The sequence below is a fragment of the Polypterus senegalus genome, chromosome 7, assembly GCF_016835505.1.
Source record: "Polypterus senegalus isolate Bchr_013 chromosome 7, ASM1683550v1, whole genome shotgun sequence".
Lineage (NCBI taxonomy): Eukaryota > Metazoa > Chordata > Cladistia > Polypteriformes > Polypteridae > Polypterus > Polypterus senegalus.
Genome location: NC_053160.1, coordinates 2,080,946 through 2,205,454, shown reverse-complemented (window position 1 = coordinate 2,205,454; position 124,509 = coordinate 2,080,946). Strand labels below are relative to the sequence as shown.

Genomic DNA, 124,509 nt, shown 5'->3' with positions numbered 1-124,509 from the left:
TCTCATCTTGCTTTTGCTCTGCAAGACTTTTTGTTGTTGAAGAGATTAAAGCAAAATTTACTGGAGGACCTGTGCCTGCTGGCCTTTGGTTCAAAGTGCTGATGCCGCGCAAGGTTCAGACCTACAAGAAGAAGCTGACAGACGGCGGCCATCTTCAAAAGGTGAAGTCTGTCCATTCAAGTGACAGATAGAATGCAATGCTGCCGCTGCTTCCACGCTTGTTTCATTGCATTGTTTGTATGTTAAGAGGATCGTTAAATGTACACATTGAGTTCCTTCAATTCAAATATTGTTCTGATATGCAGAGAAACCTAAATTGTGTGAACCCGAAAGCCCAACCTGTACTGCAGAAGTCACAGCAGCCACTTCAAGTTAGTAAGTTAGCTCTTTACAGGTCCAGATGACCCAATGGCTCAGGGCCTCTCCAGAAGGAAAAAAAGTTGAGTAGTTGATGGTGGCGTCAACTTCTAACAGCCTCCTAACAGTTTGAGTTTTGTCTCGTATACGCTTGTCTTGTTAAATAGAAGTTTGGATGTCCCGCACATCTCCTGCTGTTATGAGTGGGTTTTCTGGCCCCTTAGGACATCTTTGCAGAGTGCTGTGTGAGTCCCCACAAGAGCTGGATTGGCAGAGATTGGCACCGGGGTTAAAAGAGGTGCATTTTGTATTTTATTTTATTTTTTTTTTTACGTACCCTGCTTGATAAGGAGCTGGAGTTTCATCGTTGGAGCCTAACGGAGTGAATCCTTATATCTGCGTCCAGCTTTAATGGTGGTTTACCCTCCAGGTCTCCACCATTGGTCACACTTGTTTTCCAACCCGGATTTCCTAGTAGGCTAACACTGTTCACGTTTCTTTCTGGACTGTCGATTACACAACTTGCTTTTCACAGGACCTTCTGTATTGACTTCTTCATCTTATGGCTGCATTGTGGACTGCAAGAACATGGACTCTGTGTTATACTGGACACTCTGCTCACGTTGTGTTACGTATGACGAGGTTCAATTGTTTAAACATGTGGACACTGCCCTTTATTTTGCACAATTGTTTCTTTTCAATATACCTTTTTTTTAAAAAAAAAAAAAACTACTATGTTCTTCATTGGTGTGTCTGACTCTGTTTGGGTGGGACTGAAGTAGGGCTTTATCTTCACTTTCTGACCCTGACTGCAATCTAATATATATATATATATATATATATATATAAACTCACCTAAAGGATTATTAGGACCACCATACTAATACGGTGTTTGACCCCCTTTTGGCTTCAGAACTGCCTTCATTCTACGTGGCATTGATTCAACAAGGTGCTGAAAGCATTCTTTACAAATGTTGGCCCATATTGATAGGATAGCATCTTGCAGTTGATGGAGATTTGTGGGACGCACATCCAGGGCACGAAGCTCCCGTTCCACCACATCCCAAAGATGCTCTATTGGGTTGAGATCTTGTGACTGTGGGGGCCATTTTAGTACAGTGAACTCATTGTCATGTTCAAGAAACCAATTTGAAATGATTCCAGCTTTGTGACATGGTGCATTATCCTGCTGGAAGTAGCCATCAGAGGATGTGTACATGATGGTCATGAAGGGATGGACATGGTCAGAAACAATGCTCAGGTAGCCCGTGGCATTTAAACAATGCCCAAATTGGCACTAAGGGGCCTAAAGTGTGCCAAGAAAACATCCCCCACACCCTTACACCACCACCACCACCGGCCTGCACAGTGGTAACAAGTCATGATGGATCCATGTTCTCATTCTGTTTACACCAAATTCTGACTACCATTTGAATGTCTCAACAGAAATTGAGACTCATCAGACCAGGCAACATTTTTCCAGTCTTCAACTGTCCAATTTTGGTGAGCTCGTGCAAATTGTAGCCTCTTTTTCCTATTTGTAGTGGAGATGAGTGGTACCCGGTGGGGTCTTCTGCTGTTGTAGCCCATCCGCCTCAAGGTTGTGCGTGTTGTGGCTTCACAAATGCTTTGCTGCATACCTCGGTCGTAACGAGTGGTTATTTCAGTCAAAGTTGCTCTTCTATCAGCTTGAATCAGTCGGCCCATTCATTCTCCTCTGACCTCTAGCATCAACAAGGCATTTTCGCCCACAGGACTGCCGCATACTGGATGTTTTTCCCTTTTCACACCATTCTTTGTAAACCCTAGAAATGGTTGTGCGTGAAAATCCCAGTAACTGAGCAGATTGTGAAATACTCAGACCGGCCCGTCTGGCACCAACAACCATGCCACGCTCCAAATTGCTTAAATCACCTTTCTTTGCCATTCTGACATTCAGTTTGGAGTTCAGGAGATTGTCTTGACCAGGACCACACCCCTAAATGCATTGAAGCAACTGCCTTGTGATTGGTTGATTAGATAATCGCATTAATGAGAAGTTGAACAGGTGTTCCTAATAATCCTTTAGGTGAGTGTATATATACATATAGATATATATATACTGTATATATATATAGAGATATACAGTATATATATAGATATCTATCTCTATATATATATATATCTATATCTCTATATCTTTCTCTCTATATAGATAGATAGATATAGTGAGACAGGCCCGGACACCACATCTTTATAAAACACACACATTTATTCTCTCCGAAATGTAGTCTCGCACAGCACACAGTGCTCCCAGCACCAATCACCACTTTTCCGGGCCTTTCTCCCCGTCCATGGGCCCCAATGGGCATGAGCCTCCTTGCTCCTCTCCCGATCCAGGGCAGTTGCCCCCTCGTGGCCCAGAGGACATACATGCCACCTCCCGGTCCTTTCAGGCATCCCGCCTGGGTTTTGCCCCCAGCCGCTATATACACGTGTATAAGCTAAATCCCACTGACTCACACATCACAAAATCTCCCAAACCACGAATTCTTGGGACTTGAAATTTGGAATGTAGGTTACCCTTGGCCCATAGATGCTTGCTAAGAAACGGTTTTAAAGATTTTGTGGCCCAAGCACGTTCTGTCTGTCTGTCTGTCTGTCCGCTTTTCATGAGAGTTTTAGATCTGGTTGTTTTCTTTACTTTGCTTGAACCTTCTGGTTGATTTTGCGACTTCTTTCATCACGCCAAGTACTAGAGTCCGCTTGCAATACCGATGTATTTATGCAAATCCAAGAGAGTGGCTGTGGGCCGAGAGCAGGTCACCCACAAGGGATGTTTAACGGTAGAATTGCGTTATAAGCTGAATGGAAATTAATTTTGCTTTTTGCCATCCTCATAAATGTGCACTTTCTGTGGGAAGAAACTCGGAGACATTTGAAAATAAACTTTTGCCTGTTAGTGGACATTTACTGTATTTGTTCATTAGGACAAATGAAACACATAAAACATGGAGTTCATACTCACAATCTGATTTGAGAAACATTTACAAATTCACAATCGAGTCAGCAGTACATTGAATGGCACTGTTCTTTTTTTTGTATTGAAAGCTATGGCAATCAAAAATTAATATTCACAAATTCTGTTCATTAGAAAGAAAATAATTGTGCAAATTTCCAAAGCAACAGAAGATGTCAAATGGCACAGAGTGCTGCTCACCAGAACGTTGTGCCACCTTACAGGACAGCCGCGGACTCTGATTCAGAGGTATCCAATACTGGCATTACATTTAATAAAGAAATCAACAGTAGCAATTTAAATAAGATTTAAGAGCAAACACTTTGACTGCTCACGATGTTTACAATGGAGGCCAAACATTTACATCCACCCGGGCTAAAAAAACTCAAAATGCCCCAACTTGACACAAGTCGCGTTAACCAAACGATTCCCGTCTTTTTCTCCAAAAGAACCATTAAGAGGCAGAGAGCTTTTAAGCAGCTAGCCAGATTTGCAATGGGTCAGCAGATTGACAGCACATGGACGACTTTGGGAGTTGACGTCATGACTCTCAGCAGCTTCTGAGTTGCTCACTGGCACAATGAATGGCTGACTAGGACACCTGTGGCCGTAGAGAAGGGCCTACCTGTCCTGAACTCAATGACAATAAAGAAATCAAAAGAACGGAGTCAGGAGGGTCAGGAGAATTGTGGGTCTTCACAAGTCAGGTTTCCTCCCTAGGCGTCATCTCCAAAAGGTTCAAAGTACCACAAGTACATACTGTACATCTCTGAGAAAATATAAAAAGGCACAATGGACTCCCCAGGGATGAGTGACGTTTGTTTCAAAAGGTTCAACAATACGATGGCTGTGAAGTTGGGCGAATAGCAGGCTTGAAAGGTTTTCGCCAAGGTGGATGTAAACTTACGGCCTCAACTGCACACGCCGAGCAGACGATTACGCTATCACGATACATGGCAGTGCGAGTGATTTCATAGCAAGCTCGTACAATTACACGTCCAGGTTTCACAATCCACTACGAGTACATGCAACACGACAAAAGACCCCAGCGTCCGTCACCCGGAGTTGTGAATTTAAACTGAAATCCTGTGGTGGGCAAGAAGAACCTGAAGAACGCCTCTCCTAATCGCACCAGACACATCTAGCCGACCAACAGGCCTCTTTACATGTGGCGCACGAGACAAAAATCAAATCAAATACAGGCCACCATGAAATAAGGCTGTAAGAATTGTGTTTCTGTAACCCACATGGCCTCCTCTTGTAGAGACCCTTTACCGAATTCTCCTTCGGAGTTTTTGGATGTGTTAGAGCCGAAGTGTGGGGGTCCGCCTTGACCCCGAGCTCCTTCACTCACCCTTTTATGACGGTGATTCTATTCCAACCACAGGGCTATTTTTTTTTTTTTGGCAAACCCTGAAATGTTGAATTTGACGTTAGAGCAGAAAACTGCTGGCTGCTATGAGCAGGTTTTGAGAATCCAAAGCACGCGTATTTGCCATCAACCAGCCGAGTGTATTTGAAATGAACGTCTTTCTGTATTTCCCTGTCGTACCCTAATAGTTTGGTGCATTTCTAATATCAGCTCCAGTGGGGCCTACACAAGGCCAATGACGTTTTGTAATATTGGCTAAAACATTTCTCTTTTCATTAAGACTCACTTTGTATCAGTGCTGTGAGTTACTGTGTGGGCATCATGCCATACCAGTGTCATTCTGGGCTCTTCCCCCTACAAACAAGCATGCTATATACAGCTAACAATCCTAAGGAAGAAAACTGAAGGTGCAAAAAAATGAAAGCAGTACCCGTGTGGCCATTTGTCACAATAAAAGCCACACGTTAAACACATCGAGTGCACCCGTCGTCTGAAGCTGAAGGTGCCCATTAAAAACTCAGCAGTACATCTCGTTCCTGAACGCTCGTGTAGAAGGACTTTCCAAAGACAAAGCAGTGCAGCCCCGCTTTGAGCTTTTCGGCCAGTGCCATGGCGATGTTCAGGTCCCCCTCTGTGGTCAGATCCAGGTCTGTCTTGAGATTACGAAGAGACCTGAATGGCTTCTTCCCCTTCTGCCTGTACAGAAAAAATTAAAAAATAAGATAACCGCGTACTGTTGGCTATTGAGACGACGTGAACGTATCTCAGAGTCTTAAGGAGGGATCACTTACGTTTCATCTTCGATGTATTTTATTAGTGTTAGTGCTTTACGATGAAGGACAAGCAGGAACTGAGCAAGAAAAATACTCCTTAGTGGCAGGCCGGGCTTTAACTGAAAAACCTGCAAAACAAATTTGGGGGGAAAAAAATGAATAGAGGAAGGGACAGAACGGCCAAAAATGAGAGTCGCCACTCAGTGAGCATCATTCGGCCATTCAGCCCAACAAAGGTCCCCAATTCCGATTTTTTCCAAAATAACATCAAATATTGAGTGTTTGTAAAGTCTTACTGTCCTCCACACTACCTGGTCACTTACTCCATGTGTCTGTGCTTTTTTATATTCAGGCATGTGCCACTTAATGAAACAGGGCGCTATATGAACACCACATCATAAACGGGAATTAGCAGAGCTACAGTGGGTACTGAAAAGAATCCCCCCTTTGACATATTCCCATTTTTCTTTGCTTTACAGCCTTAAATGTAAACACACAAACTAATATTATCTTCCCAGCTTTACTCACTCAACGCAATCTCAAGTGAAAGATATGACAGCTACAGTTCAGAAGAATTTAAAAAAATCTAAATCCTGAGATTAATAAAAGACCGCCCTCCTAAACTCACTCAGGTGTCAGTGCCCACCATTCCCATTGCGGTTACTGGCTTCCTCCCACCTGTGCTCAGTTGTAATGAGTGGGATTAGTGAAGCTCTTCCTGGTCCATTCATTCCCATCTGACTGTGGGTGGCAGGTCACTTTCAGAAGATCTCAGGGACAGAGTTGTGGACAGACAGAAGGCAGGAGATGGAAACAAAAAAAAATCTCAAAGTCTTCATCAACCCAAGGAGCCCAGTAAAGACCATCATAAAGAAGCTCCAAACTGGATGGAAGAGCAAGGAGGGCACTGGGAAGAGAGGCTACTGAGAGGCCAATGGCCACTTTGAAGGAGTTACAGGATTTGATGGCACTGAGTGGTCATTACTGGTGTGCAGGTGACAACAATTTCACAAGTGCTCCACCATTGTGACTTGTTCAGGAGGGTCGCACTTCTCAAGAAAGGTCACATTAAGGCTTGTTTGAGCTTTCCCAGAATGCACCTTGGAGATTCTGATGCCAAGTGGATAAAAGGTCTTCTGGTCAGATGAGCCCAAAATCAAACTATTTGTCTTCAACACCAAATGCAGCTCACCATCCACAACACACCACACCGACAGTAAAGCATGAAGGGGGCAGCATCCTGTTGTGGGGGGCCTGGGGCTCTCGTTAGGGTAGAAGGAAAAATGGAGGGGGCAAAACACCGTCAAATTCTGGAGGAAAACCTGCCACAAAGTTGAAGATGGGCAGAATGTTCACCTTTCAACACGACGACGACAGCAAAATTGACCACCCAGTGGCTGAAAGAGAAAAAAGTGAATGTCCTGGTGTGGCCAGTCAGAGCTGAGACCTAAATCTGAAGATAGCAGACCACCAACACTCAGCATCCAATGTGACCGAACTTGAACAGCTAAAGTGTAAAGAAGAGTGGGGGGCAAATGTTACACAATCGAGGTGTGCAAAGCTGAGAGAGAAGAATCAACAGACTCAAGGCTGGCATTAAAGCAAAAGGGGGTCAACAAAATGACATGGGGGGGGGGCTGATCCTTTATTAATCTCAGGAGGTCTTGTTTTTGATTTTTTATAATTCTTCTGAACTGTAGCTGTCATGTCTTTCACTTGATGTTAGAGATGGCGTTGAGTGAGTAAAGCTGGGAAGAAATATTAGTTTGTGTGTTCATTTAAGGCTGTAAAGCAAAGAAAATGGGAATATTTCAAAGGGGGGATTCTTTTCTATACCCACTGTACATGGGATACTGTAGTGTGTTTAGACTAAATATAGAGAGACAACAGTCCAGGGACGCACGATACGCCAGATTCGGTGCTGCTGTCTCCGAGCACACACTCTTGTTACAGTAAATATTTTTATTTACAGTAGAGAAGTTCACATTGAAGTAACGATAGAAAGCACAGTACGGTACTGGCAGCGCAGTCACTTTGTATAGAAGGACATTCTGTATACACGTGTTGTGTCTGAGAAGCTGCTGCATTCACTGCGTCCCATCCTCTAATCGGGACTTCTGAGTTCTTTTATGACCTCAGTGGACCCTCAATGTACTGTACTGTGTATGCGGTCGCACTTTGTGTGTGTGTGTGTGTGTGTGTGTGTGTCATGTCACACGGGCACGTCCTTACATGCTCTGTCCAGGCATGTAATAACCCGCTGGCGTGAGAGGGGGCACTGTGGCTCCAGAGTGTCGTGACACCGCCCAGTGAGGGTGACTGACTCCGCCCCTTTCTGCTTCTGCCGCCATAAAAGCTGGAGGCGTCATTTCTGACAAGAGCAACCTGCTGGACGGAGCTCCTCTACTCAAGTGTTCTTGCTTGTGGCTCACCAGCCAAACTACTTTTGATTTGAGTTTTGGACCCTGCTTTGTGGAGAAACCTTCAGAAAAAACGGGCAGAGTCTTCAGACAGGCACTCAGAATTACTGCACAGCACAGAAACCAACTGCAGAGCACATGAAGCCTGCCTGAGTTCATGAAGTGAGCCTCAAATTTATTACAATTCTTATGTCAAAAATGCCCCCCACTTCACACCAGTTTCCCCTCATTTAACTGTACAGGGTGTCTCATGATGGCGACCTCGCTCAGCATCTTTTCTCATAACAATACCCTTTCCCCCCCCAGTAGACATCCCCATAACAATCTTCTTCCCAATCCTTCTTTTCATAAACAACCAACTTGGCTCAAAGGACAGATTTGCCACCCGGAGGTGAGCATCGCCTGGTGATCCCACCCTGAGCCATTAAAGAACGATTGGCCTTTTGGTTAATCAACTCTTCACAATTAAGTTGGGATCAGCAGGAGCCACATTTGAAAACTGGAGCGCCTAATTGATAATTCAGTTAATGGCTACCTGCTGCACTAGCATATCCCCGTAAGGCAGCCTCACTGATGAGGGCCAAGAGAGCCTCGACACGGCGCTTCATACTTCGAAGGTAAAAAGACGAGCCGCCTTTAACGTCGATTCTCTTAGCTAACGAATGTGTCCTGCTCTGTGGCGTAGCACTGGATTGTGTGGATTGTGCAAAGCACAAGGGCCTTAAGAGCCAATCTTAGAAAGTTCAAGTTTTCACTTAAACTCATATTAATGTTTGCTTAACTCTTTCAGGGCGGATGTCAGACTTTGGTCGAAATTTAGGAACAGAGGATGTTAATCAGCCGTAACATGCGACAAAACTTGCTGTTATGTTTTAGTTCAGCTCTCTTTGCTAGAAGGAACGTTAGCTTCCTTGATTTGACTTGGATTCCCTACACGTGCATGGGCGGCGAAGAGCAAACAACCTCTAAAATGGCATCGGGCGAGAGACTAAAGCAGATACGCAGAGTCATCGTGGATGACATTTTGCTTATTACCGCTGAATCAGACTCTGACTTGTGGGATTTAAGTGATCTGGAGATCCAAAACAAAAGTGAGGTACTGGCATTAGCTGATCACGCCCGGCTGATCGTGGTGTTCGATGCGTTCGTGTAGCTGATGCGCCTACGGTGACGTTCACTTACAAAGACAACAGGTACAAACCAGATTGTGTCGCGCTGCGCTTGCAACTGCCGCGTGAAGACAGCCGGCCAGCCACCCTACTGTGCATTCATGCTGCCCGCCGAGCCGTCCCAGAAACAGCGAACAGGGACCGACAGAGGCCACAGCAATGGATGTTTTATGTCGATTTATGTGTGAAACAATTGCTTTGTGCGCTTTTCAGAAAACAGTTTTTTGGAAAAAATATTCAGCCCTCAAAGAGTTAATTTGAATCGAATATGAATTTCATAGACAATGGTGTAGTCCCCCCATAAGTTAGTAAGCGAGAGAACGTTCTTGGGGTGTGATAGTTGTGTCAGTCGTCATTTAGAATGGCAGGGTCCCAGTACACAGGGACTTGAGGCCCAGTTTCAGCTCCGAGATGGGACAGGCATACAGTTTTCTGACCGTCTAGAAATGGTTCACAAAGTGATTTGTAACGATTTGAAATGTTTGAACAGAACTTTCTTTTTTTTGCTATTTCAATTTTCTCTTTTGTGTGAACTGTTTTACTTTGAATTTCAACTACAACTTTTAAAAATGAAGATATTTTGTCTGTGGAATCATTTTGGCGCGTCAGGCTTTTGTTGAATCCCATTTTTTAAGTTAGAGCTGCTGAACTTTGGTCATTTTGGGAAAACGCAGCTACAGGGTGTATAGATTTTTTAAAAAAGTGTCGTAATAGCTTCACTAAAACAGCAGTTTCACAGTCTCGATGCAGTGGCTTCAACGTTCAGTGTCTCGTTACCATCAACTCTGACCTCAAATCGTATGCTGCTACCAACCCGACATTGCCCCGATGTTTTCCGCTCGATTGTTGTTATTTCACGCATGCTTTCAATCCATCCTGTCAACCAAGTCGATTGTTTTTGAAGTAGCTGAACTGTTACTGATAGGTCACTATGCACCGTCGTCTACTTTCAGTGATGTTTGCACGGTTTACATGTTCCTGCCGACTACGCCAATGACTGCTGCTGTGTGTGAACGACTGTCCTCCGAGTTAAAAACCATCAGAAATGACCTCAGAAGCAACACGTCGCAAGAGAGACTTAGTGGCTTGGCTGGACTCTCAATAAAAAACGAGCTCGCGCGCGCGAGCCACACAACGTGACGTGTCAAACAGTGGTGAGACTTTTGCGCAACAGAAGGCAGGCAAGCGAGTATTTTACTGTACGAGTGATATTAGAAGTAATTTGACTGGTGACTTAATTAAACGATTTTAAGATGAAGTTTATAATGTTCTACTTTAATGACAAAATAAACTATGTGATTAAAGTGGAAATGTCGAGATTGAAGTTGACATTTCGTGCTTTTTGTCCCTATTTTTTTTTCTCTGTACCCTAATAAGCTTTCATATGACACTCAGACAGGGTGCTACAACTCGGCTTTTAACGGCGACTTTGATATGTGACTTCTTTTTTATTTCCGGCACTGTGCGATTTTGTGGATGTGAGCTTTCAAGTTTCTCCAACACGCTATGCCACTCGATCAACTTCATTTTGTTGATTATATCACAGTTTATTTGAACAAATAGTATGTTTTTCCTTTGCCTGCACTTGGTATTCGCTGAAATTCTTATATTTTCCCCCGTGCTTTTCCCATTGTCTTTTCACAGAAGGCTGCGCTTAAGGGCGATTTATATTGATTTGCATATTCAAATAGGCGTAATTCTGGGAGGATTTGGGGCGTTAAATAAAGCGCGTGCACAAGCGTTAGTTTTCACGCTGATCGGGATTTATGTAACGGAAGGACGTGGAAGTTGGAGTACGCACAGATTCCTGCATCTGGATTTTTCTGTGCGTAAACACATTTCGGCTTTTGTGCTTACGCCATGTTATAGTGCGAGTTCTACGCACGGCGTTATACATGAGGCCCCAGGTCTTTGAGAGTTGTTTTGAGGATCCCATGCTGTCTGTCACTCTTCAGAGGAGAGTCAAAGGGAAGGAAGCACAACTTGCAGTTGACCACCTTAAATACCTTTGACCACTCATGATTGGACACTCCTGTCTATGAAGTTCAAGGCTTAATGAGCTCATCATTCCAAGTGATCAGCACTGAGCAGTGACAGACATTCAAATCAGCACAATGACAAGGGGACCCACATTTGTGCACAGCCAGTTTTTCACATTTGATTTAATTTCATAAAACTAAATACTGCGTCACTAAAAATCTTTGTTCAGAAAACACCGCAGTCCTCCTAGGAAATGAAAGACACACCACTGTGATCTTTACTGTTGAAAGGAGAGTCGATTATTACACAGGCTGAGAGGGGGTCCCAAACTTTTTCCCGTGACTGTATTTACGTACGACTACACACACTTCCCACATTCCACTCCCATAATTTATGTTATTTCTGCTAACTTACTGCGGCTGCGTCTCTAATAAAGCGATTAAGAAACTTATTACAAATTCCATTTAAAGAGCTGGTTTGTTTGTCACCAGCGTGTGATCTGATAGTGACGCGGACGCCACTGCCCAGTCAGCCTCAAGGATCTAACGGTTATGCCAGCCAGGAGGGGCCCACCTGAGGGCACAGCACAGGGGCCTTCAGCAAGCCAGCTATGCCACTGGTTCTGCTGTAACTTTATTTATTATCATTAGGATGCATAAAGAAGCAGTGGCATATGAATGTGAAATACTGTACGTGTGTGTGTGTGTGTGTGTGTGTGTGTGTGCTAATATAAAAGCCCACGAACGTGGGCGGTGCTGTCATGTCGTAGCGTGCGGCTGCACACTCATCTCATGGGGCTAAGCAGACTTCTGTGTGCCTCTTCAATAATCAACTCTTGTGGTGTTATGGGTCCACAGCTCGCTAAGCGAAAGGCCGTTTTTTCTTTAAATAAGTAATCACCGCACTCGCGACGGCTTAGTGAGGGGGGCGTTGGGCCATAGCAAGCCACGGGGCGATCTGCGGTGTGGGCGTTTCTCACCGAGTGCACACATCCGTTGATTGTTCCCGTGGCTAATGTGCTTCAGCTGCTACGGCCCCTCGCTGTATAAAAGAAGCGCAAGTCGGTTCGAGGAGGAGAGAAAAAAAAGAGAACGAAAAAGGACGGAGGTTACAGGGAGCGAGGGAGCAATAAGAAAAGAAAAAGAACGAGAGAAAGGAAAAGAGGAGAAGGAGGTTACAAGGAGCGAGGGAACAAGTCGGTGCAAGAAAGAGAGAGAGAGAGAGAGAGACACACGGAGCGTGTTCGAGTGAGCGAGGGCTCACGGGCAGCTGCGAGGAAGCCTGGGTGGCGTTAGGCCTACACCCAGGAGTTGGAGTTGGAAGTCACTCCCGCAGCGGGAGTCGGGAGGCTTGGTCGTGGATTAGCCAACGTGAGCGTCCTGGCCATTGGATATGAACCAAGTCTCGGGACTGGGATGAGGGATCGGGGGTCTCCAGACCCGTGTGGATGCGATGTGTAAAAGGGCAGCTGCAGAGAGAGAGCGTCTCGCCTGCTGCAAAGCCCAAACGGGAGAAGCAGGTGAGACGCCAACACTAACGCTAGTTTGAAAGAGCACCGGACTTGTCATTGGTTTTTAGAAGACTGCTTCTGTAGGAACATTTTAACCTCAATTTTAAAGGATTGTTTATTTTTGTGTATTTTTTTCACCTCCACGTTTGTTTTTATGGATGATTTATTTAATAAAGATTTGTGAATCGCTGCACTTTATTGAACACTGTTTTTGATTGTCTTTTAATAAAAGCACATCTTTACCAACCCCGTGCTCAACAGTGTAGCTCATCTCGGTGACTTTATCGACGGTGTTGGGTTCAAGGGCTTACAAGCAGCAGAAGGGAGTGTGGAGCCGAACCAGCATCGTCACACTCTTCAGCTCCTGTACAGCTCAGACTGCCTTGATATTATTACAATGCCTTTTATTGCCTAAGGTAGTGATGAGCCCTAGAGCTTCTAAATGCCATTTGAGTGCCAGCTACAGAGCCTGCCCTTTACCCACACAGGCAGTTTGTTTCGTCTCCTGTCGGCGAGAAGCTCAGCCCCTGTGTTCCCAAAAACAAACTCTGCCCGCTTGCTTCTTCAGAGGGCACAACGACCTCGACTAACAGAAACTCAAAACAAAGCAAGGGCACGGGCCTTTCTGCCAAAGAAACGGTGCCCTTGTAAAGCTGCTCCAGGCCTGGACTCTTCAGAGCTAACAGCACTAAAACTAATAATGAAGCACATTTAATCCTTGATCAGAATTCTCAACATGCGCACAATGAAGAGTATTAGTTTTTGGTTCCTTTTTGAAAAATAAACCAGATGCCATATATGTGTGTGTGTGTATCTCTACAGTACTGTGCATTCAGAAAGTCCTCCTCTCACAGACATGTGCGCTAGGTTAACTGGTGACACTAAACTGGTCCCAGTACATCAGGAAAGGTTCAACATGACAAGATACTTGGTGTGTCAGGAATTGTGGGTGTGAGTGTGGGCCCTACAGTGGGCTGGCACTCATTCAGAGTCTGGGCTGCTTTCTGCCTTGTGCCCGGTGCCGCTGGAATAGCCTCTGGCCTCAGTGGATTACACACGTCTGAGGAGGCTACGTGGTCTTCGCTTATTTCCTCCTTAACATGGATGCTTGTATCGTCTGCCCTGCCTTTTAAGCTAGTAAATCAATTCTGTCAGGATGTTTTACCCTCTCTGAAGAAAGCAGTGCTGGTTATTGCAGCTCAGTTTTTATGGCACCGCACTGCTGGTGGCCCGACTCAAAGGAATGACTGGCAAAAAAAAAATACAAATATATCAGTCTGGAGATTAAAAAACGGATCGGAGGATTTGAATGTTGAACTGGCAGGCAGAAGCTGAAAGAAACGCCATAAAGTCAGACGTGTGCCAGTGAGCGGGATAATCGCTTCCCTTATGAGTGAGACCGATGCGAGACGAGATTGGGCTAAACTCGTGTCTCAATTCTGTCTTCATTCTCCCTTGAACAGTACATAAAAAAAAAAAATAAAAGAGCCACAACTACCAATATTACTGCTAAGCCAGGCGAGGAAATGACTTGACTGGGAGGTGCATTTTATTTTTTTGCCTTCACATTTGATTATTTCCTCCTATAAATGTGATGCTGCCTGCAGGCCCAGCTCCAGGTACACAGGTTAACGACTCCAGCCGTATCAGAGCTCAATCTAAAGTGTATTTACCTGATCTAAGAAAGACTTCACCAGGGTGTCCTTGTGGCCGACATCTTGAAATACGTTACTGAAAGAAAAGCAAAAAGAAAAGAAAAGAGTCTCAGTTAGCATAAACCATCTTAAATCAGGGTGTTCATAGGACAATTTACAAGACAAAAAAACAAGAGGAGTTACGTCTAATTATAGATAGATAGATATGAAAGGCACTATATAATAGATAGATAGATGAAAGGCACTATATGATAGATAGATAGATAGATAGATAGATAGATAGATAGATAGAGTGAAAGGCACTATATAATAGATAGATTGATAGATAGATAGATGGATGAAAGGCACTATATAATAGATAGATAGATAGATGGATGAAAGGCACTATATAATAGATAGATAGATAGATAGATAGATGAAAGGCACTATATAATAGATAGATAGATAGATAGATAGATAGATAGATAGATAGATAGATAGATAGATAGATAGATAGATAGATGGATGAAAGGCACTATATAATAGATAGATAGATAGATAGATAGAGTGAAAGGCACTATATAATAGATAGATAGATAGATAGATAGATAGATAGATAGATAGATAGATATAATACATAGATAGATAGATGAAAGGCACTATATAATAGATAGATAGATAGATAGATAGAGTGAAAGGCACTATATAATAGATAGATAGATGAAAGGCACTATATAATAGATAGATAGATAGATAGATAGATAGATAGATAGATAGATAGATAGATAGATGGATGAAAGGCACTATATAATAGATAGATAGATAGATAGATAGATAGAGTGAAAGGCACTATATGATAGATAGATGGATGAAAGGCACTATATGATAGATAGATAGATATCAATCAATCAATCAACATTTATTTATATAGCACATATTCATACAAAGAAATGTAGCTCAAAGTGCTTTACAAAATGAATAGAGAAATAGAAGACACAATAAAAGATAAACATAAGTCAACATTAATTAACATAGAATAAGAGTAAGGTCCGATGGCCAGGGTGGACAGAAAAACAAAAAAACTCCAAAGGCTGGAGAAAAAAATAAAATCTGTAGGGGTTCCAGACCACGAGACCACCCAGTCCCCTCTGGGCATTCTACCTAACATAAATCATCATATTTTCATGGAAGGACCTGATGATGATGGTCACGTAGACTTCTGGATAGATGGATGAAAGGCACTATATAGATAGATAGATAGAGTGAAAGGCACTATATAATAGATAGATAGATAGATAGATAGAGTGAAAGGCACTATATAATAGATAGATAGATAGATGAAAGGCACTATATAATAGATAGATAGATAGATGAAAGGCACTATATAATAGATAGACAGATAGATAGATAGATAGATAGATAGATAGATGAAAGGCACTATATAATAAATAGATAGATAGAGTGAAAGGCACTATATGATAGATAGATGGATGAAAGGCACTATATAGATAGATTGAAAGGCACTATATAATAGATAGATAGATAGAGTGAAAGGCACTATATGAATGAAAGCACTTCATTTGTCCCCAGTGGTGAGTTTGCCAGTTTCAGTGTTTATTCTGCCAGTTCTGAGGACTCACACGACTCGGCTGGTTGACGTTTTCCAGTATCGCAGTACGAATGACTAAGCCGTATCGAGTTCTCTTTTGAAGATTTGTTGCTGCTCTTGTTGTCTTCTTTAATGAATTTCTCGCTAATGATGACAGACTGTGCTCTGATGCACCCGCGTCTGCATTACTCAAGAATCCAAATCCTGCTCCTAATTATTCTAATTGGCCTTTTTCTCAGCTTTTTCTCATTTTGAGGTCACAGAGTGTGTGTGAAATTGATATTTTTCCCCCATAGATATTAATAAACAGGAATTTATTTTTCATTTTATTTTTTTATTATTGTTATTTCCCATTTTTTTAATTTATGGAGCCTGATTTCTAATTTCTGTGTCTCCAAATCAGGATGCCTGATTAAGGAGTGGACTCTGACCGTAAACGCGGTCATTTGCACCTGTGAAGTTATTAACAGTTTAGCTTACATTGACATTTATTTGCTTAGCAGACATTTTTTACCCAAAGCAAATATCAGCTTAAATAACAATGGCAGCTGAAAATAAATAACACAGCAAAATGTCAAGATTTGGAGAATGTAATCCTATTTTTGAAATGACTATAAATAGTGAGTGGCTCCCGATTTCCCTCGTGCCTCACGGAGCAGAGAAAGGCGTTGTACCCAGAAGTCAGTGTGCCGAAGCTCAGGCTTTACCTTCCGGGGTTTCTCAGATACGAAGGCTTTAAAAAGGCGTTGTGGTCCGAATGTTATTTAAATCAGAAGAGCGCTACTGAAACAACAACAGCAGTCCATAAGTCGTAACAGTAATCTGAACAGTTAGTGCTAGGGATGTTAGCCATTATGGATGTATTGGCCCTTTTATTGGCCAACTGAACTGATTACAACATGAAGGCTTTCGAGGCAACTCAGGCCCCTTCTTGCGGCGACATGTGATCCTGAATTACACCTGATGACCTCTCGCCTGAGTTGCCTCGAAAGCCTTCATGTTGCCAAATGCAAGAAATTGTCGCAGATCGTTCTTTCGTATTGGATGTCTTTAACTTCTAAAATAGTTGGATCACAACGATCGGCTTGCTGAAAACTGTATTAAACATTTCTTTTGTGCTGTAGATCAACTTTGGCCCTCTCGATCTTCACACTGAACCACACCTCATTATTCCAGTTTGGACAGCCATCACTCATCACTCTTTAGCAACGAGATGGCCGTCTGTTAAAAAAGAAACTTTCTGAGGCACTAAAAACAAAACGTCACATCAGTGTGTCTGATGCATGTCAGTCATGTACAGTATGACAAAGTCTGCCATCACACACCACCTGCACTTCAGGAGAGGTCATCAAGTGTGGAAGGAGGTGTTAGTGAGGTCAGCGGGGGGCGCCCTGCCCTGTGGTCGGTCTGTGTGTGGGGGTCACTTTGCTACACATATGGATGAGACATAAAATGAAGGTCCTGACTGTACGTGGTCATCCTTTGTAAACTGTAGGGTGTCCTGGCTAGACTGCCCATCGTGGCCCCCTAGCACCGAGTGTACTGGCACATCCTGCTCATTAGTGGTGGTTGAAGTGGCACTCCACTCACTGTGTCAGGCGCTTTGAGGGGTGAGAAAAAGCCATGGAAGTGTAAACAATTATTATTATCATTAGTAAATGTACAAAATATAAAGTGAAACCAAACTACATTTACTAAGGCGTCAAGCATGCCATGTTTTACCACAAAGAGAGACACAGGCAGGCTACTTATAATATTATCACACTCTTGCATAATCCACCTTAAATAAAGGAGTAGTCTGTCTGGTTGGTATGGCTCTGTCATTCCAACAGAAGGCGCATCACAAACATTTCTACTAAAGCATTTTATTACTACAAATGTTTTGTGATGCGCCATTTGTAGGAATGACAAATACAATGTACAGCATTTTATTACTTCACTAGATTGAAAATCGAGGTAATCAACTGTGACGGATGGACGGCCGTGGCCCCCGCCGATATACCAGAAGGACCGGGGGAGCAGATGTGCAGAGGACAATGACCCCGCCGGAGCACTAGAGGACTGGGCTGCTGTGGCACCATGGGAGCTGGAGTTCGAGACGGCCCTGTTGGGTTCTGTGCAGAGCTTCTAGCACACCTGGGAGTGATTCCAGGATTGGCTAACGAGCCACATGGCGCACTCCCTGGCACAGCATAAAAAGGAGCCAGAGTCGGGAGGAAGAGGAACGTGGAGATGGAAGAATAAAGAGAAAGGAAAGAAGGACGGTGTTGCCTTGTGTTACTGGTGCTTGTGCTGTGCTGTGCTGTGCAGTGGGGAACAAGACAAAAAAAAACGCCTTCCCACAGAAATAAAGCCATGATGTGTGGCAAGACTTGTGTTTGGCTTTGGGCGGCTGGTGCGCCTACTTGTGACCACACAACATGGACCTCAGCGTTAGCGTTTGCAGCGCACCATGTGTCTGTTACGTGCCATTTGCTATGAGGTTCTTAAAAGCAGTGTTAATATTTATGATGCGCCATCTGTTAGAATTACAAATGCAATGCAAATGTTTCTGTTATTTGCCCTTTAGTATGGAATTCATAAAAGCAGTGTTAGTGTTTGAGTGTACCATCTGTTGGAATGAGAAATGCGATGCATATGCCTCTGTTATTTATAATTTGGCACTGAATTCATAGAAACAGTGTTAATGTTTGTGATGCACCATCTCTGTTATATGCCATTTGGTATGGGACTTGTGAAAACATGATGACAGACATGCAGATACACACTTGTCCTTGTACTGGCCGTGCTAACCGTCTAAGGGATTAATTAACGTAGACCTCTGCATTCATCATGCACTGTACATGTCTCTATGATATGCCATTTGGCGTTGGACTATAAAAGCAGCGTTACTGTTTGTGACGCGTCATCTGTTAGAATGACAAATGCAATGAATTGAATTACTAAGAATGTTTGTAATGCACCATCTGTTGGAATGACAGGGATACCCTTTTATTAAGGTGGACAAGCCGCACTCCCCGTCCCACACAGGCTGAACCTGAAGTAATCGGCGCAGACCTCAGCGTTAATGTTTGCACTGCTCCATGTCTCGGTTCTAAGCTACCTGGTATGGGTGTTAATGAAAGCCCACTTGTGGAGAGAGCCCACATACGTTAGCTACGTTACTTTATTCTTGGCTTTCATGAGATACAGAAGGCATGCCAGTCTTGGTCAACATATACATATCACAGTATATATATTGACGATTACTACACCGCAGAATGAATTGATGGAAACACCGTGTAGGCATTTGCACAGATGGTGGGTTTACATTCACCGGCCACTTGATTAGGTACTCCTGTTCGAGTCAGCCAATCACATGCACTTCGGCCTGTCGACGTCGTCAAGACCACCAGCTGAAGTTCAAACCGAGCATCAGAATAAAGAAGACAGGGGACTGAAGTGACTCTGAACGTGGTGTGGCTGTTGGTGTCAGACGGGCTGCTCATCTCCAGGGTTTGTGGAGTAAGGTCTGAAAGCAGTTCTCTGGGTGGAAATGTCGTTTTGATTCCAGAGGAGAATGGCCAGACTGACAGAAAGGCAACAGGAACTCAAATAAGCACTCGCTACAGCCGAGGTGGGCAGACGAGCAGCTCTGAACTCACAACACATGTCAAACCTTGAAGCAGGTGGGGGGCTACAGCAGCAGGAGACCACAGCGGACGACACTCCTGTCAGCGAACAACAGGCAACTGAGACTACGAGGCACACGGATCAGCAGAATTGGAGAAACCTCAGCTGGTCTCGATTTCTGCTGTGACATTCGGATGGTCGGGTCAACAACATGAAAGCTGGGATCCATCCTGCCTTATATCAGCGGTTCAGGCTGCTGCTGGATGTGGTCTAATGGTGTGTGGGGGGTATTTTTTGACACATTTTGGGTCCTTTAGTACCAACTGAGCATTGTTTAAATGCCACAGCCTACCTGAGTATTGTTGCTGCTGACCGTGTCCATCCCTTTATGACCGCAGTGTCCCCATCTTCTGATGGCTCTTTCCAGCAGGATAACAAGCCATGTCACAAGGCTGAGATCGATCATCTCAAACATGACAATGACTTGACTGGACTCCAGTGACCTCCGCAGTCAGCAGATCTCAGTCCATGTGGTGCAGCGGGAGATTCACATCACATTAAATCTGCAGCAACTGTGTGATGCCATCGTGCCAATGTGGACCAAAATCTCTGAGGAACGTCTCCAGCACCTTGCTGAACCTACGCCATGAAGACATCTGGCAGTTCTGAAGACATAAGGGGGTCCGATGTGGCACTACCAAGGTGTACTTAATAAAGTGGCCAGTGAGCTTATGTCGCGGTGTTGTTCAAGAGAGGGCAGCGGAGGCCAAGTGGATGCACGTTTTCTTGCTTCAGGAAAACCTGGCGCGAAAGAAAATGTCACCCAAAGTGCGTGATGTCATGCCTGTGTCAACTCCACCAAGAAGAGGGCTCTTCACTCGAGATGTTCTGCTCTTCTGCTCGTCTCACAGTGAAATACGAAGGCTTTCAGGAGGACGGCACTCAGCAGTCTGTTCAGAGTTCATTCCTTTCTCGAAGAGCAGCAGTCCTGTCGTCGTCGATCATTTTTGTGCAAAGCTCCCCTACTTGTCTTGATATTTTGGCTCAGTTGAGTCAGCCGGATATTACAGTCAAGTCAGGTCAAGTCAAGTTGGGCAGCATGCACTGGTACAGCGGGTTGACACACCCACTACACGGCGAAACAACTCGGGATCCCAGCTGGCAACCCCCCAGGCAGACACGCGGTCCAGTCCTACCCCTCTATCTGCCGCAGCCAGGGGTTACATGGACGACCCCTTGGCCTGGTCCAGCCACTCGGGTCCTCAACAATGAGGATCTTATGAGCCGGATCACCCTCGGGAAAATGTGCCACATGGCCGTAGTGCCGTAACTGATGCTCCCTCACCATGCAGGTCATGTGCCTCATTCGAGACTCCATGAGCAACACAAAGTCACACCAACGGTACCCTAGGATTTTCCGGAGAGACACACATGAAGGAGTCCAGTCTTGGTCTCAGGTCACTGGATAGCGGCCATGTCTCCCAGGACTCTAAAGACTTGGACCTTCGTGCCTTTACTGAGCTATCAGGAGCGCCACACACCCCTTTATGACCTCATGACCCCCCATGCTCTCCCAATCCATCTACAGACTTCATAGGAAGAGTCGCATGAATGTCACTGCTGAGGTCAGTAAACCTCTCAATGACGAGGTCGACACTCTCTCCACAGACAGACACACTGCTGATGGCCGTGCCCAGGAGGTCATTAAAGGCCTGGATATTTGGTTTGTGTCAGGACCCTCGCAAGCCCAGACAGTCAGACCCCTCCCTCACTCTCTCGAGACCCCTGATCAGAGCCTCCATTGACTCCGTGAAGATCACAGCATCGTCGGTAAAGTCAAGATCCGTGAACCTTTCTTCACCAACAGATGCCCCACAGCACATATTACAGTGCGAGGGTGAAAAACAGCCGAGTGCTTTTGATTATTGAGGATTGCAGACAAAAGTTTGGGATTCAGGGGAAAAAAAAAAAAACAACGGAACAGGAGAGTCCACCGTGGGACGACATGACGGGTTCACAGTCCTAAGTGAAACTTCAGCAGATGTTCCTAATGTCTGCATCTCTAGTGCTATCACACCCCATTAGACTCACTAATTAAATACTCTAGGAGGAGAACTGGCATCCCGGATGAGACGGGGAAGAAGCCATTACCTGTCCCGGACAGGATGCCAGGGTGACGACTCGGATTGATTGGCTGGCAGAACAAATAAATAACTTTATACCCGGCCGGGGTCATTTAATGGAGGGACCAGCAGAGGCTGAGAGCCGGGAGTGGCTCCATCCACCATACACCGGGTGGCAGTGGTCCTCATATGGGAGGGAACCCAGTAGGGACACCTGCAGGGCGAGTCCGGAAGTGCAGCCCATCTGATCAAGAGAGGGTGCTGTTGGGGGAAGCACTTTTCAGAATACCTCCTGGAAGACCCACACCATGGACGTCTTTGGATATTTCAGAAGATATTGGCCCTAGAAAAGGAGCTGATGGGACCTCGACCCACCAGACTTGACTTTGTTTCCTCTTTGGATTTGGGCGATCACACTGGGCGATGACACTTCACTACCACAGATTCCTGTGCGTCAGGGTTTTGAACTGTGATGGTCTCAGGAACACACGATGGCTGCATCCACACTACTACAGTTTTGTTTAAAAACACAGACGTTACGTCTCCACTTTCACCTTTCGTCCAAACTACCCCAAAGTTTTTTTTAACTCCGCAAAAAACTGAGACTTAAAAAAAAAAAAAATTCAGCTGTCCAGAGCCGCATATTTCTGAAGATGTCGCTGTTCTAATGTTGTAGCTGCTGGTGAGTAAGGCAGGATCTCAAACACGGGGCAAACGCAGGAGCGAAAGAAATCCAAAAGTTTGTTTTAAAAGGTTTGGTGAAAATTCAAAGCCAACAGTTCACACAAGAATAAAGAAAAAAGGCAGAAAAAAATGGAAAAGCTGTCTCTTTACTTCGCCTTCAGCACGGCGCTGCACGTTCAACAGAGCGCATTGCGTTACATTCTATTGGGCACATAAGGCCCGGTTTAACACCATGAGCCCTCCATGCCCGACACACGGCCAGGCAGGTCACTAACGTGAGACTAATCTGTGGTCAGAGGGACAAGAAATGGTTAAAATATAACAAGTCAACTCAGCTTGTGTGGCTGTAAGAAGCTCTCGTAGACGACACACTAATATACAGGCAAACAAAACCTAACAAACACGTCTATCTACTTGACAAAACTTAACAACTAGCAAACGGCTCTTACAAATGTGAATGTGTGAAAAACGTCATCTCTAATCGCTCTCTGATTGGTCTGTGCTTGTGACTGATCCCTTCCCTGATTGGATCCTACTCATTTTAGAAAGTCAATGGGCACTGGAAAATGACAAATATCATCACGTTCTATAAAAACGGTGACCGGGCAGATCCAAGCAACTAGAGGCCAGTAAGCTTACTTCGGCATCACAAGAAAATGAATGGAAGGAATTATTGGATAGATAGATAGATAGATAGATAGATAGATAGATAGATAGATAGATAGATAGATAGATAGATAGATAGATAGATAGATAGATAGATAGATAGATAGATAGATAGATAGATAGATAGATAGATAGATAGATAGATAGATAGATAGATAGATAGATAGATAGATAGATAGATAGATAGATAGATAGATAGATAGATAGAGCAACACCTCAGGCAGGAGTTATTAGGAGCAGTCAGTGTGGGGTCAGAAGAGGGAGGTCGTGTTTTACTAACATGCTGGAATTCTATGATGAGGAAACAAAAGGATATGACCAGAGTAGAGCAGATGAGATTATTGATCTGGACTGGCAGAAAGCATTTGATAAGGTGCGACATGAGAGGGTGGGCATCAAACTAAAAGAAGTGGCAGTTCAGGGTGTGGGGTGCAGAATTGGCTCAGACACAGGAATGCAGAGGGTGATGGTGCTAATAACCTCATCAGAACTGGCCGATGTTAAGAGTGGTGACCAGCAGGGGGCAGTGCAGGGCCGCTGCTATTTTTAATATCTATAAGTGATTTAGATAGGAATATAAGGAACAAGCTGGTTAAGTTTGCAGATGATACCAAGATAGGTGGATTAGCAGACAATTTGGAGTCCGTTATATCACCACAGAAGGACTTGGATAGCAGACAGGCTTGGGCAGATTTGTGAACGATGAAATTTAATGTCAGTAAATGTAAAGAATTACACATAGGAAGTAAAAATGTGAGGTATGAATACACAATAGCGGTCAGAAAATCAAGAGTCCACTTCATGAGAAGGACTCTGGAGTCGCAGTGGACTCTAATTTATCGACTTCCAGACAGTGTTCAGAAGCCATTAAGAAGGCTAACAGAATGTCAGGTTATATAGCGCCTTGATGTGTGGAGTACAAGTCACAGGAGGTTCTGCTCAGGCTTTATAACACACTGGTGAGGCCTCATCTGGAGTCCTGGGTGAAGTTTTGGTCTCCATAAAGACACAGCAGCACAAGAGAAGGTCCAGAGAATTGAGACAAGGTTGATGAGGGCTACAGGGGATGAGTTAGGAGGAAACATTAAAAGAGCTGAGCCTTCACAGGTGATGAAGAGGAGACTTGACTGAAGTGTTTAATATGATGAAGGGCATTAGTCCAGCGGATCGAGACGGTGACTTTAAAATGAGTTCATCAAGAACACGCAGGGGGACACAGCTGGAAACTTTCACACAAACATTAGGAAGTTTTTCCTTAATCAGAGAACCACAGACACGTGGAATAAGCGACCAAGTAGTGCGGTGGACAGGGGGACTTTAGGGACTTTTAAAACTCAACTTGTTATTATTTTGGATAACTTATCATATATACTCACGTGTAAGTCGGATCTTGAAACCCGAAAAATGAATCATAAAATCAGACCCCGACTTATACGCCTGTTCAAAAATACAACACTTAATTTTTTCTTCTTGCCGCCTCCTCCAATCTCTCATCAGTTTCTCAGATGCAGTCACCAATTTCTTTCACTAGTTAAACGACGTTTAATTTAAAACCGGCTTCATATTTTCTTCTGATCGTAGAGAAGGGATGCTCTTATGATAAAGGTGTATGAGATATAAAAAAACACAAATCAGTGCAAACGTCATTTCAGGATAGTGCGGGTATCACCATGTGGTCACGTGGGCACAGTAGAGAGAGAGAGACTCGCTGATACCACTCACTGCCACACCCACATAGGCCGGGTGCCTCTCTTAGGTGGGCGTTACAATATCATAATCTCTTGGACCAATAGCGGGAGTTTTCCACATTCAACTTATAAAATACTGTAAATTATGGGTTAAGGTCAAGTCCTGAGTATATAAGGTAAGTGGACAGGACTGGCGAGCTCTGGTGGTCTGAATGGCCTGTCCTCGTCTACACCTTTCTAATGCACAGAACTCAAGGTTTAGTGTCAGCATGAAAACCCAAGCAGCCCGTCCCCGGCGTGGACTCGGCGTACTCACAGATTTGGAGTAAACGTTTCATCGGCGTGCACGATCGTGTCAGGTGCCATTTCTTCATCAGACGTTGCCTTCCACAGTGCCGTGAGCTCGGACATCATGTAGCGCCTCTGGTTGTAAATATGCTCGTGGCAGGGGGCCATCTGCTTGACGGTATTGACGTCCACATCGATGTGTGTGGTGGGGTAAGGCGCGTACAGAACTTGGCGAAAAGGTAAAACAAAGCTGCCCGTGCTGTCCTGAAATAAAGAAATTAAAAAAAAAAAAAAAATGAAGGGTGGACAAAAAGAAAGAAACAAAGAAGGATTCTTACATTTCAAAAACAGAACGTGAATAAGAAAAGGACAGACGGGTTTGTAGTCCAATGTGGAGAATGAAAGGAGTGCTCGTTCACTTTTTATTAATTTTCTTCTTCTTTTCCCAACGTGATAACACAATCCCGCTATTAGCAAAGCCATCCGTTTCTCCGTGCCAGGCGGCAGTGCAGATGATAAAACAAGCTGAGACTTTTACTGAAAAAGAAGAGAATTAAAGCCTCAGATCTGACACCCGAGATTCGGTTCTGCCAGCCAGCGTGATTTATAACACCTGCTCTTATTTTTGTTTTACAGCTGAATCTGATCCAATAAGTTAAGAAAAGTTGTTTGGCTTTGGAAACGCTCGATGCGCAGGATGATGTACGGTAACGGCGGCAGATACGGCCGAGTTAAGGAGCACACGGCGCCGTCACTTCAAACTTTCAAGTGCAGATAGTAATTTTAGCTTCACGGGGGAAGGCGCTCAATCTCCCACACAAATTAATTGGATAGCATAAAAAAAAGAAGAAGGTGCCAGACGACGTCTGATCCGTCAAGCGGCTGCTGCATCCACAATAATTACTAACGGCTATGAAGGGCTACCTGAGAGAGAGTTCTGGAAAGAAAGTCTGAGCGGAGCTGTGCGGCGCAGACCCCCGCTTATCAAACTTGTTGACGGAGACAAACGGAGGCTCGCCAGCCATAAACCAAAGCGGAAAATACAAAAAGAAACCGTGCCATTCCACCCAGGATTAAGACGTCCGCCGTATCATCGTGACTGTGGCACATCGGTAATTCAAATCAGATTAAAATGTCCTGCGACTCACCCGGCAATCCATTTTTTTTTTTTTTTAATACGGTTGGTGTTTTGTGACAGATGAGGCCTCGGATGTATGAACGAGAGGGAAAATAAAAAAAAATAGAAATAAAGCACCGGAGACGGACGAGAATAAAAAAAAAAAAAAGTGAAGTCAGCCAGAATGCATTCACGGATTGAATTCAGTCCAACGATTTATTACGGTGCCCACCAGCCGTTTTCAGTCGGCCAGACGCCTTGGTCCGGTGTGCACCGTTGCTTTTGCTGTCCAAGTGTTCCTCAAAAGTGACAAATCCATCGTCACTACGCAACGCGCCTTCCGAACGCACTTCAGCATTCCTCCTAACAGCGACGTCCCAAATCAGAAAACAATTCGACATTTGGACAGACGGGTGTACAACGTTGAACAGAAAACCTCCAAGCCGTCCTCGGACTCTACGAACGCCTGAACACATCCAAGCTGTGAGGGCATCCATTGTGCAGTCTGCTAGACGCTCAGCGCACTTCTGCCTTCCACATTTCCAACACGTCTTTGATTTTGCACGAGGACCTTCATTTCCATCCATACAGTGATGGCAGTGCAGGAACTCAGCGAGACTTGGAGAGCCGTAGAGAGTTGTGAGCCAACATTCTGCAAACCGTTCATTGAGATGCCATCGTCATGTGACATCAGCGACGAGGCACATTTTCATTTGAATGGCGGCGTAAATAAGCAAAACTTTAGCTATGGGGCTGAAACCAACTCTGGTGAACTTCATCAGAGACCCCCATACGGCGAGCACACGGGTTACAGTTTGGGGGGCCGTTACAGAATTTGACATCGTAGGCCTTTACTTAATTGAGGAGGGGGGACAGCAACGGTCACCGTCACCACAGAACGTCACATTGAAATGCTGGAGAACTGGAAGTCATGGATGTGGTGGACGCCTGGAGTGACAGCTCATACAGCCTGTCTGGAGATCCATGCCAGTTTTGTGGGGCAGCTGATCTCCCTGTGTGGCGATGTCGGGTGGCCTTCATGTTCTCCTGACCTCGCTCCGTGCAATTTCCTCTCAAGTCGAAGGTCTACACACACCGACCTCCAAACACTGAAGCCCTCAAGGACGCAACTTGCCACGAAATCGCCGAACGAGTCATGCGAGTGTTCAGAAATCGTCTTTAAGAGCGTATCGCTAATGATGACCACCACCTTGAAGATGTCATTAGTAAAGCACAGTGAACAGAATCTATTTGGCGTATCCTTTCATGTGTCGTAATGACATTTCGTTTATCTTGTAGTGTTTTTGAAATGTGGTGCTTCTTTTTGGCTCACCCTTTACAACATCTGAGAATAAAGAAAGATGAAGGGGCCCAGGAATGTTGATCTTCTCAGGTCCACAAAACATCTGAGCAGAGCTTCTAGTAAAGAGACAATCCACAATTTCAGAAATGTCTGCTATTGCACAATGAGAGCAGCAACAAGCCGGGGAATTAAAGAACGAGTTTAATTAACAACGAGACTCGGCGCCTCATTGAGAAACTGGTTGGAGTTTGAGGCCCTGACTTAGGTGGTCTTCTGTTGGCTCCCTCACTTCACATTTCATTTCTGTTTGGGTGCCATTTAAGGAAAGAAATGAAGAAATTCAGAGGAACAAATCTTGAAAAAGCAGTTCAATTAAAATGAAAGGAGTTAATTAGTGTCACAGGTGGCTGGGGGTGGTACCCAGACGAGATGCCCCGGAAGGGGGTTTACACCTCCCTCAGACAACGTGGGGGCGACCACCCTGGTGGCTTTGGGGACCACAGAGACAAAGCATGGAAGCTCAACCCTACAGGGGCCCGTGGTCACCGCCAAGGGGCGCTCAGATGCCTGAGTAGCCCTGGCCCTTAGCACTTCCGGGGGAAAGAAGACCAGGGCCACCCAGAATGCACAGCTGGCACTTCTGCCACACCCGGGAGGGCCAGCAGAAGGTTATCGGGAGGCACCTGGAGCTCGTCCGGATGAGCATAAAAGGGGCCGCCTCCCTCCATTCGATGGCTGGAGTCGGGAGGAGAGGAGTGGAGGCGGACCTGAGGATGGCCTGGACTTTGTGTGCGTCATCTTTGTAAATAATAGAATGTATAATAAACGTGTGTTGGGTGAACTATCGGTGTATGCCTGTCTGGCGCCTGGAGCACGTCCGGGTGGGAAGGAAAGGGGCCGCCACCCTATATCCGATGGAAGAGGACGGAGCTCGCGAGGCGGTCAGAGACAAAGAGAGGCCTGGACTTTTATGGACCGCAATAGAAGTAAAATCCTGCAGTACTTCTTTGTATTCCTTGCTTTGTGCTCCAATAAACACACGTTATCGGCAATACACTAATAACCCAATTGTGCTCCACTCACTTAGAATCTGGAACCAATGTAGAAAGCATTTTAAGACGGAGAAGCTTCTTTCTGTGGCACCTGCAAAAGAACCACCTCTTTCAACCCTCACAAACATATGCAGTTTTTAATATCTGGAAAAAATTTGGAATTAACTTGCTTAGAGACCTTTATATAGACAACGTCTTTGCATCCTATGAACAATTACGTTCCAAATTTAACATTCCAGCTACAAATTTCTTTCACTATCTTCAAATCAGGAACTTTGTTAAACAGAACCTTCCAGATTTTCCTCATCTTGCACCCTCATCCACGCTGGAAAAATTATTGCTCAATTTCAAGGAGTTAGACTCCATCTCTACAATATATAAAATCCTTTTACAATCCCTTCCTTTCAAAGATCCAAGAGGACACTGGGAAAATGACCTCTCAATTAATATATCAGAAAAGGAGTGGAAAGTAGCAATGCAGAGAATTCACTTAAGCTCCATATGCGCAAAGCATACAATTATACAACTCAAAATTATATATCGAGCACATTTGTCTCGACTAAAACTCTCCAAAATGTTTCCAGGGCTGTGATGATCCAACCTGCGAACGTTGCAACCAAGCCCCAGCCTCACTAGGTCACATGTTCTGGGCCTGCACCAAATTAACATTATTCTGGACAAAAATTTTAATTACCTCTCAGACAGTCTTGGACTCACAATCCCTCCTAACCCATTAACAGCTGTGTTTGGGGTTCTTCCAGAGGGTCTTAAAGTGGAGAAAGACAAACAAACTGTGATTGCATTCACTACACTGTTGGCACGCAGACTTATTCTGATAAACTGGAAGAACCCAAACTCTCCTCTTTTAAGTCAGTGGGAAACTGATGTGTTATATTATTTAAAATTGGAAAAATCAAATACTCAGTTAGAGGATCTGTGCAGACTTTTTTCAAAACATGGCAGGATCTAATCAGTAATATTTTGAAATGATTTCATAAAGCACATAGAATTTGTTGATTTAGGTATTTTTAAAAGCCTTAAATTTTACACCGTTTGGCTTGCTCTCTCTCTCAAGGGTGGGGATCGATCTGTTCTTAGCATAATTCTTTTTTTTGTTAAAACTTGATTGCTATGTATTGATTGTAATAAAATTAATAAATAAATAAAAAAAAAAAAAAAAAGTCCATCTTTGGGATGGAGGATAAAACTCTCCAGAAGTGGGACCACCAGAGCTAAATGTAATAAGCCCACCGGGGCCAAGGAGACCGACACCGAACTCTGGAGGCAAACTCCTGGCGAAAAATCACAGAAGCATTTTGGGGGTGTATTGTATTGTATTGTATTGTATTGTATTGTATTGTATTGTATTGTATGTATGTATGTATGTATGTATATACACACCGTGTGCAAAATTATTAGGCAAGTGATTATTTTGATCATATTATAATTTTTATGCATATATTCCAACTCCCAGCTGGATTAACTTGAATGCTTGTTTGATTTAAGCCTATCAGGTGATGCGTGTTTGTGTAGTTAGGGAGGGTGTGGCCTGAGGAGATCAACACGCTATATCAAGGTGTGTATGATTATTAGGCAGCTTGTTTTCCTCGGGCAAAATGGGCCAAAATGAGATTTAACTGACTCTGAAAAGTCAAAAATTGTAAAAAGTCTTTCAGAGGAATGCAGCACTCTTGAAATTGCTAAGATTTTGTGGCGTGATCACAGAACCATCAAGCGTTTTGTTACAAATAGTCAACAGAGTCCTAAGAAACGTGTTGAGAAAAAAAAGATGAAAATGAACTGCCACAGATTTGAGAAGAATCAAACGTGAAGCTACCAGGAACCCGTCATCCTCTAGTGCTGTCAAATTCCAGAACTGCAACTTAGGGTGCCCAGAAGTACGAGGTGTTCAGTGCTCAGAGACATGGCCAAGGTGAGGAGGGCTGAAATCCGACCACCACTGAACGAGACACATAAACTGAAACGTCAAGACTTGGCCAAGGAGTATCTGAAGACAGATTTTTCAAAACATTTCCGGGGGAAAGAAGACCAGGGCCACCCAGAATGCACAGCTGGCACTTCTGCCACACCCGGGAGGGCCAGCAGAAGGTTATCGGGAGGCACCTGGAGCTCGTCCGGATGAGCATAAAAGGGGCCGCCTCCCTCCATTCGATGGCTGGAGTCGGGAGGAGAGGAGTGGAGGCGGACCTGAGGATGGCCTGGACTTTGTGTGCGTCATCTTTGTAAATAATAGAATGTATAATAAACGTGTGTTGGGTGAACTATCGGTGTATGCCTGTCTGGCGCCTGGAGCACGTCCGGGTGGGAAGGAAAGGGGCCGCCACCCTATATCCGATGGAAGAGGACGGAGCTCGCGAGGCGGTCAGAGACAAAGAGAGGCCTGGACTTTTAAAATAGTAGACTTGTAAATGAACGTGTGGTGGTGCTGAATACGATGTCTGTCTGTCTGTGTGTGCCCGGGTCACTAATTAAGAAAAGGGGGAGAAGCCACTGGGGCCCTCCAATCCCGGAACTGAAATGATCCTTTGGACTACATGATGTCAAAGTGTCCCGCTGTTCGTCTCGTTATACTGTATCACCTTTAGCTACCGATGTGGTTTGTTTGACAAATGTTAAAAGGACGAGGCCACTCACTCCTTCACATGCCAATCACAAGCGTGGCGTACCTTCAGCAGGCCCTGCACAAAGAGCCCAGAGTCGTATCGGAATGAAGATTCAGCTCTGCACAGTCGGGAACATTTTCTCTCCGTGGGAGTCAGGAACAGACAGAGAGTCCTGACGATCTGCAAAGAGACGTAAAAACAGAACAATTTGCTGTCAAAATAAACCCCTCAAACGCTTCATTTCTGTGAGGTATTAGCCAAATAAAGTCGCCAACTGTACGAGCAGCCGTACGCTTTTGACACAAATCCAAGTCAAAACTCAAGAGCGCCAAAATCCGAGTGATTCATCACAGAATCAAATGTATTATGGGTGCCAAGATAAGAGTTACATTTCTTCATCCAATTGCAAGAAAATAAAACAAATTATGGCTTGTCAGAGTGATGGAGGGCGCAGGAGACACAAGTGGAAGCCGTAGTGCATCTCGGTGATATGTGGTCGTGAATTTAATAAGAGCAGATACTGAAAGAATATAAAAAAAGAGAAAGGGATAAAAGAAAATGTGTGGGGATGCTGACTGAGCCCCTTAAGACAAGCGGCCACTGTGCGGAATGAGGTGGAGGCTGTCTGAACGTCTTTAACGTTTTATCAAGGCGATCGATTAACAGTCATTGAAAGTCGCACCTTCTCCTCTGAGGGCTTATCATTAGTTTACAACAGGCGGACGTCTTTATCAGGGAGAATCGCAGAACGCGCCGCCAGCCGCCTACTTACATGCACTTAGTTATTTTTAACGATCAGACGTTTTATAGAAATGGTGTAAGAAACACGGAGCTGAACAACACCACCAGCCGACACTTCACTGGGAAGGCGGCACGACTAACATGGCCTCCCCACAAACAACCATGACTCTCGGTTTAAGGCTGCCACCTCACAGGTCTCCTTTCTGTGGGCCCTGCTGTGTTCCCCTCGTGTCCACCCCACATCCCTAGAGGTTTGTGGGTAAGGCTGTGGGCAGTGCTGCCTAATTAATGGACTCCAATGCCCATCATGCACCACGGGGGCATTTAAATGGACAGCCATTTTAGAGGAGAGAGTCCTTTCTGGTTATGTGGTGTAAGTGCAGATAAGCAGACATCGCAGTTTTCTGTGGGCCTCACTGTTTTTTAGATCAACCAGGTTTAGGTTGCATACAAATGGAAGTTTAATCACTGATAACACAACGAGTCCCACCAGTGGGGTAGCAGCATATTTTAAAGACGTTTGCTGCAAGAAACCCAAATCAATCAAACCCAGTCAATCAAAAGCAATGAGGGTATTTTTACATACCTAAGGGTGTCTTCTGTCAAATAAATGGTAAGTTTCCACGATCCCTGCTGACTTTAATTATTAAAATATGCGATTTGCAAACACTGACCTGAGAGGAGCAGCACGTCACAGCTGACTTATCTGCGTTTATCAAACGTCCCACCTCCATCAAGCCGCGTACAGTGAAACGCTCACTGCTGTTCATTGGGTTTCAGCTGTACCCCCCAAAAGAAGGGCGGATCAGGGGGCGATGAAGGGAACGCAAGGAGAAATGGGATAAAAATGGGGCTTCGCTAGGCTGTGCTGATCACTTCAGTGGTGACAGATAGAGAGAGATGTGAAAGGCACTATATGATAGATAGATAGATAGATGGATGAAAGGCGCTATATGATAGATAGATAGATAGATACATAGATAGATGGATGAAAGGCGCTATATGATTGATAGATAGAGATAGATAGATAGATAGATAGATATGAAAGGCACTATATGATAGATAGATAGATAGATAGATAGATAGATAGATAGATAGATAGATAGATAGATAGATAGATAGGAAAGGCACTATATGATAGATAGATAGATAGATAGATAGATAGATGAAATTCTATAAATCCTAATGAGGGGTACTTGTCTCTGATTGGTCACTTGTACAACATGTCAGTCATAAACGTGATGCCCACATTGCCCACCCCAAAAGAAGGGTGAATCAGGGGATGATGAAGGGAGTGCAAGTAGAAATGGGATTTCGCTATGCTGTGTCGATCCCTTCAGTGGTGAGTGATAGAGAGAGATGTGAAAGGCACTATATAATAGACAGACAGATTGATCTCCACAGAGCCCACCTTGACAGCCTGCACATGGCGTCACACCTGACCAACTTTCAGCTCCCCTTTCATTTTGTCCTCTGTTGAGACTTGAGCTCCGCCCTCCAGGTGGGCTTACTCACCATTGCCCCCCACCCCCCAGACCAATAGAGTGTTCAAAATGTGAGGTCTGTCAGTGCCGAGTGGTCAATGAAGTTTTTCCCAGGACTGACATGAAAATTAATTTATGAGAGTAAACATTTGTTTGAGTACAAAGCGTCACAAACTGTACACGTGTGGCTTCAGAGTGACGCGGTGTGTGTGTTTGTGTCTCCATTTCATTTTAAAAAATAAACCTGCAACTGCAGTCCTTGTTTTGAGAGACTGTTTAAGTGCAGGAGACGAAAGGGGAGGTGGCATCTTGTGACAAATCTACACTTGGCACAATAACAGATGGCAGAGTGGGGCACCAAAGAAACTCGACTTCATGTCCTGTCAGAGGAGAAATTGCCCAAAGCCCCAGCTGTTTTATTTTCTTGGTGTTTTTTTTTTTTATCATATAAAGCCTTTCTCCTAAAAATGTCGTTCTTGCTGCTGTTCGGCTCCTTCATGCCAATAACACCAAAAACCCCTCAGTGCATTCACTCATAACAACTTAGTAATTAAGGCCACATTGGAGATTGAGGTGGTCCACAGGATTCGTACCCCAGAGCGCTCTGGCGCAGTGGCAGTTTGAGGGCGATGACTGATCTGAAGGGAGATGAGCACAATTACAGTTTGTGGCAGGAGTCCATTTTGGATTCGAGGCCCGAGTTAAAGCCTGGGGCTGCGTGTTTGAAGCTACCTTGGCATGCTGGAACTTGAAAGGCAGAACTAAAAAATGACAACAATCTGTACGATACAAACATAAAAATAAACACAAAAGTATTACAAGTGTCCGTGGTGCCAGCTGGGCATTGCACCCCAAGTGCCCAGCCCTTCATCTACTCCAGCAGGTTTGAGTGCAGGTGTTCACTTCTCAGTCAGGTGGCCAGCGCCAAAGTCAAACAGTCAGTTTATTTACGGAGCACATTTAAAACAACAAAGTGCTTTAAAAATTGAACATACAATAAACAAAAATAAACAGAATAAAACACAAGACAGCCAGCAGCACAGTGAAACAAACAAATGACGAAGAGGAGGGAACCGGAAAGCTGGAGAACAGCATGCGTTTTCAGTCGAGTTTTCCAGACCCCTTAATGTAGTTGGGTACAGAATTCCACAGACGAGGCGCAGCAGCAGCTCCCCCCCAATTAGTTTTACACTTCATACGCGGGACCACAAAAGACAACTGACCAGTAAAATAATAATTAAAAAAAGAAATGAATCACCGTCCTGTCAACGGCACTGGACCACTGCAACCTGGAGCACAAGTCATAGACGGGGTCTGAAGTGGCAGGCGTGCAGACAGAATCCCCCTGCAATTCAAAATTAGGCGTCTTTAACCCAAACCAAGTGATCTGGCAAAATAAACAATCGGCACAGGCCGTGTCCGAACTCGCAACCAATCTGCCAACTTTTATTTCCTCCGTACGTCCCTGTTGTTTCTCAGCTCTTCTCCTTCCCTCGAGTGCCACTGAATCTCGACAAGCAATTAGAGGGTCCAGACGGGCGATGGTGGGCCGCCATGACTCCCTCGCAGCTGAAGCCTGGGAAAAGGAAAGCAGGAAGGATGGTGGCGATGGCACATCAGGTATGATCAGGTGCTGAAAGTGAATTAGAACAAGCGCGTTCATAACGTCTTTATACAAATGGAGCACCGTGGGGGTATGTTGAAAGCTGTCAACAGGAATACTCGACTTGCTTGATCTCCTCTTCTCTCCTGATTTTTGTTTGGAATGGACAGACACTGCAGCCTGTACAGAAATCTTGGATTTGCTTTTTGTCTCTTCAAGCTGGAAAAAGAAGAGAAGGCGTCCTTCTGGGGGCCAAGTTACCCTCTCGACACTCAGTAGTTGTGTCGGACTGGTCCTGAGATTTTGACTTGGGTATCAAAGCAGCTTTCTGACCTCAGTAGCGAGCCGCTGAAGATGGGGGCTACAGCAGGACGACTGCCCCTGTGCCGCGGCTACCAACAGCTCCTGTTTTGAATGAAGTCTCGAGACTGGGCCTGCTTGTCTCTGTATTCTGCTTAAAAACCTGGACTCCCATCCTTCCTGTCTGCTGTGCCAACTCTGTGACCCAAGCTTGACAATACCCGTATTAAAAAAAAAAAAAAACAGCGTTTCTTTAACGACAAAAAATATTTGACTTGAAAATGAGATGTTTGATGTAACTTTTTTTTTTTTTTTAAACAGAAATGCAGAATGAAAACGAGACGTTAGATGACGATGAAGGCGCAATTCCGAATGTTTTTGCCACATCATTTTCCTTCATTCCAGAATCCACTTTTTCCAGGATTGTTATTTTTTCTTTCAGCATTATACTCTTACTGTAGGGGGATATCTGGATGACCCCAAACTTTTGAACACTGGCGTGTACCCACACACACACACACACACGTCTGTGAGCCCCTCAGAATCTTCTCGATTTCTGCATTAATTTGACCTAAAATGTGATCAGACGTTGACGCAAGTCCTAAAGCTAGAAAATGAGACCCCAATTAAACAAATGACACATGCGACTTGTTAATTTATGTATTGAGGGAAATGATGGAATGTTGCATGTTTGTGTGTGTGAATCTCTGCTTTCAGTAATTGGCGAGACCCCCCTTTGTGCAGCGAGAACTTCCAACTGTTGATCACCTCGTCACATCGGCTCTGGGGATTCTGAGGAGAGCTGCTGCAGCTCAGGTACACTGGTGGACTTCCTTGCATGGACTGCTTGCACAACGACGCCTCTGTAGGACTGCGGTCAGGACTTTGACTCTGACATTCCAAGACCATTCTGTGGTAGAGCGACTTGTGCGTTTGGGGTTGTTGTCCTGCTGCGTGACCCTCTTTTCTCCTGAGCTTTCAGTTCAAGGATGGACACCCTGACATATTCTGTCAAGTCTGCTGGTACCAGTCAGAATTCACAGTACCTTCAATGATGGCCAGAGGCAGCAAAGCAGGCACATGCCAAGCCACTGCCACCTTCACCCCCACGTGTCACAGATGGTTTGAGGTTCTTCTGCTGGTGTTTGCTTTTCACCCCACTTGAAGCTTCTCATTCAAGCCATACAGTTCTATTATGGACTCGCCTGTCCACACGACGTTCTTCTGACAGCCTTCTGGCTTATCCTGGGGGTCTTTAGCAAACTTTACACAGACGGGAAAGTTCTTCTTGAAGAAGTGTGGGTTCCTCCTTACTGTCCTGTCATGTACACCGTTGTAGAGGATTGGTGTTGACTCTCAGATTGTGTATTTGGACTTCTCTTGGTTCCTCTCCAACTCCAACTCCTCTTTGTCTTTGTGTCTCTTTTGTTCTTTTTTATTATCTCCATATAAATTATAACCTTCATAAAGATTCGTGACTTTTTGCCCTTCCTAGGCGAAAGTTTTAACTGTTCCTTTCCCCTAGAAGGGAGTTTTTTGTGTATTTTACTGATGCTGGGACTTTAGGAGAGCATTTGGAACTTTGAAGGTCAGTTCCTTATTTTGAGTCTGAGTAGGCCGAAGCCTCCCTGTGGAGTTGGGAGGTCAGCCTGCCTGAAGTAGGGAGCCATTTCTAGGCAGGCGAGGAAGGTCTGGTCTGGCTTGGCTGGAACTCCTCTAAATGTGGAGCCCGACACACACCAGAGCCTCCTACTCTTAGTAAGAAAGAGATTCACTTTTAATAGGTTCGGAAAATGGACGGAGCCTTAGCCCTAATTTGATCCCCATGATGGAGGTGTCTTTTATAAACAACGAAAATAAACAACCACCAGACTAAATCAACCAAATTAAACAAGGTATGCATAGAAAAACCCAAACAGTTATTTACATATTCTCTTTTAGAAAATCCCACGCAAAAGAAAACTGAACAAGTAAACAGATTCTGATTCATATGAGCCAACTACTGGACCACCCCTTTATAATGAACTGCGCAGAAAAGGAAATGAGACAGAAAAAATACGACTACTTACAGACAGCGTCACACACGTGCCATTGGGAGGCAGTGAGAGGGCCTGAATAATAGCAGTACCATGCCAGACCAGGGGGTGGCGCACTGCACTGACTCTCTCTCTCTCGTCTGCAGACACCATCCACAGGAAATCTCACTAGGTACCACCCCCATTGATGACATCACTTCTGGGTCTGATGCTATTGAAGACATCACTTCTGGTCCCGATGACATCACTTCTGGTCCCGATGGTGCTACTTCCGGGTCCGGTGAGCTTGATGACATCACTTTTGGTACCGATGCCATTGATGACGTCACTTCTGGTCCCCAAAGACGTCACTTCCAGGTCTGGCGCTATTGAAGACGTCACTTCCGGGCCTGATGACATCACTTTCTGCTCCGGTCCCGAAGACGTCACTTTCCGCACTGACCTTTAAAGCTACCAGTTCTGTTTTGGACATTGAACCAATCACAACTTAACAAAGTGACCCAGTTTTGCTGCCAAGACATAACATACGAGTGGCTGTCCCAAACCTTTGATGTTTCCTGTGTCTTTTTGTGACACAGTACATACGCTACACATATAAATACACAAATATGAGTCACACATACAACCCCATCCACATTCCCTTTTAGATCACATCCTTTGGCTTTTGATCCAACTGGCCGGGGTATTCTGCCGTTAAATCCAGCACACTGGCACATTCCCCACCCCTACAATATAAAGGAGCGTTCTCATCGGTTTGGAGACAAGTCTTATCCTGGACGTCGAAGTCCGCCACATTGCAGCATACAAAGGGACAAAATAACATTAACCCTTTCAGCCCTGGATTTTCTGTTTTTATGGGAAAAAATATTTTGTGAGATATTCCAACTTTGGGGTGTCTAAGAAACTCAGAAATACAAAACAATTATCACTAATCTTATACAGTAGCTACCAAATACTTCAATCTGCTTGAGAAAATAAATTTGAAAGTGGTGCACACAGTTGGGAAGCGTCCATTTTCACTTCCGTGTTTCGCGGATTGTATGCCAGTCTCTCCAGTCTGCATTAACAGCAGCACACACCTGGTGCCAACGGCCGCAAGCGTACCTGTGCTTTACAAAAATAGCTCCATATATATATATATATATATATGGACTAGTAATAGGATGTCAGGGACGAAAGGGTTAAGCCAGGACCACCGCAGTGCAACATATAAATAAGCGGAGGCAAGGCAGGTAACCGTACGATCCTACAAACGGGTAATAAACAGCAGGTAAGTGAACTTCAGTTAGTAATCATTTGAAATAAATAAATAACTTGCAGCATTTTAGCAAGAGATTTCAAAAGAGTCAAGCTGCGGACCTCCAACGCGCCCCTTCCTTGAGGGGGCTGTCGCTTTGCATGATTCGTCAGCGATGTTACGTGACACGCCCCTTTTGTGCTTACGATTAGGGTTGTGGGAGGAGCTCACTGACTCAAGTCAAGTCAATGGAGTGACAGTCCAGTAGGCTGCCCAGCGGAGCTGTGGGGGTCTGCCGCTGGGCCCCCCTCAGAGATTCTCCTGTCTGTTGTTCCGTTTCTGTCGCAGGTCCTACCCTGGTCAGGCCAGAGAACACGGAAGTCACGGAATTCCGGACGTTTACAGGTTTTGTTTGTTGCTCCTCTGCTCTTTTCTGCATTCAGTTATTTCTCAGGGGACAACTGAGACTTTCGTTGGGTTTGCTCTGATGTTCGGATTCCACCCATTAGAAGGGTCTGGTAGGTTAGGGGTGTGTGTGTGTGTGTGTCTGTGTTTGGGAGGGCACGCTGCAACAAGGGGCTTTGTATATAGCATTGTAAACTCATTTTGAGCTTCAGTATAATGATATTTATCCCCTGACTAAGGTTTAACTGCTGAAATGGTTTGTGTGTCGGGGTCAAAGAAGACGAAGCGGCCACAAGAGGCACAAGTGCTTGAGTTATTGAGCTAAGAGCACAATCTGTGGTGGGCACTGGGGGCTCGTTACACATATGGCAGGAAGTGATGCCAGGGCTTTTTTTTGTTCCTTAGACGAGTTTTACTCACACAAAGGACAGGCAGACGCACACTGGAAGGACATGAAAACATGCAAACCTGTGACTTCACCCTCACCTCACGCAAAACCACACATCTCCACATTCACGGAGGTGTAAACTGAACCCGAGCCCTCCTTCTATGACCACAAAACCTCTGCTTACCGTCCCTTGGCATCACTGCACAATACCTGAAGGGCTCCTCTACGCCATGGAACGGCTCTCTCTACATGACGGATCTAACAAAAAAAAAAAAAAGAAAAGTGCAAAGTGGACTAAAACCGCAGATAAAAATAAACTTTCACACCGACGTAATGAGCACCCGCTAAGAAAACGCAGCAACCCACAGAACAACTGCTGTCAGCGTGCAGCCCACTCAGACCACCAGCAGACCCAATCTCACAATGGCCAACAATAATCTGAATAATATAACACAACATTCTCCAACCTGCTGTTCTTCTATTAAACTCGGAGTTCAGATTTACTTCACTGCAGAACACCCAGGCCTGGTGAAAATGGAAAAAGATGCGTCAGGCGACTCAACTCAATTTATTGTCCCTACAGATACAGAGTGTGACTCCCACCGACAAGAGGAAGAAGAAGATGACGGATATGAAGAACAGAGGCAAAATAAATCCCAGAATTACAGACCACCTAGCCTTACGTCTGACCAGGACGATTGTGGGAATTACAACAGGTAGACGTGAACGGCACTGACAGACAGACAGACAGATTGATAGATGTGAAAGGCGCTATATGATAGATAGATAGATAGATAGATGTGAAAGGCACTATATGACAATAGATAGATAGATAGATAGATAGATAGATAGATAGATAGATAGATAGATAGATAGATAGATGTGAAAGGCGCTATATGATAGATAGATAGATAGATAGATAGATAGATAGATAGATAGATAGATGTGAAAGGCGCTATATGATAGATAGATAGATAGATAGATAGATAGATAGATAGATGTGAAAGGCGCTATATAATAGATAGATAGATAGATAGATAGATAGATGTGAAAGGCGCTATATGATAGATACACAGACACATACAGACAGACAGACAGGCAGAGTTGTATTTGTCCTTACTGGGAAATGTAGCTTTTTACGGAAGCTCAATAAATGAATAATATTAGAACAAAAACAACTCTCCACAAATACACAGCAGAAACAAATTTTCATCTTGGCTAAAGATAAAAAGAGCAGTCCCAGTCCCAGTCCCAGTCCGGCGTATTGCTGTTGGTATAAAGGACCCCCCAGTCACATTTGACACACGTCTGTTGGCTGAAAGTCCTCGGTGTTGTTGTGTCGCACAGAGGATATGCAGCGTTGCTCATGATGGCACACAGATTTGTCTTCCTTCGCTACCCCACCAGTATCTCCAGCAGGTCCAGCGGGTCTCTCATAACAGAGGGTGCCTTGTTGGTCCTCTGGTGAAATGATGTTGCCTGCGCAGCACACCACACTGGCCATCAGTTTATTTCTTGAAGAGCCCAAAATCACACAAGGTCTTCAGCACAGAGAAAGAAGCAGGGCTGGTCTGTCCACCTTGGATACCCCAGAACCGCCGTGGCTGACCTTAAAGCCGTTGATCCAAAGTGCACTATGAAGTATTCTGGGAATGGCTGTCAGGAAGACGGCAAATCCAAAAGCTCTAAAACAGTGGTGCTCTTCGGGAAAGTAAAATGGTGATGAGGAAAAATGTAAACCAAATACGCACTTTTTACAGACTGTATGCCACATTTACCGTTTCTAACCAAGAATTCTGAATCCTTGATTGCTGTAGGGGCCGATCCCACATACGGATTGCCTGGAACGCACTCAGGAAGGACAAAAAAAATATTTTTTGAAAATCAGATTTCATAACAAAGCAATTCAACCAACTTTGCTGGCACGTCTGAGAGCTGCACCTCCTGCACGGGATGCTAAACTGCACATCAGCAGGACATCTTCAAGAGGAGGGTAACCTTCTGCCTCGCAGGGTCTGCCAGACGCACAGATTTTGTTTGCACGATCAGCACAAAACACACAGGGCAGCGCCAGATGGAAAGCCTGCACTGATGAAGTTATCCGTTTTTATTCCACACAGCAGAAAGAGCCTCGTTCAGAGACGAGACCCTTGCATCGGACCCTCAGGTCACAGATACTTCAGCAAAACAGAAGGTAAATGAGAGATTAGCAGCCTTCAGTGCCGACTGCGGAGCGTCACGCACTACAGATGGTCAGGCCAGTCTTGGTCATACCGTGATGTCGGTTTGCTCAATTCAGTATTTACAAGTGGTCACCTTATCAGAGGTAGACGATACCACCCCAGAGCGAGAGGGGGTGCAATAATCACGAGCACTGAGAAGATGCCAACCGTGGGCAACTGACTCTGCCAGGCTATAAAAGAAGAAGAGACTCGCAGGAGAGGTCATCTCAGATCAAACCTGAATTACGATCAACCCGGAGCTCCTGACAACGGTGACAAAAACTTATTTGACTTCTGTGACGAGATGACCAAAGTCTCTGTTTAAGTTCACGTCAATTTCGTGGCCTCGAGTGTCCGTTACGTTTAGTGTTATTGTGCTGGATTTAAAGGGTGGGCGCACATTAATATCAGTGAATATTCGTCTGTCCTCGTGTGTACAGTGGTACCTTGAGATACGAGTTTAATTCGTTCCGTGACCGAGCTCGTAAGTCAAAATGCTCGTATCTCAAATCAATTTTCCCCATTGAAATGAACTGAAATGTGATGAATTCGTGCCAGCCCCCAAAAAACCACCCCAATTTGTTAAATGGTTTCAACATAAGAAAAATGTATTTATAATAAACGTATATTGTATACAAACAAAATAAAACCTAAAACATAAAAGAGAATCTAAAGAAATAAACAGACGTTGGCGAAGCCGATTAGCGTATTGTAATTTTTTTTTCTTTCACTTCACTTTTGCTTAACTTCATTTTCTTCTTCACTAGTTTTTTTCCATTTTTGCCAGGCTTGGGTCACTTTCATTCGCAGGGCATTTCAACAGAAACCTGTCCAAGAAGCTTTGTTTAGTCCTCCCCTTTAGAGTGTTTCTGAAATGAGTTAGGCGAGGGTCATTAAATTGCGCCGCTGCACGATCAGTTGTAACTTTTTCAGGGCGTTTCTTTTCTTTAAAGTTCGAAACTTTTTCCCACATTGCAAACACTCACTTCAAGAGAGAACCTCCTTCGCGATGCCGATCTCCTGCAGAACCTCCGTATGTCGCCGCGTCTGTAGTTCCGTCAACTCCTCCGTCGTCAGTTCCTCGGAATGTGCGGCCTCTTTGATGGCTCGTATTTCGAATTTTGGCTCTTAACTCAAGGCAAAAAATCGACTTAGTGACGGCTCGTATCTCAAGGTACCACTGCATTATATTTATCACCGTCAGTATATACGTTTCTGGTGTTACATATCTGTCTACTGTTTGCTTGTTATTTCATCGTGTTGGGAAAAAATAAGACAACCTGTAAGGAGTACGGCTTGTTATCGTCTTGGTAGTGTAGTGGCCAGTCTGGGTAAAGGGTCAGCCGTTACTAAGATGACGATGACGATCCCGGGAACAGTTTCCATAAGAAAAGAATGAAACGGTCCTACCGGTGGTCCTGTGCGGTGCGGGCGCTCCCTCCGAAGACGCACAATGACTAATCCTCCACTATTCACACGACAGGCAGGCACGAGACGGTCCTTGTGAGAAACAACCCCGGGTACAAACGACTTTACAGTGATTACGTAGGATGGGACACATGGGATACTCGCATCTTCTCTTGCTGCTTCGTCGGCCCCCTTTCAAGTTTCCCGCTGGCCCTTCTTGTCCCAAGCAGCCCCTGCACCCACTTCAGTCACCCAATGAGGGGAAATGGGAGCCCCTCCACTGATAGCACTGCTACAGCTTCTTCATGAAGTCGGCCCAAAGCCTATATGCTTGTGTTGAACGTTCTGTTAAACGAGTGCGTCTGACGGGCTGCTTGGGCTTACGCACTTCTGTTTTGTTTTCTGTACACCTTCGTTATGAGGAGTTGTAATCTATGATGTGCTGCTCTTTTGGGCACCACTTAATTAACAAAATAAAAGAGACACGTCGTGTTTTATAATCACTTCGGCCCGTCTGACATGCTGTGCAAACCATTCAGTTGAGAAGGGCTTCTCCTGGATGCCCCGGGCTTACGCTACTGGGAAAAAACAGCCATCCGGCCAGGCGGAAAGGGATGTGTCAACTCAACAAGCTCTCCACGTCGAACGTGCGAAACACCAAACTCCTTCTTAAGGCCTCGTACAGAACACTCTTCGAAAATGTGACCTAAACAAAACCTAATGATGTCCGTCCATTAAACGTTACGCTGAGCAGGCGACACTGGAGATGTCCTGATCTGGCCAGGCAGAAATGTCATTTCTTTAAATATCATTAATGCATACACAGTCATCCCTTGGCATTTGTGGGGGTCAGGGGAGCAGGACCCCTGTGAATATAAAAGTCCGACATGTATGTTTTTAGACCCCCCCCCCTCCCCGATACCGTTGACCATAAGCACAAATTCTACATAATACACTGCAGAGATACAGACATCTAAAACACGTGAGACGATGTGTACGCCGTCTGCCATGATGTTTGGCAAACAGACGCGTTTATCCTCGAGTCCCCCTCTGCTCCACAGTTTAAAATTACAAATCAAATAATTCAGACGTCGTGATTAAAGCGCACATCGCAGACTTTCAGTCGCACTTTTTCTACCCGATTCCCTCATTTCAGGACACCATAATGTTTGTCACACAGCAGTGGCAGGTCCATTAAAGCCGTGGTCACATTTAGGACTTTGTCGCATACCCCAGCATGCAATGTCTGCTTGAAGTCTGCCATTCACAAACATCAGCAGGTGCTGAGGGTCTTCTCTGGTGATGCTCTGCCAAAACCCTAATGCAGCCATCTTCAGCTCCTGCTTGATTTGGGGGGCTTGTCCCCCTTAAGTTTTCTCTTCAGCATATGGAAGGCTTGCTCAGTTGGATTTCATTCAGGTGACTGGCCCGGCCATTCCAGAAGTTTCCAATTTTCTACCTTTGATAAACTCCTGTGTGTCCTCAGCAGTGTGTTTGGCTCATCATCTTGTTGAAGGATGAAGTGAAGTCCACCGAGTTTGGAGGTCTTTACTGAAACTCAAGCAGATCAGATGTTTCTGCCCACCTCAGAATTCATTGTGCTGTTAGATGTTCATCACCAATGAAGAGAGGTGAGCCAGGACCTGTGCCAGCCATTCATGCCCAAGCCATAAGACCACCAGCACCACCAAGTTTAACAGATGAGGTGGTCTGCTTTGGATCTCAGGCAGATCCTTCTTATCTCCACACTTTGCTCTCACCGTCACTCTGATGAGGTTCATCTTTGCCTCGTCACCCAACAAGACCTTTTCCCAGAATTCTGCAGGCTCTTTGTTGTCCTTTTTCTCAGGCGGTCATCTGGCCATCCTGTTTTTTTGGTCTCCATCTTGCCGTGTGTCCCCCTCATGAAGTCTTCTTCGGATAGTCATCTCTGACATGTCCACATCGGCCCCCTGAAGACTGTGTATGATCTGTCAGACAGGCATTTGGGGTTCTTTCTTGACCATAGTGAGGATTCTTCTGTCCTCAGCAGTGGAGGTCTTCCTTGGCCTAACAGTCCCTTTGTGATTCCTGAGCCCACCGGTGTACTCTTTCTTCTTCATGATATTCCAGGTGGTTGATTTTGGTTATCCTGGTGCCCTCTGTGGTTTTATTCTTGTTTTTCAGCCTCATGATGGCTTCTCTGACTTCCATTGGCACAGCTCGTGTCCTCATGTTCAGCTCCAAAGGGCAGACGCAGGTCAAGATCTCTTGATGAAGCCATGAAACCCACCTGAGGAATCACAAACACCTGTGATGCCAAGTGTCACATACGTTATGGTGCCCTGATATGTGGGGGGACCGTATACAAAAAGTGTTGTGTGACCAATATGTCTGCAAAGACCCTTAAATCAAAGTCTGCCATGTGCACTTTGATCACAATCTCTGAAGTGTTAGATTTCTCATTTTTAACTGTGGATCAGAGGGGGAATCCAAAGATAAAGGGGTCAAGGATGGCCCTGTGATTCCTGCACTGCACTGCACTGGCACTGTGACACATCGAGTCTTTGTGCCCGCCGGTGTAGCTGCAGCAATGGCGTCACACATTTCCCTTTTCTCGGAGTTCCTGATTGTTAGCTCAATTTACGATTCCTCCATCCAAAAAATAATTTTAATATGATAAATGTTTAATGTCAATGATACCAGGCAGTGACCAATTCTGCACAGCGGCAAATGATGTAAAAAGAAAAAAGAAATTTGTGTTGCGTAAGCCAAAGGTCTGATTGATGTCCATTTGGAAGGTCAAAATCTGCAAAATGTGTGCAGAGGTATTCTTAACAGTTAGTTCAGGAAAAGGCGGCATTCAAAGTAAAGAGCAAAGACGTCACTCCCACAATGCTGTGCGTTTGCCTGTCCCCTCATCCACTGGTTGACAGTCATGTCTGTAATTCAAGCACATGGAATTTCAAGAAATGACATCTTTCCTGTTTACTACTCACCAAACAATTTCCATTTAATCAACGATGACAAACCCGCAGATCCGTGAATCGTAAACCTGTGAACCGCACGGGCCGACTGTGTTACGTTGTCACGTGTTTCACCACAGTAACCTAGTGAGGGGGTGCGGCCCCGCCTGGAATTCGATATTAGAAACATCGTCTCTTACAACATTATCGACATTTCCATTTTCAGCACAACGCTACGTTTTATCACGTTTGCTACCAAGTCCAAGTAGCGCGGCGTGGCTGCTCTCTCCAGCTGTCCGGACACCCGTGGCTCCTTCAACGCGTCCCGATTGTTCTCAAATGTCGCCTCGCAGTATCAGCTCAGATTCTGCCTGCACAGTCAAGTCGCTGTTGTCTGTAGAAATCAGAGCGGGCCGACTGCGCCGTAGCAATAATTACAGAGGCGCTGCGCTGCACCTGTGCTTTCAATTTGCCTCAGCCTTAATTAAAATAAATAATTCAAGTAGAAATGATGTTTGCTTTACTTAATTTATAACGTTATACTTTACAAAAGGTCACGTTAAGAAGTCTGCACACAAACAGTAACAAATCATATTATTTATTTAATAAACCATAGCCTGAAATGTTAATGATGAGGTGAGGCAGCATTAAATAATGTATTGGCTCCGAGTTACGAGGCCGTCAGTAATTACTCCAAATGTTTCTGCTCTCCGCGATTACGCGGGCTGCACGAAAACATTAGAAGGCGTTACGGAAAGATTCAATTATTTAAGCTACTTTGCAATTTTCATACCAAATGAACGCCCCCTCTAAGTGACGGCCGCAGTTTTACTCCGCGTGCAGAAATGGGATTTGTGTGCAGCTTAGCTAAAGTCCATCTTTGGGATGGAGGATAAAACTCTCCAGAAGTGGGACCACCAGAGCTAAATGTAATAAGCCCACCGGGGCCAAGGAGACCGACACCGAACTCTGGAGGCAAACTCCTGGCGAAAAATCACAGAAGCATTTTGGGGGTGTATTGTATTGTATTGTATTGTATTGTATTGTATTGTATTGTATGTATGTATGTATGTATGTATGTATGTATATACACACCGTGTGCAAAATTATTAGGCAAGTGATTATTTTGATCATATTATAATTTTTATGCATATATTCCAACTCCCAGCTGGATTAACTTGAATGCTTGTTTGATTTAAGCCTATCAGGTGATGCGTGTTTGTGTAGTTAGGGAGGGTGTGGCCTGAGGAGATCAACACGCTATATCAAGGTGTGTATGATTATTAGGCAGCTTGTTTTCCTCGGGCAAAATGGGCCAAAATGAGATTTAACTGACTCTGAAAAGTCAAAAATTGTAAAAAGTCTTTCAGAGGAATGCAGCACTGTCCAAATGGCTAAGATTTTGTGGCGTGGTCACAGAACCATCGAGCGTTTTGTTACAAATAGTCAACAGAGTCCTAAGAAACGTGTCGAGAAAAAAAAGATGAAAATGAACTGCCACAGATTTGAGAAGAATCAAACGTGAAGCTACCAGGAACCCGTCATCCTCCAGTGCTGTCAAATTCCAGAACTGCAACTTAGGGTGCCCAGAAGTACGAGGTGTTCAGTGCTCAGAGACATGGCCAAGGTGAGGAGGGCTGAAATCCGACCACCACTGAACGAGACACATAAACTGAAACGTCAAGACTTGGCCAAGGAGTATCTGAAGACAGATTTTTCAAAGGATTTATGGACTGATGAGATGAGAGTGACACTTGACGGAGCAGATGGATGGGCCCGTGGCTGGATCAGTAATGGGCACAGAGCTCCACTTCGACTCTGATACCAGCAAGGTGGAGGTGAGGTACTGGTATGGACTGGTATTATTAAAGATGAGCTAGTTGGACCGTTTCGGGTTGAAGATGAACTCAAAATGATCTCCCAAACTTACTGACATTTTTTAGAAGACACTTTCTTCAAGCAATGGTACAGGAAAATGTCAGCATCTTTCAAGACCACCATGATTTTTATGCAGGACAAAACTCCATGACATGCATCAAAGTACTCCACTGCGTGGCTAGCCAGTAAAGGCCTTAAAGATGACAAAATAATGACATGGCGCCCTTCCTCACCTGACCTAAACCCTATTGAGAACTTGTGGGCCCTTCTGAAATAGGAGAGTCCACGTCTCTGAAGAGCATCTGGGAGGCTGTGACTGCTGCTGCACATAAAGTTGGTCAACAAACTGACAGACTCCATGAGTGGAAGGCTTATGATTGTTATTGAAAAGAAGGGTCACTGTGGTTTTTTTTTGGAAATGTCAGAAATGTTTCTTTGTAAATTTTGAGTTGCTTATTATCTCACTTTAAGAAAAGAAGATAAACAATTGAGATGGGAAAATTTTTGTTTTTCTTTTAGTTCTGTAATAATTCTGCACACTAATACTTGCCTAATAATTGTGCACACATATGTATTCCCCTGAGAATGTTCAAACTCACATTTCCTTTGTAAAACATTCAGGTTTAATAATATTTTGCATTTACTGATAGCACTGTATTTGTTCCATATTAAAATGAATCCTTAGAAATACAACTTGCCTAGTAATTGTGCACACACAGTGTGTGTATGTGTGTGTGTATATATATATATATATATATATATATATATATATATATATATATATATAAATATAATTTTTCACTGGTGTCTTTGGGATAGTGGGGACTTTTGTACATATCTCTTCTCTAGATTTCTCTTCTGATTCGTCCTGTTTCCACTAACTGGTCCCGCCCACACACAGCCGACACGGCATTTCTCGATTCCTATTCGTCCTCTTCCACAAATAACTCAACCTCCTGGCCACCGACCATACTGTTTTAAAATAAACGGTCAAATTTATCACCAAATCTCTCCACTATACGCTGACACTTCTACCTCTCCAGGAAATGGACAGTTGTATGTTTTTGACACAGCACAAGCTTCTCACGTACGCTTACAAAATAAAGCAAACTCTCCAGGCAGCGAAAATTGACTTCTCCAGCTAGAGTCTAAGCTCAGAAACATCAACCCCTTCGCTAAATCATACAAACACATGCATGAAATCGCTCAGTCCAATCCAACAGCATCTGTACAAATGCTTTTCAAGGAAACCCTGGGCAGGACTTACGACGATACAATGCCCCGACATGTCACACCGATGTTCCAGCGATTTTTGTCAGAGAAGATGGCGAACCGCCTGCTGAAATGGACATTTGCATCTATCCCAGAGGCAACTCCCGTAAACAGATTTCTACACTCAATATGAATTGTGATCCTATGGTTTACCGACTTTTATTTCCTTACGGAGACATTGGCTGGCACAAAGATTTACAACATGTTCCCGATAAAAGAACCGCCAACCGAATCAGGCTTACTCAATGCCAATTTTACACATACAGATTAGCAATGAGGAATACATTTAGTATTTTGCACTCCAGCGGTGAACTATTTCAACAGTACGTCGTAGATGCGTATGTTAAAACAGAGAGCGCGCGTCTCAAGTATCTCAGATTACATCAACAAGATCTGCACGTAGAACAATACAAAGGACTGTCAGACGCACTGCAAGCACAGGCTGAAAATATCAACGTACGTGTAGACAAAATGATCAAATTACCGTAAGCATTTCCAGGAAGTCCAAGATACATGCAACAAAACTGTTCCTGTTCGTGGCTTTTTCTACGGTTAGATCTTTCAACTCATAATCTGTCGTCTCCACCAAAACACCGATTCACAACTGCGTCTTTCAAGAAGTATTTCTTTCTTCTTGATTTCTGAATTCCTTTCTCACTGTTTTCCATTCCTATTCTTACACCGTCGTATGCTACGTTGGGCGTCGGCTAGTATATAATATCGAGTATTTGTCTGTCCTTATATATATATATATATATATATATATATTTGTTTCACTCTCAATATATCCGCACTTGATTTTCCATTGCAGTCTTGTTATTATCTGGAGGATCCTCAGGTTAGCCAAGTCAATAGTCTTGGTTGTGTAGTTGCAGGCCTGGGGTCGGCCGTTACAAAGTCACCACAAAAGGTCGGATTACAGCATCTTACCTTATTAACTTTGTCTGGATTGCTCCCCACCACCATGGAGCAGCCGCACGTTTGCAAGTGGGAACTGATGGCCCTGGAGTTAAATATAAAAGAGAGAAAAGTTAACAAGCATGCGGTGCACTCCCTGGTGCAAGTTCAGTCAGACAGTGTGTGATTATGTGCAACGATGGAGTGTTTCTCGAGCATGGGTTGTGAGTTAGTGTTGTTTATGGGGGCCGTTAGTCCACACAATTTACAACAGGGACACAACTCTGACATCATGGCCGATATGCTGAGATGGGGGATAACATCATGCAGTAAAAAACATATGAATATTTTAATGCTTGCTGCTACATTATGGTAACTTATTAATTATTCATGAGTGGGGCGGAGCCTCCATCGGAAAACATAACAGCAAACGAGAAGCCGTAGAGTCAGTTTTAGAACAAACTGTAACTGAACCACTGCTTGAATCGAGTGACAGTGATGACAGTGTGAGTTGGTCATCAGACATTGACCCAGAAAGCGAAACCGATGCACACGGCGGGACCCTCACATCCTTGATTTTTACACTTGTATGAGAAAAACGTAGGCTGTGACACCAAAAAGGTTAAGAAACACCTTAATAATTTAAGAGGAACGAAGGATGGAAGGACAGCTTTTACTGGAGTAAGCACCCCAGCATTCTCTACAACGCCGGCGGCCTTTAAACCTCGATGCTAACCATCAGCCCCCTTCCCTTCTGCCTAAAGATTTTCAAATTCATTTGGATGTTTTGTGACTAATCCAGTGAGGCTAACGTCCACAGAGAAAGAGGTCTGCAGCCCACTCTAGTGAAGGAGAAGTTAAACCTTCATCAGTGGTAGACCTTCTAGTTTCGGGGGGAACTGAACTACCAAGAAATGCCAGCCTCGGTATTTCCATTGCACGTGAAGGGCGGTGATTTTCTTGCACTTCCCTTCTGCCAGAGCTGCGCCCACAGCAGTACATGAAGTGTTGTGATGCTTTACTGCACTTATAGGGTAAACTTCTCACTGTAGTGATGTCTGTCACAACTGCTGCCTTTAATATTTGGCTCCTTATTCTTTTATAGATTCCCAAGTTGCCCATCATTGTCCAAATTTCTTCCATTCGCCAAAAGCAGACATGACAAGTACCCCGATACTCTCTGAAGAGTTGGGTCTGCTCAGCTGCTTCAGCTCCACATCACCTGAATGTGTTTTGTCTCAGTAAAGTTCTGTCCGACTCTACTTTCCCCTTTTTATTCTTTATTGCGTAGCCTTTACCAGAATGCCTCAAATCCCGTAGGCTTGCCACTCTTTGTAGGGCACTAGCTGTGCCCCGCGGCTCTGCCTGTGTAGTAGTGAAACAGGACATAAAGCGAAATGTAAAAATTAGTATTGAGAAGAACTTCTATTGGTAGCTTTCATAGCGGAGGCCCTCTTGATATATAATATTTTTGGTTTTGCTATCAGGAGCGAGAATGTCGCTGTGATCTCTTTTGTCAAAAGTGTAAAAAGTTGGCAAGGTATGTCTGGCCAAGCAGAAGGTAGGTACGCTCTAATGTTGGCATTGTATCTGATCGGAGAGGGTGATCCCCCGCGTGGCGAGAAAAGCACATGGCCGTGATATCTCTGCCAATGAACAGCTACCCTCTAAAAAACACGTATCTCTGATCTCTCAAAAACGTCAAATGTTACACTTTAACAATCTTGCTGATGGGTTAGGGACCTTCGACGAGGTGCCCTGTCCGGCTCTCATAGAGGAACTGCCTGCCTGCCTGTCTCCTGGAATCTCCTCCATGCCCTTGAGACTGTGCTGGGAGACACAGCAAACCTTCTGGCAATGCCACGTGGTATCGATGTGCCATCCTGGAGAAGTTGGACTACCTGTGCCAGCTCTGTAGGGTCCAGGTATGGCCTCACCACCAGTGGTGGCACTGACCGTAGCCAAATGGAAAACGAGTGACAAAACAGATGAGGAGGGGAAAATGTCAGTGGCCTCCCTCCACCTTTTAACCCATTCATTCCTGTTTTGGGGGTCATCTCATTGTTGCCCCTCTGGTGCATCTTTTGTTAATTTCATTATTTTTTCGAGCAGTTTATATACAGTCATGGCCGAAACTATCGGCACCCCTGGAATTTTCCCAGAAAATGCACCATTTCTCCCAGAAAACTGTTGCAGTTCCAATTGTTTTGGTATCCACACATTTATTTCCTTTATGTGCATTGGAACAACACAAAAAAACAGAGAAAAAAAGCCAAATCTGACAGTCACACAGAACTCCAAAAATGAGCCGAACAAAATTATTGGCACCTTTTCCAAATTGTGGGTAAATCGTTTTATTTCAAGCATATGACGCTCATTTGAACTCACCTGTGGCAAGAAACTGGTGCTGGCAATATGGCAATCACACCTGACGCCAGTTAAAATGGAGACAAGTTGACTCAACCTTTCTGTTGTGTGTCTGAGTGGGCCGCACTAAGCATGGAGAACAGAAAGAGGAGCAGAGAATCGTCTGAGGACTTGACAACAAAAATTGTGGAAAAATATCAACAACCTCAAGGCTTCAAGTCCATCTCCAGAGATCTTCATGTTCCTCTGTCCGCTGTGCGCAACATAATCAAGACGTTCACAACACATGGCACTGTAGCTAATCTCCCTGGACGTGGACGGAAGAGAAAAACTGATAAAAGACTGCAATGAGGGAGAGTGCGAATGGTGGACAAACAGCCCATTCAACTTCAAAACATATTCAGGGTGTTCTGCAGACTCGGGGTGCAACAGTGTCAGCGCCAAGTATCCGTCAACAGCTGAACGAAATGAAACGCTATGGCAGGAGAGCCAGGAGGACCCCACTGCTGACACAGAAACATAAAAAAGCCAGACTGGAGTTTGCCAACATGTACTTGAGGAAGCCAAAATCCTTCTGGGCGAACGTCTTGTGGACAGATGAGACCAAGGGAGAGCGTTTTGGTAAAGCTCATCATTCTACTGTTTACAGAAAACGCAATGAGGCCTACGAAGAAATGAACAACGCAGTACCTCCAGTCAAACATGGTGGAGGGTCGAAGATGTTTTGGGGATGTTTTGCTGCCTCTGGCACTGGAGGCCTTGACTGTGTGGAAGGCATCATGAAACCTGAAGACTACCAAAAGATATTGGGGCGCAATGTCAGAAAGCTGGGTCTGCGTCAGAGGTCATGGGTGTTCCAGCAGCACAATGACCCCAAACTTACCTCAAAAAGCACCCAGAAAGCGCTGGGGAGTTCTGAAGTTCTGGCCAGCAATGAGTCCGGATCAAAATCCGATTGAACACTTATGGAGAGGTCTCAAAATTACTGTTGGGAGAAGGCGCCCTTCAAATCTGAGAGACCTCGAGCAGTTTGGAAAAGAAGAGTGGTCGGAAATTCCAGTTGAGAGGCGTCACAAGCTTCTTGATGGTTATAGGAAGTGCTTGATTTCAGTTATTTTTTTTTCCAAAGGGCGTGCAATCAAATATTAAGTTGAGGGTGCCAATAATTTTGTGTGACATGATGTCAGATTTGCCTTTTTTTTCCTGTTTTTTTGTGTTGTTCCAATGCACATAAAGGAAATAAACGTGTGGATACCAAAACATTTGTATTTGCAACACTTTTCTGGGAGAAATGGTGCATTTTCTGGGAAAATACCAGGGGCGCCGATAATTTTGGTCATGACTGTATAGAGAAGACTGTACTTTATGACGTCTCCGCACATTCCCCTCTACATCTATAACCTCAGTCACTTACACAGAGTAAAAGACAAGCAGGAGTTAAGTTACAACTTTAAATAATGTATTATTGAGAACAGTCATAAAATTATAACAATAAGCAGAGTACAAGTGAATACTGGCAACCATACCACCCGATAGATGCTGATGTGGAGTTTCAGGTGGCACACAGACTGGCAGTTTATTTAAATGTCTCTAGTTAAGTCATTATTTCTAACTTTCTTTCTTCAGAACACGGCGCACGTCTCAATATGGCAGCCACGACTCAGTGTGCCCTTCTGTTCAGTCCATGGTGTGTGAGAGAGAGAGAGAGAGAGATGCTCCTTCATCATGATGGTGTGAGAGTGAGAGAGACGAGGGCTAAAGCAGGTAAATTTATCGCATTCTCTGCTCAAATCCCACAGCCAATAGGGTGTCGGGGTACAGAATGGCATCTGATTCCAAACCAAACAGCCAACTTTAGAGCAACAGAATTCTGGTGCCACACGTCCTCCTGGACACCTGCCCCCAAAAAACTATTTGTTGAGTGAAGAGCTTGCCATCTGGGTGGTCTGGGTGTCCTGTGGTGGGCTGACTGACAGAGAGAACGTCCGGCAAAGACTCGCTTAAAGGCAATCTGAGGCACTTTGGCCAGCCCTGCCATAAAATTCCCTTCCTGACTCGTGGGTTGGTTAGACATGAAGGCATGTCAATGAAATATTACATTTACTTTGTCTGACTTATAAATGTGTTTATCAATTTGTACACAGAATTACCCGCAGCGACAACGGCACAGACGACTCGTGAACAAACGTCGTCACTGTGCTCCTGTGTGGCGTCCCACAGGACAGATGTGCCCACATTACAGGCAGATAACAAGCAGGTCACTTGTACTTAAGAGTGTGAACCGTCAAGACGGGCAAATGTCATCTGAGCAAATGTCGGGAACTGAGCAGTGAGCCTTGTAATGTGAAAGTAGCGTCAACGCAGCCACGACACCTGAGAGAGCGTCAGTGGTTTTACAAAAAAAAGACGACGAATGAGGAAAAAAAAACGTCAGAGGTAACAGAGACAGACCTGAGCACAAAGACACAAGGCTGGCATGGCTGGCAAAGGGACCCCAACTAAGTCCGGACCTTCACTTAGGCAGTCAGTTATTTTGTGTTCAGCATTTGTAAAATGTGCAGTTTACCAAAGCAGGACTTCAAGGTGTCCATAGACTGGGATCGCCTGACACGTCGAGGAATTGCATCTCGCAGCCTGGACGCAGCAACAGGAAAAGTCCAATCAGCTGTGGCCTTCAGAGGTGACCGTGCGTGTCAGGCGACCTACGACACCTCAAGGGGGCGTGAGACTGTAGAAGATCTGAGATGAGCCGGGGAGCCAAACCACTCTGGGCTTCAACAACAAATAAAGAATAACACTGAGGTGGATTCGAAACTTAACCGGTAGCCAGTGTAGTGTGGCCAGCACTGGGACAATAGGACCCCGTTTTCTTTGGGCCTGTTACAAGCCAGGCCGCTGCATTTTGGACAAGCTGTAGATGTTGTAAGGGAGTTCGTGGGCAGCCCCAGGAGCAGAGAATTTCAGCAGTCCAGCCTGGACGTGATAAACGTGTGCATGACGGCCTCCAAGTCCTCGAGCGTGAGACTTGACTCAAATCCCCAGTGTTTGGAGGCGGGGCCATCCTTACTCACGCGCCAGCCTCTGTCAGAGTTGCCCTACGTCTCGCCACGTGTTGGACTGAGCGTCAGGCAATGGGCCTTAATTGGAAAAATCGGTCAAAGGGAACACCGAGATCTTCTTAAGATGAGAACTTGCAGCCCACAACGTCCACGACCTGCGACACGCGCACATCACTCTCAACATGCACATAGTTATGTCTGCCGCAAAAAGGAGGCCAACTTGGAATAATGGAGGTGACTGGAAAAAGAAGAAACAAATACAATTTAAAAAGAATTAAGTAATTGAGCTAACAGAGACAGACCTGAGCACTAAGACACAAGGCTGGCGAGGCTGGCAAAGGGACCCCAAGTAACTCTGTCAGTTATTTTGTGTTCAGCATTTGTAAAACACGCAGATCAACTTGTGGAGATTTACGTTCATTTTTCAAGGTTGCAAACTGCAAATTTAAATCCCCAGTTTATTCGCCATTGTAAAACTGGTTCTTAAACGTTTTCATCTTGTGACATAATTTGGCCTTTTTTGTGAATTCACAGAGCGGCATCACAGGACTCAACAATCGCAGTCAATCGTCATGCCAGGGGGTTGTATGCGTGCCCCCCTTTGAAGAATCGCCAGTGATCAGCATCCCTTTGGTCAGGACCCACACATCGGAGAATCGCAGACGTGGGTGGCAGCAGACTGATGAGCTTTTCTTCAGCAGCCCATCAACAATTAATTACGCAGGCCCACTCAGCACTACTGTGATTCTCAAAAGCGGACAACACGCCACAGCTTAAGAACCTTTGGTGTAAAACGATAAAATCTGAGAAAGGCCAAAGGGGGGGACGTCTTCCTCTTCTTTACGCGCTGCTCATCCACAGTATGCTGCTCAACTAAAGACTTTCGATTTTTTAATTTTGAAACTACGTTGGTGCAGAAGACCAGAAGCGGCCTAAGGGAGAAGATAAACAGCAGATGTGCTAAGAGACGATGTGTTATGTGCCCGGGGTAGTTTGCTCAGACTGGCAGTTTTTAAAATCACTGCTCGGCTTTAATTATATTTAGTAAAGATATCGCCGACCTGCTGACAAGCATATTAGAATATATTTATGCTAGGAATTTCATTATTTTAATCTACAAATGCAAAAGACGCAGAAGGCAACAAACTTACTTGTGTAAGAAGTCTTCATGGCAGCTGTCTCCAATGTCATCGTCATTCAACAAAGTGTCTTTTAACTGAAAGGAAACAAAAGCAAATAAGAAGCAAATTAAAAAAAAAAAAGTGTGAATGAGGCGAGAACCAAAGCTGTCAACGCGCCAGGCTGCTGACTGTACTTACTGTCTGTCAGCAACAAGCCTGGCAAACGAAGAGTGAAACACACAAATGGTGTCACGGATTTAACACGGAGGAGCCCCAGTCATGGAGAATATAAAAAATAAAAATGTGTGCTACGTGAGTCGATAAAAATGAGGCACTGACAGGTCATCTGAGGAGACTTGTAGACGATGCCAACCCCGATGCCACCCTAACAGGTAGGGAGCCGATGCAAACCCACCAGAGCCGTCTGAAGGACAAAAGTCGCTTCTGGGCCGGCGGCCTTCACCCTCCTCTCCCTCTCGTGTGTCGCATTGCTCCTTGCTGCCTCTTCGATAACGGGAGCCTCTTGAACCCGAGACACCGTCAGTGCCGTCACCGAAATGAGCGTGGCAGAGGGGGACAAAACATGCCATGCAGAGGGATGGTGAAAAGTGCAAGTGCCTTTATTAAAAACTCAACAAAGACAAGTGTTCAAAAGGTCACAAATGTATAATCTATAAAAACATCCAAGTGGTAGAGGAGGTTAAAATGATCAAATAAATAAATAAATCCATTACAAGAAAATTTAAATTTAGGCGGGCGTCTTCTTTAAATTCTGCAAGCCCTGGTGCCTTCCTTTTAAACTGACGTCTCTTATTTGGATCTGGAGAGACGTCGACCAGCAGGTGCAGACACCCATCTCGTCCGGCGCCCCTGTCCCCTGCCACCAATCCCGCTGCGTCCGTGGGCAACCCTGAGCCCTACTCCCGCCCCGAAACCACTGCCAATCTAGGCTTCACCCGGCGCGGGCGTTGTGCACTTCTACTGCTGCCGGCGAAAGTACCACCTGAGCATGACGGGCGCTGCTGCTCTCAAGGTGTTCAATAGGAGCCCCCTTCCTGAGCGATGGCCACACGCTCCTCTTTGGGGCTTCACTCCCGTTCATTCCACCGGCTTGTTCTCTCTCGCCTGCCTCTCGCTTCTTCTCCTGTCTTTTAAATCTCCGTTCATTTTTTTTTCCCTTGTGATCTTGTGCTCCCCTTTTCATAGGCTGGGGGCGGCTGCAGGTGCCTTTGCCTGATTGCTGCCCCGGGCTGAAAATGAGACAATCAGACAGGCAGTGCACAGTTGGCCGACCGCGTCCCCACATTAATTAACTGGCTCCTGCTCAACACCCCAGCACAAGCACGTTCATCATTCACTTATTAACAACGGAGAGTTTTTACGAGCCACGGAGCCGCTATACCACATGTGTACGCTGCACTCACTTGGAATTGGTTTTCTTCTGGCTCTGATACTAGACGGCCGAATCCCACAATAAATCAATCAAAGTGCCGTAGCGTCAACTAGTCAAGTCACTTCTATATAAATATATACACATATATATATATACACACTAATAAAAGGCAAACCCTCACTCACTCGTCACTAATTCTTCAAATTCCCGTGTAGGTAGAAGGCTGACGTTTCACAGGCTCATTCCTTACAGCTTCCTTACAAAAGTTAGGTAGGTTTCATTTCGAAATTCTACACGTAACGGTCATAACTGGAACCTACTTATGTACATATATACGGCCATAGCCTGCAGCTTGGTCGCCGTGTGAGGCGGAGTTGCGTCCCTCATCATCACGCCTCCCACGAAATTGAATGCCTGCCCATGGAAGATCGCCCGAGACAGCACAAGCACAGCTGAGAACCTTCGATGCATGTACTCCGAGCGGCTCACGTGAACAGACTGTGCAGGACTGGGAAAGGTAAACCCGTGCATGCAGTGCGTGATGTCTCAGATAAAGAGGAAGACGAGCTGCTTACTGATGTAGTAAGAAACAGTGACAAAACAATTACGTTGACAATCATGTTACGCTACTTTTTAAAATGTTTCCTTTTCTTTTTCATAACTTCTTTAACACACTACTTCTCCGCTGTGAAGCGCGGGTATTTTGCTAGTCTATATATATATATATATATATATATATATATATATATATATATATACACAGTATACACATATAAATTTTTCTATAATTTGCTTGAACATTCGGATTGATTTTGACACTTCTCTCATCGCGCTAAGTATTATAGTTCTCTTGCAGCAGCGATTTACTCGTTCAAATCCCCAGTGTTTGGAGGCGGGGCCATCCTTACTCACGCGCCAGCCTCTGTTAGAGTTGCCCTACGTCTCGCCACGTGTTGGACTGAGCGTGAGACTTGGCTTCAGTCAGGCAATGGGCATTAATTGGAAAAATCTGTCAAAGGAAACACTGAAATCTTCTTAAAATGAGACCTGCAGTCCACAACGTGTATGACCTGCGACACGCGCACATAACTCTCAACATGCACATAGTTATGTCTGCCGCAAAAAGGAATAATGGAGGCGACTGGAAAAAGAAGAAACAAATACAATTTAAAAAGAATGTAATTGAGCATCCACCCTGCCGTCAAAGTGAAACCATAAATCAAAAATCAAAGTGTAGGCCAGGCCTTTCCTAAATGGTGTCCCGTCCATGTGTGACATTTACAGGACTGCGGTGGAGATGAAACCAGTGACTGGATATCCTGCAATCCAATGTCCAAGTGCAGATTGCTAGACAACCAACACCTAAAAACAGGCAGGGGGCAGCCCAAAATGGGTCAGACGATGCCTCACTGCCCACCCCATAATGATGATGCCAATAAATAACTTAAGTCCCCCATCTCACCGAACCAGTTACATTAAATAAATAAATAATAAGTATGCACATTTGAGTAGCACATCTCTCACTACTCCGAGTGCTTTACAAAGACAGAAGGAGACCACTTCTGCCACCGACACCACGTGGTGCCCATTTTTGGCAGCCATTTTTACGCCAGTAAGCTCCCCACACGAGTTGTTAGGTGGTGAAGTGGTGAGAGAGAGAGACAATTAGAGACAGGGGATGATAAGGGGGCCAAGTATGACTGGGCCATGGAGGGCAACTTAACCAGGACATCGGGATATGCCCTGCTCTTTATTAAAGATGCCCAGGAGTCTTTAATGACCACAGAAAGTCAGGACCTCGGTTTTACGTCTCATTTAAAGGACGTCCCCGTCACTGCACTGGGGCATTGGGATCCGCATTCAGACCACAGAGCAGGCGCCCCCTGCTGGCCTCACCTGCACCTTTTCCTCGATGGTCTCCCAGCCAAGCACTGGGTGGGCCTGAACAGGCTTAGCTTCAGGTGGGTCACCTGTAATGAAGTGCAGGTTAAGGCTCAGGCTGTGCCGTTGCAGTTCTTTCGGGGGGCCCAGTAACACAGCAGATTTACATTTTGTACTTAAACTAATTATCAAAATATTCACGGAATTCTTTAGCAAATGCATCTGCATTAACAAATAAAGCAGCCAAGTAACAAGCTGTTTTAGCAGAGAAACCAATAAAGCGTCTTTGTGCAGGTCCACCTTTTAACTGCGACGACTTCTTCTCCCTCTTCCTCCTCCAGCACTTAGTCAAGCTTGTTCTTATCGCCTCACTTTCTCTTCTTCTCCTCAGTCACTGCTTACAAAGCGTGTTCAAGCCACCATGACAGATGAGGACGTTGCCCAGTTTGCCCCCAGACAAGCCCAGCTCCAGTTACCAGTTCCTTGTGTGACGTTCACTCAGGGCCATCGGTTTCTTCGTATTTTGGTAAAGTGCCAGGCTGTCTAACAGCAGAGCATCTCCACTCATCAAACACGCCACATCAGGACCAAAAGCGATGCAAATGCAGATGAACCCGAGTTGAATTTTCTAATATTATGCAGATCTTTTCTGAAATAAGCAATAAGCTTTACATATGCAAGTGTTGTGCTCGGCACTAAATTACGAAACAGGCCGTTTCCAAAAGGCATATGTCATATAACAAGATTGTTTTCTATTTGATAAAAAATGCCAAAAGGGAAAAAAAAAAAATCAATTGATATGGAAATAAGCCCGAGATAAACACATCCTTTATATTCCCTCCGGTCTGGATGGCCCGTGAAGCAAAAGATATTAAAAAACAATAAAGTGACATGTGAATCCAGCGTTAGTCATTAATTCTGGAGCAGACGTACTCAGCCTGAGCATCGTTTGGAGTTTTAACTCCTGGCTGGAGTACTTCGGCGCGTCTCTCAAGTGTCCCACATTCCGTTCCCATTTATTTTTGTGGAGGCTCAGAACGCTGGCACGCATTTACAACTAAAAAGCACCGACAGTAAGTCACGTTCATTTATGATGGAATGTGTTGGTGCCCAAGGGGGAACTGAGGCCCAGTAGAAGGCCATGTCAAGTGTAGTCTGTACGGCGACATTCACACTACAGCCAACAGCAACATCACACCAAAGAGCATGCAGAGTTGAAATCCAATATTTATTCACAAGAATTAAACACCCCGATATTCAAACCACTGCCAGGTGAGGCAACATCCATTATCTCGTCATAATGCCACCTGTCCAGAGGTGGCAAATATTAGGCAGCAAGTGAACGTCACTAAAGAGTTTTTTAAATTTTGGGGTATTTCATTTTCCTAAGGTGGTGGGGTTGGGATACCCCTAAATATTAATATATATATATATATATATATATATTGAAGTGCCATCCTGACAAATTTCAAATTTTAACAAAACGAGAAACAGCGAGTGGGTCACTTCTGCACTATAAATATACAGATAAAGCTTCGCTTGACTGACTTAATGAGCTTTGTGGTTGTGAAACTGCACATTCATTTACACCTTCACTCATTCTCTACGTGAAATTAATCTCGGCTCATTTTCTGATGTGATATTAAACACAACCAACAGAGCGAGACTTGGGCATGCTGAGCAAGGACAGTGGCAGCCCGTCTCCTGCAGGTGTACTGCACGGCGTATACCAGGCCTGAGAGATCAAATGACGCTACTAGGATTCAACTTTATTTAAAATGGGTCTTGCTCGAAAGTGCAAGGTGGCATTCGATTGTAAAGGACTGTTTAAGTCCCCCCTTTCATTTTGACATGAAGTTACTCCGGTCCCGTCCCACTGCGCTACACTTTGACCTACAGGTGGACTCAGAGCAGTTTTTCAAAATGTTTCTCTGGCGCCCTCAAAGTATCATTTAGCGTCCAATTCTGTGCCATTCACTCTTACACCCGAGATCCCAGAGTGTTGTTTAATGCCAAGGCCTTCTTGTTAAAACAAATGGAAAGTAATTCAGAATTTCCTTTTATTACGACACTAAAGCTCCCATAGCCTCATCACCATCAGCCAACACGCCGTGTTCCACATTTAGTCTCCTGTCCTACATGGCTGCAGATTTGACATGTAATGCCCGAAACTTTGACGTATAGTTAAAAATTTTCAGACCACCGTTATTCAAACACTGCTACATCGGTAAAAGAGAAAGAAAGTGGGCTGACTGTGCGGACCCCAACTAGATACTGTGGCAATCCCATCTATCTGGAAGAATCCACAAGTGCCAACTGGCTTTTTAATCGAAATATTGCAATATGACTGGCGCCCCCTGCCACTGCACAAAAAATAATAAAACAAGCCCACCTCCTTCCTGCTCTTTAACTCTTCCCTGTCACAGTCCGACTACCTCACCCGGATCGTATTCCTCCTAAACCTTCTCTGAACAGCAAGCCATTAAAGCAGCCATGACAAGGAGCTCAAATCCATATGAGCCACACACGCTGGCACTGCGCTTCACTACGTGATTATTGTTGTTATTATTTTTTGTTTTCTGTACTTCTGGAAAGCATGATGTGCTAATGACGATGCCATGTGGTGTCCTGCACTACAAATGTACTGTGCCATGTCTTGCCACTGCATGGACTGCTGGGAATGGGCAGCAGAGATGGTGGTGGAGTGCGGCGGCAGAGGGAAACACTTTTTGTGAGGTCACAGGGGGGCACCCTCTGTAGAAAAAGTCGAGTGCCGAAATAAATAAATAAATAAAAATCGGGAGGCACATAAACTTAACTGAATCAAACAATATTTGGTGGGGGAATTACAATGTTGTTGTTTTTATATCTTATGATGAAAGTAGCTCTTCTATTAATTGATTGAAGGAATTCATTTATGTGCACCTCACGATTTTATTTCATCACATATAACCACGAAAATTGGGGTTAAAGAAAAAATGTATTTTTGCTTTGTAGAGCATTTATAAATACAGTACCGTAGATCCCAGAATACAGGCCGACCCCCTTCTCTACCTACTAAATTACACGTATTTGCCGATGACCGGTATTTAAGCCAACCCCCTTCTCCAAGCAAAATTTCCTTAAAAGTGTCTCTTCGGGTATATTTATAACGTTTATCGGCGAGATTTTGAGACTGCCAGCATTTTTGATATATAATATAATGTGCATAATTTACCAAAACACCAATCATTTTTCTAATGTACTAACTAAAAAGTTATAAAAAGTGCCAAGCCTACTTCGATTAAGCTAGGAGCATGGCAGCACGCATGGTCGCAGCGGCTCAGGGCTCTCCTTTTCAGTGCACTTTTTTGTTGGTTTTGTACTTTTTCTTTTTTGTGCACGATCAGTTTGGCAAACATCCGCTACACCATTCAGAACCTTATAGACATCGGTGTCCAGAGCCAGACATCTGTTTCGAGTGTTTTTCATCACACGCACAACATCCCAGACAACATAGCGAGACCAGCGAGCTCTCCGTGGATTGTTGTCGGGTCTAAGAGACGACACAGACGGAGGAGGGAAAGAAAGCAGAAGCGGGGCCGCAGATCCGGCGTTATGCTAAAGTTAAGAAACAACCATACAAGCCCTATACAGAACTGCACTGAAGGAGCTGCTTTTACTCTCATTGTAGATGCGTATAGCGACAATAAAAGGAATTCTATTCTAGAAACAATTTCATACTGTACTCACCATTTAATTTGACATCTTTGGGCTGTAGTAAAGGAGGAGATATTTCCACACAATGTCCATCTTCGTTTCGATTGCGATCGCTTACTTTTACCTTCTCTTCCTTCCTTAGCAATTATGTGTCTTGCTTGCATGGTCTTAATGAATTATATATACAGATAAATCACTGCAATGACGGAAATTACATCCACAAACACATGTATCTGGGCTCCGACTGACGCTACTAACGCTCTCGGTTGTTTGATTACAATCGCACAAGCTGATACACGTGACCGCATCCGTTTCGTAACGCAAGATGTTGATCGTAAATCAAAACAAAAACTTTCATTTTAAACTTCCCGATAATTTATTATAAATTTTATTAATAAAATCAACAACTAAAATACTTTTTTTAAATAAATTCTTTATTTAATTTAAAGTACCGGCATGCAAAGTTACTTCTTCATCTGAAAGATGGCTCTGTAGTTTCGTCATTATTTACTTCCGTATTCATCGGCAAAACCGGCATTGCGCTGGAAATCTTGAATCTGAAACGATACTCGTTGTATAAACCGACCCCCAAACCAAGCCAAAAATCTAGGACGAAATTCTCGGCTTATTTAAAGGGATCTACGGTACTAAAAAGAATTACATTTTGGCTTCTAATTTTTCTGTTCAGGCTCTTATGGGATTAGCACTCGGTCGCTGTGAAAAAAGAACTATCTGTAAGTTTACAGCAAAACGTCCTCACGGTGATCATCGCGGCTGCTCCTTCACAAGTGTAAAGTCGGTCTGCGCATTTCCAAACTCCACTCACTGGCAGAGGCAATGATGGGGCAATCCGGCGCGTCTCTCACTTCATTCTCTCTCCGTCATTGCTGTGTGTGAGTTAGTTAATTGGAATCGTTAATTACAGCAAAATTTGTTACGTAATTGCATCGGTATTGTTCTCGATACTGAAACACGTATGCAAAACTTGAAGAAATTCGCTTCGCCAATAGTGGGTTTAAAATCAGTTGAAAGATTTGACTCAGACAAACAAATAAGACGGAGGAGTCACACTCAATAAAATCGTTTGATTAAAAAAAAATATATATATGCCCCGTGATGCTTTCTTTATATGGTTAATCTGTTTAATGGCCTTATTGATTGTAATCGATGACTTTAAATGTATCTTTTTCAATTTCTGTTCCCCGTCTATTTTATTACACTCGCTTAACAAACAGGCCCAAGCCTAAGGTTATTCAATTCTTTTGTAAGTCGCTTTGGATAAAAGTATCTGCTAAGCAAATAAATGCAAACGGGTCTGAAGAAAGTGGCAGGAAGTGAAAAGCTGTGGTCACCGCGGCCCTCCATGTTTGGAGCTGGACAGCCCCGGCTGTGAACCGTGCTGTCATTTTCTGCTGCCTTCACTGTGCTCTGTGCATGAATAATAAATTATAAAGAGTATCCACCGCTACTGATTACGATGAGGTTTAAGAATCAAGAGAGCATCTTACATCGATTTCCGCTGGAACACTGTGAGACTTCATGGAGGAGAGCAGCTCCATAACCGGAATAATCTCCGTTGTCAGCAGGGAGATGATGCTGTGACCCTGGGGAACAAAAAGAAGAAGAACGTGAGAGCAGCAGCTCGAGTCTCATAAAGTTATGGACGACAGCAAACCCACAAGCCCACTACATTCACAAAATCCTAGTCTTGTGGGCCTCTGAGCTCTTTCAGCGACCCCCAGGTTGTATTCTTTTTTTTTTTTTACTTTGTTCTCTTTTGTGAAGCTACAGGGTGGGGTGGAGGGGGGGGTTCAAATTAATACATAAAAATGTTTTACTTTGTCATCCTCTTCCTCATTTTGAAATAAAAAAAAAACTGAACAATGAAGCTAAGCAATTTGAAGATGGGAAAGGCGCAATATAAATAAAATGTATTACTATTGTCATTTATGAACAAATACATGCATACATTACAAAAAAGTAAGCAATAAAATGATAAAGGAGAGTCTGTTAGTTTTCAGACTGTGCTGTGTGTGTTTATTGCTGTTTTTATTCAAAGAGCTTCTGGAAAAAGCCAAATTTCCTGCCTGGGCAGAAATAAAGTTCATTTCTTCAGCTCTGTCTGTCACTTATTGTTTCCTTCATACTCTACACTGGGTTATCAGTGCTGATGGCTTCACTTTTGTTCTGAGGGTCTGCTTTTTAAAATGGACGCGTCGTTCAGCCATCTCTAAGGCAAGGGCGATGGTCACCTGGCTTTGTCACACTTGTGGGGATGGCGGCCTTCCCTGTGCTTTCATCTCTTGTGACTCAAGCAGCCTCACTCAGCCAGACCCCAACTGCCAAACAAAGAGATCCTTGCAGACACGGGGACAGCAATTCACCCCAGGCTGAAATGAGTAAAGAAATGTATTCCTCCGATGCCGGAGAGTCGTGCCCCGGCTGCCATAGATGGTTCACGGATGACATGCTGCACGTGCTCAGCTGTTCCTGCCAACATTCTTCCTAGAAGATGGTCGGACTGAATAAACTCGGAGCAGGCGACACTCGTTCTGTAAAACATCTCACCTGTCTGCTATTATGGATGTCTGAAGACCTGGTGACCTGCAAAGCTTAGGCAGCTGTTTTTAGAAACGAGTGTTTAGTGTCACATTAACACACCACGATCGGCACAAGGGACTCGCCATGCTCGGACGCCCTGAAGAATGAGGATGAACTGTCACATAGGCGCCTCTGCTCTTCTCCCGATCCTTAATGGACAATAACGTCTAAATTGCTGCTCAAAGACTGCTGGGTAACACACATTTAAATCATGATAGTGCGCAGTGGGCAGTACAGTGGCACAGTGCTCGACTCTGCATGAGCTGAAACTGGCCCTGGCGTGTGTGTGTGTTCATCCAGGGATTGTTCCTGCCTTGCACCTCACGCTTGCTGAGTTGGACTCCAGCTTCCCTGCAACCCTCCTCTGGATAAGTGGGCTTAGAAAATGGATGGCTGGATGGAAGTTGTGCCATCTTGCACAGGCTACTCTCTCACTCTTTCTTTACAACTCAACAAACATTTATGCTTCTTATAGATAAATAAATGTGAAAGGCACTATAAGACATACAGACAGACATGTCTGTGGATAACTTCAAGTTATTAATAGATGTCAAGTTCATTCAGAGAGTATTCAGACCCCTTTGTTTTCTCATATTTTCTTCTGTTCCAGTGTTTGCGAAAATCATTTAAATAAATTTTTTCCCTCCTCGAGCAACACTCAATGCCCTCAAATGACAAAGCGACTCCAGATTGTTGTTCCTCACTTCACCACTGTATATACGCAATTTTTTATTTATTTATTTTTTTGTTATTCATGTGTGACCGAGATTCATCTTCCTGGCTTGAGTGAGAGAGAGAAGGCACTATACGATAAATGTGAAAGGCAATTTATGATAGATAGATAGATAGAAGGCACTATATGACTGACAGACAGACAGACAGACAGACAGACAGACAGACAGACAGACAGACAGACAGACAGATAGATAGATAGATAGACAGATATGCTGTCCCCAAGGGGAAATTTAACTTTTATAAAAGCTCTTGAAATAAGTATATTTGTATATAACACATATTTATATCTACATATGCCGACTTCTGGCCATTTGTTGGACATATTCAGCGTTAACATTTATAATGCGTCATTTATAGGAATATATTTTGTAATGCATGTGGTAATCAGATGAGTTGTAGTTTTCATTCCAACAGATGGTGCACTGCCAACATTAGCTCTGCTGTGGAGATTCCTGAGGTAAACTGACGTTATAACCTAATAAACTAAAACTTAAAAGTAAGAAACATAGATAATAAAAAATACAGTGGCTTGCAAAAGTGTTCGGCCCCCTTGAACTTTTCCACATTTTGTTTGTCTACGGGCAACTGACTGCACTCAGACCAAAGGGGGCTGAATAATTACGCAGACCCCACTTTGCAGTTATTTATTTGTAAAAAATGTTTGGAATCATGTATGATTTTCGTTCCACTTCTCAAGTGTACACCACTTTGTATTGGTCTTTCATGTGGAATTCCAACGAAATTGATTCATGTGTGTGGCTGTAATGTGACAAAATGTGGAAAAGTTCAAGGGGGCCGAATACTTTTGCAAGCCACTGTAATTCAGAGTTCTAATCTTATTCAAGTCCATTAAACATTTTCACATTCTTTTCTCACTGATGGAGCAAAATGAATGCAGAAGTAATCTCTGTAAATGCCCAAGGAGTTGAAGTTTTGTCTCCTTGGACTAGAGCCCTTTAAATGCCATCTGGTCAACTCCTAGTGTGCCATCACATGCCTTTTCTTAAGAGTGTCTGCCATTTAGCCACCATAACCACCTGACTGGTGGAGAGCCACCGAGTTGGTTGTCCTCCTGGCAGGTTTTTCCCGTCTCAGCAGACGACTGACTTTGTGAAGCTCTGTTCGAATGATCATTTAGTATTTTGTCCGCTCCCTCACTAAGGCTCTTTTTGCCAGTTATTCACGTTGGCCAGACAGACAACTCGGAGTCCCAGTGGTTCCAAACTCCTTCTATCTCCCAACTGTTAAAGCTTTAGAAATGCTGCGATCCCCTTGTCCTGATCTCCGCCTCTCTTCACAGACGGTTACTCAGCTCACCACTCTGACGCATTCTTTATTTGTGCAAAATATTTCTTGAGACTTAAATTGTATTCTTTTTTTTGAATGGCAAAGAAAGAATAAATATGAATACACTGCACTCCTATAGCCCCTTTGCCATGCTCAAAGTACTACTGATGATTGCATTGGCAGAATGTAGTCAAGGAGTAGCAATTCAAATATGAATTTAAAAAAATGTGCTGGGGAGTAAAAACTGTAGACAATCCCCTGACACGAGTGATGGACCAATCAGAACAAAAGAAGGTGGGGCTTGTGCTCGGCACGCTTCCCAGAGCTCTGAAAATTGATTTCATTGGGTAACAGTCTTGCCAGCAATGACCAGTCACTTTCTGCACTCAGTTGCAGTTACAACATTTTTGGGAGCACTGCATTGGTAAAAAGACACGGCCACGCTGGTGACCTAAGATAAGAATAATAAAAATGGAGCAAAAGTTAAATTAGATAAACTTTCATAATGCTGAGTGGAAATTCAAACAGATACAGCAGCTAAAACATAAGAAATATGAATACAGACTCACAGGACTGATAATACAGACAATCGTACGTCGAGTGAAAACATCGCATTTCCTGATAGCAGTGGGCAGAAAAGACCCCCCAGAGGTACCTGTAGCTCAAAGTGCTCTAAAGAGAGCGCCACCTGGAGGGGACGGAGGAGATTTTTTATGTTTGCTCCCGTCCTCATTTTTCCCAGAAGAGTTTCCAAGGTGTCCAGGGATCACTTTCAGACTTTCCCAAATTTATTTCATAGCCTAACAAAACTCACTTTGGTTTTAAAACAAACGAGAACAGAGTACCAAAAATAATTTAAAAAGGTAATATGGTGACACTGCTTTCAAAGACTAGTCACCGAGCTGTCACAAAAAGCACGTGAAATTCACAGACACCACAGGGCTTTTAATGAGGTGACCCCCTTGGCACTGGCGTCGTCACATCCGTGTGTCTTAAAATGTCGGATTCTACTTTTATTAGGATTCATTTTTAGATGCCTTTGACTTACTGATTACTTAGTGGTTACCATCTGCAGTAAAGTGTTTGTTTAAAAGGTAAAAAAAAAACCAAAAAAAAACAAAAACCTTAAAACTGTGTAAATTTTACAGGCCAGTCCCGGGACCCCCGGTGGCTGCAGGTCTTTGTTCTTCCCTTTTTAATTGTGACTCCGAGCCTAATTAGTCGAGCTGTCATTTCTCTTTCTAAATTTTAGGTCAAAACTGACGACGCACATCATGTTTGACTTGGTTTTTAAGATCTTCTTCATCATCATCCTCATCATCACCTTGATTTTCATCCTGCTTTTCCAGCTGTTCTGGATTTCTATTCCTCTATGAGCACATTAGCGGGGCCGACCTGCTCGAATTTGCAGTCTTTATTAGCATTCGGTGTTGTCTGCTCAGCTGTTTGTTAATTTTCATTATGAGGACACAATTAAGGGAGCAACCTACACAGAAAAATGAGGCGGATTAAGAGAAAAAGAACAAAAGACCGCGACGCATTTAAAGCTGTAAGCAAAAAAATACCAACACAGTACACCCCCAAATTTCGCGGGGGTTACGTTCCTAGAGCACCTGCGAATTGTGAAAAACCGCAAATTTTGGATGTGGTTAAAAAAAAAATTGGCTATTTTTACAGCTTAAACCCTAAATATGCTCCGACAACACTTTAATTTCAAACTCAGCTTAATACGTTACCTAAAAATTACGAATGTAAAGGTAGAAGACAACAACTGCAACTGGGAAAGAGGGGTCCTGTCATCGGCCTGGCGCTACTTCAGCCGTGGACTGGCCAAATGGGGGAGGCAGCCTGATGGCCGAGGTCTCCAAACAAATCCAAAACCTATTATGGGATATCATCTACTGTTCAATTCTACTCCGTACTTCTAAAATTTGTATTTTTCTACTGTACTGAGGATTTGTTCTGTTCTGTGTATTGTATTTATTGTATTGACCCCCCACTGCACGCCCAGCCTACCCAGTAAGGGGTCTCTCTTTGAACTGCCTTTCCGGAGGTCTCTTCTATTTTTTCTCTGCAAAACATTTATTTTTTTGGGGGGCTGTCAAGAGACAGGGCCTGTTAGACCCCATTGTGGCACTTCTTGTGTGATTTTGGGCTACACAAAAAAAATAAATGTATTGTACTGTACTGCTGTGTCTCCTACAGGGCTGGAATTTCAAATACCGATGTTACCACTATATGCACTGGAATTCAGGCAAGCGCGTTTTTATTGCCAGAAGCCTTAGAAGATGCCGGGCATTTCGGTGGCATCTTGGGGCTTTAACCCTTAAACTGCCACCTACTTAGGGTTAATGCATGCCTGGACGCCAAATACTTTTTTGCTGCACTTTAAGTGAACGTCACAATTCACAAAGAAAAAGTGAAACTTTAATGGATCACATATTTTTTTTTTTTTTCATGCAAAGAGCATCACAATTACTGCAACACTGATCACTGTACACGCTGCCAATGAACTGTAAAAACTACTTAAAAAACTACTGGAGCAAAATGTCCAAGGGGTAACCGACGCCATGGGTGAAATCACCGAGCCAACTGCGCTTGAACTGGCTGCAGGCGAGCACACAGAGGTAAGCGCTGACGCTGGCAGGCTAGTCTTAGTGCAGCGGCTCAATCCCAGGGACAGTCAGGCTGCAGGGTGTCACGCTTAAGTCACAGAAACACAGGAGATTGTAGAGACAGGAACTTAATTCAAACACTTCAAACAAACATGTCTCTTTCAGAAGTAAAACGAGCTCAGTATGCAGTTAGTTCTCGTTTAGAAGAATACATCATAGGGGAGCACAATGGGAGCGGGACCCCCAACAGCAGCAGAGGATGTCTGGGGCAAGGGTGCGTGTCCGTGTCTTCTAGGGGTGCGTCCAGCCCCCAACTCACAAGGGGCAGGCTGTGATCAGGATCTGGCTGCTCAATGAATGTACGGCACAGGCTGATCAGCTCTGGGCACTGGGAAACGACCATAGCCAGTTGTGGCGGTTTAAGAGGTCAGAGGAACAAAACAGAAAACACCAGAACACTCAGCTGGAGATGCGTCACAGTCAATCAGCTGTAGCAGTCCGGTGGTGCTAACTGTCGAGAAGATGGCGATTTATTTATTTTTATGGTGGCGATTCCAGGGACGCACCCTGCCTTGGTCCGACCCGCACGCACTCACAAACGGAGACAAAAACAAAGCAAACCGGTAATCAAACAGCAAATAAAGAATGTAATGAAAACAGCAACACCACCCCTGTCCCCATTACAGCGATTACACATTAAACACACAAAGCACAAAGAAAACACACACAGCAAATCATGAAAAACAGCAACGGATGAAATGCAATGATGAAGATGGATAGTCCAGAGATCCGCACGTTGAATGGGAATGTAAAGACTGTCCTACTGCTCGTTCCTGAAATGGTGAAGACGGGTGGACGGGTTCAGGAGTGCTCCTTTCCTCACAGGACGGCCATGAATCCACTGACAGTCCTGAAGTACACAGGCAGACAATCCAGACGCCAACCATGAAACGATCGAGGACAAGACCAATAAGTACAGGTAACCCAACAGAAGGCAGACAGACAGACAGACAGGAACTTGAAACACAAATTACAAAAACTTGTTTTTCTGCTTTTGGCCACCGGCCCCCTTTTTAAAAGTCGCACTGACATCCTTTGACCCCAACAGCCCCAGCACCCTCAGCAGAAGACCAATCAGAGTCACTGCAGGGACTGCTGGGAGTCGCAGTTTCAAATTCTATTGGCTACTTTCACCATCCCAAGACACGTTTTCCACTACGGTGTTCTCTCTACAGTACAGCATTGCAACGGAAAAAGCCGTAAAAATTAGGGAGGATATTTGCGGTATCTGCTAACAACTATTAGATAGATTCTAAGGAAAAATGTGCAGATCACTGAGGCCGTGAAACTCTGAACCGCGACTTTGAGGGGGTCTACTGTATTTGTAAATATGTACAGTGGGTAGCACTGCTGCCTCGCAGTTAGGAGACCCCCAATTCACTTCCCGGGTCCTCCCTGCGTGGAGTTTGCATGTTCTCCCCGTGTCTGCGTGGGTTTCCTCCCACAGTCCACAGACATGCCGGTTAGGTGGATTGGCGATTCCTAAATTGTCCCTAGTGTGTGTGCCCTGCGGTGGGCTGGCACCCTGCCCAGGGTTTGTTTCCTGCCTTGCGCCCTCTGCTGGCTGGGATTGGCTCCAGCAGACCCCCGTGACCCTGTGTTAGGATTTAGCGGGTTTGATGATGACTGCCTGACTGACAGTGGGGGCAGTATGTACTGAAAGGGTCCACAGTGATTTCCAGTGAGGCTCTTCTCATGACGTTCTCACCAGATATTAAGATAAAGAAATAGAAATCCACAAATATAAAGAACTCGCAACACTAAAGGCCATAAATGAAGATATTAATGTGTAATAAAGTAACAAGTACTGAGTTTGGAACGACGGCCGATGGCCTGCTCTGCTCATTTGGACCCCCTTTCTTCTCAAGTGACTGTCTCTAAAACTTTTAGATTCTGGGAGGTCCTCTCAGCCCTGATCTTTAGTTCCTTTCACAATCGTCCAGTTGGATTTCAGTTCGGTGACTGCCCGGCCATTCTGACAACTCGATTGTCTTTCTCTGAGCCGACCTGAGAGATTCCTCTGCTGTGTGTTTTGTTGTCCTGCTGGAAGGCCCACCGACGTCTCATCCTCATCATCCTGGTGGAGGGCAGCAGGTTCATTTCAAAAATCCCTCATTCATCGTTCAAATTTGGTGTTTAAAATTAGAGAAGGAATTCATCCAGCAGACCATCACTTGTTACTTTAAAATAAATTCTGCAGCAACAACACAGGGACACGCCTGGAAACTTGTCAAGGGCTGATTTAGCTCAAATGTTACAAAGTTTTTCTTGTCACGGACAATTTTGATGTTGTAAACATGAGAACGAACTGATGGGTAGTTTTCAGTAAACTTCACGTGACACATTCTCACTCACGTGCACAATCCCATAAGGGTATCATGGACTGATTCACATTCTTACACAGAATCGAGTTCATTTATTTCAGCACCTTCTCCAAGCACACAGCAGCACAGTTGTGTCTCCTAATTTGGTGCAGGCAGCAGATCTTCAGGTTCATCTGTAGCACTGGCAGACCGAGGCTCCACACCGCCCCCTGCAGACCTCCGTGCACGTCTTCTTATTTTTTGCTTGCGGCCGACCCCGAGTCTCGCCCCTCACTGCGAAGCTGGCCAATTAGCCACTCATTACGTCCTTCATTAGAAGCTTTATGACAGTACAGTTCAAGGGCTCTCGTCGTCAGTCCTCAAGGGCAGCCGTGCTTTGGAGCTTCCATTCCTGCTCGGCCTCTAATTTGATTTGATCTCATGAGCACAATGTGTACACCTCCACTCTCATCCTAATATTAACAATAAAATACAACTGCATTTACATTCAAATGATTATCTGGCATACAGATGTGACATAGAATTCCAATGAATTCCATTTAATTCATTTTAATTAGTCAGGAAGCACCTGAAAGCCTTGTGGGAATAAAATGCTGTGGATGGCGGCAACAGAAACATCTGTGTCACTGACTCGGACTTACAGTGATGGGGACGTGCAGACTGCTGCTTGACAAGGCGGGCAGGAAATCGAAAATCAAATGCGAGGTCAACCTCTAATTTGGTGGATTTGGACTTTTAATCTTCTTCTTCGGCTGCTCTGTTAGGGGTTGCCACAGTGGATCATCTTCTTCCTTATCTTTCTGTCCTCGTCTTCTTGTTCAGTCACCCCCATCACCACCTGCATGTCCTCTCTCACCACATCCATAAACCTTCGCTTAGGCTTCCTCTTTTTCTCTTTCCTGGCAGCTCCATCCTTAGCACCCTTTGCTCATTATACTCAGCATCTCTCTTCTGCGCACATCCAAACCAACGCAATCCCAAAGCCTCTCTGACTTTGTCTCCCAACCGTCCAACTTGAGCTGACCCTCTAATGTCCTCACATCCTCGTCACACCCAATGCTAATCTTAGCATCTTTAACTCTGCCACCTCCAGCTCTGTCTCCTGTGCCACCGTCTCCAGCCCATATACCATAGCTGGTCTCACTACCGTCCTGTAGACCTTCCCTGTCACTCTTGCTGATATCCGTCTGTCACCAATCACTCCTGACACTCTTCTCCACCTACTCCACTCTGCCTGCACTCTCTTCTTCACTTGTCTCCCACACTCCCCATTACTCTTTACTGTTGATCCCAAGTATTTAAACTCCTCCACCTTCATCAACTCTACTCCCTCATCCTCACCACTCCACGGACCTCCCTCTCATTGACACACATGTATTCTGTCCTGGTGGTCCTACTGACCTTCATTCCTCTGCTCTCATATCTCCACCTCTTCAGGGCCTCCTCAACCTGCAGATCACAATGTCATCAGCAAACATCACAGTCCATGGGGTCTCCTGTCTAATCTCGTCTGTCAGCCTGTCCATCACCATTGCCAATAAGAAAGGGCTCAGAGCCGATCCCTGATGTAATCCCACCTCCGTCACTCCTACTGCAGACCTCACCACGGTCACACTCCCCTTGTTCATATCCTGTGCCACTCTTACGTACTTCTCTGCCACTGCCGACTTCCTCATTCAGTACCACAGCTCCTCTCAGTCATCCTGTCATTTGCTTTCTCAGGTCCATAAAGACACAATGCAACTCCTTCTGGCCTTCTCTCTACTTCTCCATCAAGACACTCAGAGCAAACATCTCATCTGTGGTGCTCTTTCTTGACATGAAACCATCCTGCTGCTCACTAATCATCACCTCACTTCTTAACTGAGCTTCCACTACTCTTTCCCATAACTTCATGCTGAGGCTCATCAATTTTATCCCCCTGCAGTCCTGCACATCCTGCTTATCCTTAAATATCGGCACCAGTACACTTCTTCTCCACTCCTCAGGCATCCTGAAGTCCGCAAAGACACAATGCAACTCCTTCTGGCCTGGAGAGGTGGAAGATCTGCTCTAGAGAGGAGAGGAATGAAGGTCAGCAGAGGGAGGTCAGAGGAGTGGAGAGGACGCAGGAAGTAGAGCTGGCGAAGGTGGATGTGCTTAGACACTTGTGGTCAGCAGTATAGAGTAATGGAGAGTGTTTAAGAGAGGTGAAGAAGAGAGTGCAAGCCGGGTGGAATGGGTGGAGAAGAGTGTCAGGAGTAAACTGTGACAGGTGGGTACCAGCAAGAGTGAAAGGGAAGGTCTACGAGATGGTAGTGAGACCAGCTATGTGATGTGGGCTGGAGACGGTGGCACAGGAGACAGAGCAGGAGGTGGCAGGGTTAAAGATATTCAGGTCAGAGAGTGAGAGGTGAGATTGCGTTGGTTAGGACATGTGCAGAGGAGAGATGAGGGGTATATTGAGTGAAGGGCGCTAAGGATAGAGCTTCCATACAAGAGGAGAAGAGAGAGTTCTAAGAGGAGGTTTATGGATGTGGTGAGAGAGGACATGCAGGTGATGGGTGTGACAGAACAAGATACAGACGACAGAAAGAGATGAAGAAGATGATCTGCTGTGGCAACCCCTAACGGGAGCAGCCGAAAGAAGAAGAAAAAAAAAAAAGAAAAGAAAAGATGGGGTTTGCAGGCTCCCTCTTATTTGTGGAGCTGCTAAAATCAGAGACCCCTCTGTAGTAACGATTGATACTCATTCTGTTTTACTGGTTCACATAATGTGTGTGTTAATCCTTACTCAGCTGGGATGCCTACACAATATAAAGAACAGGGGAGAAAGTGTGCACAAGGCATTATCTCTTCCGGAGCACTAGATGGCAGTCCCCCGGGGTTGCAGCGGTGCCCTGAATTCCCACAGAGCCTCAAGTGACAAGGAGTTTACTGACTCAGGTTACGTCGGTGCCACCAGGGGTGACGCAGGGACTGTGGAATCCTACTTCACTGTGATTTTGCCTCACCTGAAATTGCTTTCTGACCACCCTTACTGAACACAGGATGTACTCCCAGGTGCAGCACAAAAGAAGCCAACTGCCTCAACTCTGAGGGCCAAAGTCAGGAGGACCGAGGACAAAGCTTGCAGGGAAGAGTGGAGGAGGCAGTGATGGAGTCAGAAAGAAGACAGGGGTGCTTGGTGCTTATCATTGTGCTTAACTGCACTTGTGGTTGTGGTGTGGGAAATGTGTGAGGGAAGAGTTTCCCACAATAAAGACTCTGTGTTTTCAGACTTTTGTCTGAGCCTTTGTGTTAGGCGTTTGTGGAGCATTTATCATCTATAAATATGCAGGGAGCTATATACAATATACACATCAGTAAGCCACAACATTAAAACTACCAGCTTCATATTGTGTAGTTCTCCTGTGCGACTTCACCAGACCTCTGAAGGTGTTATCTACACCAAGAAGTTATCTGCAGATCCTTTAAGTCCTGTTAATTGTGAGATGTGACCACCATGGATTGGACTTGTTGTTCCAGCACATCCCACAGATTGAGATCTGGGGAATGTGGAGGCCAAGTCACCAGCTTGAACTCTTTCTTATGCTCCTCAAACCATTCCAGAACATGTTTTTGCAGTGTGGAAGGGCACATCATCCTGCTGAAACTGGGCAATACCATCAGATAATAACGTTGCCATGACAGACTGTATATGGTCTGCCACAATCTTTAGGTAGGTGGTACGTGTTAAAGTAACAAAAACATGAAGGCCAGGACCCAAGGCTTCCCAACAGAACACTGCGCAGAGTATCACACTCCTTCTGCGGGCTTGCCTTCTTCCAATAGTGCACCTTGGAGCCATCTCTTCTGTAGGTGAATGACACAAAACATCCCAGTTGTCCAGGTCAGGTCAGCTCAGGTAGGGGAGCATGCACTGGTACAGAACCTTGCCGCACCCACCACAAGACAAAACAGCTCAGAATCCTGGTTGGAGAACCCCCAGGCAGACACGCGGTCCAGTCTGATCCTCTGGAAATGACGATTTGCTGCAGGCATTAAGTGGGTGTCCTCTTGGCCTGGTCCAGCCACTCGGGTCCTCACCCTCAGGGAGTCACGCCATATGGCTGTAATGCCGTAACTGATGCTCCATCACAATGCAGGTCATGTGCCTCATTCAACACCCCGTGAGCAACACAAAGTCACACCAGGGGTACCCAAGCATTTTCCTAAGAGACACACATGAAGGAGACCAGTCTTCATCTCAGCTCACTGGATAGTGTCCATGTCTCACAAACAGGAAGGAGCAGGACTCTCGCCCTTTTGCAGAGAAATCAGGACCACCACACACCCCTTTCCAGTGACCTCATGAACCCTCGACCCCTCATGCTCTCCCAATCCGTCTACCGACTTCATAGGAAGAGTTACCAGAGACATGAAGGTCACTGCCGAGGTCAGTAAACCTCTCAACAGGGTCGACACTCTCTCCACAGACAGACACACTGCTGATGGTCATGCCCAAGAGGTCATTAAAGGCCTGGCTACTGGTTTGTGTCCGGACCCTCGCACGCCCAGACGGTCAGACCCCTCACTCAGTCTCTTGAGACCCCTGATCAGAGCCTCCCTTGACTCCGCGAAGATCACAGCATCATCAGCAAAGTCAAGATCCGTGAATCTTTCTTCACCAACAGATGCCCCACAGCCGCTGGACCCCACAGCCCTCCTCACCACACAGTCCATGCCAGCACTGAACAGAGTAGGAGCAGAACACACCGCTGATGGAACCCAGAATCAACTGGGAAAAACGCAGAGGGTCTACCTCCACTCTGCACAGCAGTCACAGTACCAGTGTACAGGCCGGCCATGATATCCAGCAACCTCGAGGGGAACCTGCGAAGTCTTAGAATGTCCCACAGGTCGGCTCGATCAACTAACTTGAATGATTTACAAAAATCGACAATACCTGCAGAGCAGCTCTGCTGATATTCATGGCTGCGTTCCATGCCAGCCCTCAGTGCCAGGATGCGGTCAACTTCTTAGGCGTAAAACCAGAATAGCTCTGGTTTGTTGGCAGGTGAGCAAGTGAGGACGACCCCAGTGAGGACCTGTCCACATGATCTAAAAGAAAACGCGACTCATCAGACCAGGCCACCTACTCCCATGGCTCCACGGCCCAGTTCTGATCCTCACAAGCCCATTGAAGGCACTTTCAGGGGTCAGCATTGGCACTCTGACCGGATGGCGGCTGCAAAGCATGTTGTGATGCACTGTGTGTACTGACGCCATCCTCTCATGGCCAGCATGAAGCTTTTCAGCAATTTGTGCTCCAGTGGCTCTCTAATGCGATTGGACCAGATGGGATTCAGTGAGCCGTGGGCACCACTGACCCTGGTCACCATTTTGCCAGATGTCTTTCCTTTGACCACAACACTCTGAGCCAGTCGTCCAGCCATCAGAATGTGGCCTTTGTCAAAGCTGATGTGGTCCTTATGCTTGCACAGCACATCACCTTAAAGACCTGGACAGGTGCCATTGTCACCAGATCACCAACATGATTCACTTCCTCTGCCACTGGTCTGAGTGTTGGGGTCCACTGGTGTACAACACACTGAAATGAACTGAATGATCAAAGGGAGAGAGTTGGATGTGTGCTGCACATACCGTGGTGTGACAACCAAACATGACGTCATAAGACTGAACTTTTAACATCCACTCTTCCGATAAACAACCCAAGTGTAACAAAATCCCCATCAATTACTTCTAAAAGCCTGCAGTGGCAGCGCCAGACGAAAAGAATAAAATGTCTAAATCAATGGCAAGAAGGAAAAAAAATCTCCCTAATTAAGCAGGCACAGGAGGAAATGAGCCCATCAATCATCATCCCCGGCCACATCACTTCTTATTTCACTTTGGCTGGTAGCCATCATTAAATATATCCGTTTTTAGAAAACATTTAATTAAACACACTTTCCTCACAAACCTGAAAATAACGCCATGAAGAGCTCGGGAGAGAAACGGCTTGTCATTTGCACTGCACAAAGCATCCTGAATGAAGCATTCAGTTATTACGGAATATTTGATATTCCCACCCTGCTTTGATTCTGCTACTGCTGGTATTTATGGAGGAGCTTTAATTACACTGCACCATAACAAGCACAATGGGGACACGAGAGCTCATTAAAAGCGGCTCGACGTGTTCAGGCGACGACACTTCACCACTCTGGTGACACCTTCTCTCTGCTTTCACTTTATTTTTTTTTTTTATCAAGGTGGCCGCAGCTTTGACAGGGACGAGCGAACCCCGCGTCAATTCAAGAAACAGACAGCCGGCTGGTGAGATTGTTCTGTACGTCACTCTGCACAACCAAAGAGACACCATTAACAGTGAAGGGTCTGGAGAGCGGCAACAACAGAAAGGGCTGATAATGCAAAAAAGAGAAAAATAACAACGTGCTAAAGTTAAACACCAAGTGTGATTAGGCTTTAACAAAGTGACCTAAGGGAGGAAAAACGAGGACCGCAAAGTCACAGCTAAATAAACGTAGGACTTCACAAGTCTAGAAAGCTAGGAGAACAGAATGAGCTGAGGAAACGAGCCGAGACGTAAAAGTTGAAGAAAACGAAGTGAGACAGACAGGCAGACAGATAGATAGAAAGATAGATACATGTGTGTGTCTATAGATGGAAATTTTTGCCACCTGGGGGAAATTTTGCTTTTAACAGAAGCTCAATAAATAAATAAATAAAGTTCTATCTACCAGAAAGTAACATCACAAAACGTGTCATCGAAATCAGAATTGTACATAAATAATTAAATCATGAAAAGAGGCCAATTCTGACAGATATTCTGGATAAATAGGAAAGGCGCCACAGAACAAAAATATAAATACAGTGAAAGGCGCAGACAGACAGACAGACAGACAGAGTGAAAAGCACTGATAGACAGACAGATACAGACAGACACTTTCACATCTATCTATCTATCTAACTGACAGACTGCACTTTATTAACCCTCGGAGGACATGGCGCTTTTACGGAAGCTCAAGACATACAGAATTATTATAACAAACACACACAAGAACTACAAAAAGACGACGAAAAAATAAATGAGACAAATTTAAGTACAATTAAAATAATGAAGGCAGTTGGGATGGCAGATGCCAGATGTTGCTTTAAAATGAGTCCTACAAGAACAAAGGAGCCCAGATGGTTAGGGTTAGTTAAGGTTAAACTTCACCCAAATGTTGGAAAATATTTCCATGTACAGAAAACAAAAGACACACCACAGAAGTCATGAAGCAGGGTAGGCGGCTATGAGCTCATTGGAGTCTGTCTGTGTATTCAAAAAGTTTTGCCCTCATATAACCATATTATAACAATCATCTTTTATGTACAATATATATATATGTTATTATGGTCAGGGTTCTCATTATTATGCTTTATCAGTCTGTGAGAGACGTGGCTCTGCTAGAGAGACCCTCCTTTTAGATCTAGTGGACAGCCGAGAGAGAGAGAGAGAGAGAGAGAGAGAGAGAGAGAGAGAGAGAGAGAGAGAGAGAGAGAGTGAGTGTGTGTGTGTGTGTGTGTGTGTGTGTGTGTGTGTGTCACTTACCACCTATTCTCACAGGTGGCACACTGGTAGTGCTGCTGCTGCTGCTGCTGCTTTGCAGTAAGGAGATTGTGGGTTCGCTTCCCGGGTCCTCCCTGTGTGGAGAGCGCTTTGAGTAGTGAGAATAGCGCTATATAAATGTAAAGGATTATTATGATTACCTGGGCTTAGACATGGCAGCAGGATGCACTGTGTGAAGAAGGCAAGCTGTCAGTGACACGCTTTGGGCCATGTTCTGCTGGGACACCTTGGGTCCTGGCATTCATGTTTATGTTCCTTTGACACTTACCTCCTACATAAAGAATGTTGCAGACCACCTATACACCTTCATGGCCACGGTATCCCCTGATGGCAGTGGCCTCTTTCAGCAGGATGACGTACCCTGCCACACTGCAAAAAAATGTTCAAGGAATGGTTTGAGGAGCATGACAAAGAGTTCAAGGTGTTGGCTTGGATTCCAAATTACCCAGACCTCAATCTGTGGGATGTGTTGGAAAAACAAGTCCGTTCCACCTTGCAACTCTGCTGCTAATGTCTTCATGCCAGATAGCAGAGGACACCTTCTGAGGTCTTCTGGAGTCCATGCCTCGATGGGTGGGAGAACGAGGGGGGCCCACGCAGTATTAGGCAGCAGGTGTTACTGTTGTGGCTGATGAGTGCATATAAATAAGTCATTATAATGAAGAAAAACACAAAATGACATAAAAATATGTCTAATTATCATGAAATGTTATCTTTTTATTTTAGTTCCACCGTGTGGCTACCTTACATTATATGACAGACTGTGTTTTGTCCTTGGCTTATCTTTATTTGTTGCTTTATTATCATTTTTGAATTATTTCTTTTCATGTTTTTATGTGATCATCATTATGTTTGTCTATGTTTTAGTAATTGAGTTCTCTAACCACCATTTCACATGTTTTGTGGGTGGAGCCACAGGAGGTGGGGCCACACTGACACAATGGCTCCTGGCTCCTCCTCCTTCTGACTTCATATTCAGCCAGGAAAGTGAGACTCGGCAGCGGAGCACTGAGGTTGTGTTGGAGATGTGAGTCTTGTTACTTCTTTGTATTTACCTTTTATTTGTGATTTTCCTGCTTTGTTTTCTTGGATTTTGTTTACGTATCGTGGAACCGAGACTTGTGGGCTATGAATTGCCTTTTTTGTTTTTGCTCTGTTGAGCATTTTTGCTTTATTTTCTATTTTTGTTAATCAATCTCCAGATTCATGAAGACTGCAGTTTTGGATCGTCTTTCTCAACGTGTTCTCTCTCTTGTAAGGCATTTTTGGGACATTCTATAACTTTTGTAATCTTTGCAAAGTCAGTTTTTCATTTTGGGACTTACTATACTGTACCCTGATGCGGAGGGGCACCATTTTTGGTCCCACATGCAGTTTCAAGAAAAGAAGCTTTGACATCTACTGTGTCTAACACATTCCATGAAGGACCACGAACAGATGATAACAAATTCAAAACGGGTTCCCAATTTCAAAAGGATGGCTGCTGCACACGGTAACACCGACTCCATTCTGGTGTCTTGATCTTCAGCATCCTGCTAGTCAGCCTACCGTATATTAAAGATTTTCTGTTTTCTCCAAATATTAAGAAACCTTTCAAAGCCCAAAAACAACAATTTCACATTCAATGAGCCACTCCCAGTATGTCAAGCAATGGCCCCACCAGGAATACCACCCAGCCCAGTGAAGTGCCATTAAAGCAGCAGTGGAGGCTGGAAGACAGCAGGCAGTGGTCAGCGGAGCGCTGGTCTGAAGAGAGCATCTTCTGGGCTGGACCTTCCACTGAGGCTCCTAGATTTTAGGTGCTCTAAACACCCTTTTGACAAAACACAACACGCCATGTTTAATTATTGCTGGTTACTGTCAAACTGGTCTCGATTTTTCCAAAGCTGTGACATTTACGAGTGGGACATTTTCAAACAGCTATTTTAATGGCAGCGCTATTTATTTCAGAATGCATTACGGTTTTGTCATTTGTCAATGAAGACCAAGCCGATTCTGATTGGTTAATCATTTCCCATTCATTACTTTTGCCTGACGGAAGGTTACCAAAGATCTTTTACTGCTACATTTCTCGTATTCAAACTGTTAAAAACACCGAGGCACCAAAGAGCAGCCATAGTTAGCTTTGCAGACAAAATACAAAAGTTAACGTGATGTTCTGTAATTGTACTGAGGAATGATCTTATTTATTAAGCCAATATAAACTGTGCGTTACAAGCCTAACAACAACTGGTACCATCCACGAGAAACTCAGTGCTTCTAGTCTCATTCTGTTAGCTTTTATATATATATATATATCTGTATCCATATATCTTGTCAGACTTGGGTCACACAGATGCACAGATTCATTCAGGGTTTTCAAGAAACAAACTTAAATTCATATACAGCATAATAAAGCAGAGGATGACTGGGGGAGAAGAGAGACAAGGCAAAAAGACACAAGGACAGCTGCTGTACAGGCTTTTAAATGTTCAAAGTGCTGTGCGAGAAGAAGATCATGTGACACGGCAGCAGCAGCTAATTAAGCAAAGAGGAGGTTAAAAAAAACACTTTCTTTCCATCGTATCAGCATTTAAGAAGGGGTTTCAGAGGAGCAACCGCATCTTCTAGGGGTGCGTTCAGCCCCCTCTTCACAACATTTATATATATTATGTACTAGCTGTCCCCTGCAGCTCCGCCCACATAGTAATGAAACAGGACAAACTTTAAAAATCAATAAACAAACAGGTATTGCTAGCCAAACAGAGGCGATAAACCCTGCAAAACGTAGAGGTAGACCCACTCAAATGGAGGTTGGTGCGTGAGTCAAGAGGGCTCTGCCCAGCTCCCCACTTCTGATGTCACATGTCTTGGATTAGCATGAATATATCGCTCCTCCAAGAGAACTAGGATTCTTAGCACGATGAGAGAAGTCGCAAAATCAGAACGTTCAAGTAAATTATAGACAAAAACCAAATCTTAATCCGTTAAATTGTTCTCTCTTAATAAGTGGATAGATAGATAGATAGATAGATAGATAGATAGATAGATAGATAGATAGATAGATAGATATGAAAGGCACTATATAATGATTGACTGACAGACAGACAGACAGATATGAAAGGCACTATATAATGATTGACAGACAGACAGACAGACAGACAGACAGATAGATAGATAGATAGACAGATAGATAGAGTGATCCCTCGCTATATAGCACTTCAACTTTTGCGGTTTCACTCCATCGCGGATTTTAAATGTAAGCATATCTAAATATATATCACAGATTTTTCGCTGGTTCGCAGATTTCTGCGGACAATGTGTCTTTTAATTTCTGGTACATGCTTCCTCAGTTGGTTTGCCCAGTTGATTTCATACAAGGGACGCTATTGGCGGATGGCTTAGAAGCTACCCAATCAGAGCATGTATTACGTATTAACTAAAACTCCTCAATGATATACGATGTGCTTCCTGAGCGGTGCTTGATTGTTTGCTTTTCTCGGTCTCTCTCACTCTCTCTGCCTGACGGAAGGGGTGTGAGCAGAGGGACTGTTTGCCTACAGGATACGGACGCTACTCGAAAAAATGCTGAAAGACTACCCTCACATTGCTCCCTTCTTTGTGTCTGCTTTATCGCGGTGCGCATACTTAAAAGCCCAACAGCACCTATTGATTTTTTGATTGTTTGCTTTTCTCTCTCTCTGACATTCTCTGCTCCTGACGCACACTTTGAAGAGAAGATATGTTTGCATTCTTTTAATTGTGAGAAAGAACTGTCATCTCTGTCTTGTCATGGAGCACAGTTTAAACTTTTGACTAAAGGGTGTTATTTCATGTCTAGAGGGCTCTAATAATGTTAACAGTGTGGGAGAGTTTATACGAGCTTAAAATATATAAAAATAACTACACAAACATATGGTTTCTACTTCGCGGATTTTCACCTATCGCGGGGGGTTCTGGAACGCAACCCTCGCAATCGAGGAGGGATTACTGTATATATGTGTATATATGTCTATCTATCTATTGTGGGAGACGGCTGGGATTCCCCTTCGCTGTATATTCAGGGGCAGCAGCCCTGGATGGTGCAATACCTCCCCCTGGACTCTAGATGGCCACCCTCCTGGCTTGGAGCGGTGCCTCAGATTCTCGCAGGGCTCCATGGGAATTGGAGTTGGGTGCAGCCCTGTTGGGTCCCGGAGGCGCCGCCAAGGGGGTGCTGCCGCTGGAACTCCTGAGCCTGATGGGCAGAGTAATTGTCACACCCAGAAGTGCAGCTGGAACTCGGCGGTCAACCACCATCTGGAGCACTTCTGGGTGGACTATAAAAGGGCCCAGCAACCACCACTCAATGGCTAGAGTCGGGAGGAGGAGGACAAAGCCTGATGGAGGAGTGGTGGAGGAAAAGTAGAGTGTGTTGGTGCTTATTTAGTGGTTTGGGACTGTGCTGTGGCTGGGGGACATGGGGAAGACGTGCCCTCCAGCAGAAGAAAAATAAATAATTGTTTTATTTTACGTGTGCCTCCGTGTTGGGTTGTGTGCCTTTATAGCTCCTTTATACACTATATATATATATATATATATATATATATATATATATATATATATATATATATATATATATATATATATAGACAACTGTTTTCTAATTTTGGTTCTGTACATTACCACAAGGGCGGCACGGTGGCGCAGTGGTAGCGCTGCTGCCTCACAGTTAGGAGACCCGGGTTCGCTTCCCGGGTCCTCCCTTCGTGGAGTTTGCATGTTCTCCCCGTGTCTGCGTGGGTTTCCTCCGGGGGCTCCGGTTTCCTCCCACAATCCAAAGACATGCAGGTTAGGTGGATTGGCGATTCTAAATTGGCCCTAGTGTGTGCTTGGTGTGTGGGTGTGTTTGTGTGTGTCCTGCGGTGGGTTGGCACACCTGCCCAGGATTGGTTCCTGCCTTGTGCCCTGTGTTGGCTGGGATTGGCTCCAGCAGACCCCCGTGACCCTGTATTCGGATTCAGCGGGTTAGAAAATGGATGGATGGATGGACATTACCACAATCATTTTTAAATGAAACAACTCAGAGGTAGTTAAAAGTGCAGACTTTCAGCTTTAATTCAAAGGGTTGAACAAAACGATTGCATAAAAATGTGAGGCAACTAAAGTATTTTTTGAACACAATCCCTTCATTTCAGGGGCTCAAAAAGTAATTGGACAAATTAAATAACTGGAAATAAAATGTTCATTTCTAATACTTGGTTGAAAACCAATGCCAGCCTGAAGGGTTTCCTCCTTTTTAATGCTCTGCCAGGCCTTTACTTTGAGTTGCTGTTTGTTTGTGAGCCTTTCTGACTGAAGTTTAGTCTTCAACAAGTGAAATGGACACTCAGTTGGGTTAAGATCAGGTGACTGACTTGGCCATTCAAGAATTTTCCACTTCTTTGCTTTAATAAACTCCTGGGTTGCTTTGGCTGTATGTTTTGTCCATCTGTATAATAAACGCCCGCCGCCCATTCAATTTGACGTCATTTAGCTGGATTGGAGCAGACAGTACGTCTCTGAACACCTCAGAATTCATTCGGCTGCTTCTGTCCTGTGTCACATCATCAATAAACACGAGTGTCCCAGTGCCACTGGCAGCCATCACACTGCCTGCCTCCACCGTGTTTTACAGATGATGTGCTGTGCTTTGGATAGTGAGCTGTTCCACGCCTTCCTTCTCCATCCTTTTTTCTTGCCTTTATCACTCTGGTAGAGGTTTATCTTGGTTTCATCTGTCCAAAGAATGTTTTTCCAGAACTGTGCTGGCTTTTTTAGATGTTCTTTAGCAAAGTCCAATCTGGCCTTTCTATTCTTGAGGCTTAGGAGTGGCTGGCACCTTGCAGTGTACCCTCTGGATTTCCTTTCATGCAGTCTTCTCTTTATGGTAGACGTGGATATCGATATGTCGACCAAGCCCTGGAGAGTGTTGTTCACTTGGTGGGCTGTTGTGAAGGGGTTTCTCTTCACCATGGAAATGATTCTGCGCTCATCCACCACTGTTGTCTTCCGTGGACGTCCAGGTCTTCTTGCGTTGCTGAGCTCACCAGTGCTTGCTTTCTTTCTCACGATGTACCAAACTGTAGATTTTGCCACTCGTAATATTGTAGCCATTTCTTCAATGGGTTTTTTTCTGTTTTTGCAGCTTAAGGATGGCTTCTTTCACCTGCATGGAGAGCTCCTTTGACCGCATGTTGTCTGTTCACAGCAAAATCTTCCACATGCAAGCACCACACCTCAGATCAACTGCAGGCCTTTTATCTGCTTAATCGATAAGACACGACGACAGACTTGAACACACCTGCCCATGAAATAGCCTTTGAGTCAATCGTCCAGTTACTTTTGAGCCCCTGAAATGAAGGGATTGTGTTAAAGAAATGCTTTAGTTGCCTCACATTTTTATGCAATCGTTTTGTTCAACCCACTGAATTAAAGCTGAAAGCCTGCACTTCAAGTTGCTTCTCGATCAGCCACACTAGTAACAGTTCATCCACCTCTTCCAGCACTTGAGGCCTCTGCTTGGTTAACACTGTAACTCCTCTTGCAACATCAGCTGCTTTAATGGCCTCTTTCTGCTTTAGAAGTCAAAGTCGTAGGTTTTGACTTCTTGTACTCGGTGGCACGATCAGTAACACGAACGCCACGCTCATACTTTTCAATAATTTCTTTCTTTAATTCAATTTCAATTTTCTTCTAACCTTTCTTCTCACCAACACGGCCACTCTTCACTTGCTTAGAGGCTGTGGTTAATTGCAAAATGAATGCAAAAGCACACAAAACAGAGCACAAAGATTTGACAGCGAATGCACGCACGTCTGACCGAGAACAATGTACAGGGAGAGACTGAACACGTGAGGAAATCATCGGCGCGTACGAACTGGAAGGGAAACTGGCCCTGTTCGTCAGCCGAGCGTGTGGTCGTGAACAGATGTAAAAGTTTGGCAAATTTTTTGGTCGTAACCCGATTTGTGTTCCGAGACGTTTGTGACCCGAAGTTCCACTGTATAAAGAATTAAATTATTATTATTATTATTATTAATGGAGAAAATTGCCTGCGGTGGCCTGGCGCCCTGCCCGGGGTTTGTTTCCTGCCTTGCTCCCTGTGTTGACTGGGATTGGCTCCAGCAGACCCCCGTGGCCCTGTAGTTAGGATATAGCGGGTTGGATAATGGATGGATGGAGAAAATTGCTATCTAAAAGGTGCTAACATGAAATCCCTAATCTTTATCCCCCCTAAGGTATCCCTAAAAGGAAGCCCCCCATACATCATTTCGCAGAAGTGCACTTTCTTCCAGTTAATGCAGAGTTTTTCTCAAAGGCCGACTAGAGAACACGCCACCGACCTAACATTAAAAAGGCATGTCCTCCACGAATGTCGACATTTAATGGAGTACACCGGTCCTATGGTCTCGATCTCCAGGAACACAAAAGCTGACAAGCCCCAACGGAGTTTAAGGAGCGTTTTTAACAAGACAACCCCATCCAGAGCAGACGCGTCTCCTTTTTGAAAAGCAATCACCTGCTCCCTGGTTTGCCGTCCTGCTACATCACTTTCACAATTCCTTGCTAATGTAAGATAAGCAGTTGGCACAACGCGCCTAGAAGATTATGGCATGAACTTTATTATGAACTCACAGAATGGAAAATTAATCCATTAACACCGCGTTTAGGAAGAGTAATTATCAGAGCCTCTTCCAAGCCCCACGCGTCTTAAACCGGCGAGCAAAAGGACGGCTGACAGTGACAAATCCGGGACTCGAGGGCTAATGAGACGAGGAGAAGGTCCGTCACCTAGCAGACTGCCACTGCAGTGCACGTCTCCTCAGTTGTTGCCAAAAGGTTAATTGCTGTATGCAGTTTACAGTATGGATGGACCGGAGGTACCAGCAGGAACAGAATTATCATTTAATTAGACAGTCCGCTAAACTGCTTTTACAAAAACATTAAGGCTTCCGATTACTCTTTATGATTCATAAATTGCCAAAAATTTAAAACAGCAGAATAAATGTTTTGGCCAACTTCTAATCATACAGTTCAGTTACCGTTATGGAGTCGGGATCAAGTGCAAAGCTGCAGACGGAATTAAAAAACACACAGGCAATAGAACAGTAAACTCTGTGACCTGTAGGGGGCGAACCTGCACCCCTAAACACAACCAAACCACACAGCCAGGGGTTCAAGGAAAGAAGTTTTGACTCACACAAAATACTGAAATGAGGCACGCTGTTGTTTCTTTCCTTTTCTACCTCCACTCCCCTCTCCTGACTCGGACCGCTGCTCAACCCGAAACCCTGGACTACTTACGGGGCAAACAGGATTGACACCTGGGAGCACTTCGGGGTCCAGAAATGGCACCTGAGAACCCCAACAGTTAATAAACGGCAGCCGTACCACATGCACTTCATGTTCGGGCCTGGCCAGTCCTTGGATGGTGTAGTAAGTGTACAGTGGGTACTGAAAAGAACCCCCCCTTTGACATCTTCCCATTTTATTTGCTTTACAGCCTTAAATGTAAACAAACAAACTAATATTTCTTCCCAGCTTTACTTACTCAATGCAATCTCGAACATCAAGTGAAAGACATCACAGCTACAGTTCAGAAGAATTTAAAAAAAATCAAAAACAAGACCTGCCGAGATGAATAAAGGACCCCCCGCCCCAAAAGTCAATCAGGTGTCAGTGCCCACCATTCCCATTGCGGTTACTGGCTTCCTCCCACTTGTGCTCAGTTGTAATGAGTGTGATTAGTGAAGCTGTTCCTGGTCCATTCATTCCCTTGCTTGGTTGAGCAACTGACTGTGGGTGGCCAGTCACTTCCAAAAGATCTCAGGGACAGACATAAGGGAGGAAATGGAGACAAAAAAATCTCAAAGTCTTCATCAGTCCCAAGGAGCTCAGTAAAGTCCATCATACTACTAGGACCCTCCAAACTGGAAAGACGAGCAAGGAGAAAACTAGTAACAGTGGCTATCAAGAGCCCAATAGCCACTTTGAAGGAGTTACAGGATTTGATGGCACTGAGTGGTGTGAACTTTGCCCGGACACAGACAGGCGGACATGTTGTCTTAAAACCACCACACGTTTATTAAACACAATATTTTACAATAAAGGTCACAAAGACCCAGTCCAATGGTCACACAGACCTTAATCACGTGCACAAAACCCCCAAATCACACACAAAGTCCTGGCCACAATGCCTTTCTTCGGGCCGCCTCCACTCTCTCCTGCCTCGTCCTTCTTCCACCCGACTCTAGCCTCGAATGAATGGAGACGGCCCCTTTTATAGAGGACCCGGATGAGCCCCAGGTGTTCCCGGCAATCTTCTTCTGGCCACGCCCCAGTGTGGCGGAAGTGCCAGCTGTCCTCCCGGCTGCTCTCCGGGCGCCGTCATAAATCTTCCCCCCAGCACTTCCGCCACACCAGGAACAGGTCCCCAAGGCACTGGGGTGCCTCCTGGCGGTGATCACGGGCCCATACAGGGAAAGGCTTCCATGCCCTTGACCCGTGGCCCCCAAAGCAACCCGGAAGGCAAACCCCACGTGATCCAGGCAGGGCTCTGACCCTTTTCCGGTCCCTCCTGGCGTCCCTGCCGGGTCATGGCCCCTGGCATCCCTGACAGTGGTCATTAATGGTGTGCAGGTGACAACAATTTCAGAAGCGCTCCACCATTATGGCTTGTTCAGGAGTGTCACACTTCTCAAGAAAGGCCACATGAAGGCTTGTTTGAGCTTTCCCAGAATGCACCTTGAAGATTCTGATGCCAAGTGGATAAAAGGTCTTCTGGTCAGATGAGCCCAAAATCAAACTATTTGTCTTCAACACCAAATGGTCCACCAATGCAGCTCACCATCCACAACACACCATACCTACAGTAAAGCATGGAGGGGGCAGCATCCTGTTGTGGGGGGCCTGGGGCTCTCATTAGGGTAGAAGAAAAATTGAAGGGGGCAAAATCCCATCAAATTCTTATGGAAAACCTGCTACCCTCTGCCAGAAAGTTGAAGATGGGCAGAATGATCACATTTCAATATGACGACGACAGCAAAATTGACCACCCAGTGGCTGAAAGAGAAAAAAGTGAATGTCCTGGTGTGGCCAGTCAGAGCTGAGACCTAAATCTGTGGAGAGATCTGAAGATAGCAGACCACCAACACTCACCAGCCAATGTGACCGAACTTGAACAGTGAAAGTGTAAAGAAGAGTGGGGGCAAATGTTACACAATGGAGGTGTGCAAAGCTGAGAGAGAAGAATCAACAGACTCAAGGCTGGCATTAAAGCAACAAAATGGCATTGACATGGGGGTGATCCTTTATTAATCTCAGCAGGTCTTGGTTTTGATTTTTTTAAATTCTTCTGAACAGTAGCTGTCATGTCTTTCACTTGATGTTAGAGGTGGCATTGAGTGAGTAAAGCTGGGAAGAAATATTAGTTTGTGTGTTCATTTAAGGCTTGTGGTATTTGGCCGGCTTCTTATCCCGGCCAATACCCCCAGGCCGCCAGATGGAGCCCTCCCTGCAGTATGGAGGTGCCCCAAAGACCAGCAGGGAGTCATGGACTATGTAGTTTTTATACACGACCCTGCTGGATACCACAGGGGCCACAAGAGGGAGCTGCAGGGAGGACCGAAGACTCATTTGTGCCCTATAACCTGGAAGTGTGTCAAAGGAGGAGCGACGTGCTTCCGGGGTGAGAAGAAGGACTCGTACCTGACCTGGAAGTGATAGAGAATCACGTGGACTGGGGATTGGGAACACTTCCGGGTCAGGAAAGATAAGAGGACTGTGGGAGCTCCCAGATGGTGAGCTGAGCTGGGTGGAAGGGTGGCAACGCGTCTGGGAGTTGAAGGATTGTACTTGTGATTAGTGTTTTGTGATTTCTGAATATAGTGGAGGAGAGGGTGCTTTGTGCACTGTGGCGAATTAATAAAGTCGATTATTGGACTTTTTTCTGGTGTCTGGAGTCTTGGACAGGGGTTCAAGGGAGCGATACAGCCCTAATCTGTCACAGTGGCGTAGTCGGGCAGGATACTCTAGTGTCTATTGCAGAGGACCTGTTTACAAATATTCTGTGTGTCTAGACACACAGCATCATCGCCAGAAAACCCATTCTCCAGGTCCGTAATGGGGAAGAAAAAAGGCATGCAGAGCACCAGCGGAGGTACCAGGCTCGTCACAGAGGACGCTCGGGATGAGCTGAAGAGCGGCTGCACGAGTCGAGAATGGCCTTCGGAGAAGAACGACTACCAAGTGTTATGTGCCGGGGATTCAATGAATAACATCTTTAAAATAACGCACTTTGTTCCGTGCACATACCTCAAGGAAGATCCTCCGGAGGTCCTGCGGGATGCAAGAGAAAAACCGACAAAGAGGCTCCATTCTCTGTCCAGCGGACGAGCCGGAAGGACTTCCGCACGTCGGCGGTCGGCGAGGGACACGTGACCACGGCCAGTGCGTTCTGGGAAGGAGAAGGTCCACGTCCCGTTGCTTGCGACATCACCATCGAAGAGACGGTCCTGGACTTTCCGAAGGGGAAGGGGGAGGCGAGCGAAGCACCGCTCACCCCGCGAGAAGGTAAAGAGGGTCGGGAAATGGCTGATTGGGATGCCAGAAAATTATTAAAGACAGACCACAGTCCACCAAAGGAGGCGACCCGGTCCTCTGCCAAAAAATAACTACAACTCCCAGAAGCCTCCGCGAGACCCATTAGAGCACGTGCCGTAAGCGGACGGGCTCATTGGCTCCCGGCCGGTAGGTATGACGAACGAGGAAGTAAGTATATCTCCGGCCAAATTAATTAAATCTGTTAACGTGTGGGAACTCGAAGAATTGATCGAGCCCGTGCGAGGTATTTTCCAGATGCTGTCGGCCATTCAGAAGATCGTCCGGGATCTGGGAGAAATGGCTGAGGCACCCATCCAAAAGGTCGGACGAGAGCCTCTCGTAATACATGATGTGGCGGTACAGGTGAGTCAAGCCGGTACCGTAAATAAAGAAATAGGGACACAGAGTGAAAAGGGCCCGCGTTTAATCAGTAGCGGGTACCACACAAATGCGTGCCCTACAAGAGAGGTTGGATCGTTGACCGAGTGGTCGGGGGAAGGGCCAATCAATCCGGAGACGCCTCCACCAGTCATTTAAAAAACAAAAGAGGTGCAGACAGTAAAGGGTCTCTCTTTATCTCATAGAGAGACTCAGACTGCGGACAAGTCCCAGATGAAACAGGAGATCACTAAAGGAACACAGGGGTCTCCTGACAAGTTGGAAAGGGGCCATAAAAACACAAAGGCGGCTGGAGAAAGGGGCGGAGCCAGAAGTACCCAGGTGCTTCAAGTCCCACAGAGAGAGACTACCAAGGGGACCGCGGCTGCGCTATGAATGGAGAGGTTGTCCCAGGAGGACAAGGGTGCAAAACAATCATTCTTATATTGTACCTCCTAGGTTTACACGGGAGTGTCAGCTGCATCATCAGGGCCCGAGCTTTGGATCTCCTGGGGGGAAGATGTCCCGTGTGGGACAGGACGTGCAAAACCCTGGTTTTCCGCTGGGGGTGGAGTATGGTATTTGGCCGGCTTCTTATCCCGACCAATACCCCCAGGTCGCCAGATGGAGCCCACCCTGCAGTATGGAGGTGCCCCGAAGACCAGCAGGGAGTCATGGACTATGTAGTTTTTATACACGACCCTGCTGGATACCACAGGGGCCACAAGAGGGAGCTGCAGAGAGGACCGAAGACTCATTTGTGCCCTATAACCCGGAAGTGCGTCAAAGGAAGAGCGACGGGCTTCCGGGGTGAGAAGAAGGACTCGTACCTGACCCGGAAGTGATAGAGAATCACGTGGACTGGGGATTGGGAACACTTCCGGGTCAGGAAGGATAAAAGGACTGTGGGAGCTCCCAGATGGTGAGCTGAGCTGGGTGGAAGGGTGGCAACGCGTCTGGGAGTTGGAGGATTGTATTTGTGATTTCTGAATATAGTGGAGGAGAGGGTGCTTTGTGCACTGTGGCGAATTAATAAAGTCGATTATTGGACTTTTTCCTGGTGTCTGGAGTCTTGGAAAGGGGTTCAAGGGAGCGATACTGCCCCCTATCTGTCACAGGCTGTAAAGCAAAAAAAAATGGGAATATTTCAAAGGGGGGGATTCTTTTCTATACCAACTGTATATGTTTAATATGTCACTGTGCTCTACACAAAAATATTTTATAAATCTAATTTCCTTTCTACTCACATGCACAGCTAACACAAGGCCAGATTTACCACACAGGTGATCAACGTATAAGAACTGCTAGGCAAGCGTTTTAAGACAAAACAAGTTAGGGACAACTGCGAAATGGGCAGTCAGACTGAGGACTGTTGTACTATTTTTTATGTGTCATCTCTGCCTTGTTTGGAATGGCATGATTCACCGAAGTGGGGGTCTTCACGTGAAGAAAGAGTATAAAGCCTTGGAATAGATGGGAGATAACGTCATCCAATCTACAAAATCCTTCCAACGCAACGACGAAAATGGCAGACTCTACACATCGGGCCCCCACTCCCGAACTGGGTTTTTGCCATTGGCTTCCTTCATCTATTATGCAGCGTGAGCCGTCATTATTTATTTATTAGTTACTTCTCCTATGTGATTTCTTACTGCAGTATCACTAAGGGAGGGGAATCGCCTTTTCATGTTATATCCATATAGTTTTGGGGTTATGTAACACGCCGCAATCACAAAAGAACTCATTCCAACAAGGGAGCTAACGCCCCCTGCTGGATACAGATGGAAGACCATCCAGGAAAAAATCTTGGGTTGCTGCTGGAAGAGATGTTGGGGAGTGCAGCTGGGGGACGCTTATCCTGTCGTCTTAATGTGGACCCCGATGCCCAAGTGCAACGATGGGGACTCTGGACTGTAAAAATGGTACTGTCCATCGGATGTGACTCTCTGTGGTCATTAAAGACCCCTGGGAATACTTTGCAAAGAAGAGGGTGTATCCTGATGCCTGGGCTACATTGCCCCCCACAGCCTAGACATTCTGGCCCCTTAGTCAACCCCAATCTCTAATTGTCTCCCTCTCTCTCACCCCGCTGTGAACACTAGGTGGCACTGTTGTCCCTTTAAACCCAATAGACACACACTCAGGACACCAGGTAAAAGCAACAGGAAGTATTTTTAATTATTTTTGCTTCTTGTAAAAAGCCACCAATAAAATAAATACAATTCTCTCTCTAGCTCCTCCAAACCTCCCAGCAAGCTTCGTCCACCTCCACCCGACTCTGGCTCGCATACTGGGTGTTAAGCAGTCCTTTATAGGTCACCCGACCCGGAAGTGTTTCCGGGTCAGATGGAGAACTTGAGTTTTCTAGGCTACAAGGGCAGCATGACACCCCAGATCCTTCCATAGCACCCCCTGGCAGCACCCAACAGGGCTGAGATACCGAACTCCAAGTCCCAGGATGCCTTGTGGGAATTCGGGGTGCCGCTACTCTCCAGGGGAGCTGCCATTTAGCATCTTGGGGGAGGCAGTGCTCTAAAAAACGCTGCCTTCCTCCGTCCTTCCATATGAGGGGCGTCCCGACTGGGCTGAGCTGCCGGCCGTCTCTTACACAGCTCATTTGTGGTGAGCTTACTGGAGCAAAAATGGCCACCGTCACATCATTCATTAGTGGTGGCTGAAGTGACTCCCCACTCAGTAAAGCACCTTCAGTAGTGAGAAAGGCGCTATATAAATGTAAAGAATTATTACTGTTACTAACAGAGCAACCCAGCAAAACTACAACTGCCCCAAGGGTGTCCAAAATGGAGCCATACCAGAGGGACCCTGCCACCCCCGGTGTACTGGGGGAAACCCAAAACCTCAGGAGGCAGTTGTCCCTTGTTCTTCCCTCATAATGGCCTCCGACTGGGAAAGGTACCACTAGTAAACCCAGCTGGGATGCCCGTCCATACATGTCCTTCCTTTATTTGGCCTGGTAAGGAACCATCCACCAAAGCTGGGGTGTGCCAGTCAAACTGTGTCTCAACTTGTATAAATTAGGCTTACCACTTGATTACAAAAAACAACAAAAACAAAAATCCATACATTCAGAGCAAAATAAACATAAAACAAGGCAGGAAAGCCGGCTTAATGTTTAAAACCAAATGTAAATCAACTAATATCTCAAAAACGGCGAGCGTAATCAAATCTAAAATTCAACTTTGAGTGTGCCGGAGTCAGTAATATTAAGGGTGCACGATCAGCACCGACCGGAGCTGTGGACATAAGGTGGTCGGTGCCTGTCATGGCGGCAATCCCCGAACCCGTTGGTGGACACCGGAGATGAGGGATGCCGTCAAGCTGAAGAAGAAGAAGAAGGAGTCCTGCCGGACCCTTTTGTCCTGTGGGACTCTGGAGGAGGCTAATAGGTACCGGCAGGCCAAGCGGAATGCGGCTTCGGTGTTTGCTGAGGCAAAAACTTGGGCGTAGGAGGAGTTTGGGGAGGCCATGGAGAACAACTTCTGGACGGCTTCAATGAGATTCTGGTCCACCATCCAGTGTCTCAGGAGGAGGGAGCAGTGCAGTGTCAACACCGTATATGGTGGGGATGGTGCGCTGTTGACCTCGACTCGGGAAGTTGTGTGTGGGGGTATTGGGGGGAGTACTTTGAAGACCTCCTCAATCCCACTAACATGCCTTTCAATGAGAAAGCAGAGTCTGGGGACTCCGAGGTGGGCTCCCCCATCTTTGGGGCTGAGGTCACCGAGGTGGTCAAAAAACTCCTTGGTGGCAGGGCCCCGGGGGAGAATGAGATACGCCCGGAGTTCCTCAAGGCACTGGATGTTGTAGGACTGTCTTGGTTGACACGTCTCTGCAACATCACATGGACATCGGGGACAGTGTCTCTGGTTTGGCAGACCGGGGTGGTGGTCCCCCTCTTAAAGAAGGGGGTCCGGAGGGTGTGTTCCAACTACAGAGGGATCACAGTCCTCAGCCTCGCTGGAAAAGTCTATTCGGGGGTCCTGGAGAGGAAGGTCCGTCCCTCGGATTCAGGAGGAACAGTGTGGTTTTCATGGACCAGCTCTTCACCCTTAGCAGAGTCCTGGAGGGTGCATGGGAGTTTGCCCAACCAGTCTAAATGTGTTTTGTGGACTTGGAAAAGGCGTTTGACTGTGTCCCTCGGGGAATCCTGTGGGGGGTGCTCCGGGAGTATGGGGTACCGGACCCCCTGATAAGAGCTGTTCGGTCTCTGTACAACCGGTGTCACAGCCTGGTCCGCATTGCCGGCAGTAAGTCGAGCCCGTTTCCAGTGAGAGTTGGACTCCGCCAGGGCTGCCCTTTGTCACCGATTCTGTTCATTACTTTTATGGACAGAATTTTTAGGCGCAGCCAGGGTGTTGAAGGGGTCCGGTGTGGTGGACTCAGGATTGGGTTACTGCTTTTTGCAGATGTTGTTGTCCTGTTTGCTTCATCAGGCCGTGATCTTCAGCTCTCTCTGGATCGGTTCGCAGCTGAGTGTGAAGCGTCTTGGATGAGAATCAGCACCTCCAAATCCGAGACCAGGGTCCTCAGCCAGGAAAAGGGTGGAGTGCCCTCTCAAGGTTGGGGGAGAGATCCTGCCCCAAATGGAGGAGTTCAAGTATCTCGGGGTCTTGTTCATGAGTGAGGGAAGAATGGAGCGTGAGATCGACAGGCGGATAGGTGCGCCGTACACAGTGATGCAGGCTCTGCATCGGTCTTTAGTGGTGAAAAAGGAGCTGAGCCGTAAGGCAAAGCTCTCAATTTACCAGTCGATCTACGTTCCTACCATCACCTATGGTCATGAGCTATGGGTAGTGACCAAAAGAACGAGATCGCGAATACAAGCGGCTGAAATGAGTTTCCTCCGCAGGGTGTCTGGGCTTTCCCTTAAAGATAGGGTGAGAAGCTCAGAGTAGAGCCGCTGCTCCTCCGCGCTCGAGACGAGTCAGATGAGGTGGCTCGGGCATCTGATCAGGATGCCTCCTGGACGCCTCCCTGGTGAAGTGTGGGCATGTCTAACCGGAAGAAGGCCCCGGGGAAGACCCAGGACACGCTGGAGGGTCTATGTCTCTCGGCTGGCCTGGGAACGCCTCGGGATTCTCCCGGAAGAGCGAGAAGAAGTGGTTGGGGAGAGGGAAGATCTCTGCTCAAGCTGCTGCCCCCGCGACCTGATCTCAGATAAGTGGAAGAGGATGGATGGGTGGATGGATGATCAGCACCAATTCAGAACGGATGATTATTACCATTTTTATTGTAATGGCTGCTGTATCATTCATTTTCAATTAATAGCACTAGAAGGAATCACCCATTTTGTGCTGCCATCTGCATACTCTGTAAAAACACAGGAGAACCTCCCTTGAGTGTTCAAGAAGAAAACTTCAACAAGTCAGACTGTGTTGGCGTGGCAGGACATTAAGGGTTGTTCAAACAAATCTGAACCTGCTCAGGCGTGTTGTGCGACTGACGTGAAGCGCTTCTCGAACTGTAGCTCTGAGGTCACACAAAGACTGAGAAGCGGATCTAAACGTAGCCGCATATTCAGAAGACATTCCTTCTTTGCAGGTGAGCAGGTCTTAATGTCACTTTAATGAAACCAAAAAGTGCGTAATGTGAACACAGCGGGCACGGCTGCCAACAGCTGAAAATCTGAGGCGAAGTCAGCCAAAGTGGCAGTAGTGATACGTCACCAACCCTTTAAACCGTTTCTGTTACAAACACACATCGTGTACGTTAAATACATCTCCAATGCTTTAAGGGGCGTCACAGGAGCCACGCTCAGCTAAAACTACTCCATAAAACTGCAGTGGGTTTGTGTTAAAAACAAACAAACAAAAATCCACACAAGGTTGTGTGTAAAACAAGCCACAGCATCTTCCTAGCAATCAGACGGTGCTAAGTGGCGATGGCAAATTTTGTTGTGCCAGCCATTTTCTATGTGCGAGAAGCACCAACAGTAAACATTACAGCGTGTTGTCTTATTAAAAAAAAAAAAAAAGAATAGCGAAATGCTGTATAATAATAAAGATGTAAAACCTCCTTAAGTAACTGGGGACACAAATAAAAACAGGCGATGACTCTGAACTATAAGAGAAAGAAAGAAAAAAAAAAAAAAAAGTAGGTGAACTTTTCAACCCGGCCAGGGGGCTCAGATTTTACAACACAAACTGAATGAACTCACCAACCCAAAAACATAAGACACAGAAACAAGAACTCCATTAGTACATGCCAGGCCGGTCTCCAGCTTATCATCAAGTCATTTACAATCTAATGGAGGACATTTACTCTGCCAGTTTCATCTCATCTCAGACGGATTTTTTTTCTTTTTTGGCATATCTGACACATATCATTTATTTCATCCCTGCTGTGTGAACAGCAAAAATAAGTAAAGAAATCTGATCCGTATTTGGAACTCAATCCCAAAATGATTTTGACTCATAGAAGGCAACACGAATGAGGACGCGCAGATTGATTTGAGAAGCTCAAATGGCTTTTTCTACATCAATCGCTGTGTGCTATGGCGGATAATAAGCACCAATTTGAGCATAAGGTGAACAACACAAAGAAAAAGTGATAGAAAATTCAGACAGATGCTTACATACACACACATTATATATATATATATATATATATATATATATATATATATACATATATACATATATACATATATAAATAAATATACAGGAAATACATCTACATATATATATATATATACAGTCATATGAAAAAGTTTGTGACCCCCTCTCAGCCTGCGTAATAATTGACTCTCCTTTCAACAGTAAAGATCACAGTGGTATGTCTTTCATTTCCTAGGAACATCTGAGCACTGCGGTGTTTTTAGAACAAAGATTTTTAGTGACGCAGTATTTAGCTTATGAAATTAAATCAAATGTGAAAAACTGGCTGTGCACAAATGTGGGTCCCCTTGTCATTGTGCTGATTTGAATGGCTGTCACTGCTCAATGCTGATTACTTGGTATGATGAGCTCATTAAGCCTTGAACTTCACAGACAGGAGTGTCCAATCATGAGTGGTCAAAGGTATTGAAGGTGGTCAGTCGCAAGTTGTGCTTCCTTCCCTTTGACTCTCCTCTGAAGAGTGACAGACAGCATGGGATCCTCAAAGCAACTCTCAAAAGATCTAAAAACAAAGATTGTTGAGTCTCCTGGTTTAGGGGAAGGCTACAAAAAGCCATCTCAGAGGTTTAAACTGTCAGTTTCAGCTGTAAGGAATGGAATCAGGAAATGGAAGGCCACAGGCACAGTTGCTGTTAAACCAACTCAGCAGGTCTGGCAGGCCAAGAAAAATACAAGAGCGGCATATGAAGAGGCAGGATTGTGAGAATGGTGACAGACAACCACAGATCACCTCCACAGACCTGCAAGAACATCTCGCTGCAGATGGTGTATCTGTACATCGTTCTACAATTCAGAGCATCTGTATGGCAGGGTGATGAGAGAGAAGCCTTTTCTGCACTCACGCCACAAACAGAGTCGCTTGTTGTATCAAATGCTCATTTAGACAAGTCAGAGTCATTAAGAACAAAGTGCTTTGGACTGACGAGACACAAATGGAGTTATCTGGTCAGAACAAAAAGTGCTTTGCATGGATGAAGAACACCGCATCCCAAGAAAAACACCGGCTATCTCCTGTCACATTTGGTGGAGGTCCCATCATGCTGTGGGACTGTGTGGCTAGTTCAGGGACTGGGGCCCTTGTTAAAATTGAGGGTTTGATGAATTCAACTCAATATCAACAACTTCTTCAGGATAATGTTCAAGCATCAGTCACAAAGTTGAAGTTACTTAAGCAGAGGTTGGATATTCAAACAAGACAATGAGCCAAAACAGAGAAATCTACAAAGACATTCATGCAGAGGGAGAAGTCCAATGTCCTGGAATGGCCGCCACAGTCCCCTGACTTGAATATCATCGACAATCTATGGGATGATTTGAAGCAGGCTGTCCATCAAATTGAACTGAACTGGAGAGATTTTGTATGAAGAAGGTCAGAAATACCAACATCAGAGTCCAGACACTCATCACAGGCTATAGGAGGCATCTAGAGCAGTTGTTCCTGGAGGGCCACAGTGGCTGTAGGTTTTTGTTCCAACCCAATGGCCTAATAAGGAGCACTTATTGTTCAAGTAACACTTCTGCTTCATTTTAGTTCTCTCCCGTTAAGATTTTGAGCCCTTATTGCTTATTTTAGTCTTAAACAGCTGTATTTGCGGTTATTAATTACGCCTTATTAGCAATAAGTTGCAAATGACAAAGAGAAAGCAGGAGTTCTCCATTTAGCTTGTTACCATTTACACCTGTGTGTATTTATCATGCACTATTTGGTTTAATTAAATACTTGGAAGGAAAGTGAAGAGAAAAAAAATGAAGGACTGAGAATTACTTCAAATAATTTTTTATGATATCCTTAGAAAGGAAATTAAAAAGTCTAGGATATGAGAATGACCTGACATGGCATAGTTAAAGCACTAACCAGCCATGAAATTTTATTATTGGCAAGAACTGTTTTCTAATTAAGCAACTGGATTGGAACAAAAACCTGCAGCCACTGTGGCCCTCCAGGACTGACTTTGCCCACCTGTGGTCTAGAGGCTGTTAGATTTGCAAACGGAGGCTCAACTAAGTATTGATGTCATATCTCTGTTGGGGTGTCCACCTGTCTAATTTTGTTATGATGCATGTTGCATATTTTCTGTTACTCCAATAAATGTAATGTCACTGCTGAACTCCTACTGTGTCCATAAGGCATGTCAGATATTAAAAGGAAGTTGCTACTTTGAAATCTCAGCCAATGAGAAACAAAAATCCAAAGAATTAAGAGGGCTTCCCAAACCTTTTCATATGACTATGTACTTTACATATACACACACACATACACAGAGATATAGACAGACAGATAGATGTGAAAGGCACTATATAACAGACAGACAGTGCTGGGCAGCGTTTTTTTAATCATGATTAATCGCAGACAATCACATTGTTATGTGCAAAATTCCACCCGGGGGAGTAAATGCTAACATTAATTTTATTTAAATTTTTTTCATTTTTATTACTATTTAATTTAATATTGTTTCTTTGTATGAGTATACTGCTGCTGGATTATGTGAATTTCCCCTTGGGATTAATAAAGTATCTATCTATAATGAACTCCAAAGTAGTGTACTGCATGTATTTGGTTTGCTTACACTTTAAACAAATAAGCAGCACACAGCACATTATTTATTCCCTTTACATAGTAATATTTGTTGTAAATGTCAACTTTAAACATTAATGTAATCAAATCACATATAAAACCAATGCTGTTTGCCACTGCCAGGCATTAATGTTTTATCTCGTTTGTTACAGTTACGCTCAGAGTCCAGAATCAGGATTACAACATTATAACAGGTACCTTCTGAGCAACAGTAAGTTAACATTTCTAAATCTGTTTTCTTTTTATCTGAACAGACAGATACCAGCAGAAAGAACTTCTTGTATCAGGGAGCAGCATAAACAGTCATATGTTCAGTAGCAACTCTTTGAGGGCTAAATGTTTTTTCCAAATAAACGCAGTTTTCTGAAAAGCGCACTAAGCACGCAAATCAATATAAAGCGTCTGTTGCTACCTGCTGTGCTTACTGTCAGCGGCTGGACAGCCAGCAGGAATGCATGGCTGCCTGGTTGTCTTTGTGAGACGGGTGTGCAGGGACAGCACTTGCAGTGAGACCCAATATGCTTGGTACCTCCTGTCATCGCAAGCATCTGTCTTCCCAGGCTAATGTTGCCATCGGTGCATCAGCTGCATGAACGTCTTCAGCACCACGATCAGCTGGGGACCAATCAGCTGATGCTGTTACCTCACTTTTGTTTTCGATCTCCATCTCCAGATCACGCATCAAAATCAGAGTCCGGCCAATCAGAGTCTGATTCAGCAATAATACGAAAAAAGTCATGCACGGATTATTTTGCTTTGAGCATTCCCTTTGGTGTCTCTCCACGGGCCATTTTAGAAGTTGTTTGCTCCTCGCTACTCACGCACGCGCAGGGAATCAAGGTCAAATCAACAAAGCTAAGTTTCCTTCTTGCAAAAGTATTATCGGAAATCACTGTAACAAGAAGATCACCGATCTCTATCGATGGGTAGCGAGACCGCGGCTTTCGAAATAATAATAAAAATAACAAAAACTGCATTGTGTGATAAAATAATTGTCAGCATTAATTAATTAATGTATTAACATGATAATAATGCATTAACTTGCCCAGCTCTAATAGATAGACAGACAAAAGGCACTATATGATAGATTTCTTTGCCCACGTTAGAGGATTGAGAGGGTGCCCATATTAATCCTGGGCTCATACTACATCTTCATGAAGTATTCAGACCCCATCGCTTATTCACATATTGCTATGTTGCAGCTTTCTGCTGAAAATCAATAAAATTATTTTTCCCCCCTCACCAAGCAAAACTTCAAAATGAGAAAGTAAAAAATGAGATTTTTAGAATATTTGCAGATTTAAAAAGAGAGAGATCTCCCACACTGATATTCAGTCTGTCCTCACTACTCAGTTCAGCAGCAATTCCAGCCTGGGGTCTTCTTGTGTTTGATACCACAAGCTTTAAACACCTGAATCTGAGAGAATCAGCACAGAAGAATAAAAGAAGATCCCCAAAGTCCACACATTAAATAAATGCCACACAGGATAGACGGGCATCCTGACCAGGAGAAGGGTAAGGTTCCTTACGCGGACGGGAGGCCCCCAAGTGGACATACAGACACCCCGGCCTAGAGTGAGAGAGGTGCTGTACGCGAACAGTTCTCCCCAGATGGATGAATGGGCATCCCAGAAGAACAGAGAGCTTCTGTATGACCCCGAAGTACTTAAAATGGGCAAAAGCCCTGGCACCGGGAGTACTCCCAGGTCCTCAATAAAAGGGCCAGCACTGCCTTGTCCAGAGGAGTCTGAGCAGGGAGGCAGGAAGACCACGCTGGACTGGAGGAGAGCAGCACGGTAGAGAGAGGGAGGAGAAGAAACAGCTTGTGTAGTGCTTGTGTTTCCAAGGTGGAACATCTTCTCGTGTTTGGGGCTCGCTGGCGCCTCCTAGCCTTCACAACAGTGAAAGAAAAATGTATTTGTTAAGTTAATGAAATTGGGTTGCAAAGGGAGTCTCAAAGTTCAATTTTTGATTTTTTTTTACTCTGAAAATTTTGGAGCTGTGAGTGAAGAGCAGGGGGAAAGACTCCATCAGGTTATGAAGGACATGAAAAGAAGGCACCAGGGATGCTGGGATGTCACCATGAGGATACTCTCTCAGGTGGGCGGGCGTTAGCATATCATAATCTCTTGGACTAATAGCAGGAGTTTTCCTCATTCGACTTATATGAGCGACATTAAAAAATACCAGAAATAATAATAATAATTCTTTGCATTTATATAACGCCTTTCTCACTACTCAAAGCCTTACTCAAGAGCCCAACAGAGCAGAGTTCTTATTGGCATTTACGGGATTCGAACCAACAACCTTCCGATTGCCAGTGCAGATCCCTAGCCACAGAGCCACCACTCCGCCTGATTTTTTTTATACTGTAAAAGCAAGTCCCAACTAATCCGTGGGAGAACTTAAACGCGCGTATATACGGTAATTTAGAATAATATTGAATATATATGTGAATAAAACATGCAATGTGTTAAATTACTGGTAAGTTGAAGTTTAATACATTTCTTTTCAATTTTGTACTTACCATATATACTCGAGTATAAGTTGGGTCTTGAAATCCAAAAAATCGATCATAAAATCAGACCCCGACTTATATGCCCGTTCAAAAATACGACATTTTTTTTTTATTTTTTACATCTTCGTGCCTCCTCCAATCTCTCGTCAGTTTCTCAGACACATTGAATTTTGCTGCAGCGGCGCAGTTACCAATTTCTTTCGCTACTTTAGCGACTTTTAATTTAAAACAAGCTTCATATTTTCTTCTGATCGTAGATAAGGGATGCTCTTACAATAAAGGTGTATGAGGGCGTGAGATACAAAAAACACAAAACAGTGCAAACATCTCTTTGGAATAGTTTGGGTATTACCGTGTGGTCACGTACGCACAATACATAGGGGGTAAAAAAAAATAAAAAAAGGGCGCGTGCTCCGTGGTTACTCTCTCAGGCGGGCGGGCGTTAGCAGATCGTAATCTCTTGGACAAATAGTGTGAGTTTTCAACATTTGACTTATACGACCGACATTATAAAATACCGGAAATTATAGTCCTGACTTATCTGTGAGTATATACGGTAAATGTGATATGATGGGCACATTATTTGTCTTTATGAGTACAATAAAAAATAGAAAAGCTATTCATAATTAAAGCAATGTTTCTAAGTTTAATTTTGCAGACCTATGTTATTGTAACTAAAGAAATCTGTGTGACAAGCTACCATTAAACAATGTATGCAAATATCCCGTCGTGTCTCACTTAGTGCCCGCTTATGGTTCCAACCAGAGTGTCGTTATTCAGTTTCGTTTTAAAGTCTATGTAAAATAAGGGGGTGGAGCAAATGGGGCACGCCTCTCACTCTGATGTCATTTTTGCCGCGGTGACTTTAGATACAAGGCGCTGTGTCTCTTTGCTGCATTCCGTGTACTCAGTTTTTAGCGCATACCAGCGGCACGCGGGCATGAGCCGCTATTTTCGCCGTGCCGACATTGGATACGAGACGCCACCTCCACCTACTCAAAGCTTCATGATGCTCCAACAATGATGGACGGATTAAAAGGCAGAAGTCTACGTGACCATCATCATCATCAAGCCCTTCCGTGAGAACCCTAAATCCAAAGAGGACTGTTTCATTTATGTTAGGTAGAATGCCCAGAGGGGACTTGGCGGTCTCGTGGTCTGGAATCCCTACAGATTTTATTTTTTCTCCAGCCGTCCTGGAGTTTTTGTTTTTCTGTCCCCTGGCCATTGAACCTTACTCTTATTCGATGTTAATGTTGATTTATTTTGTTTTATAGTTATGTCTTTAATTTTTCTATTCTTTAATATGTAAAGCACTTTGAGCTACTGTTTGTATGAAAATGTGCTATAGAAATAAATGTTGTTGTTGTTGTTGTTGTCGTCATGTCTGCATCACTGTATCCTGTGCATGGTGAAAAAACAGCATGCATGACGTGTCGTATACAATGAAATGTCAGGTATACACCTGACCCGACATAACCCACCCTGAGCCAACCTAGCCTAACATTAGCATAATAACATACATCACAAAAAGTAATAAAAATGATTGAAATACAGCAGTACTACTACTTTAATAACAATATTCATACTCTAAAACGGCCGCTTACCACAGCATTCCAAGGCTTTCTAAATCGTGACGTCACTGGTCAGGATTCTGTTAACCGACTTGCATCTGTACTGCAGTGTCATTAACTGTCACAACTTCGAGCACAGAATATTTCATAATGAAGGGAAAAAAAATTAAAATATGAAATTCTGAAGCAGCCCATTCCTCACTGAAGGGTTAGTTAAGCAGAGCACAAATTCACCGAAATGAACAGACATAAAAAGCCCTCATTAATTGTAAGAGCACGCATTATTACCCCAACAGCATCATTTATCTGAACAGACCAATGGCTGCGACTTCTCCGCTGCTCTAATTACTACACATTTACACCGAGTTCACTCCGCACCATTGAAGGGGTTAAGACCATCTAACTTCTCATTTATTCCGTGGAACATCTGGACTTCCTGTCGCTTCTTCTGTGATTCTTTAAAAGAAAACTTATTGAGTGGCAAACTGTAAAGTGCGCTTCCTCAGGAAGGTCTGAGTGTTTTGGCCGTCAGTCACCCACTGCGTTGAGGTGTGCGTGTTTGTGGGGTACAAAGGGCTGTGACGTACAACAGGCTAGTTGTCAGTAAGCAGTGAGACTCCTGCAAAATTAAACTAATTAAAAAATAACTTCATTCAGGGTCTTCATTAGAAAAAGGGTGAGCCAAAAAGAAGCACCACACTTCAAACGTTTATTCTGGAAAAACTCTACAAGATAAAATCTACTTCATTACGACACAAGAAAGGGAATACAGAATAGAGAGATCAGGCGAATATGAAGGCCACCCAACATCGCTGCACAGGGAGATCAGCTTCCTCGGAAAACTGGTATGGATGTCCGCACCATATGAGCGGTCGCTCCAGGCATCCACCACATTCCATTTCTTCCAGTTCTCTAGCATTTCAATGTGATGGTGACCGTTGCTTCCCCCTCTTCAATAAAGTAAGGGCCTACGATGCCAAATTCTGTAATGGTGCCCCAAACTGTAACAAGTGTGCTCACCGTGCAGGGGTCTCTGATGAAGTTCACCAGGGTTGGTTTCAGCCCAGTAGCCAATGTTTTGCTTATTTACACAACCATTCAAACAGAAATGTGCCTCGTTACTGATGTCACATGATGATGGCATCTCGGTTTGCAGAATGTCAGCGTACAACTCTCTGCACTGCCATCATTAAATGAAGGTCCTCATGCAAAATCAAAGACGTGTAGGAAATGCCAAAGACAGAAGTGTGCTGAACATCTAACAGACTGCACAATGGATGCCCTTACAGCTTGGATGTGTTTGTAGAGTCCGAGGACGGCCTGGAGATTTTCCATTCCATGTTGTACACCCGTCTGTCTAAATTTACAATTGTTTTCCGATTTGGGACATTGCCATTAGGAGGAATGCTGAAGTGCGTTCGGAAGACGTGTTGCATAGTGATGATGGATTCACCGTTTCTGAAGAACACTTTGACAGTGAAAGCACAGTGCACACCGGACCAAGGCGTGGACATGATTGAAACACCTTTTCAGGACGGCATCCTCATCTAATGCCTGAACCGCCTCAGCTGCCGCCTTCCAATACGGAGGAACACCGGCTTTAACACTGAGCTCCTCTCGAATGTCTACACTCCACACCCGGTCTCCAAGGCTGGTGTGGTGTGAAATTCTGCATATACAGAAGACATCCATAAAGTCGCGATTCAGAGTCCGCGGCCTCAGTCGTTCGTGGATTTTTCCTTAGGACCTAACTAATAATTGTTAGCGGAAACCGTAAATATCCTCCGCAATTTAAGCCTTTTTTCGTGGCAATACTGTACTGTGGAGAGAACACGAAGCCACCACAGAGGAAAATGTGGCTTGGGATGGTGAAAGCAGCCAATCCGAGGCGTTATGCATTTCTCCTTGCTGCTGCCCAGCATTCCCACATCGTAACAGTTTACCGCGTGTCGCTCGCTCGAGTGTTTCGCGGAGTGTTCTCGTGTTTTTCGTTTTGTTCTTCTTAAAGCCCTAAGATGTCAACCAAACACCCTGCACCTTCTAAGGCTTCTTTGCAATGAACCGAAGCGCCAGGAGAAGTTTAAGACACTCCAGGAGAAGGTTGAACTATTGGATTTGCTCCGGGAACTAAAAAGTTAGGCCGCAGTAGCCACACGAGGAGCTGTAAATCCGCTGCTTTGCTGTGCAGTCATTATCTTCATTATATACCTTCATCATACTGCACAGCTAATTCATCATCATCATCATCATCTTCAATCAATATCATTCATTATTGGTGAGTACCTGCACATTTTACTGTATTTTTATTAAATTAAATCATTACGTACACCAAAGAAAACACGCTTGCATGAATTCCAGTACCTATAGGGGTAACATCGGTATTTGACATTCTAGCACTGCGGGAGACACAGCAGTACAGTTCTGTACAGTATGTACAGATGGGGTTACCTTTACATTCTTTTTTAGGGTAATGTATTAAGCTGAGTTTGAAATAAAACTAAAGTGTTTTGGGGGCATATTTAGGGTTTAAGCTATAAAAATAGGCATTTTATGACCACATCAAAATTTGCAGTTTTTCACAATTCACCGGTGATTTAGAAACGGAACCCCCACGAATTTCTGGGGTCGTCTGTAAGTTGATAAATATTTTGTCTGCCTTTATTTATATGGTTAAGTACCCCTACTACCTTTTAGGACGGAGTCTCTTTGTAAATTCACAACAGGGTTGGCCGAAGTACCTCAAACAAGTTTGTCCATTGATTCTCTGCAGGACTCTCTCAGTCAACCCCTGCATGGAGGCCAACTACCTAGCTGGTTTGGAGGACAGGTGTGAAGGTATTGTGTGCCCCATTGGTCTGAAGTATGGCTGTTTGGAAACCTTTAAGTACCACGACATCCTATTGGCTGTAGGGTGTGGACAGAGAATCTATAAATGTGCTTGCTTTACCCCTCCCTCCCTCTCTCTCTCTCTAGCTCACACATCATGAACTGAAAAGGACAACACAATGAAGAGCACAGCTCGGCAGCCATATTGAGACGGGCATGCGGCCTGTTCTGAAGAAAGCGGACCACAAATGAGGCCTTAACTTGAGACATTTTAAGTAACTAACAAGTCTGCGTACCGCCTGAAACTCCACATCAGCATTTATCAGGTTGTATGGTTGCCAATATTCAAATGTACTTTGCTTATTGTTATGTCTCGATTATAAAAAAAAAAATCCTGGAGAGAAACAGTAGAGCGACGAGACGTGATCTTATAAGACACTTAAAAGACCCGCAAGACTAAAGAGATTGGCCACGGAGCGTCTCGCGGGGACCTTAAACATGAGACTTTGTGCCAAGAGATTGACCCAGGACCGCCTCGCGATGACGTAGACATGAGATTCTTGTAAGACACGCCGTACGTACAATGAAATAAGAGCACGGGCAGGAACACACTCAGTCGTGTTTTGGCTTTGAGCACACACAGATCCAGGGCTCTCAGCGCATATAAAGCGTATAAGGACAATACGTTATAGATTAAACGTAGACAACTAAGCGAAGAAGAGACCAAAAAGAAAAAGAATAATCGAGGTGCAAATTCAGAAAATAAGGAAAGTAATTATCAGCCTGGAACAGGTGGAACTGAAAAAAAAAAAGCAGGTCCAATCCGGAAGTTGGCGCTATAGACATGGAGAGCAGGTTAGAGATTATGAAAGCAGTGGAATTCGAAAGGCTCCAAAAAAAAATGTGGAAAAAGTTAAAGACTATAAAAGTAGGAAAATTAGAAAGTATAAAAAAAAGAAAGTAAAGATCACAGTAGCGCAAACAAATGGAAATTATTACTCAAAAAAGGGAAAATAATCACCACAGACCAGGTGTCCTTGAAACAAAAGCAGGATAAAGCGAGGTCAGAAATAAAAGACAAAGAGTAGAAAACAAAGTAAAAGATCATAAAGAGGTTCAAAAACAAGGGGGCCAAACACATGCAGAGCAGGTTAGTGAAAATGAAAACTGGAATTCAAAATGACAGGGTCAAAAGAAAGAAGGTAAAGATCGCATTAGCACAAAGAAAGAGAAATTATTACTCAGAGAAATAACGAAAAGGCGAATAGAGATCAAATATATGGACACAGGTGATATGTCAGAAGTATGGAAATATTGTAAGGCTTTGAAGTTTAAGTCAAGAGAATTTCAAAAACGGAGTTTACCTCACATGCATTTATTGGTTACTTTGCAAAAAAAAAATGATTAACTGCTGATGATTATGATCGCTGTGTCTGTGCTGAAATTCCAAACTGAGAAACCTGTCCTGAATTAGGGTACAAAGTCATTAAACACACGTCACACTGACCTCATTAAAAAGATTCAGCACGTTGGCACTTGAAAGATTCCAAATATTGATTTTACAGAAGTTCTGAAATAAAAGTGAAACTAATGAAACAGCAACAATTCAAAGAAAAAAAAAATCTTAAAAGTGTGTATCCGGAAAAACAAAAACGGGGGTTGGCGAGTGAAGCGAGCAGGGGGCAAAGCCACCGAGTTATTTAGGAATTATATCAATAATCCATTAACCCTAATCTCCTGCTTGTCTTTTATTCTGTATAATTGCTTGAGGTTATAAATTTAGAAGGGAAGGTGGGGAGAAGTTCTAAAGTACAATAATTGATAAACAGTGGTGAGTCTGTGAGACTTGAGGCCTTCTGACAAAGGCTACACGTTAATAATACAAAAGGGGAAAGTCGAGGAATAGAGACCTCCACTAAGACAAAACAAAGGCTGAGCCCAGACACCCTGCGAAGGAAGCTCATTTCTGCCACTTGTGCCCATGATCTAGAGTCCTTTTGGTCACTACTCAAAGTCTATGACCATAGTGACAGACTGGGATGGAGATCGAGTGGTAAATCAAAAGCTTTGCCTTTCGGCTCAACTCTCTCTTGATCACGACTGACCAGTACAATGTCCACATGACTACAGGCGGTGCCCTGATCCTCCTGTCGATCTCTCACTCATGAACAAGACCTCGAGACACTTAAGCTCTTCTGCTTGTAGCAGAGAGAGGAGAGGAGACAGCAATCCACCCTTTGATTTTAGGGTCCATGTTGCTTGGGCTAGTCGAGCTTGGCAGGGTCACCCAAGGCAAACAGGTCCTACTTCAGGGATCGGACTAAGTGCAGTTCATATTGACTTTAATGAAAAGTTTAATCAATGGCCCGATAATCTCATCTGGAAAAGAGAAAATGGGGCCCCACACTGCAGCCAAGGCCTGCTGGGGAGGTCATCAGCATGAAGTTGGTGGTCGGGCCCAAAGGAGCAACAATCCGCCAGTAAGCTCACCACCTGCAGGAGGTGCTCTGCGGTTCGAGCAGTTGAAAGCAGGTGCCTTGCCAGACTGATCGGCGGATGGCGTATTTTGTTTTGTCATTTAATAAATAAGGAACAAAGACGACAAGGAAATGGTGATCAACCTTCTCTGCACCAAACGGCCTCAATGCCTGGTCACTCCTACAAGTACTTGGGGGTCCTCATCAGTTTCAGAAGACACAGTAACCAGAGAATAAAGGGCAGAGCCTGACTCTTCTTCCTTAGGAGGCTGCGCTTCTATAATATGGGAAATGACATTCTTCACATCTTCTACAAATCTGTGATGGTCACTGTGGTGGGCTAGGCTGGTAATATTACTTCAAGAGAGGCCCACCAAATCAATAAGCTAATTAAAAGGGCAGGATCAGTTATGGGACACACACTGGACCCCCCAGGAGGTAGTAGTGAAAGGAGAGAGTTAAAACAAAACTGAGTGCCATTATGAACAACGCCGCACATCTCCTCCATGGCACACTCACACTGAGGACTTTCAGCCCACCAATCATTCAGCGGAAGTGTGTCAAGAGGGGGATCCTTTATACCAACAACAATACATCTATATAGCGCCTAACTGGGTTTGGGACTGTGACAGCTGAGGCAGATGTTGTCTTTCTTTCTAATTTTCTTGCTTTACCCCCCCATCTAGTGAGTATTTTTGGAAGTGTGCTTAGGGACTTCAGTGCTCGAGGGTTCCTAGTCATAGCAAACACATGAACGACGATGAACAATGCTGCACCTTCTCTCTCTGACACACCAACACTCATGCCTTTCAGCCAACAAATTATTCAGGAGACAAACACTAAGAGGACTGAGGGAGCAACATGGCCAGAGTGTTGGCAGTCCCCCTGGGTTGCAGCGGTGCCTCGGACTCCTGCAAGGCTTCATGGGAGCTGGAGTTTGGTGCAGTGCAGTTGGGATCTGCAGGCACTGCAGCAGGATCTGCCGAGCCCTTTTGGGCAGTTCTTCCACCACACCCAGAAGAGCTGCCAGAAACTAGGTCATCAAGCACCTGGAGCACTGCCGGGTACAGCATATAAAAGGAGCCAGCAGCCAATACTCGAAGAGCTGGAGTCGGGAGGAGGAAGACAAAGCTTGACCAGAGGAGTGGAGGAGAAAGAGAGAGAAGGAAGAGTATTGTGTTGACGCATTATGCTTGGGACTGTGCTGGGCTTGTGGGAAACGGGGAAGGCGTTACCCACGAGGTAAAAGAAAAAAATAAAACGTGTGTGTCAGGTTCAGGTGGTGGTGCCAGCCTGGTGGTCCACAATCTGTATGGCACCTCACTGCAAAAGTCAAGTCAGATTTCCTTCCTTTTTTGTCATTCTGGTGTGTGTTCAGACTATACTGTGTGTGTGTATACAAATTTCCCCCTGGGGACTGATAAAGCTCAGTCTTGTAAAAATAATTTGGTCTGGAGAGTTGCATTATGAGTGGCACGGTGGCGCAGTGGTAGCACTGCTGCCTCGCAGTTAGGAGACCCGGGTTCACTTCCTGGGTCCTCCCTGAGTGGAGTTTGCATGTTCTCCCCGTGTCTGCATGGGTTTCCTCCCACAGTCCAAACACATGCCAGTTAGGTGGATTGGCGATTCTAAATTGGCCCTAGTGTGTGCTTGGTGTGTGGGTGTGTTTGTGTGTGTCCTGCGGTGGGTTGGCACCCTGCCCAGGATTGGTTTCTGCCTTGTGCCCTGTGTTGGCTGGGATTGGCTCCAGCAGACCCCCGTGACCCTGTGTTCAGATTCAGCAGGTTGTAAAATTATTCAGACATTAAGGTATGGACAGCGTCATCCTAAGGGTATCATCAAAGAGTTAAACAGGGCTACGGACATGAAATACAGGAGTGCAGGGCTTGAGGCCTACAGCAGGTCAACCAAACCTCATAAAGCCCCTTGAGCAGGTGCTGTGCTCAGAGGTCTGGGAACAGCAGGGTGAACCTCAAGCTCCCTAAGTTCACCGCTGCCTCCAAATGTCTCATTCACCCCTTAGGCCAGGTTTATACTTCACGCGATGTGACACACACTCCAGTGGACGCTCCAGCTACACAAGCGTTTTACTGTTTATACAGGGTGGTCCAGATCTAATTATGCAGATCCAGATCATCTGGAGGACTTTGATTTATGCGGGAACGATTCCAGTTCGGCACGAAGACGATTCTTCATGTCGTCAGTTCGCACTCTTCGCGATGGTCTGGGATTTTTCAGGTGATTTTCTATGTAATAAACTTAATAAGTTATAGTGTAATGAAAATTGCATAATTAGATCTGGACCACCCTATACTAGCGCATGTATTTTACGTAAATATGAAAGAATCCACCGGGTGGCAGTGCGAGATATCATCACGGTGAGAACAGGTTCGGCTTTGCTGTGTTGTGAATGGCCTGGAACACTCATTAAATTCTGAGGACACCTTATCATAACATCTCTGAAAAGGATGTTTAATCATTAAATCCGTCAATCCGGGGATATGCCCATTCCAGCTAGCATTGGGCACGAGGCAGAAACAATCCCTATACGGGGCGCCAGCTCATCACAAGGTGAATACAAGCGCACACACACACTGACATCATTTTAGTGTCACCAAATCTGCATATCTTTGGAAGGAAACCGCGACCCACTGTGGAAACCCAGCAGGAAAACATGGAAACTCCAGGCAGGGAACACCAGCGACATGACCCCCTGCGAGACAGCAGTGCTATCGCTCCGCCACCGTGTCACCCCCATGTGTGTAATTATTAACTGTACTCATTATTTAAACAGATTTATCTGTAAAATGTCACATCCATCCTTTAATGCATTACATCATGAAAGTGATATCAAGTATAAATCTAAGGATTCTAAATGTGCAGAGAGCTGGAATATCAGAAATGTCACATGTTGTGTGTGGCGATTGCTGCTGTCATATCAGGAGGAAGACCCCGAAAAAAAAAAAGACGGCACAAAAGAGGGTGTGTGAGACTTTTAAAATGTATCGTGTCGTTACGATCGGGAATATGCGACGCTTGAATATAAAAGCACCACAAATGTGTCTGTATGTCGCCGTTTTGCTTCACCACATCGAACCATTCGTCAAACATCAATCCTGTAGGATCCTCAAAGCAGTTTTCTGTGACATGCAGATAGTAAACAGAGACTCTGACGTCACATTTCAACTTTTATCAAACTGCACCCCGCCGACTTTTTGCTGGTATTGCAACCCGTGCACGCGTCACGTTAATTTCTGAGGGCCTGCTCAGAGGACATGCCAAATGAACGCTGGGAATGTGTGGCAGCCATGATACATGTGCATATGTGTTCTGAGCTTGAAGTATAAATGAGCCCTTAGACTGGGAAAGAAACAGAAAACCAGTGTGACCCCCTCTCCCCCAGATGCAGCTGTAACCATCATATCAATTAACAAAAATAAAAAGCCATAGGCAGCAGACGTCAGTAAAGGCGGCTCACCTTGTGCATCCATATCCGTCCCTTTCTAATAATGTGCTTCAGCCTGTCAACACAGACTCGATGCAAAGGCAAATAGAAGCTGAGCTCCGTCTGAGGCAGTATAATGGAGAGCGCACAGGTGTTTTTGTCCGCTTTCAATTCCCCGTCGAAGATTAAGGACACAATAATGACTCCTTTCTCCGCCAGGACAAAGAACTTCACGTCAATGGCACCGTACTCGGCACTTCGTAAGATTTCTCCATTTAGTGTGTGATTGGCTAAAAATGTAATTTCGCCATCACTCAGAAGAAGCTGTTCAGTCTTGGGGGACCAAATGTGCCGTACCCTGGGACCCAAGATGTTGTCCCAGTAGGCAAATGTAGCAGCCAACAGTGGGGACTCCCCTTCAATAGCAATCTCGGTCTTCGGAACAGCCGGGGACTGTGGCGGGCAGCTGGCAGACATCTTCTTCTCCTTTCATGCATCCAAAGAACCCCTGAATGAATTGGCTCTGTGGAAGAAAGAAACAAAACTGAATGAGAGAATGAGAGTGTTCTCCGATATCCCAGCATTAGCAGAGAGGACCACTCATTAACAAGTGACCACTTCACTGTGGTTAAAGTCATCATCACGAGTCACCATATAAACACTAGGAATGGGCACCCGTGCAATCTGCAGGATTCACGCTCACTCCGTAATTACTTGCCACCTACAGCGCCATGCAAATGTCCTACGAAGCACCCGAGATTTTTCACATCAGGAGTTTATTTTTGGAGTGTGTCACTAAAATAATTGTCAATTTTAAGATTTGCAAAACATTAATTTGCTAAAAACGTAAGTGTTACAATTGTATTTCATTAAAGTACATAGCCTCTGAAGTAACAAAGCACTTTGCAGATAAAAACCTGATAACGTTGTTGCCTCAAAACCACCACAGAATTAAACAAAGATAAGGAATGGGCACCAAAGATCAAGGACATCAGGAGTGGACTGAACTAAACTGACTGACTGTGTTTGTTCCTTGCCGCTCGCAGTTAAGCCAAAGCTGACGGAGGAAACGCGAGGCTGAGAGATTTGGCAGCTACACTCCCAAAACGATGAACACTCGAGCTAAACAGTCACACCCAATAAAAAGCCAGAGATAAGAAATCTTATTATGTGAGTCGATAGTCTCGCTGAAGGCAGTCTGGACACAGCCAGGAGTGAACTGCATTTAAAAGTGGGTGGGGACAATCAGCCGGCTCCCACTTCTTTTAGTTTGATGCCCACCCTCTCATGTGGCACCTTATCAAATGCTTTCTGCCAGTCCAGATCAATAATCTCCTCTGCTCCTCTCTGATCGTATCCTTTTGTTTCCTCCTCATAGAATTCCAGCATGTTAGTAAATCACGACCTCCCTCTTCTGACCCCACGCTGACCGTCCTGTCCTTGCCATGTGTTGCTCAATCTTATCCTTAATAATTCCTTCCATTAATTTTCCTGTGATGCACGTTAAGCTTACTGGCCTATAGTTGCTTGGATCTGCCCTGTCACCCTTTTTATATAATGGGATGATATTTGCCATTTTCCAGTCCTTCAGAATCTCTCCAGTGCACAGTGACTTCCTAAAAATATGTGTCAAGGGTTTATATCTGTACTCACTAGCCTCCTTAAGAACACGAGGATAAATATTATCTGGGCCTGGTGATTTGTTTGATTTCATCTTATTTAATGTGAGCAGCTCTTCTCTCTCTAATTTCCAAATCCCTCAGTACCTCCTTAGTAGTCCCTGTTACCTCTCTGAGGTTATCCACTGGCTCACTTGTGAACACCTCAGAATGATGTAAGTTTAGGGCATCTGCTATTTCACTGTCTGTATCTTTTAATTCCCCTTTACTATTCCTGATGAACTTGACCTCCTCCTTAACTGTTCTCTTACTATTTAAAGAATCTCTTGGGGTCTTCTTTCGCCTTATCTGCTCTATTCCTCTCCAACTGTCTTTTAGCCTCTCTGATATCCTTCTTAATGGTTGCCCTCATGTTCTCATATGCTCTACAATTCACTTTGCAGTCATTAGTCTTATATGCCTTATAAAGCAATTTTTTCCTTTGAAACTTCTTTTTTAAATCTTTATTAATCCATCGTGGAGTTTTTTTTAGTTTCTTATTAATTCCAAATTTAGGTCTGTATCTGTCCTGCATTACATTTCTAAACCTTTTCCACTGCTCCTCGACTGTCTCCACATTTAAAAGCTTATCCCAGTCTATCCTACTTAGACTTTGTCGCATCTGCTCAAAATTAGCCCTACTAAAGTTCAACTTAACAATTTTAGTCTTTGCATCTGCACTCTTACAAAATACTGAGAATTGTATTACATTCTGGTCATGTGACCCTAGTGGTCCAATCACCTCTACACCCTCAATTCTATCCTGATTATTACAGAATACTAAATCCAGACAGGCTTCACCCCGTGTTGGCTCTTTAACATGCTGTGTTAAAAACAGTCATGATTACTTCTAAAACTCCTGCTCTTGTGCTCCTCCATCTGCAAGGTTATCCCAGTTAATATTTGGATAATTAAAGTCCCCCATGACTATAATATCTCCCTGTAAACTTGCCTTTTTGATATTACTAAACAGATGTGTGTTGAAATTACTGGTCTATAACACACTCCTAAAATAAGACCTCTTTCCATAATATTTTCCAGGCGAAGCCACATGTCCTCACTAAGATGGGGCTCATCATCCAACTGAAGATGACTTACATTTAAACCCTGTTTGGCATAAACAGCAACCCCACCTCCTTTTCTGTTCTGTCTATCCTTCCTAATAATGTGTATCCCTCTATGTTACACTCATCCCCATCTTTGTTATTTAGTCGTTATTGCTATAATATCATAATTATGCTCTGCTACATACGACTCCAACTGACTTACCTTATGTTTGATACTTCTTGCATTAAGGCAAGCTATTTTAATGTGTTACTCCTACATTTAAATGTTTGCTTAGAATTTACATTACTATGCATTTTTATTTCTACACCACTGTTTGTTCTTCCATGTATAGATCTAAACCTGGCCTGTCCTAAACTCCCTGTCCCCCCATTCCCTAGTTTAAACAATCCTCGACTAGCCTACACATACGCCACCCCAATACATTGGTGCCCCTCCAGTCCAGACATGATGCTTGTGAGCGTAAATCAAAAAGATGTGAGCAACTTACATTATGAAAAAATGAATGAAAGAGGACATGAGCCCCCTACTGGTGGCTCAGTGACATGTTTTGCGTATAGCAAATGGACGCGTGCTCGGAATTTACACCACACGAAAAACAACCAGAATGAAGCCTGCGCTGTCTGCTGATCACAATCACTCAACGTCCCCTGACACTACCATTCATCGGCAAGGCACCACAATGACCTGCCATCCATCATGTGCCACTGCAGACAACAATTTTACCTTGAGACCGCAACAGAGGATTTTAAATCTCCATTGAGCACTGTCTTTGAAAAATGTTATGTTTAAGAAACCTGAACTACAATTAGTCACAACCAACAACTAACAACAGCCCATCGATCAAGGCCAGGTTTTCATCACTTGAGTTGGACTCTGCCATCTATATAAGCTTTTGAGCCTCCACAAGAATAAGTGGGCTCCACTTTTAACGGCACGATTTGGAAAAAGGGCATCGAAAACACGTTTTAATACCCTAATTCAGGTACTTACATTCGAATATCATTTTTTTTTACCATGATTGTTACAAAAATAAGTAATAAAGAAAACTGTGATAACTAACATTTTGATGAAGTGACTAGAAAAAGTACAAACGCTCCAACTCTAAACCAGAAGGTGACACCACATGGACATTGGGAGCTCCTGTAAAAGCTAAATTTCCCCTTGGGACAAATAAATGACTGCGTCTATCTATCCATCTGTCTGTCTGTCTGTCTATGCACATTTTTTTCTTTCTTGTGTAATACTCTTTTTTCCCCTCAGCATAATCGTTCTGTTGGATTTTTTTTTTATTAACCTCTTTCATTGTTAATTTAAAATCCGGGGACACTGTTTGGGTACAAAGTCCACTCTCGATAAAAGTCCACACCTTCTCAGATAGCAGCAGACGGTGGTGAAAGCGGGCTTGCTCCTTTACTTTGACATTCAAGTAGTGCCATTTATTGGATGGATGGATCTTTATATATTTATATCTATATTGATTTTATTACTGTAAATATTTGTGATGCACCATCGATTGGAGTAACTAATGCAATGTCTTTTATTACCATTATGTATTACAAAATGCATTCCAACAACAATAATGCTGAGGCCTGTGTTATTTAGATTTCAATCCATCTTAGACACATAGCACAGCTAGAGTGTGTTTGTATGTATGTATGTGTGTGTTTCTGTGGTATTCCATGCTGGGGTCTCCTGAGGAAGCAACATGAGCTCAGATGCACAATGCCTGAATAAACTTATCAGGAAGGCCTGCTCCATTCACAGGGTGAACCCTGGACACACAGGGGCAAAACTAGATGCCATCATGAAAACTCCCCTCCATGAGGCGTTCTCTGGGACCACTTTCAAGCACAGGCTCATTCCACCACGGTGTACTAAGAAGTGGTCTGCCCATTGTAATCTGGTGATTCAATGCTCTCACCTGATTTACTTGTTAAGATTATTTTAATTGATTGATTGACTGGCTGTGTTATTCGTCCTCTGAGTCTGTATCCATGCTTTTTTATGTCTCTGCTGTTTTATGCCTATGAATTGCCTCTGGGTTTAATAAAGTTTATCTAATCTAAACTATTATAGATAGATAGATAGATAGATAGATAGATAGATAGATAGATAGATAGATAGATAGATAGATAGATAGATAGATAGATAGATAGATAGATAGATAGACAGACAATCTATACAGGCCTGTCTGCTTTTCAAATCACCCTCTGCATGTAGGACTATAAATATAATAGCAGGTCACGTCCCTCCTCAGTTGCTTCAGTACTTGTGGGGTGTATTGATAAGAGGGATGAGACAGAAGAGAGGAGTTAAGGGGAGAAGGTGGAGAATTATCAGCAACTAAACATCAGCAACACCAAAGAATTGCTCATCGACTTGCACCACACCAAACAGCCTCATTGTCCGGTCATATTCAGGGAGTAAATGTAGAGGTGGTCCACTCTCTATCCAGCAGGGGGCGCCAGCTCCCTGGTTGGAATAAGTTCTTTTGTAATTGTGGCATGTTACTTATCCCGACACTATACAGATATGGTATTAAAAGGGGATACCCCGCTCTTAGCGATATGGCGGTAAGAAATCGCATAGGAGAAATAACTTAGCTTTCTTTAATGACAGCTTACACGGCATAACAGATGAAGGAAGCCATGACAAGACCATTACTGAAGTGGGAGCTTGATGTATACAGTCTGCCATTTTCGATGCTGCGTTGGAAGACTTTTCCGGATCGGATGACATTATATAATATAAAGCATTTGATAAGGTGCAACATGAGAGGTTGGGCATCAAGTTAAAAGAAGTGGGAGTTCAGGGTGATGTTTTTAGATGGGTGCAGAATTGGCTCAGACACAGGAAGCAGAGGGTGATGGTGCGAGGAACCTCATCAGAACTGGCCGATGTTAAAAGTGGTGACCAGCAGGGGGCAGTGCTAGGGCCACTGCTATTTTTAATATATATAAATGATTTAGATAGAAATATAAGGAACAAGCTGGTTAAGTTTACAGATGATACCAAGATAGGTGGATTAGCAGATAATTTGGAATCCGTTATATCATCACAGAAAGACTTGGACAGCAGACAGACTTGGGCAGATTTGTGGCAGATGAAATTTAATTACACAAAGAACGATAGACACTTGGAATAAGCGACCAAGTAGTGTGGTGGACAGTAAGACGTTAGGGACTTTCAAAACTCGACTTGATGTTTTCTTGGAGGAAACAAGTGGATAGGACTGGCGAGCTTTGTTGTGCTGAATGGCCTGTTCTCGTCTCGAGTGTTCTAATGTTTCTGATCTCCCATCTGTCCGTCGGCTTCAAAGGTGTGCCGGGCAATGTTCCAAGGCTTTATACTCTTTCTCCACATGAAGGCCCCCACTTCGGTAAATCATGCCATTCCAGACAAGGAAAAGAAGATCCAATGTCATGCTGACTCCGACACAATAATAGTACAATGCCAATTTCGCAGTTGTCCCTTTCTTGTCTTGTCTTAAAACGCTTACCTAGCAGTTCTCATATGGTGAAATCCTGTGTGCTAAATCTGGCCTTGTGTTAGCTGCACATGTGAGTGGATTTATAAAATATATTCTGTACAGAGCACAGCGACATATTAAACCTACATTCTGATTACACACTCCTCCAAGTACTTGGGGTTTCACATTAATGGCAGGTTGAACTGGTCTCGTCACACAGAGGCAGAGTGGTGGCTCTGTGGCTAAGGGTCTGCGCTGGTATCTGGAAGGTGGCTAATTCTGATCCCATTAGTTGCTAGAAGGGATCCTACTCTGTTGGGCCCTTAACCTGAAAAGTGCTCCAGGGCCTGCTATACAATATCTGACCCTGCACTCTGACTCCACAAAGGTCATGCGAAAAGACAAATTCCCATTGGGAATTAACAAAAATTACGCGGGGGAGTCAAGCTAAAGTTAGAAAATGGGATTTATCAGAAAATGGAACAAACCTTCACAAAACTGATCGTGTCATTTCTCAATGTGGTCTCCACCCTTCTCAATCCACTTGTGCCACCTGCCTGGACGTGCCAGCAGAATAAAAGATTTTGTCTCGTCCTCTCTGTTGCCCAGGACCCTCATGGACCCCGTGATCATCAGAGGTGACTGTGCAGAGGGTGCAGACCAATAAATACCTGGGAGTGCAGCTGGATGATAAACTGGACTGGACTGCCAATACTGATGATCTGTGTAAGAGAGGACAGAGCCGACTATACTTCATTAGAAGGTTGGCATCCTTCAACATCTGCAATAAGATGCTGCAGATGTTCTATCAGACGGTTGTGGCGAGCGCCCTCTTCTACGCGGTGGTGTGCTGGGGAGGCAGTATAAAGAAGAAGGACAAACTGGTGAGGAAGGCAGGCTCTATTGTGGGCACGGAGCTGGACAGTTTGACATCCATGGCAGAGCGACGGGCGCTGAGCAGACTGCTGCCAATCATGGAGAATCAACTGAACAGGATCATCTCCAGAAAGAGGAGCAGCTTCAGCGACAGACTGCTGTCACCATCCTGCTCCACTGACAGACTGAGGAGACCCCACACTATGTGACTCGGGGGGTAAACGTTAACATTATACAAAGTTATTGTCTGTTTTTACCTTCATTGTTACCGCTCCTTAATTAATATTGTTCTTTATCAGTATGCTGCTGCTGGATTATGTGAATTTCCCCTTGGGATTAATAAAGTATCTCTCTCTCCACCACTCGTGCACCGCTCTGTCTTGAAATCGATGACCACCCAGATGCTTTTTTTTTTAGCCGTCCAAAAAGATGAAAACATCACACAGCGCCAAATCTGGCAAATCAGGAGGAGGTGGCAATACCTCAGACTTCAGTGTCTCCAGACAAGCCTTGGTGTTCTTAGCAGTGTGTGTGTCATTGTCTTGTCCTTGAGACCGCAGTCCCTGCTGCTTGAATCGAATAGCAGACTTCACAGTGGTCTCCAGAAAGTCACTTGCAGTAGTGACCCGAGTACCCCTCAGCATGGAGTGTTCGGGAACACAAGTGGTGGCGAGGACAAGACAGAACTTTTTATTCTGCTGGACTCCAGGTAGGTAGCGCAAGTGCATTGAGAAGGGTGGAGACTCCATTGAGAAATGAATGACAGGATCAGTTTCCTTCAGGTTCATTCCATTTTCTAACTTTACCCTCGCATATCAAAGCAAAATCAAAACCAAAACTACAGAAAGAAGGGCAAAGCAGGCGACTGCACTCATTTAGTGTGGGAAGTGACATCCTTCACATCTTCTGTAACTCTGAGATGGCCACTGTGGTGTGCTGGGCTGGTCACATCACCGAATCAACAGGCTAATTAAAAGGGCAGGCTCGGTTATGGGACACACTCTGGACCCCCTGGAGGTCGTGGTGAAGGAGAGAATGACGACAAAACTGAGTGCTATTAAGAACAATGCTACACATCCTCTCCATGACAAACTGACAACAGAACTGTGTCAAGAAAGGCTACTAGGGGTCCTTTACACCAACAACACTGCGCCTGGGACTGCCATGTCACAACTCATTTTCTTTTTAATGCCCTTCCTTTTTAATTTGGTGTGTGTGTAGCGAGGTTCTGTTCTCAAATAAAGTCCTAAACAAACGGGTTCTGATTACAAAACTTGTTAAAGCAAAGACCTGAAGCCACTGCGGACCTCCAGGTCCATAACGGAGTACCCCTGCTGTCCCAGTGTGATCACATTTTGAAGGTCCCAAATTGGGCCAATAGTAGGCTGGCCAGATTATCGTTGTTCCAAAAACGGGACACAACTCATTAATCCAGCGAGTGTGCTTGACGCTAACAACAGTGAAGACCCCCCATTGTCCCCAATGAAACATCGTGCGCCTGGTAAAACTGCACATGGAGATCGAAGGGTTTTATATTCCCTTGGAGTTTTGGGCGCCAAAAATGGGGCATTGCGTTCAATTGCGGGACACAAAGCACAAAACGAAACGCGACGCATACAAACGGGACGTCTGGTCTGATCACTGCCGTTGTAATTTGCTACAAACATCACTGCCTCCATTAATTATACAAATGCTGTCAAGGTGCGACTTATTAACATCTTATCCACTGCCGATGCCACATCATTCGGCAAAGTAATTCAACGTCTGTGTTTTTAAATGAATATTTGGTTTCTTAGTGGAGACCGGCACTTGACATTTGGAACATCCGCGTAAAATAAATGACACCTCGCACTCCGGCAGACTGACAATGAACTGCAGCGGGCTGCTCGACGTGATATTGGTAACAGCAAAGTACTCCCGCACCGCACGTAAGGGCCCACTAGACGGACTGGACAAACGAAACGTTACCTTGGCTGCTTCATTCGGCTGGCCTTCCCAAGCAGACGACCTCGAGAGTGACAACAACAACAACACGCTGCGCGCTCTGTTTTCGTTTCGATGTCTTCCTTCTCTCGGAGTCAACAAGCGGTCGGCTGTATCGAGCAAGAGGAGACACTGCGCGCCCGTCTGCATTCTGCACAGCGCCATCTCGTGGCAAGCCTCCCGAATGTATCCAGTGCTACTCTGAATCGGCTCAACACCGTACTGGACCGAACGTATCAAAGAATAAAACAAACTTGATTATGTGCCCTGAAGTGACCAAGCACCACAGGCTACAAGTGGAGACCTGGCACAATAGTCAGACTTGGACCCACCAGAGACAAGCGCTGAGTTTGAGGCTGCGGTGGTGGCCACAGAGGTGCCTTCCCTGACTTAGCAAGCAAAATCACAAATTGGCAACCTGGTGTCTCTCTGCCTGTCACAGCACCAGTGGCACATCATAATGTCACCACGACACTTCAGCCAGCCACAGCATTAGACGTCTGTGTTGAAAATGGAAACAGCAACTTCTCACAACAGAACTGTGGAGTTGATACTTTTTATTTTACTGTAAAGTCCTTTTAAAATGTCATTTTATTTGACATTTACTTATGCACTGATAAAATGAATGTGGATTTCTTAAGTCAGTAAAGCTCATTTAAACTGAACTGTGTGTGTGTGTGTGAGGGCACTGTCATAGACTGGAACCCATAACAGGTTTGGTTCTTACTTGGATGGAAACCAGCTAACCAGCTCCAAGGACCCAAGACAGATAAGCAGCTTAGAAAATCAGGATGGCAGGTCTGTACTTCTATTAAAGACTCCAAACAAATTTATGTCACACAGCACCAATCAACAGTGCCGCTTTCACATGACCGTTTTATGTATAATACTCA

At 44.7% G+C, this 124,509-nt stretch overlaps 1 protein-coding gene across 1 annotated transcript; it reads right to left on the bottom strand.

The window, feature by feature from the left end:
• Positions 1 to 3,281: 3,281 nt before the first annotated feature.
• Positions 3,282 to 123,715, bottom strand: c9orf72 (C9orf72-SMCR8 complex subunit). The gene is made up of 10 exons (XM_039758141.1): positions 123,602 to 123,715; positions 114,596 to 115,085; positions 64,823 to 64,918; positions 56,372 to 56,436; positions 49,828 to 49,900; positions 31,043 to 31,159; positions 24,912 to 25,147; positions 14,253 to 14,310; positions 5,519 to 5,628; positions 3,282 to 5,423 (listed from the first exon to the last, which is right to left on the bottom strand). The coding sequence occupies exons 2-10, from the start codon at positions 115,037 to 115,039 to the stop codon at positions 5,237 to 5,239; spliced, it is 1,386 nt and encodes a 461-aa protein (XP_039614075.1). The 5' UTR covers positions 115,040 to 115,085; positions 123,602 to 123,715; the 3' UTR covers positions 3,282 to 5,236.
• Between the last annotated feature and the right edge of the window lie 794 nt (positions 123,716 to 124,509).

Bases quoted from the DNA above. Each gene is read 5' to 3' on its own strand.
- c9orf72 (XM_039758141.1), bottom strand. From the start codon at position 115,039: ATGTCTGCCAGCTGCCCGCCACAGTCCCCGGCTGTTCCGAAGACCGAG. The intron at 49,901-56,371 runs GTAAGTTTGTTG...ATTTAACTCCAG, and splicing joins CATGAAGACTTCTTACACAA to GGCCATCAGTTCCCACTTGC. The intron at 25,148-31,042 runs GTACGCCACGCT...TCTTTATTTCAG, and splicing joins TTGTGCAGGGCCTGCTGAAG to GACAGCACGGGCAGCTTTGT.